The following is a 128,815-nucleotide window of genomic DNA, read 5'->3' as shown; positions in this document are numbered from 1 at the left end:
CCTAACCCCTCCCCCTAACCTCAACCCTAACAACCCTAACCCCTCACCCCTAACCTTAAACCCAACCCTCACCCTAACCCCTACCCTCCCCCTAAACCCTCCTCCTCCCCTTAACCCTTACCCTAACCCCTCACCCTAACCCTACCCCTCACCTTCACCCCTACCCCTAAACCCTGACCCGACCCTACCCTCACCCTAAAACCCACCCTCACCCTAACCCAACCCTACCCCTGAACCTGGCCCTGACCCCAACCCCTAACCCTCACCCCTGACCCCTAACCCCGACCCCTGACCCTAAACCCTATCCCTACCCCTAACCTAACCCCCTAACCCTGACCCCAACCCTAACAACCCTAACCCTAAACCCCAACCCTCCCCTAAACCCAACCCTCACCCCTCCCCCTCCCCCCTAACCCCTCACCCTACCCTCACCCTCACCCTAACCCCTACCCTCACCCTAAACCTTCCCCCTCCCCTTAACCCTAACCTTCACCCCTCACCCCTAACCCCTACCCTAACCCCTAACCCTCACCCCTAACCCCAACCCCCAACCCCAACCCCTACCCTCACCCTAAACCCCAACCCCTACCCTCACCCCTAACCCCAACCCCAACCCCAACCCCAACCCCTACCCTCACCCCTAACCCAACTTGGTACAGTTTGCAGCATCAAATTCTAATTCACAGTTACTTGGAAATTTGTTTATACTCCAGACTCTCCTTTCAGTGACTCCCAAAGGGCTCTGATCTCTAAGGGCAGAAATCTGTCCTGCAGACTGGGCCCAGACAGTGCTTAGCCCCACTCCTGCAAACATGAGGGCAGGGGAGCAGCACAACACATGCTTGCAGCTGCTGGGAGAGGGGCGCAAGGGGGGGTAGGGGCAGGGTGCAGCTGGAAGGGGGTGGCTGCATAGGGTTGCCAACTTTCTACTCACACAAAACCAAACACCCCTGCCCCTTCTCCGAGGCCCCACGCTCACTCCATCCCCCCTCCCTCTGTCACTTGCTCTCCCCACCCTCACTCGCTCAGGTGGCTGGGGTGCAGGAGGCGGTGAGGGCTCCGGCTGGGGGTGCGGCCAGAAATGAGGAGTTCAGAGTGAGTGAGGGGGCTCCAGGCTGAGGCAGTGGGTTGGGATATGAGAGGGGTGAGGGCTCCAGCTGGGGGGTCGCAAGCTCTGGGGTGGGGCTGGGGATGAGGGGTTTGGGGTGCAGGAGGGTGCTCCGAGCTGGGACTGAGGGGTTCAGAGGTGAGGGATCAGGGCTGGGGCAGGGGGTTGGGGCAGGGAGGGATGATTGATTGATAGTGCTTGGGAAGGTTGATGGCCATTCCCGGCCAATGGGAGCTGCAGGGGTGGCAGTTGGGACAGGAACAGCATGCGGAGCCCCCTGGCTGCCCCTACATGTAGGAGCTGGAGTGGGGACATGCCAGCTGCTTCCCAGGAGCTGCATGGCGTGGAGGCTAGCAGGGAGCCTGCCAGCCCCGCGGTGAGGCGCTGCCAATTGTACAGTGAATGGCCCGGTCAGTGGTGCTGACCAGAGCCGCCAGGATCCCTTTTCGACTGGGCATTTCCGTCAAAAACCGGACACTTGGTCACCCTATGGCTCCAGCTAGTGGGGAAGAGGTGGTCCTGGACCCTAACCCTAACTCTGTCCCCCCGCCTGGAGTAGGAAACCCCCGCATAACCCGACACAGTCGTTACAAACCAGCAGGCAGGCACAGAGCACGGCAGGGCTGGGGCCATGAGGCGCACATGTTCCTCTGTTCACCTCAAGCAGCTGCTCCTCCGACTTTCTCCCCATGGCGGCATCAATCACCCATCACGCCGCTTTTGCTTCTGGCCTCGGGACTGGAGGCCGGGAGACACTACAACTCCATGGTGTGCGGAATGGCTGATGGGAGATGCAGGCCCGGGGGCACTACTGCTCCCATGGTTCCAAGGGACCCGCAATCACCGATGGGAGATATAGGCCTGGAGACACTACGTCTCCCACACTGCACTGTGTCACTTCTCCTCGGCCCACCCAGGTCCTCAACCCAGTTTTTGAATTTCTGGTGACCTGCTCCCTGTGATGTCATGTCACTGTAACAGACACAGGGTGAGAGACCCTCTCCCATAGCAGCAGGGTCCAGTTGTAACTGGGGGGGCGAAGTACCTGTGGAGGTGCAGTAAGTGCCCAGTGATCATCATTGCTTACCTTGGTGTCACACTAGCCAGTCTGCTGGGTGCTGGCAGGTCATTCTCATCGCCCTGGTTTCTGATTCACTGGCTTGTTTCGGCAGAAGTTCTTCCTGGGCTTCAGTTTATCAATGGTACTTTTCTCTCCATCTAAACAACATTACCAGTGGTCCGTGAGCTCCATTCAGGTGGTCCGCAGATAGTTCCCTCTAAAGAACACAGACAAGAGAATGAAGGGCCACCCACCTAATTATTGGAGCCACGCAGGCATGGCTCCACTAATTAGGTGCCTGGACCCTGGAGAAAATGCACATGTAAGGTGAGGTGGTGGCCTGGGGGGGCGGGGGGAGGAGAATAAGGGATAGGTGGGAGGGGGCAGTGGGATGAGAAGAGGGGGTGGGGGGAATTTGGGACATGCAGAGCTGTGGTGGCCAGAGAAAGAGGCGACTTTCCCTAGCACCAGGGCTGCGGCTGCCGGGGAGAGATGGTCCTCCTTCCCAGCCCCAGCTCAGGGACTGCTGCAGTTGGGGAGAGAGGGCACATCCATCACATTGGAAAGGTAAGACTACTGATATTAAAATATGAGTTGTGTGCTTTTATTTGTAGAACAAAAAATGATTATTATAGGTTTTTTTTTAATATAGTGCTTTTATCCAAAGTGCGTTACAATAGTTAGCTAAAGGTACAAACAACATTTGGAAAGATCATTAAGTGGTCCGCCGAGACCCTCAGCAATTTTCAAGTGGTCCATGAGGAAAAAAAAAAGTTTGAGAACCACTGGTAGAAACTATCATGAATTAGGCGAAGTTCATATGAAAACAGTTATAGAAAGCTCAGCAAACTATAGTAAATGGAACTGTGGTACAATAAATAAATAAAAACACCCATACAGAGCTTTGTTCCCACACAGAACAGTGTGTCATATTGTTGTCATCTGTTTTCATCTTCCATCGCAGCTGCATTCTTTCAACGGAGACTTAAATGGAACGGTTTGAGGGAGGACACTCTGTATAGTATTACAGAGCAGAGCAAACGATGCAGCTTTTTTAAGGAAATACATTATTACAGATTACAACTTGCCACACTTCTCTAAAGCATTATTGCTGCTTTTGGGATCTATTGTGAAAATATGGCTTACTGTAATAACGCTTAAATCTAGTGCAACACTCACTGGAGTAACCGGACATAACGGAACGGAGATGGGTTAGCTGTTATTTACGTTTGATAATCTAGTCATTGTTTAAAAAAAATAAAGGTGGGGGAAACTAGTATTCATGTCCAAAGAAAGGAGTAGGTTGTGGTTCTCAGGGCATTTTATAGGCAATAGACTGTGTCTTGCAAGCGTTTCCAGCACACAAGTTCCCTTGATCTCAATGCAAGTGCCACATGCAAGTTCTGGCTCAGTGTATCCTTTCCAGCTTGGTAGCTGCTACTTCATTTTACTAAACTGTCTATTTATTTAAACAAATCATAATGTGTGTTACTCATTGGAGGAAGGCAGAGAGAGAGAGGGAGAGGGAGATGAGGGGAGGGAGGGAGAGAGAGCAAGACAACCAGCATGCAATAAGTTGCCTTTGTGTGGCAATGTTCTTAGCATTACCAGAACTATGATTTTATAACGCAAGTAGTCCTAAGACCTCTGAACCTTGCCACATGTATGGTTTCAGCTCTTAGCCAATAATTCCTTAGCTGACAACACTTTTTCCGTTTGCAGACCAGAAGTAGCTGTTGAAACAAACTGGTTACTCACTTTTCTTCAAAAAAATGAAGTTACAGGAACTGTCTCTACCCTGCACAACAGAATTTGTAGCTAATGCTTGTCCCCTGAAACAGAGGGAGTGCAAAGAAAAGGATTTTTATTTACTCTAATACATGTAAGTTTTCAAGTGCAAGCTTACAAGAATGAAATATAATTTGTAATAAAAGCAAAGGGTTCCGATAACTTCAACCTTTACAAATTCACTGTCTTGTGAGAGTGTTGGTGTATGTATTTTTAAAGAAAAGTTGCTTCGATAGGAAAAAAAAAAAGGGCAAATTAGTTGATAGAGCCAATTTAATAACATCAACAGTGAGGGTTTTCATATTTTAATTTATCGGAAAATAGTTCCAACAGTTGGTTAGGTCCTGTGATGGTACCAGCAACACCATCACAGGACCTAACCAGATCAGCTACAACATCACTGGTTCATTCACCTGCACGTCCACCAATGTTATATATGCCATCATGTGCCAGCAATGCCCCTCTGCTATGTACATTGGCCAAACTGGACAGTCACTACTGTAATGAAGTGGAACTGTTAATGTTTTCCTCAGTTTCCCCTATGCAGTTCTTAAGTATCTAGGTGGTGGGATAAGGGTGTATGGTTGCTGCAGAGCAAAGGGCCAGGGTATATAAATGCCCAACACTCTGTCTCCTAGCAACTGATGGCCTGGGCTCCTCCTCTGCAAAGGTGCCAACTGAAGGTGTTGGAGACAAAGCGATCAGGTGACCTCCTGGCCCAGGAAAGAGACAAAGCCCAGAGAAGGAGGGGCTGGATGGGGGTGGGAGTTTGGAGATAGCTGGGGACTGGAAGGGAGGGCAGACGGGGGTCTGCCTCGCTGGGCCTCAGAATGGACCCAGCAGAGGGGCCCCGTTCGCTGGACCTACAAGCTCTGTTTTAGACCATGTTCCTCTCATCTAATAAACCTCTGTTTTATTGGCTGGCCGAGAGTCACATCTGACTGCAAAGTGTGGGGTGCAGAACCCTTTGGCTTCCCCAGGACCCCGCCTGGGTGGACTCGCTGTGGGAAGCGCACGGAGGGGCATACGCTGAATGCTCCCAGGAGAGACCCAGGAGGTGAAGCCGTGTGAGCTTCTTGCCCTGAAGACGGTCTGCTCCGAGGGAGAGGAGGCTCCCCAGAGTCCTGACTGGCTTTGTGGGGAGCAGTTCCAGAGCATCGCCCGGGGACTCCGTGACAACTGGTGGCAGAGGTGGGATGTACTGCACCCCGTGAATGGCGCTTCTTGCAGTAAGTGACTGGGGAGCAGTAAAACGAAGGGGGGATACCGAGGACCAGGCGTGCTGAAGGCTCAGAGAGGGACGGTTTCAGGGGGCGATTAACCCCTAGGAGTGTGTGACCAGCAAAAAGGACTTTTGCTGTAACAGGGTTCCCCTGGGGATCGCAGCGAGCGGTCCCAGGGGCGAAGGAGTCTGCAGCTCAACCCTGGCAAAGAGGTGATACCACGAGAAGGGCTGGCACACTAGGGGTTCTTGCTGGAAACCATGGGGGAGCTAAGAGCACACGGGCCTCTGAGTCCAAAGCAACTTGGGAACAGCGGAGTGATGGCCTATCACCATCTCCTTAAGAAGGACATTGTAATCCTGTGCAAAAAGAGAGGGTTACACATTGGGAAGTTCACCAAGGCCCAGTTAATTGTGCAGCTGGAGGACGAGTACCGCTCTAAGGAGCAAATTCCTGACCCAAACGGGGCTACAAGAGGATCTGGGAGCAGCTGGAGCAGTAGCCAGGCATCCCCAAGAGTCTGGTCCCCAACCAGACAGGGGTCTTCACAATCGGCTTCCCCATCAGGCGATCGGAGACTGATGGGACTGGAGCTGAGTCCAAGAGAGCAAGAGGACCGTGAGAGAGAGCAAGAGCCCGAGGAAAAGCAGCAGGAAAAGCAACAGCAGCATGGACTGGCGATGGTGGAGCGGAGAGGCATAGGGGGCTTCCCAGGGGTGAGTGGGGATAGACTCCGGGCTGCCAGTTCCGCAGGGAGCCTCAACACTAAATTGCTGCCCCTGGTTAAGGAGGAGGAGATGTGGATGCCCACTGCATGGCCTTCACGCAGACGGGTGATTTGAATCAGGGGGACCCTGCAGAAAAGCCCCGGTATCTAGCTCCCTGGCTGGGTCCCAAGGCCATAGATGCCGTCAGCCAGATGGGTGGGGTGGTGGACAGGCTCCCACTCCTGGCCCAGGCCTATATGTCAGCGTGGAGTCTCCTGGGCTCAGGCCCCTCGGATCCCCAGTGGGAGCGGAAGGTGGGGGTCAATGGGGAGACATGCCTGGGGTGGCGAGACCCTGGGACAAAGAGATCTGTTGTCAGGCCCTGGGTGATGCAGCCGCAGATGCTGAGGGGCTGTGTGACCTGGGTGAAGGTCCCCGGGATGAAGCCCCTCCCCCTGCCTATGGCCTGGATCCCTGTGCAGACCCAGGAGGATATCAGCTGTGAGGTCCTGTTGGGGGGTGACTGTGTCTCTTTGGAACAAGATCCAGGGAACCAATTGGCTAAGATGGAAATGGTCAGTAAAAATGCAAATAACCTGGCTGGCAGGAGGGAGGGGCTGCTGGGCTCAAAATACCTGCCTGTCTGTAACCAGAGCCCTGGAGCTGAGTGGGAGGGAGAGATGCTCCCCGCCCCCCTGCACACCGGAGAGGGGGCTCACGCTGGCTCTGATGCTGTGACCATAGCAGGGAGCTCGCTGCCTGCCCCCACTGGGACAGCCAGGGCAGTGCTGAGCATGGTGGGAGCTGAGACCCCAGCTGAGTCGGGGGACACCCAGACAGGGCAGGTCAGCTGCCAACCAGGTTTGCCTGGTCCAGATGTGCTGCTGGGAAGTGATTACACAGCAGGGAGGAAGCTACCAGGGACAGGGCTCAGGGGGGCTGTGACCCCAGGCCCAGCCAGCAAGAGGGAGTAGGTCCCACTCCCTCCCCCAGCAGCTGAATTCCAGACCGAGCTGCAGAGGGATCCCTCCTTGGGAAAGCTGAGGGAACTTTCTGGCCACAGCGCTGCAAACCCCCTTGGGGAAGGCTGCAGGGACAAGAGTCCTGTGGGAGAAGGGATTCCTGTACCAGGAATGGGCTCTCCAAGGGGAAGTAGAACTGTGGGGAATCGGGAGGCAGCTGGTGGTACCCCAGGAATCCATAGGGTTCTTCCCTTTCGAGCTGCTGTATGGGAGGAAAGTGAGGGAACCCCTGAGCCTGAAAAAGGAGGATTGGGAGGAGAAGGGGGAAGACCCCCTGAGGTGGGAGCCAATCTCCCCATCAGGTGTTCCCCATTCAGAGTCACTGGGAAAGTAGCCCAGAACCTGGAGAGAGCTGTCAAGAACATGTTTCAGAGTAGCAGCCGTGTTAGTCTGTATCCGCAAAAAGAACAGGAGTACTTGTGGCACCTTAGAGACTAACAAATTTATTAGAGCATAAGCTTTCGTGGACTACAGCCCACTTCTTCGGATGCATAACATCCGAAGAAGTGTTTTGTCAAGAACATGCTGGCTTTAGATGTGATCCAGCCGTTCAACAGCCCATGGGCCTCACCCGTGGGGCTGGTCCCCAAGGAAGTTGGGATGAGTCCTCTGTGGGGACTATTGGAAGCTTAAAGCCATCACAGTGTCCGATGCCTACCCCATGCCTAGGCCTGGGGAGATTCTAAACAAGCTAAGGGGGATGGAGAACTTGGCCCTGGCATACATTGATGACGTGTGTCTTTAGCCAGACCTGGGAGGGACATGTGTCCCAGGTGAATAGAATGCTGGGCTGCCTCAAGGAGGTGGGACTGACAGTAAAAGCTGGAAAGTGTAAGGTGGGGATGACAGAGGTGTTGTATCTGGGCCACAAGTTGGGGAGCGGCTGCCCAAACCCAGAGCTGGCCAAGCTCACGATAGGGGCTCTTAACCAAGAGCGCCTGAATCGCAGCCCTCCAGACGAAAGTGCTGGGAGAAGACTCAGTCCCAGTTTGAACCCCAGGAATATTGGGGTGGCAAAAGGGCAGGGGCCACATAAACCTTCCCACATGCGGCCTGCGAGTGCCATCAAGCACACTCAAACTAAGGGAGGGCACGAAACTGGAAGGGCCTGGTGTAACTCTCACCAAGGAATGGGAGGGATGTTGGGGCATCCATGCGAATGTTGGTGGGTTCGAACTTCCCCAAGTCACTGGCTGCAGTGACCCTGCTCAGGTCGGTCTCGAAGGGGGGAAGAGATGTAACGAAGTGGAACTGTTCTTAATGTTTTCCTCAGTTTCCCCTATGCAGTTCTTAAGTATCTAGGTGGTGGGATAAGGGTGTATGGTTGCTGCAGAGCAAAGGGCCAGGGTATATAAATGCCCAACACTCTGTCTCCTAGCAACTGATGGCCTAGGCCCCTCCTCTGCAACGGTGCCAACTGAAGATGTTGGAGACAAAGGGATCAGGTGACCTCCTGGCCTTGGAAAGAGACAAAGCCCAGAGAAGGAGGGGCTGGACGGGGGTGGGAGTTTGGAGATAGCTGGGGACTGGAAGGGAGGGCAGACGGGGGTCTGCCTCGCTGGGCCCCAGAATGGACCCGGAAGAGGGGTCCCGTTCACTGGACCTACAAGCTCTGCTTTAGACCATGTTCCTGTCATCTAATAAACCTCTGTTTTACTGGCTGGCCGAGAGTCACGTCTGACTGCAAAGTGGGGGGTGCAGACGAATGGAAATTTCCAGAGGCAGGTATAAATATGCAGGCAAGAATCAGTCTGGAGATAACGAGGTTAGTTCAGTCAGGGAGGGTGAGGTCCTCTGCTGGCAGTTGAGGTGTGAACACCAAGGGAGGAGAAACTGCTTTTGTAGTTGGCTAGCCATTCACAGTCTTTGGATCTGATGGTGTTAAATTTGCAAATGAACTGAAGCTCAGCAGTTTCTCTTTGGAGTCTGGTCCTGAAGGTTTTTTTTGCTGTAAGATGGCTACCTTTACATCTGCTATTGTGTGGCCAGAGAGGTTGAAGTGTTCTCCTACAGGTTTTTATATATTGCCATTCCTGATATCTGACTTGTGTCCATTTATCCTTTTATGCAGTTGTCACGGAGTCCCTGGGCAAAGCTCTGGAACTGCTCCGCACAAAGCCAGTCAGGACTCTGGGGAGCCTCCTCTCTCTCGGAGCAGACCGTCTTCAGGGCAAGAAGCTCACACGGCTTCACCTCCTGGGTCTCTCCTGGGAGCATTCAGCGTATGCCCCTCCGTGCGCTTCCCACAGCGAGTCCACCCAGGCGGGGTCCTGGGGAAGCCAAAGGGTTCTGCACCCCCCACTTTGCAGTCAGGCCATGTTGACTCATACCCAGCTTCTCGTCCACTGTAACCCTAGCTCCTTTTCTGCAGAACTTCTGCCTAGCCACTCGGTCCCTAGTCTGTAGCAGTGCATGCGGTTCTTCCATCCTAAGTGCAGGACTCTGCACTTGTCCTTGTTGAACCTCATCAGATTTCTTTTGTCCCAATCCTCTAAATTGTCTAGGTCCCTCTGTATCCTATTCCCTACCCTCCAGCGTATCTACCACTCCTCCCAGTTTAGTGTCATCTGCAAACTTGCTGAGGGTGCAATCCACGCCATCCTCCAGATCATTAACAAAGATATTGAACAAAACCGGCCCCAGGACCAACCCTTGGGGCATTCCGCTTGATACCAGCTGCCAACTAGACATGGAGCCATTGATCACTACCCGTTGAGCCCGACAATCTAGCCAGCTTTTTATCCACCTTATAGTCCATTCATCCAGCCCATGCTTCTTTAACTTGCTGGAAAGAATACTGTGGGAGACCGTATCAAAAACTTTGCTAAAGTCAAGGAATAACACATCCACTGCTTTCCCCTCATCCACAGAGCCAGTTATCTCATCATAGAAGGCAATTAGGTTAGGCAGGCATGACTTGCCCTTGGTGAATCCATGTGACTGAGTCAGAGTCTAACATATGAATAGATGCAGAGTCAAAAATAGATAGTCACTTATACTATACTAAAAATACTAACACCCTTCTCTAAATGGCAGATCTCCCTCGCTCTTTGTCTTATCCTATAACCACTAGAGCATAATCCCTCCACTTGTCTTGAGAAATTTTGCAACTAGAAATTAGAATTCAGGAACACAGGAAAAAGATGACAATGGGAAAGAATATAGCACCCCTCCAACTCTCCCCTTGTAATCACACAAATTGATCCTGTGGGATATGCCCTAAGTTTGCCTATCACAGTTTGTTTGACTGAACCTTTTAAAGTAAAAATCTTGAGCAAAACAGTAAGTTCCCACTGTTCGTAATTCTATAGGTTAGTATGATGATGATGTGCGAACACCATACTTACTTGCCTTCTTGTAATTCTGGAGGGACTACACTTCCCTCATTTCCTCATCTATGATGAACTGCAGAGTGAGGCATTGACGTGACTTTAAAATTACATTGCCAGAGATATGTAGATATCTTTAAAGTGCAGTTATAGGCTGAAATGTAACTCTTTAGAAATAATGCCTTTGAAGGCCTGTATCCTTACTTTTTTGTGTCCTGTGGTCCCTGTGTATCGGTCCAAATCATAACCATCTTGTTTACTGCAATCAGTCCAGAGCCAATCTGTCTTTGGCGGAGTAAAACGGATTCTGTCTTCGTCATGCTTATCACAACTGCCAAGTAAGTTCCAATTCCAAGGTTTTCCTTGTTGGTGACAACATTAAAAAACACAAAGAGCATGAGATGGTTTTAAAAAAAGTAAAATGAGCTGTAGGGTTAGTGGTCAGAAATATCTTAATTTTCACACTGAATTAAGCAAATGTAACAAGAATAGCTAGATAACACAGAGGTAATTTATGCAACTCTCTATAATGGATTCCACAGAACAGGTCTGGATAATTCAAGTTAATTCCAGGGCCACCCAGAGGATTCGGGGGCCTGAGGCAAAGCAATTTTGGGGGCCCCTTCCATAAAAAAAAGTTGCAAGACTATAGAATACTATATTCTCATGGGGGCCCCTGTGGGACCTGGGGCAAATTGCCCCACTTGCCCCCCCCTCCCCCGGGCAGCCCTGGTTAATTCTGTGTCCTGTGACTGAAATTAAAACTTTCTAGGAGCAAGCTGTTACTGAGGTTGCAGGAGTTCATTTTCAGTCTGGGGCAGCCAAGGCTTTGTCCACCCTAGGATTTATTTCACCAGTAACTGACTGCGGGTATAGTGCCATCAGTGGAAGCTATAGTGTAACTAGAACTCAGGCTAGAACTTTGCCAGATGGAAGACTATGCTGTCTTCATAGATTCCACGGCCAGAAGAGACCATTGCAATCATCTTGTCTGACCGCATGTACAACACGGGGCATAAAATACCCCCAAAATAATTTATAGAGTATATATTTTAGAAAAAAAAAACCATCTCGATTTGAAAATTGCTGGTGATGGAGAATCCACCATGATCTTTGGCAACTTGTTCCAACAGTTAATTACCCTTACTGTTAAAAATGTAGGTGTTATTTCCAGTCTGAATTTGCCTAAATTCAATTTTCACCAATTGTATTGTGTTAGACCACTCTCTGAGATTGAGGAGCCCAATATTAAATATTTGTTCCCCATGTCTTACAGTACAGCATCCACTAGTCTACTGGCAGTGGAGCTGATGAACTGGAGAATTACTAAACTTGAAAAATCCTAATGTAGACATAGCCCTAGTGTGTACTGTCATAGTGTTTACAGACAGAAAGGGCATTAGATCATCTAATCTTAACTCCTGTATATCACAGCCCCTTACATTTTACCTAGTCACCCCTGTATTTAGGCCAATAACTTGTATTTGTCTGAAGCATTTTCCAGAAAGTCATCCAGTGGTGATTTAATGACATAAAGATTCCAGACTGTGTTGTGAGCAAGACACGAGAAGTCATTCTTCCGCTCTACTCTGCTCTGGTTAGGCCTCAGCTGGAGTACTGTGTCCAGTTCTGGGTGCCGCATTTTAAAAAAGATGTGGGAAATTGGAAAGGGTCCAGAGAAGAGCAACAAGAATGATTAAAGGTCTTGAGAACATGACCTATGAAGGAAGGCTGAAAGAATTGGGTTTGTTTAGTTTGGAAAAGAGAAGACTGAGAGGGGACATGATAGCAGTTTTCAGGTATCTAAAAGGGTGTCATAAGGAGGAGGGAGAAAACTTGTTCACCTTAGCCTCTAAGGATAGAACCAGAAGCAATGGGTTTAAACTGCAGCAAGGGAGGTCTAGGTTGGACATTAGGAAAAAGTTCCTAACTGTCAGGGTGGTTAAACACTGGAATAAATTGCCTAGGGAGGTTGTGGAATCTCCATCTCTGGAGATATTTAAGAGTAGGTTAGATAAATGTCTATCAGGGATGGTCTAGACAGTATTTGGTCCTGCCATGCGGGCAGGGGACCGGACTCGATGACCTCTCGAGGTCCCTTCCAGTCCTAGAATCTATGAATCTACTCCACTACTTCCAGGTCCGGATTTCCAATCAGGCACAGTAGGCATGTACCTAGGGGTGCCGGCGTTCTAGGGGTGCCTCATCGCTCTAAAACTGTGTGCAACACGGTCAGCTGTAGGAGGGGGGGGATGCTGAAGATGCTGTGCCTAAGGGCACATAAGGTGTAAACCTGGCCCTGACCACTTCCCTTGGGAGTTAGTTCCAATGGTTAATCACCCTCACAGTTAAAATGTATTTCTTATTTCCAGTTAGAATGTGTCTGGTTTCAGCTTCAAGACATTGGTTCTAGTTATCCATTTCTAAGCTAGACTAAAGAGACCATTAATAGCTGGTATTTTCTCCCTGTGAAGGTATTATACACTGTAAACAAATCACCTCTCTGTTTGATAATGTAAACAAATTGTGCTCCTTAAATCTGTCATTGTAAGGCATTTTCTCCTGCTCTCAAATAATTGTTGTGGTTCTTTTCTGCACCTGCTCCAGTATTTCAACATCCTTTTTAAAATGTAGACACCAGAACTAGATGCAGTATTTTAGTATCAGTCTCACCAACACTATGTACAGAGGTAAAATCACCTTTACTCCTATTCACTGCCCTCCCTTTATACACCTCTACCCCGCTATAACGCTGTCCTTGGGAGCCAAAAAATTTTACCGCATTATAGGTGAAACTGTGTTATATCGAACTTGCTTTGATCCACCCGAGTGCACAGCCCTGCCCCCCCCCCCGAGCGCGGCTTTACCGCGTTTTATCCAAATTCATGTTATATCGGGTCGCTTTATATCGGGGTAGAGGTGTACATCGAAAGATTGTGATATCCCTTTCGCCACAGCATCACACTGCAAGCTCATGTTGAGTTGCCTGGCCACTATGACCTCTAGATCCTTTTCAGAGTCACTGATTTACAGGATACTTATCCCCATTCTGTAGGTATGGCCTACATTCCTTGCTCCCAGATGAAGAATGCATTTTGTTTGAATGGGCCCAACTTACCAAGGAATTCAGATCTCTTTGCACAACTTCCTTATCTGTATCATTATTTACCACTTTACCAATATTTCTATCATCCACAAATGTTATCAGCAGTGATTTTATATTTACTTCCACATCACTGCTATTCAACATTTTCATCATCAGGCCTAGTACTGATATATGCAGACCCCTGCTAGAAATACCTCTGTTTGAATGACGATTCCCCTTGACAACTACCTTTTGAGGTCTGTAGTAAGATGAGGCCCTGAAACATAACTTCTTGTGTCAGAGGCCCAGTCTGAGGCCTGAAGCCTGAACCAAAGTACTTCCAGGCATTGCTAAGCAAAAGCTGGGCTGTGAGCCAGAGGCAGGCCCCACTACAGAAGTTGGCAAGAAGAGGGCTGCTAGAAGCAGGTGCATCTTAAAGATAGGGTCAAAAGGACAGCATGATGGATAGATCTGTTTGAAATAACATGATCAAAGGAGGAGACAGCCCCCAATGAGTCAAGGGGCTGTACTTCAATAAGTCAGTAGGGATGAGTAATCTGTCCTGTAACTGTATAAAAGTAGGTCCCGGAGTGCGCATCTTTGTCCAGCCTAGGGGGCAGTGGAGTGTCCCGCCACTGACTGAGCTGTGTCCATTGCCAGGGGGCACATAGTCGTAGTATGTCCTGTAGAGTCTATAGGAAACTATTACTGTGCTTCGTTTGACAATAAACCTGGCTCGGGTTCCTTCGTACTTGGTCTGTGGTCATTGGGGGTTCTTTCTGGGTTTGCTGTGTCAGCTATCTTCGCAGAGCTGGGGCAGCACACAGAGGGAACACGCACGCAGCCGACTGTTATCATCAAACAAGAGTAGAGCACCACACCGGTAGCTACTGACAATAAGGTCTGACAGCCAATTCTTAATCCATTTAATGTGTGCTTTTAGCCATACTGTATAATGCTAATTTTTAAAATCAGAATGTCATGCAGTACTAAAGTCAAACATTTTAGAGAAGTCCATTACATCTGAACAGTTACCTTTATCATCCAAACTTGTAATCTTTTCAAAGAATGAAATCAGGTGGTTTTTTTTTTTTTTGACAAGACCTATTTTCCATAAAAACTATACAGACTGGCATTAGTTATATTCCTGTCCTTTAATTCTGTATTAATTGACTCCCATAGCAACTTTTTAATTCTTTTGTCCAGGACTGATGTCAGGCTTATCAACCTATAGTTACCCTGGTCATTCTGCTTGCCCTCTTTTAATATTGCCACAACATTAGGATTCCTCCAGTATCCGAGAATTTCCCTGCTATTCCAAGTTTTTTAAAAATTAACATCAGTAGGCTAGAGATCACCTTACCCAGTTTTTGTAGTACAGCTCGGTGCAAGTTATTCAAAACTGCTAATTTGAAAATGTTTACCCCAACAGATGTTCTTGAACATCCTCACTGGTTACTAAATGGATGGGAAAGCACTTTGTCATCCTTAAGGGATAAAAGCACATCACTCTGCTTCTTTCCACCTATGGGATAGAAATGTTTATTGATCACTTCTGCCTTTTCTGCATCATAATGAACAATTTCACCATCTCCATCTGCTAAAGGGCCTGTGCCATTGCTAGGATTTCTTTTTGTGCCTAATATACATTTATAAAGTCCCTATTGTCCATAGCCCTGCCAGCAATGGACTTTTCCCTGATGTCTTTAGCTTTCCAAATTTTCCAACAGTTCATAGCTTCTAATTTATACTGATTGCTCCCTCTTTCCTCTTTTTCTCTATTGTTATATATTGCTTTATATTTCTAATTGTTGCTTTCATGTTGCCACTGAACCGGGCTGAGCTTTTAGCCCAGTTGTTCTCTTTTTTCCATCATGGAATCATGGCTCTTTTAGACATCTAATAAATGTTTATTAAATAACTCCCAATTTTAGTGTTCAAGTTTGGATGGTCAAATATTGAAAGAAGAAAATTACTGCTCTGTGCCAAAGCTAGATGGACAGAGGGACAAACATCCTTCAATTCCAGCCAAAAGAGCTGATTAAAATTCTTAGGACAATTTTCACACTGAAAACAGTGACCAGAACCCTAAAAATGCCATCCTTATGTTAGACCAGGGGTTCTCAAACTTCATTGCACCGTGACCCCCTTCTGACAACAAAAATTACGCTGTGACCCCAAGTGGTGGGCGGGGGGGGGGGGGGGGGAACCTGAGATCGCTCCAGGCGTGCGAGGGAGCCTAAGTTAGAGTCCTGCCGCCCAGGGCTGAAGCTCTGGGGTTTTGGCCCAGGCTTCGGCCCTGAGCCCCAGCAATTTAACACCAGCACTGGTAACCCCATTAAAACAGAGTCACAACCCACTTTGGGGGCCTGACCCACAGTTTGAGAAATGCTGTGCTAGACAATTGGCTGATTTCAACACAGGAAATTGAAGCAGTGTATTCATACACATGCATAATTTATTATACAGGTGGCTGTCACCATTTCATAGTTGAAAGGCTTTTGAGAGTCATGAATGAAAATATTTGTGATTAATCCACACAAGTTGGGGTTTTGTTTCTTTGTTCTTTGGAGAGTTTCAGAAGGCCAATATAAAAGTCTTCTTGAATGGCCAGAAGATGCCTTGAAAATGCCTCTATTGGGGGGGGGGGGGGCGCGGCAGTGGAAAAGAAGAAGAAGAACAAAACAACAACCCACACTGATGAGTTCAGCCAGCCCTGCCTTTAAACACAATACTCTATGAAGTCCACAGTTCAAACATAAGTAGATTTTTGGACCTCTTCATGCACAGGTTATTAGAATGTTGAATTTAAAACAAGTTATTAATATACTTTGTTGGAATGGATTTCCACCAGCAACTGAAGTTGTTTTCATTACTAAGCAATTAACTTAACGTCTTCTGTCACCTTGTTGCTCCAACTGCTGCCCCAGCTTCCTCCTAAATACTTATGTTCAAATTACTTGTACATTGTTGTTCAGAGAAAAAGCAATACAAACACATCTTGCTGATCATGAAGAGCAAAAAAAGACAAACCAAAATCTACCATGTAAGAACGTTGATAAAAGGAAAGGAGAGGCACATGCACTTTCTGCTTAGTGTGCAGCTTTGATCAAAATGCTAGTATTCATAAGAAATAGAAGAGGAAAAAATACTGAAATCAGTATAATGTCATCATATATATCTCTGGCGTGGTACCTTCATTTTTTGTTCCATTCCCCACCCTCCAATCTCAAAAAAGATACAGGAGAAATAAAGAGTCTCTGAAATGGAGGTGACAAATATGACCAAGGACAGACTTCGGGGTATGAAAAGAGAGACAGAAAAGATTAGAACTTATTAATTTACTTTAGGGAGGAAACAATTAAAAGGTGATATTAAAGAGGTAAACAAAATACTGATTGGTACGGGAAAGTTATGGGCACTTATTTACCTTTACTCATAACACAAGAACAAAGGGATGTTCAATTAAAGACAAGTTCAGAAATAAAAAGACAATTTTTTTAAACACAGCACAGCTTGTGAAACTCAGTCACAAAATAGCATAAGCTAATTAATTTAGAGGATTAAAAAAGGCGGAGGCATTTACATAAAGGAGAAGGACTATTAAACTTCCTGCTTCAGGTGGTAAGCTCCTAAATGACAGGGATAGGAAGAACCTTCCCCGTACTGCTTATTTCAAAATAAGGGTTCATGCAGTTTCCTCCGAAGCAGCTGGTACTGTCAGAGACAGGATTCTTGACTAGATGGCTTACTGGTCTGATCCAGTATTGCTGTTCCTGTCTTCCTATGCAAAACATTAAATTGCTTCTTACAAAACAAGGCTCTGTTTCCAAAGATCTAGAACTCGTCATAGAGCTGCAGGAAATCCATCAGATGTATGTGTGCATGTGTGACAGCACTTATGAATTTAAAAATATTTGACCTGGCATTACGACATAATATAAGTTTATAAGTCACAGCTAAGACTCATTGTTGAATCAATATTTGGCGTGGAAACAATCTTCCTATAAGGAATAATGTTGAGTCAGTTTATTCAGAATGTACACATACTAAACTTTTCTTTCATGCCTTGCTGGTTTTAAAGATAGAAAATTAAAAAACAAAATTCTGTTACGCAGCTCAATTTCAAGCACTAACAAAACAGGGAGAGGCCACTGTGAAGCTGAAAATTTCACCTGCCTTGTTTTAATTCTGCTTGCAATGTCCATGCAGAACTTCATTTGCAGCAGTCTCTCAACATAAGTGAGAGTAGTTATTAATGGTTCCCAATCCTGCTGGAAAGGTATAACAAGTGGGGTTCCGTAGGGGTCTGTTTTGGGACCGGCTCTGTTCAATATCTTCATCAAAGACGTAGATATTGGCATAGAAAGTACGCTTATTAAGTTTGCAGATGATACCAAATTGGGAAGGATTGCAACTGCTTTGGAGGATAGGGTCATAATTCAAAATGATCTGGACAAATTGGAGAAATGGTCTGAGGTAGACAGGATGAAGTTTAACAAAGACAAATGCAAAGTGCTCCACATAGGAAGGAACAATCAGTTTCACATATACAGAATGGGAAGAGACTGTCTAGGAAGGAGTACGGCAGAAAGGGATCTAGTGGTTATAGTGGACCACAAGCTAAATATGAGTCAACAGTGTGATGCTGTTGCAAAAAAAGCAAACATGATTCTGGGATGCATTAACAGGTATGTTCTGAGCAAGACATGAGAAGTCATTCTTCCGCTCTACTCTGCGCTGGTTAGGCCTCAGCTGGAGTATTGTGTCCAGTTCTGGGCACCGCATTTCAAGAAAGATGTGGAGAAATTGGAGAGGGTCCAGAGAAGAGCAACAAGAATGATTAAAGGTCTTGAGAACATGACCTATGAAGGAAGGCTGAAAGAATTGGGTTTGTTTAGTTTGGAAAAGAGAAGACTGAGAGGGGACATGATAGCAGTTTTCAGGTATCTAAAAGGGTGTCATAAGGAGGAGGGAGAAAACTTGTTTACCTTAGCCTCTAAGGATAGAACAAGAAGCAATGGGCTTAAACTGCAGCAAGGGAGGTTTAGGTTGGACATCAGGAAAAAGTTCCTAACTGTCAGGGTGGTTAAACACTGGAATAAATTGCCTAGGGAGGTTGTGGAATCTCCATCTCTGGAGATATTTAAGAGTAGGTTAGATAAATGTGTATCAGGGATGGTCTAGACAGTAATTGGTCCTGCCATGAGGGCAGGGGACTGGACTCGATGACCTCTCGAGGTCCCTTCCAGTCCTTGAATCTATGAATTTGATTTTGTTTGTTTGTTTGTTTTTTTTAGGGGAAAAGGTAAGAACAATTCAGCAACAACAGACCAATGGTCCCCTGAGACCATACCAAAGCCCAGAGGGTATATCCTAACATTCATGAATTACCCCATAACAACAAATCTCTGTTTGTGTGTTAAACAGACTCCAGCATGCGTGATTTGTGCCCATAAAATTTCTGCCTGTATTTGTGTGTTCATAAAGTGAACTACAGGTGCAAGTCAGAATATTTGAACCTCTAGCTATCTGATTTGTGCCCAGAGGTAAATTTGGGCGAGGGGTAAATACTAAGTTGTGCACCCACAATTCAAGGGGAAAATATGTGTGTAATTTGTGCCTGAAAAAAAGGAGACCACCCTTTTAAAAATGTGATTCTCTTTTGTGTAGGTGTTTATTACCATATGAGAACTTTACTCTCTAGGGATATGTGGCAGTAAAGGGGATTGGTGACCACTAGCAAACCAGTCTACTTTGAACTGAGGGAAAAACATAATTCAACAGGCTCCAGTGATTAATCCATGAGAGAAGTCAAGTCCCTAGTTCTGAGGAGCTGGAAGCTCTGCTTTGAGCATACAGCAAGAAAAAAAGACCTATACATTATATAATTGCCTATAGAACATATAAGGAAAAGGTATTAATTCTTACTGACTCAAGAATTACTCTTCCTCATCCCTAGAAGTGATACATCACTATACCTGAAACTCCTTTCTTACTAAGTCAGTTCCCTCTGAACAAGTAACTTGTAGCTTCCACTACCCTGGCTTTTCCTCCTGTCTTGCATAACTATAGTGACTTTAGAGCCTATGAGATAGCATACTGTCATCTGAAAATTTAAACTCATTGTCTGAGTGCCTCACCCACCTCATCTGAATTGTAATTGGTTTGCACAGAAGGAGAGGCCCAAGGTTTTTTCTATAAAGGCTGTTTCAAACACAGCTTGCCTTATCATACAGCACCATAACTGCTCAGAGGAACACAGAACACGAGTCGCAGAATAGCAAGAAACCATGGCTGGTGAGTAAAAAACAAGTCTCTCAATAAATAACCTGCAAGCAACTGAATAAGGTTATGTTCCCTTATCGGGATGGTTTATTTAGTGGGGGTTTGTTGCAAAGGGCTCTAAGTATTGCATACTCTATATTCTGGGATTTGGAATAAGTTGTATAACTGGTAACATTTTAAACATTTATTTTCCTAAATTTTTAATACAACAGAGAAAATAAATATTCCATACATTGTAATACTAGAGTACAGTATTACAAAACAGATGCAGAGCACAATGGGTTGAGGAGAACCACTAGAACCACCATTAGATGTATCACCCAAGAATTTACCAAAGTGTACAGAATGTTACTATTTTATGCTGGTCAGGTTAAATATTAGGAATTTAGAAGGCAAGCTAGAGCTATGAATCAAAGCTAACTATTACTAATATAGGCATTTATGGTAGATGAAGTAAGTGTTTGTGTGTTGAGCACATATACAGGGCTAAATACCATCCTTTTGGTGCAGGGAGTGTACATTGCACCCCTTGTACTTGCAGGAGTAACTGTACCTAATGGGGACAGCACCTTTAAATCTAGACAGGGCTTCACATGAGCCCCAGCAGTGAAGTCTAGCCTGGAGAGAGATTGTGCCTCTCTCTTGGCATACCCTCTTTGCCAGAGTTTGGAGCCTGGGCTCTGCAGGCATAAGGTGAATCGGAACCATCACTTGGTGAAACTGATAAGAGACACAGAGAACAGTGTCCAAAGAGCAGAAACAAAGAGCTTGATTTTCCTCTCAGATGTAAATGAAGAGTAAATCCACTGAGGTCAATGGAGCTACACAGGGGAAGTGAGAAGAGAATCAGGTCCATGGACTCTAAAAGCCATGCATTTTATCTATACAAGATGTTGAAAAAAAAAAAACCAACACACACAATTTCTTGGGGTGATTTGAACCACTTACTTTCTTGGCATATTCCTCGTGGATTCATTCTGCCAATGCTTCCTAACTTGTTGGTGAAAGTGCAGTGTGTGGCCTGCCAGTGCCCACTTGAAGAATTTCTAAATGTACAGGTGGGTTCTGACATTCCATTCATCTAAATGTTCACCTCTAAGAAATGAACTGAGAAGCAGGAGGGTTGGAAAGGGATCAGATGTGTATTATGGGCAGGTACCAAAAAATCTGCACCATTAAATATTGCTTAAGTAAACAGCCATGAAAAATGCTACTGGGCGGTTTAAGAGAGCTCTTTGTTAACAGAAGGAGTATGTGTTAAAACTGGACAGTAAAAACAACCACAGATTGCAGCAACAGGGAAATAACCACAAATCCACAATTTCCTCAGTGTAACACTTGCACAATGATGTACCAACATCATAGCCAAGTGGAAGCAGAGAAAGAACTGTCATGCATTGCATCCCCTTCCTGTCAGTTCTTTCTCTGCTTCCACACCAATATTTTAACAAGTGGCTTCACAAATATTTTCCACTAAACCTCCAGGGCATATGCTCAGAGAAGGAAGCAGGGGAGAATAGGGAATCTGTCCATTTGTGATTTTCTCCATTTAAACAAAACTCATTCTCATAATCCTAACTGGAGGAAGAGACAGCCCCACCTGACAAACAAGCTAGCACTTGGTGGATGTGGTCAGACTTTTTGTGAAACACTCAGAGCACATTCACAGCCCAGACCAGTGTTACATTTGTGGGATCTGAGGAAGGGGTGTAGACCTGGGGAAAAGGTGTGGGGGATCCTCCCCATGGTGCTGTTTAAATGCAGGACCTGCCACTTGGTGCTATCAGGGCTATTTTAAAGGAAATATTTTGCTCTTCAGCAGATCCAAATGAACCCAGGTAAATCATTTCTGGCAGGGCTAATTTAGCAGTGTCCAGAAGGGGGTTCATGGAGCCCCTGCTACATCCCAACGGTCAAGGATTCAGCTGCTTGTTTCACAATCTCCTCTCAGTCATAGGCTGACATTGTTCAGCCTTCAGCCCTAGTAGCATAACAAACAATTAAGGTATGAGTCATACTCAGAATATCTTGTGTGGACACTAGAACCATAAAGCGGGGGCTCAAGGAAATGCAAAGCAGATATTGGATCCAAACCCTAGAGAAAACATTCACTGCCATGTAGAATGGTGATTACAAGAGACACTTCTCACTTGTAAGTAGAGTATGCAGTATTAGCTGGAGGTCGCATCTTCTGTATATTATCTACACTGCACTTGTGCAATTGATATTGTAAGTGATATGCACGGGAGAGAGATGGAGACAAATGCCTAAACAAAATCAGATCTAATTCTGAAGGGTCCTGGATGACCATGTTAAATCTGACCCCAAGGTCTAAACAGGTGCCTTGTCTTGATGTGTCAGAGACCTGAGCTGACTTCCTGCTCTTTGGAGCCACAGGGGCTGAGTTTGCTGCAGAAGCGAGTCACATCACTGTTTAAAATACAGCAACATGGCTCAGCTCTATAGGTTTTTGGAATCCCCTGCTTCCTTCCCAGAGGCCAAGAGGATTCCCCTGTATGACCCTGCTTTATACCTCAAATTTTCAGCCTCACATCACAGCCAGTATGTTGTATTTTGACTGAAAGAAGCAGTCAGTAGAATTAAAACTGCATTCTTTATTCAAGCAACTCACTCTCAACTCCACCATCTCTCTCCTCTCAGATGCTTTCCCAGCCTCCCTCTAGTACTGCATTAACCAACTCTTGTTCTATTTTAGTCAGCACTAGCTACAACAGTCTCTGCTTTGAGAGATGCCATCTCCCAAGAAGCTAGATAAAATGCTTTCAAAATGAACAATTTGTTCCTCTGTGTGATGGAGACACAAACACAGGAAGAACCTCCTCCATCAAATTGCCTCCCATTGCCCCAAGTACATGTTTTAAGTACAGGTGACAACTCCAAAGAAGATGCCGGAGATTTTTTTCTGTCCATCCCTAGAGACTCCTCTGCCCCCACAAGGCCTTGGGATTCTCCTCACTTTTTTTCCCCTTCTTCTCACAGCTCTGACATTCACAAATATCAACTGGCAGCTTGAAGCAAATGCGGGTGCACACCATACTGATAAATACTCCAGCACAGAGCTGATTGTGAGGAGAGGACAGGCCTTCACTATCATCCTGACCTTCAACAGAGCACTGCAGACTGGAGAGAGCTTAACATTCATTGCAGAAACAGGTAATGCCCCCACTTCAGTCCCTCACACAAACAGGTTGCTGCCCCATAGACTGGTGATGTCCTCCCCCCGCAGATGCCCACTCGGCCTGTCAGAAGGAGGTAATAATGCCCACACGAACTTATCCCCTCAGAGCCATTGTTAACACAATTGTACCTATCCAGGTAATTGTGCAGGTTGTTAAATGTATGACTCACTTAAGCTAATGGTATTTGGCATCAATTTGTCTATAACATGCTGACAAATGGTACAATCTCACTCATCACGGGTTGCCTCTGCTGGGTTGAATAGAAATTGTACGTGGTTTCAGAGTGCAGGAGAAATCTCAATGTTCTTAATCCCCTTTGAAAGGGCCAAAACCGTCACTGCAAGCGAAGACCCAGGCTGTATTTGACATCTCCAGCACAGCGAGCAATAGTACCTGGAGTGCAGTCCAACAACCCACCAACTCCAGCTCCGTCAGCATCTCTATTTCCAGCCCAGCTAATGCTGCCATCGGACGCTACAAACTGAGCGTGCAGCCTGCCTCAGGTGGTAGTGCCTCCCGTAGGAGCCTCGGAACATTCGTTCTGCTCTTTAACCCTTGGTCTTCAGGTACAGACACCTTGGGTTGCTTTCTAAGTAACTCACTGCAGCTTTAATATGTGTAGCTTGCCCATCTGATGTACTGAACAGTAACGATATGTACCCTAACACTGAGCGCCAAGAGTGGGAATTAAGAGTGTCCTAATACCTTCCAGTGACCAAAAAAACCAGCTGAATGTCACCCCACCTCCTCTCTGTGCAGAGTCAGGGTCCTGGGAGATTCCCAACGGGGAAGCTACAAACTCATCATGTTCACTCTGTAGCTTGTGTGTGATTATGGAGTCCTACCAGAGAGGCCTTACCCTGAAAGGCGTAGACTGAGCCCTGTCTCCCCCACAGCTCAGCACCACCATAGAAGAGCAGAGACTGGGCACTACTAGGCACTGTACTATCCCTGAGGAAAAAAAGACAAGGCCCTGAATCTATCCCACACTAACTTTCCCCTGCAGGACAGAGACTTAGCCACGGGTGTGTCTTCGCTATCCCCCATCTCTCTTTCTTCACCCCACAACTGCAAAAGGGTTGAATTTCTAAAATTTATTGATAACATTGAAAGCAGAGCAGATGGGTGTTTACAGGAGCTCATCTGAGGCTTTCAAACCCCTGCCTCATTGTGGTTTTACAGCACCTCTGCTTTGGATTTTCAGGAGATGATGTGTTTATGTCTGACAGCACTGAGCGCAAGGAGTACGTGCTGGAAGAGTTTGGAATTGTCTTTGTGGGCAACATAAACCATATTAGCAAGATGGGCTGGAATTATGGCCAGGTAAATGCAAAGTGAAGAACTTGGTGTTTGGGCCTCCTATCTTCTCACAAGCTAGATCAGTACCTTGCCTGCTCTTTCTAGTTCATACTTTGTGCTGCATTATATACTGCACTATCTTTGAGACACCTTCTGGGGCACTGGCAGCCACTAGCCATGTTTCTCTGCACCTTCCAGTGACTTATCTGGACAACAGGAGCCTGGTCACAGGCATCAGGCCTCATCTCATGCCCCACTTTATATCAATTCACATAAAGGTCAGTATCAATAACTGGCCATTTCTCATAAACCAGGACTCCCTTAGTTCAGCTGTAAATGTTTTAAAGTCTCTGCTGGATAACACTGTACACAGACATAACTGCTGTGATGCTGGGCAGCACTATCCCAACTCTTATTACACAGTCATAAATGTTGAGGTCTGAAAGGACCATTGTGATCATCTAGTTTGACCTTCTGAATGACACAGGCCAGATATTTGTATCCAGTAACTCCTGCACCAAGCCCATAATTTATGTTGGAGCTAGAATGGCTCGTTAAGAAATATGTAGACTATTATTTCAAATACTGATTTAGACTATTGTACCCTTAAGATTTATAAGGAAGAACAATTTGCATCACCTATATATTAACTTTGTTTTAAAACACAGTTTCAAGGAGACATTCTGAATATCTGCCTTTCCATACTGGATAGAAGCCTAAACTACCGTAAAGACCCTGCCACTGATGCGTCTCGCAGAAATGATCCCAAATACGTGGGCCGTGTGCTCAGTGCCATGGTAAGAAAAGGGTTGATTTACTCAGCATTAGAAACATTGCAAAAGCCAAATCCACTAACAGTTTCTTTAAAAGCAGATAGTGGATTTACCCTCACAGGGAAGTATCTTCCGTTTGTGTGGCTCAGAAACCACAGTGATGGATAACTGCCCGATTTGTGCCTGCAAGTTCTTCTTAGTCTATGGTATTTCTGAGACATCTGTGTCACTTTGGTATCCAGTTGTCAGACAAAATAAAGAGTTCATAACTCAATTTCCTCCCCCTTAAACAGAGAGTGAGAGTGGGTCTGGTGGTATTTACAGAGGTCATTCCTGGTAGTCTTACATTTTGGCTTATTTGATCACTTCTGGTAAGGAGTTCTATAGGCAAGGGATTTTTTTTTTTTTAAATTGAGAAGGCTCTTCCACAGCATCCTAGATGTTACTCCTGATCTCTCCAGTTGCTCTGCCCCTGCAGTAGATGATTTTATTCTCCAGGGCTAACATTCCTTCCACGAGCACTAAATTGACTTAAAAGTTTATAAAAGGTAGCAATAAAAGCAGGAGACATAAATAGCATTAAGATTTTTGCATCCAGCCAAGAATTTTTTTCTAGTACTTTCAGTTTAAAACCATGAAGCTGCTCCAAGTTGTGATATACATCTCCCCACATAAGGGCTTGTTGGTGCTGAAACTTAAGCGTGTTTCAAGCTGGGGGAGTACATCTACAGCTGGCACATGGATCTGGATATGATGCACTTACAGTTCTGTAAAGTGCTTTGACCTACTGCTGTTATTTTTGGGTGGGAGGAGCAGAGGGGGCTACATATTTTAATTTCTTGATTAAATACATCTACTACTTCCCTTAAAATAAGATGCCTTCTTTGTGGCAAGCCAGTTCCCTGAAGCAGTAGCTTTGCCCCTTGTCCAATGATTAGGGCACTAGCCTAAGACTTGGGAGACCCAGGTTCGGTTCCTTCCTCTGCCACAGTCTCCCTGTGTGACCTTGGGCAAGTCACTCAGCCTCTCTGTGCCCCAGTTCCCCACCTGTAAAATGGAGTTATAGTAGTGTCCTATGACACAAGAGCATTCTGGGGATCAATATAGTAAAGACTGTGTTGCACTGAGATCTACTGATGAAAAAGCACTTACATAACAGTTATAAGAAGTATTAAATAGTACTATATGCCACACAGGGCTGTTTCTCCCTCCTTTCCTTCTTCTACTGCAAACCATGCTATGTGTTAATCTAGGGTATATTTTTTTCCAGGTCAATGGTAATAATGATAATGGGGTGATATGGGGAAACTGGAGTGGAAATTACTCTGGTGGAACAAGTCCAAGCAGTTGGAATGGAAGCGTTGAAATCCTGCGAAAGTGGAAGGATTCAGGATTTAAACCTGTTAAATTTGGACAATGCTGGGTTTTTGCATCAGTGCTGACCACAGGTATGTTTCATTAACACAGATGTGTTTGTTGCACAGGCTCCATTATGGGAAATGCTAAACACTATATACTGAGGCCTGTTTCAAAGCACTGACAATGTCAGAGCCTGGTTTGGCCAGGATCACTATCCAGAAATATTAGTGGAGGATAGTAGCATAGAAACTTTGTATCTCAGAAATGCAGGTTTTTAATTGTTTGTTTTGGTTTCTTTAGCACTCAGGTGTCTGGGGATTCCTACTCGTATGATTTCAAATTTCAACTCCGCCCATGACACAGATAGAAACCTGAGTGTGGATGAATATTATGATGAGTCTGGAAATCCTCTGAAAATAGGGGAGGACAGCATCTGGTAACCAACTACTCTTCTAAATATCTGCAGTATTAAGCATTGACATCACCGTGACTTATAGATGCAAGTCAAAGGCATGATTTGGTCCCGTGCATTGACGGGATAGATACAGACTCCTCAACCAAAGTGCATAGATTCCCACACTAAACATATTGTTAACGTATAGTTAAAGCTGCAACTCAAAACAAGACACACATCATTAAATAAATAACAAAAGGATAAAAAGTATGGAAACCACCAGCTAGGATTACCCCAATCTTCACACCCAAATTATGGTGTCTCTCTCTCTCTCTCTCCAAAGAGCAGAACAATTCTCAATGATCAATACTATTTAATCTACATGTACCTCATTTAATACAGAGTGTAATTTAACAAAGAGTTACGACAGTCACTTGAAGCTAAGTTAGAAAGAGTTATAACAGTATTACAGCTACAGGACCAAAGTGGATACAAAAATCTAAGGTGTCAACCTGAAAATATCACAAAATGGGACTTGATTAATTTGGGTCTAGATTTTTAAAAGGGTGCACACAGTGGTGCTGGAACAATTTTTATGGGGGGGGTGCCAAGAGCCATTGAACCAAACTGCAAACTTGGATATAATGGAAACCACTTCAAGCCAGGGGGTGTTGCAGCACCCCCAGCATCCTTAGTTCCAGCACCTATGGGTGTACATTAAGATGTGAACTTTCACATGACCAGGACACAGGCTTCCTTTATACAGGTATAACTTGTCCCCATATCAGGTCACTGGGGTGAAAATCCTCAGAATTATGCCCACAATTAAATGGTAGATGCATAAATTAAGATACAAATTTAGCGTGAGATTATGCTGTACACCTGTAGAGGTGCTCAGGAAGGGAGAGCATCCTGGGTGCAAGGACCAGGCATCATTTCAGTCCTCGTGCTCCAGGGCACACTGTTGAACCCAGTGAAAGCTCAGAGTGCTCAGAACCTTTCAAAATCAGGTCCAAGGCTTCCTGTACAACTATAAAATGTCTAGTATCAGAGGGGTAGCTGTGTTATTCTGGATCTGTAAAAAGCGACAAAGAGTCCTGTGGCACCTTATAGGCTAACAGATGTATTGGAGCATAAGCTTTCATGGGTGAATACCCATTTTGTCTGCTAGTCTATAAGGTGCCACAGGACTCTGTCGCTTTTTATAAAACGTCTGGGATTGTTTTCAGTTATCTCAGACATAAAATTCTTGTTGATTTTACATTTCCCAATGAAACTCCCATCCAGAACTTCAGGTTGAGAATCTCAGGATCAAGTCTGAAATATTCAGTCTCAGGAGAGAACATATACAGAATTACATTTGCTATAGTAAGCTATAAATGACAGACAAGGAGTGCATTTCCTGTAAATTAGTGGGAGGCTGGAAGTGTTGAGGGCCCTTAATGAGGACCATTACTTGCTGAGACATGCCTGATCCAGAATCAGGTTAATTTCTTATTTCACATAGCTTATAACAGCAATAAAGTAATTAATATTTATGCTGTTTCATTTACCATTTTGTTATTTTCTTAGCTATTAGAGACCAATACAGAAACCATTGGGAAACCATGCCTCACTGAGAATGCTTTGTTAGGGGGTATAATGTGTGGCTAGGAAATGTATTAAGTTGTGCAGCCATTTAATGTATTTATAGACCCCATTCTCCCATATGCTCTTTCTGCTAGCAGCAAAGAGTAGCCAGAAAGCCATCTTCATCAGCAACCTGAGGGTTCCCCTAGGGGAAGGGAAGTTTTGGGATCACTCTACTGGCAACTCCCAGTTCACAGGATGTGGCCAGAACACTGCTGTACTCCTGTAATCCCTGGCTGCCACAATATGCTTTTGGGGCTGTAAACAGCTGAACATAATTTAGAACTCCCCTAAAGCTGCAGTGAGTTGTGTCCTGGGCCAAACTGGTTCCTGGCTCAAGGAACCTCACAGGCAACATGAAGCTTCTGTTTTTGTTTGTTTGGCTGGTCCTTCAGCTTGAACAATTTGGTCAGATGAGAGAATCTGGGGTTATAGAAGTGGATACAATCAGTGACCCTCAGAAACTCGCTACACAAAAGTGTCACACATTAGTTGTTTACCACGTTTATTCTTGTCTCTAGGAATTTCCATGTCTGGAATGAAAGCTGGTTTATCCGAAGTGACCTGGGGCCCTCCTACAATGGATGGCAAATTCTGGATGCAACTCCCCAGGAGCAAAGTGAAGGTACAGGGATTTTAATTCAGGAAAATGTTAAAGCAGGGGGACCCCTGTATAATTCAGGGGTCCTTGACACACAGTTTATGTCTAATGTGCATTGCTTACATTCTATTAGAGTGTTTTGACTAGTCCAGCCCTAATTAATTTTCTTTTCCTTGATACTCTAGGAATATTTCAGTGTGGTCCTGCTTCACTTATAGCCATCAAAGAAGGCGATGTAGACCTGGACTATGACTCTCCATTCGTATTTGCTGAGGTGAATGCAGACCGTATCACCTGGACTTACGACATTAGGACTAGAGAGGCAAAGCCGATCTCTTCTGAGACCACGTCAGTTGGCCAGTTCACCAGCACCAAGGCAGTAGGCAGTTATGACCGTGTAGATGTCACTAATAATTACAAATATGCAGAAGGTAAAGAGAAAATCCTGTTTCTTGATAGTAGCACAAAAGCTTAGTTCTTAAAATGGTAGAAACATTGTAATAGGAGCCAGTACTTTAGCAAGTACTACAAACAGCTAGGGCAAAAGTAACACTTTTGACTCCTACAGCGCTAAGAAAAGGAGGAAGACAAAAGATATAGTATTGTGCCATACCATTTCTGATATGTCAGTTTTGACTCATGAGACCTGGGTAACGTTGCTCTTAATTACATTGTGCAAAACATGTCCTGTCCATGATAACACAGGCTGCTCAAATTGCATTTGCTATTGAACAGTTATTAGATAGTTTACAGGTACTGAAACCTAAGATAGACAGATTGCCCTTCTTGTGGAGTTTGCTATCCTTTTAAAAGGACCTCAACTGGCCTCTAAATTTGCACCTTCAGTTTTGCCAGTACAAAAAACAGAACACAAACATCTGTTAGCTAAGTTTGCATGTGCAAACAAGAGTAAGACACAAAGAGTGCTATTCAAAATATCTAAACGGGGGAAGGGCTGATAATTCAAACCCTCATATAGAGTAGGGCCTGTTCACGTAAGCTGCAGGCCTGTCAATCCCATCAGTTTAGAGGGCTGCTTCATGTTACAGAATAAAGTGAAGAAAGTTGAAATTTATATTTACCACTTATACAGCCCTAGGAAAAGTTGGATGAGGGAAGGTTTGGGAACTAAGCTTTAGTTCCTCTCTGGAATTAACAGATTTAATGCTCTCAAGTTTAAGGACAGCAACTCTGAAATGAATGGATGCCTGTCACTCATCAAACAGGTTAATAGTGGCTGCAGTAAACAGTTTGCTCTGTCTCCCCTGGAGGCAGATCTGCCAGGGCCCTACATCCTGCTGGGTAAGCATCAGGCTTGTCAGTTAAAAGTGGAGAGACAAGATGGTTGTCTCTCTAAATATCCTAGGACCAATGCTGCTACAACTACCCTGCATACAACATTTAAAAATGGACATATTTTACTGTTTTTTTATTATTTTCATGGCCACTCTCTCTCTCATAGGCTCTCAGAAGGAAAGAGAAGTGTATGAAAAGGCTCGTTCAAAGCTGCGTCGAGCATTTGGTTTCAATCCCACATCAGAGAAGCGACCAGAAATTGATCAAAAGCCTGACATTTCAGGGAAGTTCAAGGTGGATGGCTCCTTAGAGATTGGCAAAGATGTCAGCCTAATCTTGGTTCTCAGAAATTTGACCTCTGATGCTAAGACTGTAAAGGCAAATATGACTGCTTGGACCATCGTGTACACTGGGAAGCCAATTCATGAGGTCTGGAAAGACTCCCTTTCACATACTTTTGCTCCTGAAGAAGGTAATTTTTCATATAATTGTGTAACCAAAGAAACAAGTTTGTCATAACAGTATGAGAGAATTAGACGTAAAGGTGGCAAAACTGAGAGAACGAAGAAATCTACTAAGAAAGGTGCAATGGGAGAGGGTCTTAAATTCCAGCATGGAAGGAGGCTGAGGATTCCTAAGAGACACCATCATTAATCCAAAGCAGGTTAAAGTTCCTCTAAAAGAGAAAAATCTAAGAAATAAAACATTTCCCATATGGTTCCCAAACACTGCTCAGATACAGGGGGGCAGGGAAAACATACCAGAAATGAAGAGGTGGTGGCAAGTAAACCAGAATACTCTGTTAACAGAAGCTAGCATGGAAAAGATAAGGACAACAAAAAAGCAAGATGAGTTAATGGCAGCCAAAGGGCTTCTGAAAAGTTACATGGATTTTTATAATGGGAAGAAGCAGCACAGTAAAAGGAAGAAAGCTGGTTCATAGGGGGGAATGAAATTATTGATTCAAAAGTGGCTGAAATGCCCTGTTTATACTATATTTTGAACAAAAAGAAGCCTGAATTATTAGTACAGAAGGAAAATACTGTAAAATAACTTTGGATAAAGAGCAGATAGAGGAAAGCTTGAGAAAATGCAAGTACACACACACACACACAAGCAGGTCCAAGTGATGTGCATCTTAGGGAATTAGTCCTGGATAGGGCCTGAGAGGACTTTCCCATGACAATTAAATAGACACTAACTAGTTAATGAAATGCAAAGTGGCAAGTTATCTGCTTCATCACCGTCCAGAAAGAACAAAGGGGAGGAAAAAAGGGGCAGAAAATGAGGCAGAAGGAATTGAAGAAGAGAAATCAACCCCAGTCCAGTCCCAGACAGGCAATGCAGCAAGAAGTGAGAGAAAAGCAGGGAAAGCTCATGTCCTGTCTAGCACCAGATACTGGGTGATAGGAAAATACTCATTTTAGGTGAATGACATTTGTTAGACTTTTACAAGTGCATCTCATCCTATTTATTTTTTAAATTTTATGTTATTTTTTCCTTTCAGAGAAACAGTTTCCCATTAAGATAACGTATGCTGAGTACCAGCAAAATTTAACAAGAGACAACATGATTCAAGTAACAGCTTTGTGTCAAGTTGAAAGTGGGATTGATGTGGTGGTGGGAAGAAACATCAATCTGGATAACCCTGACCTTGTCATGCAGGTAAAGATCTGTCCCTTTGCCACGTGGAGAGAAAGAGTGCTTCAGCTGCCTCACACAGTTAATCTGAGCCCAGCTTTAGCATTGGGGAAAGGGGAAGGTGAAAGGTGGTTTAGATTGTATCTTTTGCTTCCTACATCGACTGTCTTTACCATTGAGAGAGATGCTCTGTTCTCATCCTGCCATGGTGAGGTGTCTTAAGCGTGCCTAACATTTGATGAATCATAACATCATTTTCTGCTTCAGAATGTGATCATGCAAGTGTTTGGTCTGTGCAGGTGCTCAGTGATGCAAAGGTGAATGAACCAGTGAATGTGGAAGTGGTATTTACCAATCCTCTCGATCAAGAGGTGAAAAACTGCGTGCTGCAGGCAGAAGGCAGTGACCTGCTGAAAGGAAAGCTCAAGATAGAGTAAGTACAAGAAGCATCAACTTCTTGACACAAAAGATACGCACAACAGGACTTAGGGTTGGGTGGTTTTGAAGCAAACGTTGGCATGACACCTTTTTCTTTCTGGCTGTGACCACGGAGGTCTGTCTGTGGAAATGAGACTCAAAGAAAAAAAGAACTGTTTTTTAATGAGGCCTGAACCTGACCTTTCTTTTGGCACTGCAGTTTGTAGGTACCAATAACTGTGGGCACAAGTTGGTGCTATTTATTCACCCATTTACCTGATTGCACTCACATGTTGGGTAAAAGTCTAAATGATATAAGTGGGGTAAACATTCAGTGGAGCTGAGGCCCTGGCAGCCAGTCTGCAGGTGCAATCTATTAAACTTGAATATTCTGGCAGTGCCAACCAGGTCACACCCTACTATACAAGGCATGATACAGAGTAAGTGATGGTTTCTACGCAAAAAAGCTGTACCTGTTAACGTTGGGTCCTTCTTAAAATCTTTTGAAATGAACTGTGTGTGTGTGTGTGCAAATCTGAGTATTTGTCTCTCTCTCTGATTTTCACCAATATCAGGTAGGTAGAGGTGCAAGTATGCAGATTTGTGCCTGCATTTCAAAATGTGAACATTTCAATAAGTTCAAATTTTTCAGACAGAAATTGTACCCTCAAAAGAAGGCCATCCTTCTGAAAAATGTACCCCCATCTCTCTCCATGTACAACTACTGCTGGTGCAAAATTCCTCCTGCAACTAGTATATGGGAAAACTACTGATACAAAGAGGCTGGGTTTTAATAATCCAGACCTAAATCATAATGTTTAGAAAACCAGCCATGCTAAGAGTTTGAAAGCTATAAAATTTGTGTATTTAGAGATAAAAATATATTAATTATGGAGGGACAGAATGGAAGGAGTGGTGAATATTGTGATAAATACTTTTTTAAAACAAGAGACTATTTCTCCTAAATAGTAACCAATGGCATATATGATTTTTCAACCTTGGCTTTGAAATTCAAGAAATGTCATTGTTTTGGGAGATGTAGAAATACAGTAGGGGTTAGATCAATAAATTGAAACCCTTACTTATTAGGGGGCACTAGTGTATTTGCTACTGATAGATGAGGAATGGGACAGCTATAAGGAACTGGAATACAATAGATGCTATCCAGTTGATTTTTCTTGTATATTTGGATCATTAATGTCTTGTAATGCTGGTATCTTACATTAGAACCATGAAGGGTAAATTTGCAGCCATACCTCCATCTGGCCTTCACAGAACTGCACACACAAACTTCTAGATGCCTGCCAAAAATTCTATTTGTCTATGCCCTTTAGTCTAACACCTGCATATCCTTAAATGGAAGTGAAAATGCTAACAAAACTCTGAATCGTTTATCGCATACTCACAGTAGGGATCTCCAAAGTGGCCGAAAGGAGCTAGGTACTCAAGTCAGCATAGGATATTTAACTCCTTTAGGCCCTTTTGGAAGCCCATTGTATAGCTCCTCCTCCCTACTGACAGCAATGCATAGGGAGGATGGCTGGCAGGGAAACTCAAATATAAAATACAAGGATGTTTTCAACTGATATTTCTCCTTTTGTTTCTGTTTTTTAGAATGCCCTCACTACAGCCCAGGCAGAGTTCCAAAGTACCGATTGAAATCATTCCCACCAAGAGTGGAACCAAGCAACTGCTTGTTAATTTCTCCTGTGACAAGTTTCCAGATGTCAAAGCCTTTGAGACCATAAATGTGGCCAAGTGATTATAAGATGAGCAGTTGTCAGTCTGTCTGTATAACCTTGAGTGAAATAGTGCAAGAAAGCTCCTGTCTTCTGTGAACAATTAGTAAATCAATCTATTTCTGCTACAGAAACAAAATCCACACCCTGTCTGACAGGAATTATCATGTTATATAGTTTTACCAAATTCATGGCTGTGAAAAACGTGTTATGGATCGTGAAATCTGGTCTTGTGTATTTTTACCCTATACTATACAGATTTCACAGGGGAGACCAGTGTTTCTCAAACTGGGAGTCCCAACCCAAAAGAGGGTTGTGGGGGTAGTCGCAAGATTACTGGTGGGGGGGTTGTGATATTGCCACCTTTACTTCTACGCTCCCTTCAGAGCTGGGTGGCTGGAGAGCAGTGGCTGTTGGCCAGCTCTGAAGGCTGTGTATCACCAGCAGCAGCGCAGAAGTAAGGGTTGCAATACCATACCATGCCACCCTTACTTCTGTGCTGCTGCCTTCAGAGTTGGGTCAGGAACCCTACAGTTACAATACCATGAAATTTCAGATTTAAATATCCTAAATCATGAAATTTAAGATTTTTAAAATCCTATGACCGTGAAATTGGTAGGGCCCTAGTTATATGTTTCAATATGCAATGAGAGGCAGGAATTCTTCATGTACTGATGTAAATTTCCAAATTTTAAATATACTATCTGCACTTCTCTCCCAATTGTGTGTCTGGTTTTCTTATGCCTTTTTTTAATTTGGACACTATTCCCTGTGGCCCCAGGTACTGCAACACTAAAACTTCATATTATTTTAACATTGAACAGGACTTATACTGTGCAGAAAAGATAGGCTATTACAACAATTTAAGCCACCCTTATGAAAAGGTTCTATAGAATTTAATAAGGATGGAAACCAATAGGGTTCTATAGAATTTACTCAAAATATATATAGAATAGTAAGATCCTTTTTATGGCTTTTAAACCAGCCTACAGAATTCTATCACAAGCGTATAATTTTCTATTAAATTCTGTAAGTTTTTCTAAAAGATATTAACTATTAAAGAGCTACAGTCCTACATTGTTTTACCTATCCTGTTTTGGATTCTCAGCTTCTCTAGCATTATTGTCCCTTCCCCCAAAACCTTTTCACTATTGAGATATTTGGTGGGACCTACGCTGTGCCGGGTGCTTTCCAAACAGAGGAGGTCACAGTCCTTACGCTAAAGAGTGAACAATTTAAAAAGATAAAGACAGATGAAGTGTGGCAGAGAGGGATATGACCTCTAGGCGGACAGTATATCTACACTGCAAATACCGGTGTGATTGTAGCTTGGATAGACATACCTGCACTAGCTTTTATCTACCTAGCATGGCTAAAAGTAGCACTGAAGATGCAGTGGCATAGACCCCAGCATAGGCTATCAACACAAGTACATAACCAGTGTAACTTTAGCGCCCTCGTAGCTGAGATGAAGTCTGCTCTGCAGGCAGCTCTGGCCAAGAGAAAGCATGCGCAGGAATAATCCCTTCCATCCCAGGGGCACCTGTTCCAAACCTCCCAGAGTGAACACACACACCCACAGGAAAAGTACACTAGATATAAGAAAGGGAAATATTTATTTACCTTGGGATGAGAGGAGAAAAACAACAAGGGGAAATATAGGGGTAAGCAGTAAAACAGGGTTGCATTCAAACCAAAACCCCACAGGCCCAGTGGTAGCACAGTCTGAAAGGGCAGGCACCGAGCAATGTGTCTACACACAGAGTTCAGGAGTCCTGAGCAAAGTTCCAGTCCAGTGGTGAGTCTTGGGTGCTCCTAGTCGTCTTCAGCACCAGTAAACTTTCCCCAACAAACCCCTCCGGTACCCTCTTCTGCCGTTCTTTGCAAAGCCACACAAAGCGACTACCTCTCCACTTAACTAGCTAGCAGCCTCCCTCCTTATTCCCAATGCAGAGTCACAAGCCCCAGTACTCACAGTCCAATGCAGCTCTAGGTAGCAGTGATACTAGGTCCAACTCCAGCCTGTCCTGCTTGGGTGATTCCTTCCTGGCACACTGCTCCTCCTGGCTCCTGTCCTGGGGTGTCCCCGATTGGCCGCCCTGTCCTTCCCAGGCTTCAGGCATTTTCTCTGCTGCTTCACATTGTGAGGGCCTGTGGGCTACAGTCCTTCTCTCTCTGGAGCTCTAAAGCCACCCCCTGGAGTTTCCCTCCTTTCTCTCACTGCTCCCCCTCCCCCCTTAGGAAAAAGATTTAAAGGGGCTATGCTCTCGAAACCCCAATGGGGTTACACCAGCAGGGCCGGCTCCAGGCACCAGCCGAGCAAGCTGGTGCTTGGTGCAGCAGCTTGTAGAAGGCGGCATTCCGCCCAATCCTCGGGCGGAATGGCCGCTTTTTTTTTTTTTGGTGGTGCTGGTGTTCCGCTCCGGCCGCCCTGTAGGGTGCGGCGGCGCAGAGGACAGGAGCAGCCCATGTCCTTCCCTCCCAGCCGACCAGAGCAGTGCAGAGCCCTCCCAGCAGGCGGCAGGGCCACCCCGCTTCTCTCTCTCTCTCTCTCCCCCTGCTAGCCGGGGCACATCTGCAGCGCAGGGAGTCCCCCTGCACCTGGCTCCGGCCGTGCCACATTTTTTTTTTTTGCTTTGCCATTCTGGCCGCCCCGCCTTTTTTTTTTTTCCCTTGGGGCAGCCAAAAAGCCAGAGCCAGCCCTGTACACCAGGATTCCAGATGGGCTTGTACAGCATGGTAGTATAGCCATACTCAGAATGATCAAGGGGATGAGACACCACAGGTTGGGTTGTTGTTTTTAATGAAATTCCTCTCCCTCCACCACACAGTTCCTATGTTCCCACCCACCAATCCCCAGATTCAGCTGCAGTAATTTTATCTTTCTGCCTTCTAGTTTCCACTCAAAAACATAGTGCAACTTCCCTTAGCTGAAAAAAACCTGCTCCCCCTCAGTCTCACATCCATCTACTGCCCCACCTTAGTATCTACATGCCACGACACTAATGCACAGATGCTGTCAAGAACTATGGGCTTGAGTTCCCTCAGCTGAGTCTGGGGCTCATCCCTCAGGCCAGTCAACGTACCCAGCTGGACTGCAGCAGAATCACCTGATTGGCCAGCCTAGACAATTGGCTGCAAGGAACCAACAGGTCTGCATTTAAGCTCAGCAGCAATGCTCACACCTGAAGCAGATTGTTTCTGTGCCTGCCTTGCTTCAGACCTGCTCACTTGCCTGGTTCCTGAATCTGGCTCTGACTCCTTGTTCCTGGCTCTCCTGAGGCCAGACCACAGGGGTGTCATTGGGGCTGTGCCTCCCCTGCCCAAGTTTCATACAGGAGGTGTGGTCCCAGGCAGAGCTCTTAAATACAGCACAGCCTTAGGCTTTGTCTACGCTGGAACTTTGTTGGCAAAACTTTTGTTGTTCAGGGGTGTGTTGTTGTTGTTTTTTTCTTAACCCCCCCCCCCCACACACACACACACACACACACACACAACAAAAGTTTTATTGATGAAAAGCACCTGTGTGAGCTGCTGCCACTCATGGAGGGGAGGGAAGTTTTGTGTCAGCAGGAGAGCTCTATCCTGTGGACAAACAACAGCTACTTTAATGACATGGCTGTAGTAACACAGCTGTGTCCTAGAAGGTGCATAGTGTAGACAGAGCCTTAGTGTGGAATGTGAGTTCTGCAGAGAAGAGGTGCCCCTGGGGCAGAGAGTCAGTATTTTGTACGGATGGGGCACTGAGGCATAGAGAGACTAAGGGCCAGATTTTCAATGGTATTTAAAGCACCTAGTGGGATTTTCAAAAGCACCTAGAAGGTTAGGTGCTTTATAAATCCCACTAGATGCCTAACTGCATCTTTGGGTGCCTAAAAACATTTGAAACGCTGTCCCTAAGGCACTAGCCTGAGGTTACACAGGCAGCCTATGGGGGCTCCTATCCACTGGACCAGCCTCTCTGCTGCATGCTGGGGGGGAAAAGAGGACCCTGATAGAGGGGAGCAAAACCAAGAAGGCCAGTTCTCTGAGATGCCAGCAAACAATCCCAGGCAGCTGGGAAGGATGTCAAGGTTAACAGCATAAAAAGCAGTACAGAGGTCAGGAAGCATGAAGAAAGAAAGAGAGACAGATGAGAGAAGATCACTTAACTCCCAGGTGTGGCAGGTTCTGCCCCATGCTGGGCTGTAGAGCAATGGCTGATGTGCAATTTTACATTTTAACCAAAAACATTTTCTTCAGTCATTTTTTGTTGTGAGTTTGGGAAAAGGAAGGAATGAGAAAGTATCATATGAGTATCTGATGTGTTTGTGCCTCAAATTCTTAGGGTTTCAGCTATATTCAGGCCAATTCCAGAACAAAGAACAGACACTGCAACCAAAGAGTCCAAAAAGTCAAGGATTGTCATGATTTGTATTATTCACTGGGCACCACCTATGTGCTTAGTAGTGTTCAGAATATGCCAGAAAATGTAGTCCCTGAGCCAATGTGTATAAAATATGTAGCCTGGGATAAGATGGTTCAGATATATAAGTATGAAGTGTATAGTTACTGAGCGCTTGTTAATATCTGTGAGTGGAGGCACTGATGGCAATAGAAGTTTTACTTGATTAAAGACTAGAAGATTTAACCCTCCAACTTTCTTTCAAGAGGAAGAGCTGCCCAGAGCTACCATTCCTGTTTATTTTCCTTTCTTGTCTGCAGGTGGCCTGATAGACCTCAGAAGTCTCTTTTTTTTTCTCAACTTCAAAATCTAGAATTTTCTTGGTGTTTGGTTTTAAATATTCTCCTGTGAGAACTGCAACTCAATCACTGTAGTGATGTGTTTAAGAGCCTTCTTGAAAGTATCTAGCCTCTAAACAGAAGTGAAAGCAGTGTTGTCAACTCTCACAATTTTGTCATGAGTCTCATTATAATTATTGTTTTCCTTAAAGCCCCAGCTCCTGGCGTCAAGTGGATATGTGATGATTTCAGCCCTCATTCTTAAAGAAAAATGATGTTACTAGCCCTCATGGTTGTGGAGAAAGCTTCACAATGAGACCCCAGTACACCCTAAAGGCTCAAAAAGCAGAAGGCAAATAAAAAGATCACCAAATCTATTATTTTTACATAATCATTATTTTAAAGCCAATCTCATTATTTTTGGTGAGCCTGATTCATAATTTTTGAACATTTGGGGTTGCCAATACTGTGACAGTGACTTGAAAGTGTTGGTTTCACTTCTATTATTTGTAGTGGGGTAACACCCCTAGGGCCCCAGGCAGGTGCAGTGTAAACTTACAGGGGCCTTGCCCTAGTAGGATGTTTCCAAAAGTTAAATGATCTATTCCAAGCTTGGTCAACTGCAAAAAGGTGATAGAAAGTAGTCTAGATTTTTCTACACTTGTTTCAATTGTTGTATTCAAGAGATAGTAAAAAAGTTAGAATACACACTGAGAACAGAGAGTCCTATGGCACCTTTAAGACTAACAGATGTATTGGAGCATAAGCTTTCGTGGGTGAATATACATTAAAATTTTAAACCCTTAAGGGACTTGACACAGGATGTGAGAACATGTTACTCTTAGAGCTGAGTGGGACTAATATTTAATTCTTTTTTATATAGGAATTAGATACAATATTCCTGTCAGCTAATTTCTAAGTTATCTACCAAAAAAAAAAAGTTTTCAAGTGTCTAAGTAGCCCCTGGAATTACAGTTACAGTTTCCACCCCCATCCCAAATCTGAAATGTAGCCCCCGCCACCCACATCCTGGTCCCTGACAGCAGTGTGGGAAATAACTGAGAAGATGATCAAGCATGTGCATCTTTAACCTAGTAGGGTGACACTCAGCCTAAAAGGGCAACACACTCAGAGAAGGTGGCAGAATGGGCTCAGTTGCCACAGGTTTTCATCAAAAGACATCTGCTTCTTGCCCAGGGGGAGGCTGTTCTTCCTGAAACTACTGCTTCTGCCTCCCTCCTCCACGGCTTCCCTTTCTGCCCCCAATTCTCCCACTCTTCCTGCTCGCATGCATAGAATTTAGACTGGTGCTTGGATTCTGCATATGGTTGGAAAAGAAATAGAAGGGATATTAGTCAGCACGCCACAGTGGAGTTTAAACTCATTCTAAGTCCCGTTTTTATCCTAACTTTAGACTGGGGTGACTGATGGGCAAATTGGGGTGCCTGAACTAGGGCATGAAAATAATATTTTTCAGAGAATTTGGCAGGTGTCCAGCTGAAGATATAGCTATGCTATTTATTCAAAAATGATGTTTTAATTGTTTTCTGATGTGTCATGATTTTTCACCCTATCTGATCACTCTCAGAACATTGACACAGCTCTTTAGGAATCATGTAAGGGATCCCTGTAAATCACAGAGCATTTTCTAGGTAAGAATGATTTTGGAATCTTCATCATTACGGACTGGATCAGTACTAGGGACACCAATATTGAAAGATTATCAGCAACGTATTAAATATGGAAACCCATCAACTTCCAGAGCAGTACAGAGCTCTGAGGCAGAAATCAGACTACTTAAATCCCTTTTTGGGAGACCTCTGTCAGCTGGGTACAAAAGAAACTAGGGAGGGAAGAACAGAGGGTGGCACTAAGCTTGTTCAGGTGCTCTTCAGACAGAAAATTCCAATCTGAGGCGTGTTTTTAATGAAGCTTGTGTTAAGCTTGAGGTCAAAAAAATGGTATAATTAATCTTAGCTCTTGATTTCCATGTCTTTAATATTTGTTTCTAAATAGCGTGTATAATGGCAGATGTTCTTTGAATTAGCATTTAGCAACCTTAACTGTTAGCTAACAAAGTAGCGTGTGGAAACAAATGTAAAAGCCAGAACAGCTTCTGATACTCTATCTAGCCTGGTGATTTAAGAAAAGAAGGGCTGGCTGACTGTACATTTCTAGGACTCCTTCTGTGTATACTAGGTGAACAGCAGAGTTAGGGTCTGTCTATACAGGAATAAAAAACCCATGGCTGGCCTGCATCAGCTGACTTGGGCTCACAAGGTTTGGGCTCCAGGACCAAAAAATTGCTGTGTAGATATTTGGGCTCAGGCTGGAACCCAAGCTCTGAGACCCTCTGCCTTTGCAGGGTCCCAGAGCTTGGGCTCCAGCCCGAGCCCAAATGTCTATACCATGATTTTTCAGTCACAGAGCATGAGCCCAAGTTAGCTGACTTGGCCATCTGGGGGGGAGGGTTTATCGCTGTGTTGCCATAGCCATGAGCAGTAATGAGTGGATGAATCAGAGGCAGCTGTCAAGGCTCTGACTCACCTTACACCAGTGTAACCCAGAAATCAATTAAGTTGCACTTACATAAGTGAGAGGAGAATCGTGTCCTTTATGAGCTGTAATGGAAGTTCCAAGGGAGTTTGAGAAGCCGAAGAGCTGGACACTTACCACTGCCAACAAATTAAGAGATTAGTTTTTAAATTAAAAATTCAATTTGGGATACTGAATGGCCCCAAAGGATTGAGTGGCATCTGCAGTGGAAATCACATGACTTTCCTCTTTGTAATGATGAGTAACAAGGCTACACTAAAAAGAGGTGCAACCTGGGTATCTTTATGAAAGAGAGGGTGGAGGAACTTGAACGATAGATGAAATCACTGTGGAAAAAAAAATCAAAGTCAAACCAGACAGAATTTGAAAGAAGACACAACCAGGACCCTTCAGGATGAGTTCACGTGACTCAGTTACGGAGGAGGAGAAAGACATAATGGCAACCAGGAAGAACAGTAAATGCAAAAGCCATTAATACCGACTTCCAACCTTATCAGGGATAGATTATTTTATGCTTAAAAGCACAAGTCTGGAAGTCAGGAGGCCTCTACTCTATTCCCAGCTCTGCCACCGATTCACTGTGTAACCATGGGCAAGTCATTTAGCCTCCCCGTGTCTCAGTTTCCCTATTCTGTAAATATTATAATGCTTCCTTACCTCACTAGACAATTGTGAGGACTAATTAACTATTCTGAATTGGTTTCAGAACCTTGGATGGAAGAGGTTAAAGCAGTGCAAAATAATAGCAGAAGCATTGACCACAATAGATTTTATGCCCTTGAGAAGAAGAGCTGCTCAAGCACTTCTCGCTGTGCACTCCATAGTCAAGATCCTGACCCAAGATATCTGTGACGCAGATTAACAGCACAGCACAGTATAGCATGCTGCTTTCTGCAGACCAGGTTGGGGGAGAAAAATGGTGGGATATATCCTTCAGAATGCCCACTGTACTTTATAGGAACAAGTGACTAAAGTAAAGGAGGACTGGATAAGATTAAGATCAGGCACAGAGGCACCACCACAAGGAGTGATATAAATACCTAGATTGATTAGACAGTCTGGACAGAACCTGGGAAAATGGAGGGAATATTCAGAGAGACTTAAATAGCAACTGGGAAGGGGGAGTTGATACTGGAGAAAGCGTGCACTCATTTGTGGAGGAGAGTTGGAGATTCATGAAGTAGTGGAGACTCCTGTGATACACAAATGACTCTACAGATCAGTTTGGCTATGTTTACACTAACACTTTTGTTTGGCTATGTTTACACTAACACTTTTGTTGGTATAACTTACATCACTCAGGGGTGTGAAAAATGCACCCCCGAGTGACATAAGTTACACTGACAGAAGTGCTGGTGTGGACAGCGCTGTCAGCAGAAGACACTCTCCCATCGACACAGCTATCACCGCTCATTGCGGGTGGTTTAATTGTGCCAACAGGAGAGCTCTCTGTGCTGCTGTAAGGTCTCTAGTGTAGACATAGCATTTGTCTCCACTTAAGCAGAAAAATTACCTCTTGGATTCACAGCTGGCAAGATTTGTTTAAAGGCAAGATGGGGGGAAAGGGAGAGCTTTTGTCTTTGTGTCTTATGTACTTCCAAGACACCAAGTAAGGCAGAAGTTGGGTTGTTTTATTTTTAATCTTCTGTTTCACAAGTGTTAACATACTTGAGTGTCTTTACCCAAATGCAAAGAGTATGGGAAATAAATAAGGAGAAAGATTGAAACATCATGATTCTCATTACTGGAACATCTAGGGATAGAGAGAGGAGAGAGACAGAAAGGAAGAGGAGATGGACTGGATGGAATTTACAATAGCAGCAGTAAAGCGTTGTGGTGAAATTCTCTGAGTTATGAAACAAGGAAAGAGGTACATAGAACAGCATCTTCAGAGCCCAACAACTGGAGGAAAGCAGGAACAAAACACTCTGAACCATTGTTGATAATGAGAGGGTGGAGCTGAGGTAAGAAAAATGACTGTAACTTAATGAACACTCTGAGTAGGAAGACAGTCGTGTTCCAGAGGGATTACAGAAAGCAACTACCGATGCTTTAGAGTGGTGAGTGACTGAAGGCACAGGATGGCTGTTGTCTGTTTCTGATTGGGGCTGGGTTGCTGCTGGTTTTTTTTGTTTAAAATTTTTTTAGTGTCTTGGTGAACACCACAGTTGGTGTTCTACAGTTGTCAATGAGGTGGATGGAGCTGAGGCAGAAAAATGTTATGTGACTTAATGAACAATGTGAATAACAAACAGAAAGATTGAAAAATAAGAGTCATATTCCAGAAACAGTATGGAAACTGGTGAAGGCACTACACTTCAAGTAATGAGTGCCTCAAAGTCAGAACTGGTTGATGGCTGTTTGTCATTAGGGCTAGGTGTTGGGTCCAGGTAAATGTCAGAGTCTGTGGCCCTGGTGGATACAAAGAAGGGTGAATCTAAGGTGAGGAGGGGGGAAAATGACTGAACTCCATGAGCAGCAATCAAATGAGCTCAAGGGAGTTCCCAGCGGGAGTTCTGAGAGTCTGAACAGCCTGGCTCTGACCACTTACAAAAAAGGGAGCAATCTTTGAAATCAAAATGTCAGTGGAGATACAGAATAGTCACAACAGAGCCATGCTTCCTGATGTGGAAAGTGGGCAATGTTCCTCTTTCTGAATCAAATCCAGAGGGCTACCCTGAATGCTGAAACTTGGTTCCTTTTTGGAGGATGAAGTAGAAAGTTTCAAATAGTAGTTGAAACTATAGGAATATTAATTTTTATTGATCTAAGGGTTACAGTACTGATAAATAAAGAAAACTGCCCTCAACTTTTGAAGCCTCCTGGTTTCCTCCATATTCAAATGGTTCTGCATTTTCTGAGTTCTAATCTACATCATCAGGTTGGGGCTCCCACTGGGAAATATGAAGTTAGCACCTTCCACTAAGGGAGATTCTTAACCATGGAGATATTTAAACAAGGAGATTTCTAAAAACAGTTTTGGGAAATCATTTTAATAAGGTCTAACCTAGTCATTTAGTTATGACCTTTGCCAGGAAAATAACTACTGGGGTTTGTTCTGTTTTTTCCTAGGTTTTACTTTTTGAAACTAAAAACCAGACAGCTTTCTTGTTAAGTCTTTAATGAGAGCTGAGAAAAGGCTGTTGGAGCTGACAGGAGCCATTTCCCCACAAAAAATACTTTATTCCTTGTGTCTAGAAGGGGTTGCATATTGCAGTGATGGGTGCTATCCAAATACGAGACAGAAAATTGGAGTGACATTTCTAATTATTCCCAGAGCAGATACAAACACACAGACAGAGTAGCAAATAGCTATAAACTTGCTCTAGGTGAAAATTCAGCATTGTACAGAGAAAGTAGCTTTTTGCAAACAATATATATATTGCTGCTGCTGCTAAACAAACAAAAAAAAAGAAGTCACTCTTCAAACAAGAAGTGACCCTGAGTTCCATATGGCTCATATACTCCCACTCACTATTTCGTCATCCCTAAATGTGATTTATTCATGGCATACCTAGGATTCCCAGTAAGAAGTCCTACTTGTCATGGGTATCTAAGCAAATGTACTTCTTCTGAGTAAACAAGTTCAGCATCTCTTCCCACAGTTACACCCCATGTTAAGCAGGAAAATTGGCATTAAACTGACATAAATTATAGGAACTGGCTAATTGTATTTGACAAGTCTACGGGGATCAATTACAACTGCCAAGTACCTCACCCATCTCTCTTGAATTTCAGATGACAGAAGCAGACTTTGATCTTTATTATTAATGTGGATGAGATTTCCCTGAGGAATTAAGTAGAAGATATATACAGTACATACACACACACAGAATGGCAGGTGAGTTCAATGTGTAATCTGAGTGCTCATCAGCATATTAATCATGTCCTTAAAAGTGTTTTCTTAAGAGGCATTTATTGGAAGTGTCTGCATAGATTGCTTATTTCAGAGGGCAGTTTTGCATTGTAATTTACAATTGCACTGCATTTTAATGTTGTTTTGTTATTACTGTCAGCTGTATTTGTGATCCTGTAGATTGTATGTAGAAACTAGGGTTTCAACTTACTGCTGCCATCCACCTTGTGTAATCATTTATACAAGTGCAAAGTGTGTGTAAAATACTACAAATCTGAATAGTAGAATTTTATACCTACTTTGCACTAATGTAAATGACTATTCAAGGTGGAGGGCAATAGTGAATTGGGTCCTAAGAAGGAGACTTCATCTTCTAATTAGCGAGATGAAAGAAATCTGTCCAACCCAGTTTTAAAAAATCCTAGGTTTCCCTCAGGAGACTATTCTGCAGCCTGTCAAGTTTTCCCAGCTATTCAGCCTAAATTATGTTCTAAATTCAACCTCTTTATGTAATCCTATTACTCCTTGTTATACCCCACTAACCCTTCCTTCATTTTTAATATTGACGGTCCATCATCCTGTCCCCCTTTTTACCCCAGTTAGACAGATTCCTAGCTCTTCAGAGACTAGTGTCCACTCTAATTTCTGCTGCGTTGTCTGAAATGCCACCTGCCCATCCTTGTAAAGTGTGATAATGACATAGCAATACTTTTCTTTTAATGACTTCATTATACGAAATGTGGAAGTTCATTATATCATGTGAGATGAATGTAACAGAACCCAACACAACAAGCTCTTCAAGCCCTCATTAACCATTGGGTTTAGGTAAGGTACTAAACAGTCTTCCCTTCAGTCCAGCAGCAAAATCCCTGCACTTGTGACTTCTCCAGCCTCAGGGAGGTCCCTGCTGCCAGTGACTGACTTCTGCCTCTGGGAATTAAATATACTGGCTATTTCTTCAGCTCTTCTCTCTTATTTTACAGATCTCACACCAACACAAATCAGCTGGCATCCTAAAGCCAACACTAGCGCACACCATACTGACAGATATGCCCACGCAGAGCTGACTGTGAGGAGAGGGCAGGTCTTCACTATCACCCTGTGGTTCAACAGGCCATGGCAGACGGGGGACAACTTAGCATTCGTCACAGAAATAGGTAACTCCTACAGATACCCCACTAATCCCCCCTCACAGAGGACTAATCTTTCCCCATTTCAGCTCCCCTCTCATCCCACTCAGAAAAGTTATTTCCCCTCACTCATTTCACTTATGTAACAGTGTGTCTCTAATATGCTCATTGTAAGTGTGAGATCTGTATCAGTGCGGACCTCTGTCTATGACCCACAAACAAATACCCATTCTTAGTAAACACTGCTGTCTGTTGTTCTCTCTGCCAGGGCCAGCGCCTTCACAGGCACATCACACCAAGGACATCTTTAACCTCTCTGAGGCGGGGGCTAGTGGCTGGACTGCAGTTCAAGGACCCAGTGAGTCCGGCTACATGAATTTCTCAATATCCAGCCCAGCTAATGCAGTCATTGGACGTTACAAACTGAGCCTCCAGATCACCTCTGGCAACAAGGTCTCCTCCAAGTTCCTGGGGCACTTTGTACTGCTCTTTAACCCTTGGTGTTCAGGTAGGAACTGAGATATTTGCTCTTCAAGGTATTAATTAAATTTTATTGCTTTCACAGCATGCACAATGAGCTCATGCCTCAGCCCTGCTCATGTAGAGTTATCGCAGGTAGCAAATTCAGCTATTTTTAAACTTTTAAATATTTCTTTTGACTACAAAAAATATCCAACCTCTGCATGGGTGGCAAAGTTCTAACTGTACTAGTGAAATATCCAGCTGTGCCAGGTGGCCCTGTAGGATGTTTCTAGGGGATCCAGAACACCTGATTTCCACAGCCAAGAGAATGGTTAAAATCTACTGAAAAAATGCTTGTACCTGCCAAGGCCTGAGTTAGAGGCACTGTGATTTCTTGTAGAAGTTAATACTCTCACATACTCCTAAATCTAAGTAAAGAGCCCAGCACTTCCTCCTACATCCTTCACAGACGGTACTGGCCAGGTGAAGGCTGGGCCAGTCAGAATTCCCATATCCCTGGAAGGTGTGTGACATGAAGGAGGCCAGGGTCCTGTGCTTCCCCACTTCTTTCACAGTGGATTGGGAAGGGTACAGCTCTGCTTCTCCCATTTTGCACCTCTGTAGAAATGAAGAGCCCTGAGATCAGGTCTTGGCAAATAAGTGATGATGGAACTGTAAAATTTAAGGTTTGAGTTAGGCTCCTAATTTTAAGGGAATTATCCCTAACCACCCAAGCCACTAACCCCCAGTGTAAAGGGAGAGGAACAAAAGAAATGACTGCAGAACTAGCAACCGCTTCCTCCTCTAATTACAGAGCAGCAGCCATCATATCAGTAATTAGGGATCTGAGTCAGAAGCCACCCCAATGAATGAGTCAAGATCAAAAAACCTACTAATTAGCTCAGAATGCCTTGCAAGGCACCATAATAATAATTAATGAATAATACTTAGGACACAGAGGCTGTGTCTATGCAGAATTTCCCAGGGAAATGGCTTCTGCACAGCTACCTGAAACACTACCTGCTAGGTAAGCATCTGGACTGGTGGAAATAAATCTGCAGGTACAGAACAACCCATTTGCCTGCAGTGCAGACACTGTGGTGAGCCACTGCTCAAAGTGGGGCACTGGGACAGCACTGGTGGTGGCAGGTCAAGTCTCATTTTTGCTGGTTGAAAATGGAAATATGGTGAGGAAAAAAATGTGGCTCTCCCATTTCTGTTGTCCCAGTTTAAACTCTGGGGTTTGGAAGATCAGCTCCCCAAATCAGGGTATCAGAGGATTCCGAGGCAATGGCCAGATAAGGGAGAGAGCCCTAACATCAGGCAGCATGACTATTATCTGGCTACCTAATATTCTACCGGGTGTAACAACAACTCCCTGATGCCAACACAGAGAAGGGCTTCTGCCTGTGGCTGGGCGATACCACTGAAGCAAGTACCACTACTGAGAGGAAGTGGAAAAGGAAGAGGCACCTTTTTAATTTTTACTCACCCGGCGGCGCTCCAGATCTTTGGCAGCGGGTCCTTCACTCGCTCCTGGTCTTTGGCAGCACTTTGGCGGCGGGTCCTTCAGTGCCGCCGAAGACCCGGAGCGAGTGAAGGACCTGCCGCCAAAGACTAGGAGTGCGGCCCGGTGAGTACAAGCCCCACGTGTTTTTTTTTTAACGTGTTTTTTTTTTTTTTTAGTCATCCCTGTCGGGGCCCCGTCAAAACTGTTCGAATCGGGCCCCGCACTTCCTAAAGCCGGCCCTGAGTGCAGGAGGAGGCTCAGGGTTGGGGCAGGGGGTTGGGGTGTGGGAGGGGGTTTGAGGTGCAGGCTCTGGGTGGTGGTACTTACCTCAGGCGGCTCCCAGAAGCGGCCGGCAGGTCCAGCTCCTAGGCAGGGAGGCCAGGGGCTCTGCACGCCACTGCCGCAGCTCCCATTGGCTGTGATTCTCGGCCAATGAGAGTTGCGGAGCTGGCACTCAGGGCAGGGGCAGCATCAGCATTCAAAGCCCTTGTGGCCACTCATGTGTCTAGGAGCTGGACATGCCAGCTGCTTCCAGGAGCTGCATGGAACCTGCCTTAGCCCCACGGCACTGCTGACTGTACGTTTAGCAGCCCGGTCAGCACTGCTGACCGGAGCAGCCAGGGTCCCTTGTTGACCGGGCATTCCAGTCGAAAACTGGATGCCTGGCAACCCTAATGTGGTATGCAAGGATATAACCAAGGAGCCATGAAGTGAAATTAACAGAAGAAACATTGAGGCTGGTCTACACCTAACATTTAGTTTGTCCTAGCTACATTGCTATGAAAAATTTCATGCCCTGTGCAATGTAGTTAAGTTGGCCTAACTCCCACTGTAGACACACCAGGCAGACAGAAGAATTCCTCTGTCAGTCTAACTACCACCTCTCAAGGGAGTGGATTTACCATAGTGACAGGAAACCCCTGTCACCGTAGTCAGTGTCCATACTATAGTTGTGTAGCTGCAGCTGAGGCACTGTAGCACTGGTAGTGTAGCCTTACTCTCAGACTGGATATCAGAGTAAAACAATTCTGACACTGACGTGTCTCTGGCGGGGGGAGTCCCAGTGCTGGGATTTTTAAAATTCGACTGGACAAATCACTAGGAAATGTACAATAGGGAACAATCCTGCCCTGAAAATAATACAGGGTGAATTATTTATCAGGTCTTTTCCATCCCTAATTTCTACAACAAGGCAGACGAATCCAAAGAAGCAACTTGGGCTCTTTTTCTGCATCTTCACTGCTGCAATGTACAGTGAACTCTAAGGTGCAACATAGAAATCTGGGATAGTCCCAATCAACTTTAGTTATTTTTATTAATTTTCTCCCGCCATATACTGGACAACATACTCACACTGAACTGTCCAGATTCAGGGATACATAACAATGAGATGTGCTCTTCCTGCTAATAGATCCACTTACTCAGAAAGGCCAGAAAACAACCATGGCTTTGGCTGAAGTTTATCATCAGTGTTGTTGCCAAAGAGGCCTAGAGCTCACAGAATGCCACACAGGTTACATCAAGGGAATGAAAAAGGTTTACCTAGGTTTGAGCTTATTGAACTAATTTAGAATGTGCCCTCTTGAAAGGAATAGAAATCTCTCTAGGTCTGACCTATTTTCATAACCAGTTTTTATTGTTGTCTAAAGTAGTTTTTAACCACATACTTGCTAGCCGATATAGCAAATAAGAAATGTGCTTGTTAGATAAAATGTGATTGACTCTGCTATTTGAATAGCAAGTTATGAAACTGTACCCAAAACAGAAAGAAAGAAAGAAATAGGTAGACATGATGGTGTGACAAAGTGGGAATGTTCTTAATGTTTTCTCTGAATACTGTGTGGGTGCTTCAGTCTCCCCTATGCCTTTCTTAAGTATCTACGTGGTGGGATAAGGGTGTGTGATTGTTGCAGAGCCTTAGAGGGCCAGTGTGATGCTGTCTGCACAGAGAATGGCCGACACCCTGTCTCCTGGCAACTGATGGCCTGGGCCCCTCCCCTGCAAAGGTGCCAATTGAAGGTGTTGGAGAACAAAGAGATCAGGTGGCCTCCTGGCCCAGGAAAGAGACAAAGGCCAGAGGAGGGGCTGGAGGGGGTTTCAGTTTGGAGCTGGCTGGGGAAAGAGAGGGAGGCCCAGACCCAGCGTCTGGCCTCCCTGGCCCCAAGATGGATCTGACTTAGAGGTCCGGTTTCTGTATCTACAAGATCTGTTTTGGACTGTGTTCTTGTCGTCTAATAAACTTTCTGTTTTACTGGCTGGCTGAGAGTCACGTCTGACTGCGGAGGTGGGGTGCAGGGCCCTTTGGCTTCCCCAGGAACCCCACCTGTGCGGACTCACTGTGGGAAGCGCACAGTGTGAGAAGGACATGCTGAATGCTCCGAGGTCAGACCCTGGAAGGTCGAAGCTGTGTAAGCTTCTTGCCCTGCAGACAGTATGCTCACAGGGAGGAAGTATGCTCCCCCAGAGTCCTGACTGGCTTCGTATGAGTAGTTCCAGAGCATCCCACTTCTGACTGAAAAATAGGTAGACATGATGGAGTGAAGCTTTGCATACTTGTGCAAAGAGAAATAATGGAAAATGACTCACAGATGAGCTTTATACTGCCCATAGATTGGAAATGTATGGGGGAGAGGGAGGAGAAACATGAATCTTGCAGGTGTACAGGAAATGTTAACCACAGAAATGACATTAACATGTGACTGGATAATGTAAATATGTAACCAACTGCAAAATGTAATGGGCAAGTAAAATACTGTAAACAAGCAAGATATAAAAATCCAGGATCAAGAGAGAGAAAGTTGGAACATAAGTGAGCTGCAACCTCTCTCCCTGGACTTGGTCAAGTATTAACCCTTTTTGTAGAGAGTGCTGATTAATCTTTGATGTATAATCATTGATTAATAAATTGATTGAGCTTGGTTATGTGACCTCTCAATCAATAAGCTACACTGAACCCTCTTACAGTGTCCTCAATTATAGGTGCAACAGCACATCTAACTTTGTGCTTTCAGGTGATGATGTCCACATAGCTAACGAAGATGCAAGACAGGAATATGTTCTGGATGAAAATGGAATCATCTTTATCGGAAATGCCAATTATATTGAAGCTAGAGGATGGTACTATGGACAGGTAAGAACATAAGAATGTCCATACTGGGACAGAACAATGGTCCATCTAGCCCAGCATCCACTCATCTGACAGCAGATGATATCAGATGGTTCACAGGGAATGAACAGAACAGAGCAATCTTCAAGCAATCCAATCCCTTTTGTCCAGTCCCAGCATCTGGCAGTCCAAGGCTTATGGACGGCAACAGCATGGGGTTGCATCCCTGACCATTGTGGCTAATAGCCATTGATGGACCTATCTTCCATGAAAGTATCTAATTCTTTTTTGAACCCTGTTATACGTTTGGCCTTCACAACATCCCCTGGCAATGAGTTCCACAAGCTGACTGCGTGCTGGGTAATGAAGTACTTCCTTTTGTTTGTTTTAGATCTCCTGCCTATTAATTTAATCAGGTGACCGCTAGTTGCTGTCTTATGTTAAGGGGTAAACAAGACTTCCTTATTCATGGTCTCCACATCATTCATGATTTTATAGACCTCTATCATATTCCTTCCCACCCATCATCTCTTTTCCAAGATGAACAGTCCCAGGCTTTTTAATCTCGCCTCACATGGCACCTGTTCCGTACCCTTAATCATTTTTTTGCCCTTCTCTGTACCTTTTCCAATTCTAATACATCTTTTTTGAGATGGGACAACAAGAACTGCATGCAATATTCAAGGTGTGGGCATAACATAGATTTATACAGTGGCATTATGATATTTACTATTTTATTATTTATCCTTTTCCTAATGGTTCCTAACATTGTTAGAGTTTTTTGATGGCCACTACACATTGAGTGGATGTTTTCAGAGAACTATCCACAATGACTCCAATATCTCTTTCTTGAATGGTAACACCTAATTTAGACCCCATCATTTTGTATTATAGTTGGGATTATGTTTTCCAATATGCATTACTCTGCACTTATCAACATTTAATTTCATCTGCCATTTTGTTGCCCAGTCACCTAGTTTTGAAAGATCCCTTTATAACTCTTCACAGTCTTCTTTGGATTTAACTATTTTGAGTAATTTTTTATCATCTGCAGGATCCCCTCTGGAGCCTTTTTTAAAAATTGGCGTCACATTAGCTATCCTTCAGTCATCTGGTACAGAAGCTGATTTAAGTGATAGGTTACATACCACAGTTAGTAGTTCTGCAATTGTATCAACTGTAGGAGATGAACTTGGGAACTCAGGTCCTTATCCCACCTTTGATTTCATGTTCTCTTATGCACATTTGTCTCTTTAGTATCTGTACCTGTTTATTTAGGGCAGTATGAGGGGAGTCAGGATATTTGCTTTATTTCCAAGAATATCTTATGCTTCTGACCATGATTTTATGTATGACAATTCTGCTGTTCAGTGCAGCTATAAGGAGGACAAAGGAACCCAATCCAATATTAATGAGTGCGCTTAGCATCAAGCACAGGCAGAAGTTTTGCCTGAGAGGAGGGTACATAGCTAAGCACCTCATTAGCAAACTGAGGATGATACTTATACACGTATCTTATTAGACATCCATTCTTCACTCACTCAAGAGAGCAGGGTGAAAAAGGGATGGAGTGTAAGTCAGCAGGTGTACAGGAAGCTGGTGTGGTGGGGAATTAAACCTTGCATTCATTGCAGAGGATTACATCCTGAGTTTAAAACTCTGAGTAGCCTCAGCTCACGCTTTCACTGGAGGACAATAATGTTGCCCTCCCTGCAGTGCACCACACAAGAACTTGCAGGAAGAGACAGGTTCTTCCTAATATTCTATTTCCTTGGGCTTTATCAGTTTGCTTGACTTAGTTTGTAAAGTCTTTGAGGCAAGGACTTTCTCTGTGTTATATGTTTATGTAGTGCCAAGCACCAAGGTGCCCTGATCCAGATTAGAGCCCGTAGGATACAAATACAAATCTAATCAATACAATAATTTGCCTTGCTTGAATTACCTTTGGAGCAATACAGTTCTACTGTACCAGTTCATCCCTGGTGTAACTCCATTGAAACAAACAGTTACCAGGATGAATTTGGCTTATTTTGATTATACCAGACTTCTCCAGTCTGGTGTCCATGTGCAAGCCTTCCGTTATGTCCCTTCACTTAGCCAGCACAGCAGCTGTGTGCGCTGCACTCCAGCCAGAGGGCTTTGTGTACCTACAGTCCCAGTACCATCTTTGTGTTTGGACTTCTCAGAAAGAGGAAGCTGCTGGGGAGTTTATCTTCGAATTCTGTTTGAAAAATTAACTCTCTCTTTACAAGGCTTTGTCTCTTCTGGTTACAGTTCCAAGATGACATTCTAAATATCTGCCTTACTATGCTGGATCTGAGCCTGTACTGTCGTCAAGACCCAGTCACCGATATGTTCCGCAGAGGAGATCCTAAATATGTGGGGCGGGTGATCAGTTCAATGGTAAGGAATGGGTTATTTGCTCTTGGTTTCAAACATGTCTACCAGCAAAAAGCAGTAGCTGCGTAGTGGAACTCAGCAAAGTCCAACAGAACCATCTGTGTCTGAATAATGTGACTGAAGAACTTGACACAGGACTCCTCCTTTTATTAATTCTATGTCTCTCATATTTTAGATCAACGGGAATGATAATGATAACGGGGTGCTGGAGGGAAGCTGGAATGACAATTTCGCTGAGCATGAAAACCCATCCAGATGGAATGGTAGTGTGGTGATCCTCAGGAAGTGGCGTCAAGAGAATTACAAGCCTGTCCAGTACGGCCAATGCTGGGTTTTTGCAGGCGTGATGTGCACAGGTACATCTTAGAACAAATAATGCTACTGAAATGGAGGTGTCCTGTAACCTCCATCACTTCATGAGCATATGCGTAAACTAGAGCTGGAAGAGGTAAATTTCAGCTTGGGGAGACATACCCACGCCAGCTCTGACCAAGCTAGTGCGTTAAAAATAGAAGTTGAATCCTGGCAGTGCAAGCATCAGGAAGGGGCTAGCCACCCTAAGTACCATCCCATCTGATACCCTAGATACGTACTTAGGGTGGGTAGCCCCTCACACCACTGCATCTACACTTCCTTTGGCATGCTAGCTTGATCAGAGCTAGCATGGGTATGCCTCCTTGAGCTGCAATTTGCACTTTCTAGCTCCAGTGTAGACATACCCTACGAAACACAAAATGACTCACTCAACACTCAGAAACAGCACTTCAAACACTGTGAAAATGCTGATTAGTCACAGCCAGTGAATCTAGTCAGTCTGGAGTGGCTGAGAAACAGGGTGTTTAGCATTTAAACATTTGCAATAAAACAGTTGGAGCATTTCTGTATATTTGTGTGTTTCAGTCATGAGATGTTTGGGGATTCCAACTCGTTTGATTTCAAACTTTAATTCTGCCCATGATGCGGATGGAAATCTGAGTATTGATAAATACTATGACAGTGCTGGAAAGAGCCTTAACATCGGCAGAGACTCTTCATGGTAAATATAAAAGCTTCTGTATCTCAGCAACACTTAGGGATAGGGCATCAGTCATAAAAGCAATGCTGCTCTGGCCTCTGCACTAGTAAACACAGCACAAAAGCAGCACAGAAGGAAATCAGAGAATCTTCATATAAAAAAAATAACCTGATAAAACAGCTTCCAGATTGGAAGGAAACTGTACACTGAGCTACTTTGCTCTTGATTTAACAGTATCTGGTTTTCCTTTGGCGAAACACCCATATGACTTGAAAATTAGCAATAATTTAAAAAGTTTAAGATTTCATGCACCAAATCTCTCACCCACCAATCTCTTAAAAAAAAAATCTTATTCCTGCCCATGCAGTCACGTTTCTGTTTCTCTCATGCTCTTAACCAGTTTACTGCTGTAATGACCTCTTGTCATCACACATTTATGCTTCAGTCTCCTTCACTGGACTCTTGGGTCTCCTCCGGTGAGTAGGTGACCAAAGTTTGTTGCCCAACCTTAAAATTAGGCGTTCCCTGTACGGGAATAAACAACACAAAAACCAGTCCAAAAAACAAACAACTATCTTCCAACCCTCCCCACGTTCAGTAGTTCTGTCTTGTTGCTAAAATACCAGCTCATGCCCAGAATTACCAATAGCTAAGTGTTCAAAAATAATGAGTCCAGGCCCAAAAAGTCATGACACTAGTTTAAAAATCATGTTGTGTTGTTGGTTTTAAAAAAATACATTTTGGATTCATTTTCAACTGCCTTCTGGTTTCTGAGCCTTTAGTCTACTCACTTCATGTTTTCCAGCTTCTCTCTACAACTAGTTGGGCTAGTTTGTTTGTTTTTTAATGAAAGAGGAGATTCTCAAGATTCTCACACAATCACTTGACTCCATCATGTGGGGCGTTAAGAAAAACACAGATATCACAAGACTCACCATAAAATTTTAAGAGTTGGCAACATTTCTTGGCTTATTCCTTGCACCAGTAGTCCATTTATTGATGGAGGGCATAATGCAGTAGTCTTTTGCCCTCCCTGGATTCAGTCAGTGGTCCTTTTGTTCTCACCAGGACTAATTGGTTCCTTACCCTGATAATACAGGATTGAAGGGGATTGGGTCTTCCTCTTTCCTTCCCTTCTGAAATTCCCCATCCTGAGGCCCCTGAATAAAATCAGAATTGGAAAAGGTACAGAGAAAGGCAACAAAAATTATTAGAAGTATTGAACAGTTTCCGTATGAAGAGAGATTAAAAAGATTGAGACTGTTCAGCTTGGAAGGGAGACAACTAAGAGGGGATATGACAGAAGTCTATAAAATCATGAATGATGTGAAGAAAGTGATATTTATCCCTTCACATAACACAAGAACCATGGGTCACCCAATGACAAAGCCCTGGCTGGGATGATTTAGCTGGGAATTGGTCCTGCTTTGAGCAGGGGGTTGGACTAGATGACCTCTTGAGGTCCCTTCCAACTCTGATATTCTATGATTCTATGAAATTAATAGACACCAGGTGTAAAAACAAACATAAAAAGTACTTTTTCACACAATGCACAGTCAACCTGGGGACTCGTTGCCAAGGGATGTTGCGAGGGCCAAAACTATAACTTGGTTCAAAAAATAATTAGATAAGTTCATGGAGGATAGATCCAACAATGGCTATTAGCCAAGATGGTCAGGGATACAACCCCATGCTCTGGGTGTCCTAAGCCTCTAACAGGGGGATGGATAACTCTATAATTGCCTGTTCTATTCATTCCATCTGAAGTACCTGGCACTGGCCACTGCCAGAAGACATGACAGTGAGCTAGATGACCCAATATGGCCATTCTTATATTCTATGTTCTTAGCTGAGCTGTCAAGCCCCTACCAGTGCTATATTGCCTCCGGTCTTTCCTTTTTGCTCACACACCTTTCAGGGTCCTTTTTGTGACCTGTCTCTCACAGACTACAGCCCCATTTCTCTCACTCTCTCAACAGAGAACCCCTTCCCCAGGTTTCACCTTCTAGTTCTGCGGGTGCCTCCTCCTCCCTGCAGGTTTCCCTTACAGCCCCTCTTCGGCCAGCGTTTACCCAGCTTCCTTAATTGAGAGCCACCCTCCAGGTCATGTTTCCACCTGGAGACTCCCTAACTGAGTTACAGATGCTTTCTTATATAGTCCTAGTAGTCACACGACTCCTCTGGGTCACTGTCCCTCCCAGGATGCTCTTTCTTAAAGGCTGAACCCCAGTAATACCCAGATAGTATCATTTTCCCTTAGGGAAGCCATCATGTTCTGTTACAATCCCAAGAGACTCAATATTACATCTCAGCAACACCTTAAAAGCATCGTACTCCATTCTTGTGCCCAGGGTGGTAATATGTAGGTCCTCCAAAGGATCTCTTCATAGTCCCATCATTAGACTGATTGGCTGGATTTTGCCTTTCTTTTGAACTGCACCTCTGTTCATTCTCACCTTCAGGGATTATCATGTCTGGAACGAAGTTTGGTTCATTCGAAGAGACTTGGGAACACCATACAGTGGATGGCAGGTTCTAGATTCAACTCCGCAAGAGCAAAGCAAAGGTAACAGATAAAGTTCCTCTTATGAAATTATGTCCCTTTGCTGAGACTCAAAGTGCCTAATAAGGTTGCTGATTTTTCTTCATGCCCTAGGGATATTTCAGTGCGGTCCTGCTTCTGTCAGAGCCATCAAAGAAGGTGATGTAGACTTGGACTATGACACCCTATTTGTGTTTACGGAGGTGAATGCTGACTGCAACCAATGGATTGTCTACAAAGATGGAACCAGGAAAAAAGTGTATTGTGACACTGAGAGAATTGGCAAGGCCATCAGCACCAAAGCTGTGGGCAGCAATTCCCGTGTGGATGTCACTAACAATTATAAATATCCAGAAGGTAAAGGAAAACTATCACAATTAATTTCCCCTTGGGGTTCTTGGCACTGAAAAAAAATTCTAATTCACTGGAGGGTTAGGACTGGTTGCATATTTTGCTTTAATCACTTCTCTACTTCATTTGGAACAATATTCCTGGCAATACTGTTTTCAGTCTTGCTTCATAAAATAATGGGTAACACATTCATGGTGTTGTGCGCTGGATAGAATCTTTAGCAGGAAATGCACTGACCAATATTCCGCAATAAATTGTTTCATAGAGTTGACAGATACGTGTTGCCATCCAAAGCAAACCAGCAATTAAAATTTCCTGAAAACTGAAGTCAAAAAAATGACTGTAGAAGACACCACTAATACCATTGAAACTGAGACCCATCTACACCACCAGCTACATAAGAAATCTCTAGACCTCTCTGTGCCACCAAGGCACTGGCTATGTCCAGGTTCCACCCATGCTATTAGCTATGACAGGAACTGGATCCTCGCAGGCAGACTCATGCACTAACTACATCCTGAAATTCTGAGGGTTCCACAGGAACATCATTCTGCTTGTTTCCATCGGTCATTAATTCTGCTTTACAACTGGGACAATTCCATGGTTTCACTTTGAATGAGCAAAGTTTAACACGTTAACAACTGTGATATGAGGAGATTCAGATGGGTAAATACTCGTTTCAGTTCCTCAGTCACCCTTCTACCCTATAACTTCACCAGATCCTCCCCACTAGCCCCTTTTCTCCCTTTCCTCATCAGAAAGATGTCACCACCACTCCCCGACACCTTACCCTTCCTCGAAGTGAATCATCCCTCTTTCTCCTTGCCTGCCTACCTGTAGCCACAGGCTCATTTCCCCCTCTGACTCCCAGACACTCCTGTGCACATTCACTCTTGGCTGCCCTGTCTCCACCTTATGGTTCTGGCCTTATAGATGGATGGAGAAGTAGTAATGGGCGTCAAGTTGCATTTATTTATATTTTAACATCCCCAGTCCCCCACAAAACACTGTCTTCTAATTGTGGCCTGTGTAGCCACACGTTCATATCACTTATACCCTGATCCTCCCTCCAAATGTTTGTTACACCCACTTGTTTCATCTTGTCTTAAATACAATTGTTAAGTGATTCAGGTCAGGGACTGTCTTAACAATATGTTTCTACGGCACAGTGGGGCCCTGATCCTGACAGAGGCCTCTGGAGACTACTACAATATACATAACAAACAATAATAGAGCACAGGCAGGACACCAGCATGGTTTCCCCCAGTGGAGAGATGGAATCAAGCCTACGACCGACAAGAGTCTGAGCCTTTCTGTGCTCCATGCTGCTGTGAACCTCCTTGACTTCCAGCAGCAACAACCCCTCTCAGAGTAATAAACCCACAGAAAACAGTCAAGCATTTTCATCCGAGGAATGATTTTTAAGGATTAAAACTGTATTAAACTAAATGGAAACAGGTTTAAAAGCTGAGCACGTGTATCATCCCCCACATAGCTTGTATCATAAATGTTGTCATTTGTCTGCATGATAGCTCTGGAATACTGCAATTAGAAGTTTATTTGTCACAAAATACAGTTCAGTTTATTCATGGCACAAAATGCTCATAGGATGAACAATCAGACTGTCAAGAAATGCTGTGCTGAGCTAAGTGGGGGCAACATTTTTCTGCTAAATGGCTAGCTTCCTGGCTTTTGTGGTTTTAAATCATGCTAATGCTATGACATCAGTGATTTACAGACACATTTTCTGAAGTGGCCACTGATATTGGGTGCTTTAGTGTTTGGATACCTGACTTCAAACACCTGGAATCTGATTTTTCACAAGTGCTGAGCACTTAAAGCATGAACTGAAGTTAATGGGAGCTGGAGATGCTCAGATGAAAGCGTCCTGAATTGAGCACCTAAAATCAGTGGCCACTTCTGGAAATTTGCTCAGGATGTTTTTAATGCTACTATAAATAGTGTAGAAGTTAGTTATCAGAAGGGCCTGCAGAGTTACCGAGAAAAATCCTATTGCATACTGTGGTGAAAGACAGGAGACAATAGGAGCCCTATGAACCAGCAATTAGCAGGAAGACAATGTGCTTCATTTTAGTGACTGTTATCATTTCACTGTATCACAAATATGTAGATGTGCAAATCCCAGATCCAGGGAGCTACTATACAAGTGTATCTGCAGGTACCTCAGGTTGGTGGGTAGTGCAGAGCTGATATATTGGACTCTCTTTATAACCTTAACCTAGGGACTGTGTAATGGAGACATGGCTATGAAATTTACTGATGTTTCCCTTTCACCCAGGCTCTCACGAGGAAAGAGAGGTGTATAAAAAGGCCTGTGCTAAGGCACGTGGATCAAACCTCACAGAAAGACTCTCAGAAGCTCCTAATGAGGGATCATCAGAAACAGTTAGAAAACCTGAGGTCTCTGGGGTATTCAAGCTAGTTGAACCCCCTGTGTTTGGCAAAGATATCAACCTAATCTTAATTCTCACCAACCTGTCCTCTGAATATAAACCTGTAAAGGTGAACCTGAGTGCATCAACCATCCTGTACACAAGGAGAGCAGTGGCAGAGATCTTGCAGACAGCCACATCTATTGATCTTGGTTCTAAAGAAGGTAACAAAATCTGCTTGTCCATCCTTTACTAGCATGATGATTATAGTGTTAAAAAAAAAAAAGATGATATCCATAAAAGAATTTCTCTCTGTGGTGGGCTAATGGGTAAGAGCGTTGTAAGACTAGGCTATGTTCTCTCTCTTTCTCAGTCAACAGGGATCACTGAAGAGAATTTAACGGAGGAGGGTGTACATGGAGTAAAAACAAATTAGGATACAGTAAAAGTTTCAACAAAGCTCCATGTCTCCTTAACAAGGTTAGGGTTAATAAAACAAGTGCAAGATATACAGAACTTCTTCACCCCAGAGGGCTGCAGAGGGAGAAGCTATTCTTTTTCCATACATAGCAGAAAAACTGTAAGGAATGAGACAATGAGGAAGGGGATTGGGCTACTCTACAAGGGACCTTGTGATAATTGGACCAATGTTTCACCCAGTCAGCAGAGGTAAAATCTAGAAAAGGATGCATGGAGGGATAAACCAAATGTCTTACCCAGCCAGTTGTCAGTAATATAAGGACAGGTATACAATTTAATGTGGAGGGCCAAATTCTGCTTTCAGTTTCACCAGTGTACTCTCTATTGAAGAGAGTAGGGTTAGATTGAGGAAGCAAAATAGAATTTGTACCAGATAGCAGAACTATCTGCAGCAGCCAGCAAGGAGTGATGCAGAGCAGGGGCTTGCAGACAAGAGATTCATATGGAACCAAACATCCTCTGTCTGTGCCAGCCTGTAAACACATACTACAGAGAAGACTAAAAACAAAGTCATCCGGGGCATCTGTGAAATTACTGGAGTCTGATACTTTCCAAATATGTTTGCATTTCAGAGAAACAAATTCAGTTAAAGATCTCTTATGCCCAGTATGAAAAGTCCCTGACTGATGATAAAAAGATCTTAGTGACTGCCTTGTGTGAAGTCATGCACACACAGGAGGCAAAGATGTTGGTGGAGAAGACCATCACTTTAGAGACTCCAACCATCTTCATCAAGGTAAAGAGCTGTCTCCCTACTGACCATAATGGAAAGCAAATGGAAGAGTTCTCACAGAGTCCTGTGGCTGGAGCTCAGCTCAGAAGATGGGCTGTTTGCCAGAAGCTGGGAACAGGTGCCGGGGGATGGATCACTTGATAATTACCTGTTCAGTTCATTCCCTCTGGGGCACCTGGCATTGGCCATGGTCAGAAGACAGGATACTGGGCTAGATGGATCTTTGGTCTGACCCAGTATGGCCATTCTTATGTTCTTATGGGAATTCTAGGATCAAGTGTGAAAATCCAGACCAAGTTTTCCAAAAGTGGATACTGAGTTCTTGTTGCTCAGTTTGAGAACCCTTATGATGCCAAGCTGGGAATGAAAAAATCAGAGGCCACTTTTGAAACTTTGCCCTGACTCTCCGTGTTTATTTACCACTTGTGTTTTCTCTTCTGTAGTACAAATGTAGTCAGGCACTTTCCCTACCAAGTCACCTTCCAAGTCAAGTGCCATCAGATCATTTGTTTTGGATTAGTTATAAATTTTCCATTCTTACTTTAATTATTGTAGTTTTCTGGCTGTTCTCAAATGACATTGCCCTGTCCTGAAATAGACTTGGGGCCTGGATTCACACTAACATGAAGGCTGATTTATACTGCTTTGCATCTTTAATCACTATCAAGAGCATGTTCAGTGCTCATTGTACTTCAGAAAATCAGGCAGCAAACTAAAGGACAAACCGATTTAAAAAGACATGTCTGAGTAAATCTGAGCCTCAAATCTTTTAAAATATATACATTTCCCTGCCTCCACTCAACAGCACAGCTAATACAGCCCAGCTTCAGCACCAAGGAAAGGCAGGAAAGGGGAGATGCACATCAACCAGAAGCTAAATTCCATAGTTCTACCTATAGCCCATCCATCCCCTGAAGGAGAAATATGCTCTGCCCACATCAGCATTATGTCTGCCACTCCATTCCTGGGAGAGTGTCTGACACCTCCTGAAAAGATTAACACCTTTGGCTGTTCACAAGTAAATGTCCTGCAAGGGGGGGAGGAGAGAGCATAAGAACTGTGAATCATCAGAAATGTTTGTCACCCCGTTTAGATTCCTGCACAGGTTGTGGTGAACAAGCCTGTTACTGTAGAGATCTCGTATGCCAATCCTCTCCCAGAGCCAGTGAAGGACTGTGTGGTGCTGGTGAAACTGATGAATCAAGAGGTCAAGATAGAGTAAGTAAAAGGGGCGTCATCTGTCCATCACTTTTGATAAAAGACTGACAGAGTCCTGACCTTGGTTTCTTGGTGAGCAAGATTTAGAACACTTATATTCCATCTTCAACGTGCATTTTAAACTAAGTATGAAACTGCAAGTCTTAGGAAATACATATGAAGAACAATGCCCAGATCTGCTGGGTGTGTTCTTCTCAGTGTGCCATCAGGTCTTGAACATGTGACTTTGCGGTTTTCAGTCCATCAGGAATCTTTAGTGCAACACACGAAACAGAAGTAAAACTTTTGGAGATTTCCCATTTTCAGGGGAAATGTATTTGTTATTCTTGACTTTTCGTTTAAAAAAATCGAAGAGGAAGTGTGGTGGAACAGGTGGGCAAGTCTTCAGTGCGGCACCTAGAGCAGGGCTTTGTATTTCTGCTTTTAAATGTATGGGAGCTACTCAGATAGTACAGTGATGAGTCCAAGATACAGTAGATAAATAAAAGCCTGCCATAGCTTTCTTCCTCCCAGCATAAGCAAGCAGGGTTGCTTTGACTTCCCTTAAAATAAATAAATATTGGTGAATGGGAACCTGGGGGAAAATTGTGCCTTTGCAAAGCATGTGAGCAGAATGCCCCATTAATGATTGTTTTGCTGGGCATTGACTTTTTGAGCTCTTCAGTGAGGAATCCACAATGTTCAATATTCCATACTGGGACTAACAGCATGTTTTACCATGAGCTGGTCTGGCTTATGCTTCCTGTGGGAACTATAAAAGTCCCCTTAGTAATCCACAGGGGTCTGCAAAATGAAATTCCACAGAGGGTCCCTGGAAGCTCTTGCCTCTGAATTACCAGCCCAGTTCAGGGGAAAGAAAACAAACCCTTCCACACGTCTGCCCCTAGGCGATGATGATGGGGTGTCAATAACACAGGTGCCTGGCAAGTGGGGGGGGGGAGGAAGGGGCTCTTGACAATATGAGTTTTTGCCCATTTTGAGGACCCAAATCAACGTTCTCAAAACTGGACAGTTGACAGCTCTGTATTGCATCTAAATATGGAGATGTGCAGTAGCACTGTCCGCCCTATCATCTCTTTCCCTTTATAAATCTAGCATTTCTTATTGCTTCCTGATTCACACAGGTGCCTTGGGTCCCAACTAATTCCCAGGAAACAGGGCTGGCCCTCAGATACTTCAAATTGTCTCTTTGGTGTGACAGTTATAGGTGGCTTTGCTTTTCCTTTCCAATTTAGCTTGTTCCTTGGGCCTCTCTGGGATACATAATAGGAGAGTTTCCTATCTGAGCCTGAACTCACTGATGTTTTCTTTGTTTTAGTGTGGCAGCACTGGCACCCAGGGAGCGATCAAAGATTTACTTTGAATTCACACCCCACAGAAGCGGTGCGATGCAGCTGCAGGTGGACTTCTCTTGTGACAAGTTTGCCTATGTTAAGGGCTTTGAGACCATCGATGTGGCCCTTGGTCAGTGAGTCAGTTGCAATAGTTGTAATGGCTCTGATCACGGAGCCAATTCCCTATTTCTACACTAGCATTAAAAAGCATTTTTCCCTGCACAATGATAGTGATGACTGTAAATTAGTACATTTTCATTCTGAATGTCCTTGTGAAGTGCAATGCAGGAAAATAGCTCATCTCTCTGCATTACAACAACAGGATGACTTTTCTTGCTTCCACAATATTTCCTTGTCTAATCTCAAATATCTGTATTTGTGTTTCTTTTTCACCTCTCTACTGTGCAACTCTTGTCCTAGAACAAATGCAACAACATAAAGTACAGCCTGTAGGATATTCTCCTGCCTCAGGTGAATTGAGAGTGACAGAGTTAAACAACGAGACTATTACAATATTCCTAAGGGGATGCGGGTTGTATTTGCTTCAGTGTTTTACTGACTTTATATATTGACTCTTGGCGTTTAGATTGGTCAGAACATTGGTTTTTCTCATAGGTGTTTAATTACAGTTATGGTCTGGTTGTGATCTAATCCCAGTTTGTTAGCAATTAATAAAACTTTCAAAGAATGGTTTCAATTAAGTATACTTTCCTTATAATGCCAGTGATATTGTGAATTATGTATCCCACAGAAATAGCATGGGAAATTCAAAGTGTTGAGGATGCTTTTTTCAGATTGTACAAATGAATCAGTAATGGAATATTTTTGCCAGTGCCCATTTCATTTCTGTACTTTTGTGCTATGTTACTACCTCTATATCTGCATAATAAATTACTGTACCATGCTAAACTTTGTCAAGCAAAACAAAATGTAAATTAGTATTTTCTTCAAGCTTCCTGTCTGACCTCTAAGAATGAGAAAGACAAACATTGCAATCACCTTGAGGCTGGAAAACCAATTCTGGGGACCTGGAAAAGCAAATTCAGGACACTAAGCATTTCCATAATCCATGCAATACACCTATCACATGTTCCCAGTCAGCCTCAGAAGCATTTGGGGAAAGAAACCAAAGACATCACCACCACAAACTGAGGATTCTTGTGCATGTCAGTATCGTCCCACTCATAGAACAGAGTTGGGGGTATGACCCGTACACATTTGACACTATCTAAGTTTAGGGCAGCATGCTGTGACCAAGAAGTGTCTTGGAGTTTAAGAATTAAAGTCTTGTATTTACATGCAAAATCCATTGTTATTTCCCCCTCTCCCCCAATAAGGTGATCACAGTTACACAAGCAGCACACTGTACAGCCAGGCCAAAACTTCAAATGTATACTTTTGCTCAGACCTGACTTGCATATGTAATCACCACTGCACACTTCAATGAGGGTGTTTGCATTCACAAACCTCAGTTTAAAGCCATCTTTACAGCACCCTGATCCTGGCACTGCCAAACACAGAGTCAAGTCCTGAGGCACAATTTAAGGGCAGCCTCAGGGGTTCTCTAAATTGCACAAGGGACAGTGGCTCCTTATGGGCCCATTTGGCAACTGGGGTATCATGAGGTGGACATAGCTGCTGTCTGATTGCTCTCCCTACATCAAGGTGTGAAAGAAGGTGCAATAGGAACTGCTATGCCAACCCAACCAGTTCAAGTAACCATCCATTTAAAGCTGCATTGTCACTGGGACATTGCAAAGAAGCCTTAACAGGGCCAAAAAGCTGAACCAAAGAGTTGTAACAAGTTTGAGTAGATTAATCAAGTTTCAGTTGCTTGTTATCTGATGTGATATAATCCCACTGTTTCTTCAGTTGGTCAGTGTTTTTCAGGAAAAAAACTGAGTTAGCATAGACAAGATCTACATTTGTGTGTGTGAAAAATAAGACATCAAAGCAGCAAAAGGACACAGACATTTTTTTGTCATTTATAAGCACCCTTGAAATATTGAAGACAAGAAAAACCCAATACAAAGATACATGATACCTAGAACAGTGGGATAGGAAGCTCCCCTAGTTCTTTCCCTTTGAATTTGATCACATTGTACTGAAATCTCATAACAGCCTCATTCCAGGATGAGTTGCCAGCTTTTGTTTCTAGTTAACTCTTGAGACAGGGGAAGATGAAAAAAGCAGAGGAGAGAAAGACAAGGGTTATTAGTGTAGGCAGGTCTTACTCACTCAGGAAAAACAGCTCTGCTTTCAAAAGCTTTCTCCAGGGCAAAGGGCCAAACAAACTGGAACTAAATGTCTACATATCATTAACGCCCAAACTATTAACAAACAATTAACGAGTACAGTGGAGACAGAAACTAAACAAACCTATGAACTTTTTAAAGGGAAACCCGGATGTCCAGTATGTGCACAGGCACAATTCAACACCAGAGCACACTGCCAACAATGCCTGCATGTAGTTCAGACTACTGTATTGTGGCATTTACCCGAGAATTACCTGTTAAAGGCAGGCGGTCATGTAATTTACATAAAATCAGAATTCCACATTTCAGCAATGTTTCCAGGGGAGAAGGCCTTGTAAGTTGGTTGGGCAGGGACACGTCTTCTATGTTTATTTGGCCTGTGACCTACAGAATTATGATACTATAGAAATAAAAACATAATAATATGGGTTACAGGTCTGCTAACAGGGCCTACCCTCTTCTCTTCCATAAAACCAAGTTGTAGACCAGATGCATGATATTTGCCATTTCCTTCCAAGACTCCTGCCTCTAGTGTCCAAAACCCAAAGTTAAACTGGCCAAACATGAAGTTGCTTTTTCCTTCTTATGGACCACGTTTCCCCCATTACATCCCACCTAGGAAATCTTGGTCCATGAGTATTCAGAGATTCCAAAGTCAGAAGGGACAATTGTGATCATCTTGTCTGACCTCCTGTATAACACAGGCCCATAGAACTTACTCAAAATAATTCCTTTTGAACTAGAGCAGATCCGTCAGAAAAACATCCAGTCTTGGTTTAAAAATTGCCCATGATGGAGAATCCACCATGACCCTTGTTAAATTGTTCCAATGGATAATCACTCTCAGTGTTAAATGTTAATAAAAGCTTGGGGAAGCACTTTATCTTTCCTTGGGCATGTGCCAGTCTTAGGTAAGTGTAATTAAGCTTCAGATTGTGTAACAAAACATGTTTTAAGTAGGACGCTTACAAGGATGTTTACAACTGATCCTAATTAAGAACCACAGGTCACACACAGATAGAGTTTAAGGCCAGACAGGACCACCAGATCAGCTAGTCTGACCTCCTGCATATCACAGGCTACCAATAGCACCAAGCACATGCATACTAAACCCAATAATCAAAATTAGACCAAAGTATTGCACCCCTCAGGAAACTAGACTATTATATGACACAGGCAGAGTATATGAGGGACGAAGAAACACCATTTCACACCCTCCTTGTTTAAATTTTAGCTGTCTTGAGTGTAGCAAGAGAACCCTAAGCCCTTTATTATTAATGTTGATAGGACAGGATACACTTTGACAGTCTTACATCCATACAATGAGCTATTCAGAAATATGGAAGAGAAGGAAGAAATCTCATGGCTGATGAGTTAAATGCCTAATTTGATTACTCAGTGCATCACTCCTCTTATATGACAGGTTTCAGAGTAGCAGCTGTGTTAGTCTGTATCCGCAAAAAGAACAGGAGTACTTGTGGCACCTTAGAGACTAACAAATTTATTTGAGCATAAGCTTTCGTATATGGTTTCTTTAAATGACATTTGTCTGAAGAGATTGAATAGATTGTATTGTCAATTCATTAACTAGGTAGTTTAGAGCACTAATTTATGGGTTTGGAACATAAAAACGGCCACACTGGATCAGACCAGTTGTCCATGTGGCCCAGTATCCTGTCTTCCGACTGTGGCTGGTGCCAGATATTTCAAAGGAAATGAACAGAATGGGGCAATTATGAAGTGATGCATCCCTTGTCATCCACTCACAGCTTCTGGCAGTCAGCTGTTTAGGGACAACCAGAGCCTGGGGTTGCATCCCTTACCATCTTGACTAACAGCCATTGATGGACCTATCCTCCATGAATTTATCTAATTGTTTTTAGTATCCAGTTACAGTTTTGGCCTTCACAACATCTCCTGGCAACAAGAGATTGACTGTGCATTGTGGGATAAAGTACTTCCTTATGTTTGTTTTAAACTTACTGCATATTAATTTCATTCGGTGACCCCTGGTTCTTGTGTTATGTGAAGGGGTAAATAACACTTCCTTAGTCCCATTCTCCATACCATTCATGATTTTATAGACCTTGATCATATCCTACCTTAGTCATCTCTTTTCTAAAATGAACAGTCTCAATCTTTTTAATCTCTCCTCACATGGAAGCTGTTCCACTCCCTTAATCATTTTTGTTGCCCTTTTCTGTACCTTTTCCAATTCTAATATATATATTCTAATTTTGAGATGGGGCAGCCAGAACTGTATGGAGTCTGGAGTGTAGCAGGGATTTATATAGTAGGATTATGCTATTTACTGTATTATCTATCCCTTTCCTAATGGTTCCTAACATTAACCTTTTTGACTGCCGCTGTATCTTGAACAGATGTTTTCAGAGAGCTATGCATGATGACTCCAAGATCTCTTTCTTGAGTGGTAACACCTAATTTAGACCCCCATCATTTTGCATCTACAGTTGGGATTATATTTCCCAATATGAATTACTGTGCATTTATCAACATGTTAGTCTCTAAGGTGCCACAAGTACTCCTGTTCTTCTTTTTATCAACATTGAATTTCATCTGCCATTTTGTTGCCCAGTCACCCAGTTTTGTGAGATCCCTTTGCAACTCTTGGTAAGTAGCTTTGGATTTAACTATCTTGAGTAATTTTGTATCATCTGCAAATTTTGCCACCTCACTGTTCACCCTTTTTCCAGATCATTTATGAAAATGATGAACACTGGTTCCCATATAGATCTGTGGGAGTGGGGGCACCATTTACCTCTCTCCACAGTTAAAACTGACCACTTATTCTCATTCTGCTTAACCCTCTCTCCCAACTTGTTATTCTTTAACTTGTTATTTCCCTATTTTGGCTTGTGTTACTTTTTCCTTGTTGTTAATACTAATTGTGTTGAGTATCTGACCACCATAAATCTTTTTAGTGAAGACTGAAGCAAAATAGGCATTGAACACCTCAGCTGTCTTGATGTTATCACTTATTAGCTTTCTTTCCCTGATAAACAGAAGACCTATACTTTCTTTTGTCTTTATCTTGTTTCTGATGTATTTAAAGAAACTCTTCTTATTCCTTTTGTGCCTTAGCCTTTCTGATTTTGTCCCTAATACTTGTGCTATTCTTTTCACTCCTCCTTACCAATTTGTCCATGTTTCTACTTTTTATAGGATTTCTTTTTTATTTCCAAATCATTAAAGGGTTCCTGATGGAGCCATATTGGCTTCTTACTATTCTTACTATCTTTCCTTCACATCGGAATAGTTGGTAGTTGTGTATTTAACATTGTCTCCCTAAGAAACTGCCATCTCTCTTGAACTCTTATCACTTGGATTTTCTCCCCATAACTCCTTACCTACCAATTCTCTGAGTTTGTTAAAGTCTGCTTTTTTGAAGTCCATGGTCTTTATTCTGCTACTCTCACTGCTTTCTTTTCTTAGAATCATGAAATCAATCATTTCATGATCACTTGCCCCAAATTACCTTCCACCTTCCCATTCACAACCAATTCCTCCTTGTTGGTCAGGATCAGGTTTAAAATAAAGCTAAATACAAGTTGAGACAGAGTGTTAAGCAGAAGGAGGCAGTGACTTGAAATGAAGCGGGCAATTGGGGATTAGACTGTTATGCATAAAGAATTAGAAGTGCTCATTTCAAATCTGTCCCAGTTTAAGCTCAGACACTCTGCTTCTGTTCCCAGACTTGAAGAAGAGTTCTGTTTAGCTCCAAAGCGTGTACCTTCCACTGACGGAAGTTAGTCCAATAAAAGGTATCACCTAACTCACCTTGTTTCTTTTATATTCTTGGACCAACATGGCTACAACAACTCTGCAAATGACTACACCTGTCACTGAGGCCTTTAACCTGGATACTATCTTCAGCTATAACCTCTCTCTAGGTCCTATGTTTAAGTCTTGCAGATTCTTTGTGTACGACATCGCTCAGATCCGGCTTTTCCTATCCATCGACATCAGGCTCTCATAATCTGTATCTCAATGACTGCAACGTTCTTACTGGCCTTGACAAATGCACTCCTGCCCTGATCATCTCCATTCAGAATGCTAATAAATAACATAAAATAATATATGGAGATATAGCTATCTCATAGAACTGGAAGGGACCTTGAATTCAGTCCCCTGCCTTCACTAATAGGACCAAGTACTATCCCTAACATTTTTTTTTTTGTCCCAGATCCCTAAATGGCCCCCTCAAGGATTGAACTCACAACCCTGGCTTTAGCAGGCCAATGCTCAAACTACAATATCTTCCTAGCCCATTGCTTTCACCATACCATCCCTCCTCTGGTGCCCTCTTTTCTCTGATATCAATCAAACTAATCTTCACTTTCAAGGCCCTTTCACAGCTAGGATGATCAAGGCCTTATTCCCTGTGGACTAGGGAAAGGTTACTACAGGGTAATTGTAGTCAATTATGGCCCGCCCCAAAAAAACCTGCTTCAGTCAGACAGAGAGAGGGAAGGAGAGCTGATTAGAGTTTGTTAACCAGAGTACCAGGGGAAGGGAAACCCTGCCCAAGCAGAGGCACTCCCTGGCACAAAGGACTGAGGGGAAACCCTACCCAAGGGAAAAGAGGGTAAGAAGCCCATGAAGCTGAAGGGGCTCAGACCTGGAATAAGGGGGCAGATGTGGGTTCCTTCCCCACTCCCCTCTTCTTTGCCACACTATATAGCATTTAGGAAGTCATTTCACCTTTTTATCTCCATGTCCCCCACAGTAAGATGAGTCTAACAACTCTTTGCTCCCTTAGAGGTGTTGTGACAACTAATTATTAGAGCATATAAAGCACTATTAAAAGTGCTCTGAAAAAAAATCAGGCCTACCTGTCATGAGATAGATATCCAAAATTAGCTAACACTATTGTTCCTTGGCTCCCCATAGGGGAACAATACCCTTTACCTGTCTCACAGGAGCTGTGAAAATACATTCAAGAATATTTGTGAATTACTGGTATACTATGAAAAAAGAACGAGGAGCAGTAGCGTAGCTATGGGGGAGCAGCCACTCCCCCCCTGAGCACATTTTCCAAAAGCGGCGCCTTTCCACGCAGCCAGCACTGGGCTCCGGACTCGAAGTCCAGAGCTGGGTTTTGCGTGCAGCCGCAGGCTGGCTCTCGGCTCCGCACCGCCCTCCCGCATCCCCAGCCCTGCTTGCTCACTCTGGGGCTGCAAGCAGCGTTGGCTGGTTGCCAGGCTCCCTGGGGATGAGGAGGAGGCTGCCGCCCGCCCGCAGCTGCCCGGCTCCCTAAGCTGAGGTGGGCTCTGCCGGGAGGGAATCATAGAATCATAGATTATAGGACTGGAAGGGACCTCGAGAGGTCATCGAGTCCAGTCCCCTGCCCGCATGGCAGGACCAAATACTGTCTAGACCATCCCTGATAGACATTTATCTAACCTACTCTTAAATATCTCCAGAGACGGAGATTCCACAACCTCCCTAGGCAATTTGTTCCAGTGTTTAACCACCCTGACAATTAGGAACTTTTTCCTAATGTCCAACCTAGACCTCCCTTGCTGCAGTTTAAACCCATTGTTTCTGGTTCTATCCTTAGAGGCTAAGGTGAACAAGTTCTCTCCCTCCTCCTCATGACACCCTTTTAGATACCTGAAAACTGCTATCATGTCCCCTCTCAGTCTTCTCTTCTCCAAACTAAACAAACCCAGTTCTTTCAGCCTTCCTTCATAGGTCATGTTCTCAAGACCTTTAATCATTCTTGTTGCTCTTCTTTGGACCCTTTCCAATTTCTCCACATCTTTTTTAAAATGCGGCGCCCAGAACTGGACACAATACTCCAGCTGAGGCCTAACCAGAGCAGAGTAGAGCGGAAGAATGACTTCTCGTGTCTTGCTCACAACACACCTGCTAATGCATCCCAGAATCATGTTTGCTTTTTTTGCAACAGCATCACACTGTTGACTCATATTTAGCTTGTGGTCCACTATAACCCCTAGATCCCTTTCTGCCGTACTCCTTCCTAGACAGTCTTTTCCCATTCTGTATGTGTGAAATTGATTTTTCCTTCCTAAGTGGAGCACTTTGCATTTGTCTTTGTTAAACTTCATCCTGTTTAACTCAGACCATTTCTCCAATTTGTCCAGATCATTTTGAATTATGACCCTGTCCTCCAAAGTAGTTGCAATCCCTCCCAGTTTGGTATCATCCGCAAAGGGGAAGCGGGGGGCGGGGGGGCTGAGAGACAGCAGCCCCGTTGGCCCCCGGCACCCCATGCAGAGCGAGGCGGCTGCGCAGTGGGGAAGGTGGCTCTGAACTTGAAGCCCAGCTGGTGCTGGCGGAGGAGGTGGAGAAGGAAGGAAAAGGGGGGGATGTTTCTTTCTCGTGGTCTTTCTTCAGTGGAGGGGGCTGAGGGAGCAATAGAACCAGGAGGCAAAGGAGCGCTTTTGGTTTATTGCCCCCCGTCCCGTACTTACCACCCCAGTGCTGCACCCGGGGCAGTGAAACTGTGCTTAGTGCAGCTTGTGAAAGAAGGAGGGGTAAATGTGCTTTAAGGTGCCAGTTATGTCTCCTCAGTCTCACTGCTGACTAGCTGCAGACCCAGTGCTCAGAATTAAACAGTGTTCTCAGGGACTGTACAGACTCTATACTAGTTTTCAATTGCCTGCTAAATGCTTCAGCCATGCCACCTTTTCACTTAGCTATATCCTGAATAGTGGTGACTGGGAATGGGGGGGGGGTGTCAGATGCCAATTTGAGGTGAATAGTCTCTTGGCCAGATTCTACTGGGTTTATGGTGCTTTGTGCTATGGACTGGAGCAAAGTGGCTGGTGAATAACCAGGAATCTGGTTAATAATTGTTCTCTAAATTCAGCTTTCTTCTTTCTCTCTCTGTGAATTATCACTAATTCAAAATAGTAGTGTGCAAGTTGACTGGATAATGGTAATAGCATAATCTCTTGTTATAACATTGTAAAACCTACTACCTGATTTTATATTAAACACTTACTATACATAATACAATAAATCCAACAGAAACAAAACCTAGGAAAACTTTATTCTTTCTGTGTCTTATTTAAAGTTTTCCAGTAATCTCCTCTTGCTTCAGAATGCCTCATGCATCACCCATACTGTTTGCAATAGGATTCAACATGTGGCGTGGCTGCTGACTCTTTACTGCTTCCTGAAGAACTGGGAGCTTAATATTCATCTCAGATAGACAGTAGATAATGTTTTCACCCCTCAGCTCGCCAAGAAGCACCCTATATGCAGAAGCACAACTCTGTATGGGGGGGGGGGAATTATTGACCTTGTGCATATGTAATGGTGTTTGTAAGACAAGGTATAATAATCACACTTCCAAATTGCAATGAACTGTGGAAAAGTTCCTGTTTGGTGTGAGAGATGTTACTTATACCTAGATGCACTCCCCTTCCCCACCCCCAGCCCTATGCATGCTGGCTTGCGAATATCACTGCGGTAGTGTCAGCTTTTAAGAGAGCTTCACATGTATCACTTCTAGTATTACGGTAAGTTAAAACAAGCTACAGTACATTGGGACATTAATACTCTATTACAGTGTTTGCATTAGCATATTAAAAGCAATAACACTTAACAGACCAGTATATCCAGGACATTACTAGCACACTTTTCCCCCACCAATACCTAGTAGTTGCACTGTTATCTCCCATAGCTACATACGTTGCAGCTTTTTTTGTTAAAACTAAATTGGGAAGAAAGACTACTGATTCAGAACTTGTTTAATGGTTACTTTATTGCTAAAGGGGGTAGTGGGGTAGGCTTGGAGGGAGGAAGGTTTCTATGATGTAGGCAAGATCAGGCGTTTTATCCAAAACCAGAATATGAATGGTGCTGGTCATCTTGGTGGCTGGCTGACCTTGAATTATTGTCAAAAGTTAGAGGGTGTACTCTTCTCCTTCCTCACATTTTGGTTGAGGATTCCATTGATAAAGGGATTGGCCTCAAATACCTGGTTGTAGGACTCTTCCATGGTGTAGTTCTCATCTTGGGTGGCCCGGTCCTAATTATATTAAAGCATGTACTTTAGTCTTTTTAATTATCTGTTATAACTCTGTAGCTTTTTATGAAGGCAGGAGTAAAATAAAAGTAGCTGCAATAGTTCCACAGTTAACTAAAACTGAAAATTTACATAATTTAAATCAGACTCCTCATCTTAATTTTTGCTTAATAAATAAGTCCATAAGAAAACTCTGTTGGGAAACTGTTACAGTTTACTTAGAAAGTGCACTTCTCCTACATAGGTCATAAGGATCCTATCTGTCTGAATACTGGCTGCTCTTCCTTTCTTTGATCTGCAGAGTGACTGATGCTTTTCAGATATCAGTTGTGGGTACAGGAGGATTTCATTGCATCTTCTCGTGGCCCCAGCTACTGTTCTCCCTTCTTATTGCATTGATAGTGGGTGGGTGTGTCTCGCCTTTTTAAAAAAAAATCATATATGCTAGGGACAGTCTTGTCTTCTTCTCCTCTCCTGATGTCAGTGTAGATGCAGGCAGTGCAAAATGTACTACAGTCATAGAGTATCTCAAATGCAAAGCTGCATTTCACTGATCTGAGGTTTGAAGAACAATGTGGATCTAGCTATTTTATGGGATGTCTAGATTTCATTGGCACTAAGTTACGGGTAATCATTGTAAATTCAATCTCTGGAGTTTCTATGCTGTGGTCTCTCCTGCTGCCACTATCAAAGGAATGCATGCACAGGCATAAATGTGGTTCAGGAGAATCAACTGCCTTCCTGTACACTCACATGTATTTCCCACACAGAGGGGATCCTCCCATATGAACCTGTTTCATGAAGCATTCTGGCTAGGAGCATCTGCCACTCTGAGAACTATACAGTATCACACCCACTTGTGCCCTTGGGCTCCAAGCTCCACAGAGAAGGGATCAGTCACTTCGCAAGGATCACACAGGGTATTGCACCATGTACATAACAAATAATCTTCCAGCACAACATAAATATGATTAGTCAGGCTCCCTCTTCTCCCTCCCCTACACGAATTTCTGTGTCTAGAATAGAAGCTGATTCATCAGAAAAGACCTGTGCTCATTTTACAGTGGATGACAGGTTCTGGATGCAACTCCCCAGAAGAGAAGCAAAGGTAACACCCAACATTCCTTCTCCTAAATCAGGTCCATCTCACTAGGTTCCTGGTGCCCTAGGCAGTCACTTAATTTCTCTTGTAATCTAGGTATATTTTGGTGCACTCTTGCCTCTGTCAGAGCCAGCAAAGAAGGTGACATGGACCTGGAATACAACAGCTCCTTTGTGTTAGCAGAGGTGAATGCTTACTAAGTTACTTGGATTTATCATAACAACAAAAAAGGAAAGAATATACTCTGACCCCAGGAGGTCTGAAAAACTATCAGCACCAAGGCTGTGGGCAGCAATTCCCAGTTGGATGTCACTAACCATTACAAGTATCTAGAAGGTAAACTCTCTATCCCAGTTCTCTTGCCACGGTCAGTCACAGGCCCAAAAGAATAAGACTTTATTGGATGATCATTGATTTAGATTCTCTGCTTCAGATGGAGCAGAATTATGATGAATTTTCAAAATGTCCAATGCCAATTTACAATATCTAGTCAGCACATCAGGGTTAAGCATGGTGTTTGCGACACTCATCAAAGAGTTAATTTAAAACCAGCTTAAAGTAATTATTAGGTAACAGCATTCCATCCTCTGGGGCTCGGATCAGCCAATTGCAATAATCTGCTGATGTAACTATCGTAATGTACAGTAATATCTTTGCTGGGGAGTTGTGTGGGCTGAGTTTTGTGAGAGACAGATTGAACTGGTTTCCCCAGTTCAGAGGAGACCGCAGTTCCCCCAGCTCATGCAGGTGAATTAATCTTTCTACTGGCCACACTTTATAGGACGTGCAGTCAAGTGGAAAATCAGAGACAATTTTATGAGACTGCAATGAGAACATCCAAACCATCAAACATATCATAATGCAGTGCCCAAATATGGTTTCAAAGGTGGTTGCCTACCAGACTGGGGGAAGGAGAGCTCATGGCTTCTGCCCTGCAGCGGGATGGTAGGGGTAGGGACTTCTGCCAGGGATGACTGGTGCCTGCTGAGAATGGGGGAGCACAATTTAACGGTTCGGGCCCCACCCAACAGAATGAGTCATGTCCGACCAGGCATGCCCCCCTTCTTACCCTCAGCAGCCCTTCCCTGCAGCTCCCAGGACAGCGGCAAACAGCTAGGAGCTGCAGGGAGGGGCTCCTGCTTCAGCTCTATGGGGAGAGGTAGCAGCTCTCCCTGCTGCTCCTGTTTGCTGCTGCCTCTCCTCATGGCTGCAGCTCCCAGCTTGCCAGCTCCTGCAGCTGCCATGCAGAAAGGGGGCCAGGCGGCACCATGTGCCTGAGTGGGGCCAGAAAACCCTGGCAAAAATTGTGTGTGTCTCCACATTCCCCCCCATGCATCGCCTCTGGCTTCTGCCCAGTGGGAAGAGGGATCTTGGGGCTTCAGCCCCAGGCACACCTGCCAGGACTCGGGGCTTCAGCAGGAGCATGGCTGAAGCCTCTCGTTCCTGCAGGTGCCTCCCATGGGTCTGAAGCCCTGAGCCCCAACAGGAGCATCCCCACTCTTGAACTTCTGGAAATTGTCATATGCGGCTTGGAGGGTCAGTAAATTTGGCCACCCCGATCTATAGAATGTTGCTCTGCAGAGGCCATACGTGGAAGAGAGATAGGAAGTGCAGTAATTTTACAGGCACCATGTTGGAGGAATACAAAGGGGGGCAAGTGTCCCCACACACACACACACACACACACACACACACTTGACTTGCATGTTAAGGACAGCTACATTATTCAAGCAACAGAGGGTCCTGTGGCACCTTTGAGACTAACAGAAGTACTGGGAGCATAAGCTTTCGTGGGTAAGAACCTCACTTCTTCAGATGCAAGTGAGGTTCTTACCCACGAAAACTTATGCTCCCAGTACTTCTGTTAGTCTCAAAGGTGCCACAGGACCCTCTGTTGCTTTTTACAGATTCAGACTAACACGGCTACCCCTCTGATACATTATTCAGTTGTCTCTGTCCCATTGATGACTGGAGATAATTTTTAAGTCTTCTGAAGCTGGAGAATGAGTTCAGGATGATACAGGCACAAAGAGAAGGATTCTTATACATTTGCAGTACTCTGGAAACATAGTGCTTTCAGCCTACTGAAAATGAGTCCAAGATCTCTTTTTTGATGGGTAACAGCTAATTTAGGAACCATCGTTTTGTATGTATTGTTGGGATTATATTTTGCCATGTGCACTACTTTGCATTTAACATTGAATTTCATCTGCCATTTTGTTGCCAAGTCACCCGATTTTGTGCAAACCTTCTGTAACTCTTTGCAGTCTGTTTTTGACTTTACTGTCTTGAGTAATTTTGTATCAGCTGCAAACTTTGCCATCTCAATCTTTACCCCTTTTTGCAGATCATTTATGAATCTATTGAACAGCATTGATCCCAGATTAGTACAGCTCCCTGGGGACACCTCTATTTACTTCTCTCCATTCTGAAAATGGGCCATTTATTCCTATTCTTTGTTTCCTGTCTTTTAACTGAAGTGCCTGGGAAGGCTTTCAGGATCATTTAATTATCCTTAATTTAATGACAAGCCTTTTGTTATCTTAATCACCCTGCCTCGGTTTATAAACAAACTCCCTGAGTGTTTTTAGCAGATGGTGTAGTTTCTTTAGGTAATCCTCAGTGGGATCAGAGGATAATGGCCTATAGAATGTGGTGTTAGAGAGCTGTCTAGCAGCCTCCTGGTCATATTCCAATTTATTCATGATGACGACAGCACCTCCTTTGTCAGCCTTTTTGATTATGATGTCAGGGTTGTTTCTGAGGCTGTAGATGGCGTTGTGTTCTGCATGGCTAAGGTTATGTGGCAAGTGATGTTGCTTTTCCACAATTTCAGCCTTTGCACGTCGACGGAAGCAATCTATGTAGAAATCCAGTCTGTTGTTTCGACTGTCCGGAGGAGTCCACGCAGAATCCTTTTTTTTGTAGTGCTGGTAGGGAGGATTCTGTGGGTTAGTATGCTGTTCAGAGGTATGTTGGAAATATTCTTTGAGTCGGAGACGTCAAAAGTAGGATTCTAGGTCACCGCAGAACTGTATCATATTCATGGGTCTGGAGGGACAAAAGGAGAGGCCCCGAGATAGGACAGACTCTTCTACAGCCAAGCTCTAAGATATAACCGCATTTGCTCCAATCCCTCGGATAGAGACAAGCACCTACAAGATCTCTATCAAGCATTCTTAAAACTACAATACCCACCTGCTGAAGTGAAAAAACAGATTGACAGAGCCAGACGAGTACTCAGAAGTCACCTCCTACAAGACAGGCCCAACAAAGAAAATAACAGAACACCACTAGCTGTCACCTTCAGCCCCCAACTAAAATCTCTCCAGCGCATCATCAGAGATCTACAACCTATCCTGAAAGATGATCCTTTACTCTCACAGATCTTGGGAGACAGACCTGTCCTCGCTTACAGACAACCCCCCAACCTAAAGCAAATACTCACCAGCAACCACACATCACTGAACAAACCACTAACCCAGGAACCTATCCTTGTAACAAACCCCAATGCCAACTCTGTCCACATATCTATTCAAGTGACATCATCATAGGACCTAATCACATCAGCCATACCATCAGGGGCTCGTTCACCTGCACATCTACCAATGTGATATATGCCATCATGTGCCAGCAATGCCCCTCTGCCATGTACATTGGCCAAACCGGACAGTCTCTATGCAAAAGAATTAATGGACACAAATCTGACATCAGGAATCAAAATACTCAAAAACCAGTGGGAGAACACTTTAACCTGTCTGGTCATTCAGTGACAGACCTGCGGGTGGCTATATTACAACAGAAAAACTTCAAAAACAGACTCCAAAGAGAGACTGCTGAGCTAGAATTGATATGCAAACTAGACACAATCAACTCCGGTTTGAATAAGGACTGGGAATGGCTGAGCCATTACAAACATTGAATCTATCTCCCCTTGTAAGTATTCTCACACTTCTTAACTGTCTGTACTGGGCTAGCTTGATTATCACTTCAAAAGTGTTTTTTCTCTTAATTAATTGGCCTCTCAGAGTTGGTAAGACAACTCCCACCTGTTTATGCTCTCTGTATGTGTGTATATATATCTCCTCAATATATGTTCCATTCTATATGCATCCGAAGAAGTGGGCTGTAGTCCACGAAAGCTTATGCTCTAATAAATTTGTTAGTCTCTAAGGTGCCACAAGTACTCCTGTTCTTCTTTTTGCGGATACAGACTAACACGGCTGCTACTCTGAAACTTAGCAGCACAGAACTCATCACATTCCACACTCAAGCTCTGGCTCCTGCTGGGCCCTTGCCTGCCCCAGGCAATTGTGGAGGGCCATGTGACCCTTCCGGGGCCACACACACTTGTCTCCCCTGATTCAGGCACCCAGCTATCATGCTCACAAGCACAGTACAAACATCTAGGTAGGAAGGAAAGTACTATCTTGTCTCTGTTATGCAGAAATGGTCTAGTGTGAATAGTGTTTCAGAAACTCTGTAACTACTAAGTTTCAGAGTAGCAGCCGTGTCAAATGCAAGCAGATGGACATCATACCAAAAGGACTAAAGGTAATTTGTTAGTCTCTAAGGTGCCACAAGTACTCCTGTTCTTGTAACTGCTAAGTGTTGAAATATTCTACAGAAAGAATAAACCCCGGAACTACTCCAGTAGTGAAGATGTCCACCTCCCACACCAGCCAGCTGCAATATGAAATGCTGTTTGTAACAGTGCTGAAGGGTGACTAAATTCTCTGGGCACATATCTTGGTAATGAACAATGATAGGAATGAAATAAATGTACTCAACAGCTTATAAATGGGTGTGAGTAACAAGATCACCACAAGTTTACCAAACATGTCTTTATTGCTAACTTTTATATAGCACAATGGCTCTGTCTAATGGATAACAGATACTAGCAGTCTAAACGCTGAATGGGTATACTACAGGCTTCTAAAAATTGTTTGTCTGAAGGGTGCAGCACTACTTTGTGCTGCTGATAGATGTAACATTCCTGTAACTGGATGTGAGACAAAAGACACAAGCCAAGGGATAGCTCAGTGGTTTGAGTATTGGCCTGCTAAACCCAGGGTTGTGAGCTCAATCCTTGAGGGGGCCACTTAGGGATCTGGGGCAAAATCAGTACTTGATCCTGCTAGTGAAGGCAGGGGGCTGGACTCAATGACCTCAAGGTCCATTCCAGTTCTAGGAGATGGGATATCTCCATTAATGTATTTATTTTATGTTACTGATATAATGCCACAGGTGGGCATGACACTTTAAAACACATAGGTAGAGCTACAGAGGAGATTCCTATGCTGAGACAGATGCAGCTCCTATTCACTTCAGTCCCAACATAGCCAGACACAACAGAAATGTTAAAATATCAGGTATTACTGAAAGAGGCATCCGGTAACATTGATGCAAAAAGTTTGTGGGGGTATTGCATTTTACTGATGGATCAAGTGGGTTTTTGTGTGTGTTTTTTTTTTTAATCTACATTTTTCTGCTTGCTTTATATCTTAGAACTATCAAGTCTTATTTCTCGGTCTTTGCTGAAGGACTCTTCAGCTCTAAATTGAAGAGGCTGGATAGAGAATTTCTCATGCGTGTGGGCATGTCCCTCAAGATTTAACAGAAGTGACAACACATTTTAAACAGTTTGAATAAAGAAATCAAATCTCTTCCCCTTAAATTATTCAAGTTTCAGTTCCTTGTGAGGTCATGGTCCCTAATCATCCCTAGAATCTTCTATGACCCACTGGATAAACAAGATATGAATTTCTAATGTAAAAAACAAGCAGGGAAAATAATTAAGATGACTAAACACTTGAAGGCCTTCTTTATGCAGAGGAGCAATATAGTGCACAATTACCTTAAAGGAGTGATTTGAAAGAAGGAGGCTGTTCCAAGCAAAGGGACCAATATAAGTAGGCACAGGGGCACAAAGAGGAGGAGGACAAAGAGTGAATGAAGAAGAGACTGGGCAGACCACAAGATGAAATGTAAGAGGGAAAGGCACTGAGAAGCAGGTAGGGTCACAGCACTGTACAGCACTGAATAGAAGAATGAGAAGACCAGACTTGATGCAGAAATGGGAGTAAGCCTGTGAGAAGACTCAAAAAGGGGAAATGACAGAGTGGTGGGCAAGGAAGATTACTTTCAGTGCAATACTTCGAGAAAAACAAACCAACCTGGAGAGGGACAAGGAGAGAAGCAGAGATACTAGGAGAGGAGGTTATAGCCATCACAGAAAGGTCACAAAGTCCCATGTCAGGGTTTTAGCAGTGGGAACAAAGGATAAATGTTCCCTTAGAAGCTGCTGGTATAGGATTTGGCAAGAACTTTGCTGTAGGTATAGGGGAAAAGGGAATCAGAGGTGGCTCAGACTACAACCCTAGATGAGATAGGGTGTGCAGTTATTGACAAAAAAAGGGGCAGGAGGCTTTCAGAAGAAAACATCAGAAGGTCAGCTATGACCATGTAGAGTCTGAGTTTGATAAAATAGTGCATGAGCTATCCATGAGAGTCATCTGAGGGACCTGCAGAAATTCATAAGACCAGAAGGGAGAGGATGAGTATGGACAGGGATATTTTGGAATCATCAATGTAGAGGTGTTAACTAAACCATGAAAATTAGAGAGAGGTCACCTAGGGAACAACTAGAGAGATAGAGAAGAAGGGACCAAAGAGAGCCCAGAGGACTGTCAGAGAAGGGAGGAATAAAGAGTCTCATAAAAGACAGCGAAGGTGTAGTCAATGAGGTTCTGTAGGAGGAACCAACAACCCAGGAGTGTTCAGGCAGAGTTCATGTGTCAACTACTGTGGATACCACTAGAAGATCCAGGATTAGAAGAGCTAGAAGGAAGGCTGCAACTGCACAGAGAGAACTCCATGAAGACAGCATGAAAGGCCAGCTGGATGCATCCCCATGATTGGCCAGGAGATCTACCTTATCTTGACTCTTACCAACTGGTTCTCAGATTTTAAGTCTGTAAAGGTGAATCTAATCTAACCATCCTCCACACAAGGAAACCAATCAAGGAGATTTAGCAGGCATCCAGTTCTGTTAGACTGGGCTCTGAAGATGGTAATTTTGTAGTAAACAAAACAATGTCAGTTTATAACTGTATTTGATAAATACACAATAGCTAAGAAGGATACATAAAGGACTGGACAATTACCACCTCACCTTGCACAAGATACTATGGCAGTAAGCACAGTATAAATGTTGGAAAGGTAAATGAAAGAAGAAAGCATAAATCATTCCCTTTTGCGGCAATAAAGCGATAACTACACATTGGAATGGGGCAGTGTGAACTACACTCTACACTGGCCACAGATTGAGTCCTTGATCCAGGTAAAGAACACTGCTGGAAAATAAGACAAGTGTTTACCAAAGATAAAGATTTCTCCCTGCTCCACAAGTTAAAACTCAGCCTATGTTCTTACTACTTCTGTTATTCCATTAATAAATGTGCATAACTCACTGAGCTCCACTGCCCTCACACTGGCACAGGAAGTGTAAGTTGTATTCCATAGTGGTGGGGATAGCTGCACCAGGAGGGAAAGTCGGCCCCAAGAACAGGCGGTGACTGCACTGCTGCTTTCTCCCAAGGTGTGTCTGTCAGAGGAGAGCAGCTTTAAGTTTTAAACTTTAGATCCATATGAAAACCACTAGCAAGGGCTGCCCAGGAGATGCACTGAATCATGACCCACCACCAGCCAGGCCCATTCAGCCATTGCGCTGTACCAACTAGCTCCAGGGTCCTCAGTGGATCAGGGGATATGGGCAATTTGCGCCACCTGTAAACACCATCCCTTATTTGGGCTTTCCGCCACCAGGAGTCCAGAGCCTAGGTATCAATGATGACCACAGAGAGTGAATAGTGTCCTCTATCCTTAAATGCAGATGTAAATTATTACAAGAATCTTTACTGAGATCTAGGTACTAGAAATAGGAGGAGAGAGAGAACACTTTAATTATAATATAATTATATTATTTAATTACATAGTCCTTCCCCCACCCCAGTCCAATGACTATTTAATTATTTATCCACAGTTGAACAGTCACTGGGACATAGAGAGGGAGAATGACATGGTAGTCTAGTGGTTAGGGCATCCCCGGGAGGTGGGAGACCCCAGGTTGAGTCCCCCTGCTCTAATCACTCTTTCATTATTATCCACAGTTGGAATAGCTTCAACAGGAAAGAATGAAGGAGCCCCACATCAGAATATCCCAAAACTCAGTGGTCAGAGCACGGTACTGAGAGTTGGGAGACCCCTGTTCAAATCCTTTCTCCCCCTCTGCCCAGAGAAGGGGGAATTGAACCTAGGTCTCCCTCATCCTAGGTGAATGCTCTTACCACTGGGCTAGAAGTTATGGGTGGGGAGAAGTTAGATTCTGAATGTACCCCAATCTGGTAGGTAGTCTCTGAGCATGCAGTCCATGTATGCAACTTGGGGGGATGAATGCTCATCTTCCCCCAATCTGTGGACCACCCTGGGGTTTCGGCAGGAGCAGGTGTTCAGATGCCTAAAATGAAAGCAGAAAGGTGGATATTTCTGAACTGCCCAGCCAAAATCGCATGTAAGGCCTGATCCCAACATTCTAGCTAATAGTAGATGCAATTAGAGTCTGGCATTGTGTTGGGAATAATCCATCTAGAGATAAGGTTGTTAAGCGAGGTTAATTCATCTGCAAGAAAGGACAAGAGCACTGGGACATCACTGTAGCTAGAATCAGATCAGATCAGCTTTCACAGAAATGTCTCCCCATCAAGGTAGTGACTGACAGCATACTCAGCCAGGGGTGCTGAACAATTTTTATAGTGGGGGTGGTGAGAGCCATTGAACCAAACTGTAAACCTTGTGTATAATGGAAACCACGTCAAGCCATAGAGTGCAGCAGCACACCCCGCACCCCTAGCTCCAGCACTATCTATTCAGCCAGTTAAAAACAAGACTGGAACAGGGCCATCATTAGAACAGTTGTTAGGTTATCTGTGCTCCAGAGGGCAGGGCAGAGTTACCGAGTATAACGTCAGAGCCAATTAAGCCTTTCATAGATGTCCCACATACACAGATAATTGTCCCAACTTGTACTATAATTTGTGATGTGGAAAAAATGAGAACCAAGGTGACAAGCCAGCAAAGCCTCTGCTCATCTTGCCTTTAAACAGCATTTGAAACCCTTGCCCAGAAACACAGCACTACCCCAGACAATATGCATGAGTCCGAGGCTCAATCTATTTTAATCAGGGTGACCAGATATCACGATTTTATAGGGACAGTTCCCATATTTGGGGCTTTTTCTTACATAGGCGCCTATTACCCCCCACCCCGTCCCCAATTTTTCATACTTTCTATCTGGTCACCCTACTTTTTACCACCGTATTACCTACCTTAAAGTGCTGCCTACTGTGATGGATTGAACCAAACATGTTTCACACAAATATAGTTCCTCAGTAGGCCTCATGCTGACACCTAGCGGCCAGCTGGAACAATGCCAGAAAAATAAAGCTATTTGGTTTATGAAAGGAAAGAAAAAGATAAAAGGAAATACTCCAGGCACAGGAAAAGCTTTCCAGCCCCTGCTCTCCTCCTCACACATCGCATGGCAAGCACCTGCCTCTGGTCTCTGCTCAGCTGGTTGGATCTGTACTGAGTTTTGTAAGAGCCACCACCCTGGGAGCTTCTAGAGAAGGGGGCTTTCCATGATAGTAATTTAATTAGTTAAATAAACAAAACTACCATACTAGAGCAGTACTGAACAATGTATTCTTGACATTGTGTTCAGAGATCACAAATCCAAGGTGATGTGCCCTGTTGGTGGAAACACAGAGCATCACAAAATACTTTAGGGGAAAAAGGTGATGGTCAAAGCCACAAGCACTGATGCCTAAAGGAGAAAGAGATGCTAGAAAATCAATAACACAAAATAAATGGGCAGCTCCCGAATACAGTGTTATAGCCTCACTTGGCTTTTATCAGCAGCATAGACATCTCCTTGCCTACAGCTGCTGCAGGATACATTTGAGCTTTGAGTATCTGGCTGGGCCATAGGTTCCCAACCACTTCTCTGTACACTTAATTTTAGTAAAAAGAACGCGAAGTACTTAGGCCTTAGGCCACGTCTACACTACCAGCCAGATCGGCGGGTAGTAATCAATCTATCGGGGATCGATTTATCGCATCTCGTCTAGACACCATAAATTGATCCCTGAATCGATACCTGTACTCCACCTCGGCAGGAGGAGTAAGCGGAGTCGATGGGGAAGTCGCGGTGGTCGACTTGCCACCGTGAGGACGGCCAGGTAAGTCGAACTAAGATACTTTGACTTCAGCTACGCGAATAGCATAGCTGAAGTTGCGTATCTTAGATCAATTTCCCCCAGCCGGTGTAGACCAGCCCTTAGGGACTAACAAATTTATTTGAGCATAAGCTTTCATGGGCTAAAACCCACTTCAACGGATGCATGCAGTGGAAAATACAGTAGGAAGATATATATACACAGAGGACATGAAAAAATGGGTGTTGCCATACTAACTATAACGAGAGTAATCAGTTAAGGTGGGCTATTATCAGCAGGAGAAAAAAAACTTTTGTAGTGATAATCAGAATGGCCCATTTCCAACAGTTGACAAGAAGGTGTGAGTAACAGTGGGGGCGGCGGGGGGGGGGGGGGGAAATTACCATGGGGAAATAGGTTTTACTTTGTGTAATGACCCAGCCACTCCCAGTCTTTATTCAAGCATAATTTATGTACATTCATGTACATTGGCCAAATCAGACAGTCTCTATGCAAAAGAATAAATGGACACAAATCAGACATCAAGAATTATAACATTCAAAAACCAGTCGGAGAACACTTCAACCTCCCTGGTCACTCGATTACAGACCTCAAAGTCGCAATACTGCAACAAAAAAACTTCCAACCAGAAACTGCAGAATTGGAATTAATTTGCAAACTGGACACCATTAAATTAGGCTTGAATAAAGACTTGAATAAAGAATAAAGCCCATGAAAGCTTATGCTCAAATAAATTTTAGTCTCTATGGTGCCACAAATACTCATCGTTCTTTTTGCTGATACAGACTAACACGGCTACCACTCTGAAACTTAATTTTAGTGTAAACCTGGGGGAGATAAGCCTTATTAAGGGCAGAACACTAGGGCTCCTGCTCCATTTGTTCCCTGAGTAGCAGAGAATGGTCGTATCCAAAACTGTTAGCTCGGATCTTGGGAACCTGTAACTCACATACCAATTGCATTCTGAGACGTGAGATTAATAAACTGTTTCTGAGAAAGACTCTTTCAGCCTTAGATCCTTCATATTCATTATTTGCATGGGTGCACATGGCACTTTAACAACACATAGGACCAGGCCAGTGGCCCACAGTGAATTTAAATTAGATCTAACAGAGAAATGAAAAAAGACTGACAGAGGTTGGGCAGTCAAGGAAGTTAAAATGTTAGCAGAATACAAGGAAAAAAGGGAATATTGAGCTCAGGAAAGCATTGATTTTTAAATGAAAACAAACAAGATTTATTAGGGCTGTGTACATATACATGATGAGAGAGAATGTGTGCGCGCATTTTTTATTTTAAAACAAGATTTGTATTCTGACACGGTGGCAGAGCTGGAGCAGTTAGTGCTGGAATGGCAATTATGATGGAAAAGCGGGCAAAAGCAGTTATGAAGAGAGATTTGAAGGAGGAGAGAAACTATTGGCTTCTGTTCCCATTGGGTAGAAATGAGAGAATTTGCCAAGTGGTGTAATAAATAATTAAAGCTCCCTACTTTCCTCCAAGAGGAACTAGGGGCTCTCAGCTCTACAGGGCATTTCTGGAGAAGTTTCAGATTAAGTCAGGAACTGAGGCAGTGACACAGACTTCTGGTAGGTAGAAATGATGCAGACATGCAGTTTCAACACACTTCTGATTTCAACATGAACACATCCATCACTAATTCCCTTCTGCATCACAGAGATAATTGACTGTCCATTTACAAAGCCAGAACAGAGGGAACTCTAAAATGGATTTCCTTGTATATTGTACTTCTCTTAAAAGAAGTGACTCACATTTAGCTAAGTAAGGCCTCTGGAAACAATCTTGCACTGGCTGACCCGATTCCATATGTGCATTTACAAAAGGGTCTGATGAACAAAACTGAAAGAACTAGACACATTCTAAAGCCTTGTTTCTTTTCTTTTTTCAGTTTTTTCCCCAGAAACTATTGATTTTTTATTTGGACTGGAATTTCTCATCCTTTGTTGCTGCACAGAATTGTGTGTTGTTTTTTTTAAAATCTATTCAGCCATCTGTGATTCCGGGGAGCATCTGTTCCACTATAGCAGTGATTCTCAAACCTTTGTACTGGTGACCCCTTTCACATAGCAAGACTCTGAGTGCGACACCTCTTATAAATTAAAAACACTTTTTAATATATTTAACACCATTATAAATGCTGGAGGCAAAGCAGGGTTTGGGTGGAGGTTGACAGCTTGCAACCCCCTATGTAATAACCTCGCGACCCCCTGAGGGGTCCCAACCCCCAGTTTGAGAACCCCTGCACTATAGCTAAGGTCAGGAAGCCCTTGTTGCTTAAAGAACAACTCTAAGTGCTCTAAAATCCACATGGATATTGGGATAGCCTTGAAATTTCGTATGCGTTATGGGGATTTGGGGTAAGCTCAGTCATCCAAAACTGGAGTCATTTGACCAAGGGGTCCTGAGATACAGTCCTGTGGTGTAACTACAGTGGTGCTAGTGGTACAGTCACAGCAGGGTCCATGAGGTGATGGGGGTCCAAACAGAGTGGGATTTCAAGTTAGAACCCAGAAGTTTGGAGAGACAAAGGGAGGTGGGGGTGCCAGCCCCCAGGGCCGGTGCAAGGATATTTTGCGCTCTAGGCGAAACTTCCACCTTGTGCCCCCCCCCCCCCCCCCGGAGCATCGCTTATCATAAACTTTCAAAAATGAATACTCTATAATGTGGCATTGTTCACATATACTTTCTTCCTTCATTCCTTCATATCAAAAGCTACTACATTTTATTCTACCTTTAGAATATCCAATTATTGTTATTAATAAAATTTATAAAATTAGAATGGCGGATACTCCGTCATACAACAACTAACAATATCAAAATGACAAATTTCAACAACCTACACATGCATATTCGCACATGATAAACATATACACTCAAATACTTAACATACACACACAATTGACACAAAGTATTAGTGAAATGATGCAGCAGCAATTACCAGAGTCTTAGATCTGAAACAACTCAACAAAAATAGTTAGCCTCAGTTGACAACCTCCAAAAAATAGTAAACTTAGCATTATAAACAGCCTGTCAGAACCGGTAACGGCTGCGCGCGATGAGAAAATGACGTCATTGCCACTTTGTACTGTAGTGAAGCAGTACACTTGTGCCCACAATGGAGAGCTGGTGTAGGCTATAGCTGTAATGTACGAGAGAAGTACGACAAGTTAAAATGCAAGTTCAACAACGTTTCTCTTTTCTTTATTCATTCATTCTCCAGCAATAGTGTAAAAAAAAATTTGGGGGCACCTCTTTTGGCACCCCCAAATCTCGGCGCCCTAGGCAGCCGCCTAGTTCGCCTAGTGGTTACGCTGGCCCTGCCAGCCCCTCCCTGGAGATATAAAAGGATTCCCCCCCCCAGACTAGTACAGTAGATAGGGACCAATCTTCCAGGGTCCTATATACCCAGTGCATGGAGATGTAATCTGATCACATATAAGGATTACATCAATGCTTAGAACCAGGCATCTGGTGACTGGGATGTGGGGGCTGTCTGGGCTGGGGCTCAGTGGCATATTATCGCCTAGGCCAACAAGGGCCTAGGCCTAGGTTGGCAAATTTGCTCTTGCCCCCTCCCCAACTCCACCCCTTCCCCAAATCCCCGGTCCGCCTCCTCCCCCAGGCGCGCCGCGCTTCCCTCCTTCCACCTCCCTCCCAGGCTTGCCGCGCTGGGAGGGAGGGAGGGAGAAGTGAGTTGCAGCGCGCTTGGAGGAGGCGGAGCAGAGGTGAGCTAGGGCCCGCGGGCGCGGAGAGTAATGGGGGGGCGGAACCACTCCCCGGCCCGTCTCAGCTCACCCCTGCTCCACTGCCGCCATCCCCCGAGCGCGCCACAACTCCCCTTCTTCCCCCTCCCTCCCCAGCTTGCCGCGGGGGGAGCGGAGGTGAGCTGGCGGGGGGGGGGGGGGGGTCGGCAATTTTTTGACGGCCTAGGGGCAGCAAATTTGTTAATCCGCCCCTGCTGGGGCTGGTAGCCACAGAGAGCGCTCACATCTAGCCACATGTGTATTCCTGTTCACACCACTGCCAACCCGGCAGAAGTTGAACTGTGACACACTGAAGAGGAGCTGCTGGGGAGAGGCCCACTGGGGCAAGGCAGCAACTTAGGTGTAGGGGCCCCTCCACCCTGGACAACCTTGGGAACGGGCGACAGGGGATGGATCACTTGGTGATTACCTGTTCTGTTTCTTCCCTCTGGGGCACTTGGCATTGGCCACTGTTGGAAGACAGGATACTGGGCTAGATGGACCTTTGATCTGACCCAGTATGGCTGCTCTTATGTAACCCCAGGCCCTGAACGTGAGCAACTGACAAAGATGCACGAAGAAGGCATGGGAGGAATTGCAGTGCTGGGGGATGTGTGAAGGTGGGGGAAGAGAGCTGGGAGATGCAGGCTCCTCCCACCCCAAGTCACAGCATGAGGTCTGTACTGGGCCCAGTCCTATTTAACATATTCATAAACGATCTGGAAAAAGAGGTAAACAGTGAGGTGGCAAAATTTGCAGATGATACAAAACTACTCAAGATCATTAAGTCCCAGGCAGACTGCAAAGAGCTACAAAAGGATCTCACAAAACTGGGTGACTGGGCAACAAAATGGCAGATGAAATTTAATGTTGATAAATGCAAAGTAATGCACATTGGAAAACATAATCCTAACTATACATATACAATGATGGGGTCTAAATTAGCTGTTACCACTCAAGAAAGAGATCTTGGAGTCATTGTGGATAGTTCTCTGAAAACATCCACTCAATGTGCAGCAGCAGTCAAAAAAACGAACAGAATGTTGGGGAATCATCAAGAAAGGGATAGATAATAAGACAGAAAATATCATATTGCCTCTATATAAATCCATGGTACACCCACATCTTGAATACTTCGTGCAGATGCGGTCACCCCATCTCAAAAAAGACCTATTGGAACTGGAAAAGGTTCATAAAAGGGCAACAAAAATGATTAGGGGTATGGAACAGCTTGCACATGAGGAAGGGGGAGGGATAGTTCAGTGATTTGAGCATTGGCCTGCTAAACCTAGGGTTGTGAATTCAATCCTTAAGGGGGCCATTTAGTGATCTGGGGCAAAAATCTGTCAGGGATGGTACTTGGTCCTGCTGTGAAGGCAGGGGACTGGACTCAATGACCTTTCAAGGTCCCTTTCAGCTCTATGAGATAGGTATATCTCCATATAATAAAATACTGAGATATTGATAAAACTGGGACTTTTCAGCTTGGAAAAGAGGCAACTAAGGGGGGGATATGATAGAGCTCTATAAAATCATGAGTGGTATAGAGAAAGTAAATAAGGAAGTGTTATTTACTCCTCATAATACAAGAACAAGGGGCCACTAAATGAAATTAATAATAGCAGGTTTAAAACAAACAAGAAAGTATTTTTTCATGCAACACACCGTCAACCTCTGGAACTCCTTGCCAGAGGATGTTGTGAAAGCCAATACTATAATGGGGTTCAAAAGGGAGCTAGATAGATTTATGGAAGAACGGTCCAATCAATGGCTATTAGCCAGGATGGGCAGAAATGGCGTCCCTAGCCTCTGTTTGCCAGAAGCTGGGATTGGGTGACAGGGCATGGATCACTTGATGATAACCTGTCTGTTCATTCCCTTTGGGGCACCTGCCATTGGCTACTGTCAGAGGACAGGATACTGGGCTTGATGGACCTTTGGTCTGACCCAGTATGGCCATTCTTATGTACCCCAAACCTAGAAACTACAGAGTGGATTGGAACCAGCAAATCCAGAACCTGCTGCAAGTTTGGAACCTTAACATTAGACAACAACAAAAATCTACATACTATTAACATTTGTACTGTGGCACTTCACCTTCTGTATCATAGGTTAATTTCCTCTGTCCACCATCTTCCTCCTACACTCTCAACTTTTTGTGACTAAATTTAAAGTTTTTAATCCACAGCAACCGGCAACTTTATTTGTTGTATAAATCAAAATAAATAGAAAACCTCAATCTTATATGCAATATCTCAGCTTGAAATAATTCACAAACTAAAGAACAACTATTAGAAGCTTTCCCTTTTATTCACATCTTTGGTATTATGAAAGTTAGTAGAGGACAGTTTATACAGTTTTGCTTTAGCAAGTGTTACTTGCATTTCCAATTCCACCAACAGATGGCACTATCAAACTTCATTATAATAGAGCAGTAGTTCTCAAACTTTTGTACTGGTGACCCCTTTTACATAGCAAGCTTCTGAGTGGGACCCCCCCTTATAAATTAAAAACACTTTTTTATATATTTAACCCCATTATAAATGCTGGATGCAAAGTGGGGTTTGGGATGGAGGCTGACAGCTCGTGACCCCCCATGTAATAACTTCGTGACCCTCTGAGGGGTCCTGACCCCCACTTTAAGAACCTCTGCAATAGAGTAATAAGTGGTGGTAAGAATCTTATACCTAAAACAGCAAAACTCCGGTCTGATTTTTAAGATTGTTTGGTGCATAATTGTATGTGCAAAACACATACAACTGCACACCTAATCTGCATGTATAGTTACTGAGTACTGTAGAATTCAGCTGAGTGGGACCACATTCCTTCTGTTTACAGTTACCCAATTTATATACACACAGTTATGGTATCTGTGCTGAGCAGTTATAAGAAACAAGCCCAAAAAAGCCAAATTTTCAGAGTTGAGATTCAGGGCCATACACTTACATGAACGTGCATTGTGTGTAACTGTCATATCATCTTGGTTTAACATTTTACATTAAAAGTAAGAACTGGTTGGTAACTAAGGGGAAAGTAGTTTATAATTAGTCATTTGGTAGGAAAAAAGACTGCTGTTGATAACCTGGTCTTGTCGTCTCTGGTAGTGTTACTGTTAGACGGCATCTAACCCAACTAAATACATTTGTCGGTCATATCATGTCAGAAAATATTGGAACAGAACATGTGCATGGAAAAAAAATTCTGAGTGTATGATGGGAGCTGAAGATCAACCACTAGTAGCAGCCCTCTGAGCTCTCTATCCAATGCTTTCCTGCTCCAATACTAGATCAGAGTCCAAACAAGAAGGATTTTTCCCTTTGATTATTCATTAGTTTGTACAAGGGACCTTTAATTATTTCAGAGCAGCAGGTATATACAGTACTAGTGCCTCAAATACTTAACGTACACACACAATTGACACAAAGTATTAGTGAAATGATGCAGCAGCAGTTACCAGAGTCTTAGATCTGAAACAACTCAACAAAAATAGTTAGTCCGAAAAATAGTAAACTTAGCATTATAAACAGCCTGTCAGAACGGGTAACGGCTGCACGCAACAAGAAAAATGACATCATTGCCACTTTGTACCATAGTGAAGCAGTATACTTGTGCCCACAACGCAGAGCTGGCGTAAGCTATAAACAGCCTGTCAGAACAAGTAGTGGCTGTGTGCGATGAGAAAATGACGTCATTGCCACTTTGTACCATAGCGAAGCAGTACACTCAGGCTTTGGCTTCAGCCTCAGGCGGCAGGGTTCAGGGCAGGGGCGGCTCTATGATTTTTGCCACCTCAAGCACGGCAGGCAGGCGGCTTTCGGCAGAGCGCCTGCGGGTGGTCCGCTGGTCATGCGGATTCGGCGGCATGCCTACATGAGATCCACCGGTGCCACGTGGGACTGGCGGACCTCCCGCAGGCATGCCGCTGAAAGCCGCCTGCCTGCCGCCCTCACAGTGATTAGCAGGCTGCCCCCCGCGGCTTGCCACCCGAGGCACGCGCTTGCTGCGCTGGTGCCTGGAGCTGTCCCTGGTTCAGGGCTCTGGGCTTCAGCCCCATGTGGTGGGGCTTCAGCTTTCTGCCCTAGACCCCAGCTAGTCTAATGTTGGCCCTGCTTGGCCGACCCCGTGAAACCTCCTCTCAGCCCCCTAGGGGCCCTGCACCCCTGGTAGAGAACGACTGATCTAAACCATCTCTTGTGATGAGAATTGGTAGTAACAACTTGCCTCACAGTTTAACCTCTGGAAATCCAACGCTTCCTAGAAGAACTGGTAGGGAGCAAAACGGACATCAGTTCTAGTGCTTTCTAGAATGGCCCAACCTGACCAGACTAGATGCTCCCCTAGAAAACAAGCTGTGAAACAGCTGAATGAACTGTAAAGGCCTGATCATTTAATGTAATTGTTTAAGAATATCTTCTACAAGGCCCTGTCATAGGCACTTCCTTTACTGACTGTCCTAGATATTTTATTTGCAGTGTTGTTGTTTTAGCAGCCGTGTATTTTTAAGCAGTTAAACTATGTGACAAGTATTTCCTCATTCAGATTTGTCTTTCTGTGGTGGACTGGACTCCCAGAGATGATCCATTATCTCTGTCCCTGAGGCTTTGCGTGCTCCCTTCACTTTTTCGTTTTCTCTGTCACACACACCCTTTTATCAACATGCTCCAGTTCTAATGACTCACATTTGAATTATTTCACTTTTATGAGGAACGGTTTGGGCAGGGCCCTTTTCTTTAGCACCTAAAAAATGACAGAGTATTAAAGAACAGCAGAGATCAGTTGAGCCTCTAGATTCAGTTGCCCAGTGAAAAGGTGACCTGCATATGGAAGGAGAAGGGCTCACGGGTGGCAGGTTTGTATAATTTTTAGTAGTGCCCAGAAAAGGTCCAAGTCCCCCCAACACACACACCTGCCTTGTAAGCCAATATACAGTATTTCCTCACTTAAAGTCGTCCCGGTTAACATTGTTTTGTTGTAACGTTGCTGATCAATTAGAGCAGTGGTTCTCAAACTTTTTTTTCCCCGCAGACCACTTGAAAATTGCTGAAGGTGTTGGCGGACCACTTAATGATCTTTCCAAATGTTGTTTGTACCGCTAGCTAACTATTATAAAGCACTTTGGATAAAAGCGCTATATAAATAAAACCCTTAATAATAATTAATGTTTTTTTGTTCTACACATAAAAGCACACAACTCATATTTTAATATCAGTAGTCTTAACCTTTCTAATGCAGTGGATGTGCCCTCTCTGCCCCGCCATGGCAGCCCCTGAGCTGGGGCTGGGAAGGAGGGGGTACTCTCCCCTGCCATAGTAGCCCCAGAGCTGAGGCTGAGGAGGACGGCCATCTCTCCCCGGCAGCCACAGCCCTGGAGTGGGGAAAGTCACCTCTTTCTCTGGCCGCCGCAGGCCTGCACGTCCCAAATTCCCCCCACCCCCTCCGCCCCAAGGCCACCACCTCACCTTACATGTGCATCTTCTCCAGGGTCCAGGCACCTAATTAGTGGAGCCATGCCTGCGCGGCTCCACTAATTAAGTGGGTGGCACTTCATTCTCTCATGTGCGTCCGCCCAGGCACGCACCTTAGAGGGAACTATCCGCTGACCACCTGAATGGAGCTCGTGGACCACAGTTTGAGAATTAGAGAACATGCTCGTTTAAAGTTGCACAATGCTCCCTTATAATGTTGTTTGGCAGCCGCTTGCTTTGTCCACTGCTTGCAGGAAGAGCAGCCCATTGGAGCTAGTGGTGGGGGCTTGGAACCAGGGTGGACCGGCAACCCCCCATCAGTTCCCCCTGAGTTCCCTATGTGGCAGCCGCCCAGCAGGCTATCAATTACCAGGCAGTTCAGGTGTCTCTCCCCACACTGCCTTGTGCTGTTCCTGCCCTCTGCCTTGGAGTTGCTCCTGGGAGCCTCCTGCTTGCTGTGTGAGGTGGGGGGGGGGGAGAAAAAGGGGCCTAATGTCAGGGTGTCCCCTTCCTAGGGTTACCATACGTCCGGTTTTTCCTGGACATGTCCGGCTTTTTGGTAATCAAACCCCCGTCTGGGGGGAATTGCCAAAAAGCCGAACATGTCCGGGAAAATACCAGCCGGGCACTTCCCCTCCCGCTGATGCTCTGCTCCTCCCCTGACTCTTTGGCTCTGTTTAAGAGCCGAGCTGCCCGAGCGCTACCGGCTTCAGGCAGCCCCCTTGCCTCCAGACCCCGAGCCGCCGGCCGGGCACTTCCCCTGCTGGGTTCCAGCTGCTCTGCTCCGGCGGCTCGGGGTCCGGAGGCAAGGGGGCTGCCCGAAGGCGGAGCACTCGGCTCTTAAACAGAGCCGAAGAGTCAGGGGAGGAGCAGAGCAGCTGGAGCCCGGGACGGGAAGTGCCCGGCCGGGGGTGCAGGGTCCGGAGGCATGGGGGCTGCCCGAAGCCCGAGCGCTACCGGCTTCACGGTTTGCCGGGCAGCCTCCAGACCCTGCGCCCCCAGCTGGGCGCTTCCCCTCCTGGGCTCTAGCTGCGCTGGGGAAGCGCCGGCCAGGGGCGCAGGGTCTGGGGGCTGCCCGGCAAACCATAAAGCCGGTAGCGCTTACACAGCACAAATAAATGTCATATTTTTGCTCTGAGATGCTCAGACGACAGCACACACTCCCTATACTCAGCGTCTGTGTCCTGCAGTTTAAGAAACTCCTACTTAAGACTGGATCAAAGTTAAGGAAACAAGAAAAGCTTATGTCAGGGGTGGACAAACTACAGCCCAGGGGCCACATCCAGCCCTTCAGACGTTTTCATCTGACCCTCAAGCTCCTGCCAGAAGCATGTCCCCCCTCCAGCTCCTACGCATAGGAGCAGCCAGGGGGCTCTCTATTCTGCCCCCACCCCAAGCGCCGGCTCTGCAGCTCCCATTGGCCAGGAGCTGCACGGGTGGCGCCTGCGGACGGGGCAGCATGCATAGCCGCCTGGATGTACCTCTGCATAGGAGCCAGAGGAGCAGGGCCGGCTCCAGGCACCAGCCTGGCAAGCAGGTGCTTGGGGCGGCCACTCCAGAGAGGGGCGGCACGTCCAGCTATTCGGCGGCAATTCGGCGGACCGTCCCTCACTCCCGCTCGGAGCGAAGGACCTTCCGCCGAATTGCCGCCGCAGATCGCGACTTTTTTTTTTTTTTTTGGCTGCTTGGGGTGGCCAAAACCCTGGAGCCGGCCCTGCAGAGGAGGGACATGCTGCTGCTTCCAGGAGCTGCTTGAGGTAAGCGCCACCCAGAGCCTGCACCCCTGACCTCCTCCTGCACCCCAACCCTCTGTCCTAGCCTTAATCCCCCTCCTGCCCTCTGAGCCCCTCAGTCCCAACCCAGAGCACCCTCCTGAACGCCCAACCCTTCATCCCAGCCCCACCTCAGAGCCCACACCCCCAGCTGGAGCCCTCACTGTCCCCTGCCCCAGTCCAGAGCCCCCTCCCACACCCCAAACTCAGGAAGAACATCTTGAAGTCCTACTCTAACAGACAGCCTCAGCAGTGAACTGTCCTGCTCCCCACGGCCTTGGGATTCTCAGTCTCAGCAACAGTTTGATTTGTTTACTGCAGTGAAGTTACCAATAACTTTGCAAATATATGTGGCCAAGTGACTGGCGTAGTTTAAAAAGAGATCTGGGGCAAAGGAAATGCAGTAGCATTTGAGGCTTGCAGCCCAGAGTCATCCTTGTACCAACATTAGAGACCAAGCGGAGGCATAAGCCACCTCCCATTTTCAGGGGCTGCCAGTGTATCCTCCAGTGCAGGCAGAGCAATTCCTGATTAAGGCACCTAGACCCTCCCCATCCCACTCCTCCTTATGTGCCCCTCACCCCACTCAGCTCTGTTGCTCCTGCCTTTGTAACAGCAGTATTCCCAAAGGTTGTCCTTGGAGCCCTCTTGCATCAAGGTGACACTAAGGCAGAAAGGGTTACACTGCTAGGAGGCTAACTGATCCAAATTCAACCTTTAAAGACATATTAGAAAAGTATGTAAATAGTAATTAGGCCTTGTCCTTATAAATAGCTAACAAAGCCGAGTTAGATAGACTAGAGCTTTGAAATGTAGGCTTTTATTGCTAGAGAACTGGAAGATAATTATTGTGTTGGTCGGTACTTATCTATATCTTGTTAGAGGGTAACAATGTAATCAGATTTCAGAATGGTAGCCGTGTTAGTCTGTATCAGCAAAAACAATGAGGACTTCTTGTGGCATCTTAGAGACTACAAATGTATTTGGGCATAAGCTTTTGTGGGCTAAAACCCGCTTCATCAGATGCATGAGTGAAAAATACAGTAAGCAATATATATTACAGCACATGAAAAGATGGGTGTTGTCTTAACAAGTAGGGGGTCAGTGCTAATGAGGCCAATTAAATTAAGGTGGAAGTGGCCTATTCTCAACAGTTGGTAAGAAGGGGTGAACATTAACAGAGGGAAAATTACCTTTGTAATGCTAACGAGGCCAATACAATCAAGGTGTATGTCGCCTATTCCCAACAGTTGACAAGAAGGTGTGAGAATCAGCAGAGAGAGAATTACTTTTTGTAGTGACCCATCCACTCCCAGTCTTTATTCAGGCCTAATTTGATGGTGTCCAGTTTGTAAATTAATTCCAGTTCTGCAGTTTCTCCTTGAAGTCTGTTTTTTAAATTTTTGTTGTTGAAGAATTGCCAATTTTAAGTCTGTTATTGAGTGTCTAGGGAGATTGAAGTGCTCTCCTACTGGTTTTTGAATGTTACAATTCTTGATGTCTGCTTTGTGTCCATTTATTCTTTTGCATAGAGACTGTCTGGTTTGGCCAATATACATGGCAGAGGGGCATTGCTGACGCATGATGGCATATATCACATTGGTAGATGTGCAGGTGAACAAGCCCCTGATGGTGTGGCTGATGTGGTTTGGCTCTATGATGGTGTACCTTGAATAGATATGCGGACAGAGTTGGCAACGGGGTTTGTTGCAGGGGTTGGTTCCTGGGTTAGTGTTTTTGTTATGTGATGTGTCGTTGTTGGTGAGTATTTGCTTCAGGTTGGGGGTCTGTCTGTAAGTGAGGACTGGCCTGTCTCCCAAGGTCTGTGAGAGTGAGGGATCGTCCTTCAGGATAGGTTGTAAATCCTTGATGATGCGCTGGAGAGGTTTTTAGTTGAGGGCTGTAGGTGGTGCTAGTGGCGTTCTGTTACTTTCTTTGTTGGGCCTGTCCTGTAGTAGGTGATTTCTGGGTACCCTTCTGGCTCTGTCAATCTGTTTCTTCACTTCACCAGGTGGGTATTGTAGTTTTAAGAACGCTTGATAGAGATCCTGTAGGTGTTTGTCTCTATCTGAGGGATTGGAGCAAATGCGGTTGTATCTTAGAACTTGGCTGTAGACAATGGATTGTGTGATGTGGTCAGGATGAAAGCTGGAAGTATAGCGGTCAATTTCCAGTATAAGGTGGTGGTTATGTGACCAGCGCTTATCAGCACTGTAGTGTCCAAGAAGTGGATCTCTTGTGTGGACTGGTCCAGGCTGAGGTTGATGATGGGGTGGAAATTGTTGAAATCCTGGTGGAATTCCTCAAGGGCCTCCTTCCCATGGGTCCAGTTGATGAAGATATCATCAATGTAGTGCAAGTAGAGTAGGGGGCCCTAGGGGATGAGAGCTGAAGAAACCTTGTTCTAAGTCAGCCATAAAAATGTTGGCATACTGTGGGGCCATGCAGATACCCATAGCAGTGCCGCTGACCTGAAGGTATAAATTGTCCCCAAATCTGAAATAGTTGTGGGTGAGGACAAAGTCACAAAGTTCAGCCATCAGGTTTGCTGTGACATTATTGGGGATACTGTTCCTGATGGCTTGTAGTCCATCTTTGTATAGAATGTTGGTGTAGAGAGCTTCTACATCCATAGTGGACAGGATGATGTTTTCTGGAAGAGCACCAATGGATTGTAGTCATTGGTGTCTCAAAGATAGCTGGGAGTGCTGGTAGCGTAGGGCCTGAGGAGAAAGTCCACATAGCCAGACAATCCTGCTGTCAGGGTGCCAATGCCTGAGATGATGGGGCATCCAGGATTCCCAGGTTTATGGATCTTGGGTAGCAGATAGAATACCCCTGGTCGGGGCTCTAGGGGTGTGTCTGTGTAGATTTGTTCCTGTGCTTCTTCAGGGAGTTTCTTGAGCAGATGGTGCAGTTTCTTTTGGTAACCCTCAGTGAGATCAGAGGGTAATGGCTAGTAGAATGTGGTGTCAGACAGTTGCCTAGCAGCCTCTCATTCGTATTCCGACCTATTCATGAGGACTACAACGCCTCCATTGTCAGCCTTTTTTATTATAATGTCAGAGTTGTTTCTGAGGCTGTGACTGGCATTGTGTTTTGCACGGCTGAAGTTATGGGGCAACTGATGCTGCTTTTCCACAATTTCAGCCCATGCACATCAGTGGAGGCACTTTATGTAGAAGTCCAGTCTGTTGTTTTGATCTTCAGGAGGAGTCCACACAGAATCCTTCTTTTTGTAGCATTGATAGGAAGGTTTCTGTGGGTTAGTGTACTGTTCAGTGGTGTGTTGGAAATATTCCTTGAGTCAGAGATGGCAAAAGTAGGATTCTAGGTCACCGCAGAACTGTATCATGTTTGTGGGGGTGGTGGGGCAGAAGGAGAGGCCCCGAGATAGGACAGACTCTTCTGCTGGGCTAAGAGTATAGCTGGATAGATTAACAATATTGTTGGGTGAGTTAAGGGAACCACTGTTGCAGCATGTAGAAGTGGCATGTAGAAGTTTAGATCGTTTAGAGTCCTTTTTCCTCTGTAGAGAAGCAAAGTGTGTGCTGTAAATGGTTTGTCTAGTTTTTGTAAAGTCCAGCCCCAAGGAAGTTTGTGTGGAAGGTTGGTTTTTTATGAGTCTCCAGTTTTGAAAGCTCATTCTTGATCTTCTCCTGTTGGCTGTACAGGATGTGGATCAGGTGGTTCTGCGGTTTCTTTGAGTGTGTGTGGCACAATCTCTCACCATTGTCTGTGTGGTATGTTGATTGTAATGAATTTTTACCTTCAGTCCTTTTGGTATGATGTCTAGCTGATCATCCTTTTGGTATGATGTCCATCTGATGGTTCCTGTCTGTTACTATATTCTATTGATTCAGAGATCAGAAGGGGATATTGACATAAAGGGGGAACTATAGCATTGTCTATATTTATCTTTGAAGTTTGTAGTGCACTGTCTATGAACTGCTTCATGGATAATTACCTTATGAAGAAGGCAACTAATAACCTGTGTATACACAGGAGGGTTTTACTTCACAGCCACTATTCTTCACCCAAGGAATACCTGCAGTCAAGAGGATATCAATAGCCTGCCAGACATCTATAAAAGAACTCTAGGGCCCGGATCCTGTATCTCAGATCTGCTTAAGCTTGGTCAGGGGAAGCCTGAGTTGCAAGACTGAGGTCTCTAGCTCCAGTCTAGATTACCCTGCTAATTCTCATGGAAGAATTTTAACAAATGCTATATATGGACTGCGTATTCAGACTATATCCTGATGAACTGATTCTGGAAAAAAAAATTTGCAGCTCAGCAGCTCACCATCTCTACTATGAAACTGACCTAAGAAATGTATTCATATATGTATGTTTAGTTATCTTTTAACCACAATACTCTTTTCTTTTTAAAATAATCTTAGTTTAGTTAATATGAATTGGTTGTGAGCATGTAATTGGATGTGTCAAATATAAAGGGAAGGGTAACAACCTTCCTGTATACAGTACTATAAAATCCCTCCTGGACAGAAGCACAAAATCCTTTTACCTGTAAAGGGTTAAGAAGCTCAGGTAACCTAGCTGGCACCTGATCAAAAGGACCAATAAGGGGACGAGATACTTTCAAATGGGGGGGGGGGGGAAGGAGAGGCTTTGTTTTGTCTGTTCTTTGTCTGTCTGTTCTGAGTGCTTGCCGGAGACAGATCAAGAAAGCAAGCAATCCAACTCCATTAGGATTAGTAAATACTAGCAAGGGAATGTGTTAGCTTACCTTTATTTTGGCTTGTGATTTTCTCTGTGCTGAGAGGGAGGTATATTCCTGGTTTTCTTTTTGTAACTTTAAAGTTTTGCCCAGCAGGAAATCCTCTGTGTTTTAAATCTGACTGCCCTGTGAGATTATCTTCCATTCTAATTTTACAGAGGTGCTTCTTTTAACTTTTTTCTTTCTAATAAAGTTCTGTTTTTTTTTGTTTTGTTTTGTTTTTTTAAATCTGATGGGTTTTTTTAAGACTACTAAAAAAACCCAAAGGTTGGTTTGAGCTCATCTTGTTCATTCTCAGGCCTCCCCAGGAAAGGGGGTGTAGGGCTTGGGGGAATTTTAGGGGAAAGTAGGAACTCCAAGTGGTCCTTTCCCTGAGTTTTGTCTAATCACTTGGTGGTGGCAGCGTTACCTAATCCAAGGTACAAGGGAGAATTTGTGCCTTGGGGAGTTTTTAACCTAAGCTGGTAGAAATAAGCTTAGGGAGTCTTTCATGTGGGTCCCCACGTCTGTACCCTAGAGTTCAGAGTGGGGAGGGAACCCTGACAGGGTAAGATCTGAAATATTCATTGACCTGGTGGGTAATGTGTCCAATTCTTTGGGATTGGTAGAACTTTTTATATGATGAACAAGATAATCAGTAATCCTCATCCTATCTGATGTGGCTCTCTTGGTGGGAGCCCAAGACTGGGTTGCTATAAGGGAGCTGTGTTTTGGCTTTGGGGTAACCAGTAGTGTAGAAGCTGTTGGTTGCTGGCTTGATCTAATTAGAATAACCACCAGTTTCGGGGATCATCTGCCCCATTCTTTGCAGTTTGCCCTGATTGAGCAAAGGTGCCCCAGTGAATTTCCCCATGTCTGACTTGGGCTCTGTCTCCCTGAGAGGGATCCCCTGCCCTTGCTGTTATGTAATGCAAATAAAGCTGCCAATTCTCAGTTTTACTACAAGTCTTGCACTGTGCATTCTTTTTAAGAGTTCTCAGAATTTCTGGATTTTGTCTTCTAACTTGCAAAGTTTTACCCTTATCCAAAACTGCCCCCCCCCATCTACCATTACTATCAGTTGGACTGAAACCACAGGCTGCCTTCAAGCAAGATGGCCAGAGACCGTCCCTAGTAAAGATGGCCACTATTTTCCATTATCTCCATAGCAGGGACCTATCCAGACTGGTTTCAGGCCCAGCTACTGCCTCAGTTTTCCTCTTGATGTCACATCGCAGTTTCCCTTTTTCCAATGGAAAGCCACCAATGCTTTAAGTTTTTCCAGCCAAGTCACAGAGAGTCCACCCCTTCTACAGTATCACACAGACCTGCCCCAGTCTCACCAGGCACAAGCCTTCCTCCCTGAGTGTCTGTCTTTTCTTCCACAACACACTTTTCCAACACTGCCCTTCTTCTGGGATGAGTGGCAGCATATCCTCTATTATGGATTCCAAGCCCTGGCAACCCAAAACAACCAGGCTATCTGCACATGCCACCCCAACCTGCCCTATTTCTTCCCAGAACCTCTTGTCTCTCAGTCTTTTAGCTACCTTCCCACTCTTTAGAGAGTACTGCATCCCAGATCCAGCCCAGGTATAGGCTGCTCTTTAAAACCAGGCCTGCTGTGTTACCTCAAAGGGGAGCCAAGGTAACTCTAAATGTATAATGATGTAGGTATCAAGATGTAAAACAAGCCCCTTTTACTCAGAAGAGCAGAGCCGCCCTCTGCCGTGTCTGTCACCAGTGGACTGGTGTACAGGTCTCCCTCCCTCTTCCCTATGTGTAGTGCAAATAATAAAAACTGGCAATAGGTAAAAACAACAGGTAAGTGTACTGGGGGGGGATAAATTTACAAATCAGGGAAGGGGTAATTGTGAATAAACAGTAACTAGATAAACAATACAAAACAGTGAAACAGCAGCTTTAAAACAGGAGCATGAAGCTCAGGCCCAAAATACAAATCACCCTGGCAAGAATACATATAAACCCCCACTGAGAAAACCCTATTTATCTCACTATGTTATCAGCCGTCTGTGGGGGCAGCGAAGTCCAGGACCTACACTCGTTGGGTAATTGGAAACCGCAGAGGAAGAGCACTGGAGAGTCCCTCTATGCCTCAGTGTGGAAGAAGCAGCCCGACACCCTCTGGTGATGTCGTACCCAGGAACAGGAGCAGGTAAGATGGAATGTCTTCTTCCCTTTCTCTTCACCTCAGGAACAGTGGTGCCCTTCAACAATGCACTGGTGCTGTGAAGGCCTGAACCACACACGCACAGTCACTGGGATGGACTGCGCCACTTGTCATTGAGTTCAGTCCCTTTATGCCTTTACTAGCAGGAAAATATGGTACAGTCCCAGCAAAGGCAGGAAACAGTCTGAGGTAAAATTGTCCTTGGAGTTGCCAGTGGCGGGAAAACACAATTGGATCCACTTATGACTGGGCCATGATAAACAGTAAACAACAAGATGGCTGTCACAAGATAGCAGTTCAAACTCCATCTTGAATTGCTGCTATATATTTATAAACTACATATTGGATTTAATATATACATATTTTAATAGACTAACAAAACACACCCAATAGCTGGGATTTATCCCATGACCATTATCACATCCCTCTGCCCTTAATTCCCTGGACCCTTCTCCTAAAGAGCCAGCTCACCCTGTGAAAGTCTCCACTAAGGTTGAAGCCAGGCTGCCCTCAGAGAGGATAATGGCTCCTTCATCACCATTCCTGGGTTCCAGGCGGGAATTAAGAAAGTGTGGAGGTACAGGGGGAGGAGACTATGGGGGCATCAAGGTGAGAGAACACATTAGGGAACTAAGTGTCTGCCAAGCTTTCTACACAACATGTGAGACTGAGTCCAACTGATTTGGGTCACCATGCCACCGTGAGCAAGGTCCATCTTGAAATCCATTCCTCTGTCCCCTGCAAGATCTTGTGTTTATTGAGAGTTCATTTTAAGTCATTCTTGGGGAGAACCTTTGTGTGCAATGTTGTCCAGGCCAGGAAAGTTGGCTTTTTATACATTTGCTCCAATACCAGCTGTGCAGCAGCGTTGGAGAGCCTTATTACTCATGGCTGTATCTTGTCTCTTGATTTACACAATTGCGTGAGGATGCTGTTGCTGAAATGTTTCCAGTGCTTTGATATGGAAGAAGATAACATGTGTCCCAGTTCCAATAACTTACACAGTACTGCAGGTATGCATGACCCTGCACAAGAGACAATGTGCCAAAGAGGCAGCTAAGTCCCTGCCCTGAAGGGTTTCCATTTTTGAAGGCATGAGTGGATGTCACATAGAGTGGAAATCCATTTTGAGCCTGGCTTCCTAGAGCTAAAATTCATCTCCAAACAGATGGGGCACTTCAGGAGAGGAAGGGAGCTTGGTGTGCTGTTCCAAGCATATGGGTGGCATGAAGAAGAGGTATAGATTCAGCAGCAGGTAGATGAGAAAGGTAGCAGCCAAGAAGAGAGTTTAAATAAAAGAAGGATGAGATAAAGGCAGAGGTGGACGCAGAAGCAGATTTGTGAAGATCCTGAAGGTGAGGAGACTGAGGCCATGTCTACATTACCATATATGTCACTTGGGGTGTGAAGAACCCCCCAGCAAAGTTTCATCAGCATAGGCTTTCATGTGCCCACTGCTATGCCAACAGGAGAGCTTCTCCTACTGCCACTTGTTGAGTTTTATTATGTTGACAGGAGAGCTCTCTCCCTGCCACATAAAGCAGCTACATGTGCCATCGTATAGCAGGGCAGCTGCATCAGTACAGCTGTGCCATTGTAAGATGGCTAGTGTAGACATGGCCTGAGCTTGAACTTCATGTGGAAGGGGAGAAAAAGGAAGCAAAGGGGTGGGAAGACAGCAGAAAGGAGGAGGAGGAAGAAACGGTGGCAGGTTGGATATGACAATAGCACAGAGCAGGGAGGATGGAGAGAAAAGGAGGAATTTTAGAGGTGCCTGAGGAAGAAAGAAGATGACTTCACAAAACCTTGACTTCTTCCCTCCCCGCCAACTTTTGTCTGCAGCAGTCTCAGGAAATTCTGTTTATGAACTGAGTGAAGGGTAAAGGTGAGCTTAAGCCACATTGGCACTCTATAGTCTGAGTGTGGTCCCAGTGTAAGAGACTAGCCTCAGTGCTGCTGTAGTTTACAGTCTACTTTACATGCTCCCTATAGGTCAACCGTTTCTTGTAGATGCAGCCTTGCTCCCATTATCCCTGCCTTTGTCAAATTAGAACTGGATTTTGTGGAGCTCCCTATGGGGGCTACATCATAAGTCAAGCTGGAAACAGGAGCTGCTGCAGGACATAGGACAACTCTTGGTAAACAGTATAATCTTGGAGCCAGACCATGACACTTAAGCTCTGAGATCTACTTGTGCTGCCTGTGGGTTGGGGTGAATGGAATGAGTAGGTCTTCACCTACAAATACGAAGGGGCCTGAGCCTTGCCTGCTTGCAAGAGAAGTCATTCCCCAGGCCATGCTACTGCAGTCATGGTCAGTGGAGGCACTCAAGCTGGAGAGAGGGGACAGCCTGCAGAGCCTTCTTCATGAGGTGCCCTCAGCTTCAGAATCTGCTCCCCCACTATAGTGTGACTCAGTTAGCCTGCAGGGCACAGCCAGAGCTCCCTCTCCTCTTACCCAGGCTGGGGGGTGGGTGGGAGTATGCAACCACAGTTATCCATCCAGATGCACTCTCTGCTGACCAAAGTACTGTACACACGCACAGCCAGCCATCCCAGCCAGCCACCCCAGGACTCTGCTCTGAGCTGGTTCCCTAGTAGCCACCTCACAGAGGCTTTCCAAGGTGCTGAGCAATTCTGGCATGTTTTTAAATTTAGTTCTTCTACTCCCTTTCACCTGCCCCTTCTTGCTTTTAGTCATCTGAGCTGGGCACAGTTCTCAATTTCTCCCAAACAACAAACCATCCAAAATGCCATCCTCCTATTCCAGGATTACCATAGACTTCACCATTCATTTAACTGCCTCCTCTGGGTCTACCTAGTCCCCTGCCAAGGACCACCACTTGTTAGTGCTTAAGCTCTGCCCTCCCCAGGCCTACCTTCTTCCCAAAGGGCTTCTTGGTACTTTTCTGCTTTCCACAGACCTAGCTTGCCTGTGAAGGGTTTCATGCTGCTTCGTACAACCTCCACCAGCATACAGCAAGCTACTTTTTCTCTGCTGCAGCCTTTGCCAGGCCCATCTCAGAGACAGAGAAATTTCCCCCTTATGCAGCTCTCCTAAATGACTGCTCTACTCAGTTTATGTAATCATTTCCCTATCCTACACAGCTGGGTAAGTCATTATAATTAGCACATTCAGCTGGGGGATATCTGCCAGGTCACAAGCCAGGCTGAGCCTAGCTTGCCCTAGAGGGCTAGCCAGTGACAGCTATTTGTGGAGGAGAGAAATGTTGTTGGTTTTCAGTACTAGCAACCACAACTGTTCACAGATAGGTTTCAGAGTAGCAGCTGTGTTAGTCTGTATCTGCAAAAAGAACAGGAGTACTTGTGGTTCTTTTTGTTCAAAGATAATGAGTCAGGCTCCAAACTGCCCCCTCCTCCCCCACACACCGAGGAGGATTTTTTAAAACAAAACAAACAAAAAGGTCACATGTTAAAAAGCATCATGATTTTAAGTCAATAAATTGTGGGGTGTTCCTTTGCCTTCTGAACCTTTAGGATACACTCATCACATTTTCAAGCTTTACTCCATAACCATGATGAAGGCTAGAAACTTTGTGGGTTTTTTTATTTGAGATGAAAACTGAGATTCTCCCAGTCACTTGACTCCATTAGCTGGAACTATAAAGTAACACACTCAAAGTTGTGAGACACAATAAGATTCATGAGAACTGGCAACACTGATTAGTTGATTATTTTTGGTTTGTGGACATGGAGTAGCTGCTCCAATGACTTTTAATGTGATACTAGTTTTAATTTTGTCAAGAGGTATGTATAATGCAGATATCTGTGCAGCAGCATATCGGTTTGTCGCTTGCAGGAGCCAGTGCCCAGCCCAGGCAGCTCCCCTGGCGTGACTGTACATTCCCCAAGCCCTAGCCACTGGAGCGGGCACCAGGCTCACTGGCAGGCGGCAGCTGTCCATGGTCACGCTAGTGTGTTTGGGAGCATGCATGCATTCATTAAGCTTCTATAATCCACAAGCTGTTTTTAGTTCTTGAAACCCAAGATTGTAACTCATTTATGTATCTGTTTACATGCTTTCTTTAGCCTTGTAAATAACTCTGGTTTCCTTTTCCTATTTAACAAAATCTTGATATATAGTTTGTTCTAGGATTGGCTACAAGCTGCAAACAGATCTCACACTAAAGACAAAAGGTATAGTTGACCTGCAGTAAGTGACTGCTCCTTTGAGACTGGGAGCAGCCACGAATCACAACAGGTATAAGGAACCATCCATCTCAAAGGTACAGCCGTCTGGGTGGCGTGATAGGGCAGAGTACCCATGGGGACTGTCTATGACTCCACATTAAGCACTTGTGCTTGAGGAGTTCACACTTGATAATTGGTTGGTGAAATCTAAGTACAGAACACACAACCAGTTTGGGGTTTGTGTCCTGCCTCCTAGCAGTGCCCTGAGGCTGGTTCTCATGCTCAAATCACTGCAGGCAGCGATACACACCCCTCTGACAGGGAACAGCTGCCAAGGCCCTCTTCTACTCACCATGTCTCCCCTCCCTTCTGACAGCCTCTGCATCAGAAGCAAACTCCATGACCTCACTTAGAGGCAGTACACAGCTCTGCCTCTAATTCCATCATGCATCATTCTTCTGCTTGGGATCTGTGCTAACTCTGCATTCCTCTGTGTCTCCTTGTTCTCTTCTCTGCTGCTCCCTATGGCTGGCACATGCTTCCTGGGCCCATACACCACAGAACTGCCATCTCCACCTTCAAAGCGTATCTCAAACTCCACTTCTTTCCAAAGCCTTCCTGCACGGGCCTGCTTTCCCACCCCAAGTAGTAAAAGCAAAAATAGGCTACCTAAAAATCAGTGTTACACACAAAATATCTCAGGAATGCAGATTCCTCAGGGCAAATATCAGGTCTTTGGTTTCTGTGTAAGCAACTGTGCACATCTATAGCACTACATAGAAGGGAGGTTGGGTGTGGTACTGACAGGCACAGTCCTGCCCTGGTATTCGCAGGATGAGTTAGAAAGGCCCTGCTAAGTAATTTTCTATCTCTGCTCTGTGCAACTTGTGGCTGCCTTCACGGGGTGTTTAATGCTATTTGGGAACTGAGTTAGCAGCAGATGCTGGTTTTATAGAAGAATCCACTGAAATTTGGGGAATTTTTATTTCCCTACTCTTGAATTCTAAGAGAGGTGAATCCCCTTTGTCCTCAGAATCTCATTTGCCCTTCCTCCTTTCGGGGAGTTGGGCTTACTCCCACAGCTGCCACACCTCCCATGCGTTAAGAACACTGCCAATCATCTGTGACAAAGTGAGCAAGTCAGTTGCAATACATGAAGGTGAATCAGTGATACTGCCCTGCCTTTGCCTGTGGTATTCAGAGCAGCATGCAGAAGTGAAGCAGATTCAGTCCTGCAGCACTAGTGTGAAGAGAACAAGAAAGATCATGGCCAAAGGTAGATGCAGGCATTTCTATGTGGTGCAGCGAGAGCACAAGCAGCCAGGGATGATTCCCAAGAGGTACAGGAAGTGGGGAGAGTGGCAGCAAAATGGGAACTCAATGAGAAACAGCTTGAGGGGGAAAAGGTTACATAGAAAATAACCAAAGCAGGAAGCCCAAAAGTCACTTACTAGTTGTGAAGGAATCCCTGGCTCTATCAGCACTATCTAACTGGATTCAGAAGCCATCCTGTAGCTGTCCCAGCTTCTACCAGGGGAAAAACAGCAGCAAGTCACCTGCCCCAGCAGCGCTTTCTGTGAGTAGCATTAGAGATGTTGTAAAACAAGTTAGTTCAACTCCAAGCCAAAGGGACACTTACTGTTGGATTGAAAAGAAAAGCCAGGCAAGCCCTGAACCCTTGGAAGCAGACTTTCCTTCAGGAAATGGCCACTTGGTCAGTATCCACAGAATACAGGATAAGGCAGGCAGGTGTGGTGGTGGGGTTGAGACATATCGGCCAGGGAGAGGCAAAAGTTGATTGATTTAGGCTGACTACAGAGGTACAACAGCTGTGTGAACTGCCCCATTCATTTCAGAGGGAGGTTAATTCTGAAGCCTAGTGTCAATACTGCTAGCTATCTCACTGCAGGCAATTTAGCAGAAATATCCATCTACTCTGGTATTGGGAGAGGTACTCTAGGAGTTTTGGGTGCAACTCCTCCTCCACCAGCCTGACCCACACGTTTCTGGCAGGAAGGAAGTACAAGGGTGAGAGCATGTTCCCAAGAACACACTGATTTCATCCTCCCAGGTCCCTTTATATTTAACTTAATCATTCCAGGCAAATGCAGGTGTGGAGGCCTTTCAGAGAGAGAGGGAGGGCATGCCTGAGATGTCATTTCTCATCTAATGGGGCCCAGCTACCTGGAATTTTACCCTGCAGTTTGTTTACGGGCAGCCAGTACAGACTCAGGCCTGGTCTACACTACGGGTTTAGGTTTAGGAACCTCCCGCGACACTGTTTTGCATCATCCGGGCATTGGGATCTCAACCCAGAATTCCAATGGGCGGCGGAGGCTGCGGGAACTGTGGGATAGCTACCCATAGTGCAATGCTCCAGAAGTCGACGCTAGCCTCGGTACTGTGGACGCGGTCCGCCGACTAGAGCACTTTATATGGGGACACACACAATCGGCTGTATACAACTGATTTCTATAAAACCGGCTTCTATAAATTCGAACTAATTTCGTAGTGTAGACATACCCACAGAGTCAGAGTGCAAAGGACTCTTGCTAGTTCTTGCTCAGGTGATGGGCAGCCACATTGTAAGCCAGCTAGTGGGAGAATCTGAGAAATCTTTGGGCTAAATCCTAGGCAGAGTACCTTGCAGTGGCACAGACTAGAGGTAACAGTCTTGGTCAGAGGTTCTCAAACTGTGATCCACGGACCACCAGTGGTCCACAAGCTTGGTGGTGAGAAGAGGGCAAATGTTCACCATCACTCTGCACTTCCAAGTGCAAGGATACCAGCCAGGAGCAGACACCATCCTCCTCATCACAGAGACTGGTAAGAGCTAGGACAGTCCCTGCAGAGAACAAGAAATAACCCTCACTAAAGAACCCTGCCTGCCCTCCCATAAGTGACTGAGAGGGACATGGAAAATCCAGCCCAGCAGCTAGAACAGGAGGCAGAGGCTAGATGCTGACATCAGGAATTAGAACTAGGATCAGGAGCATAGCTGAGTTCAAGGCAGGAATAGGGCTAGGAACAAGCAGGCACAGGAGCAGTTACAGCTCAGCTGAGGATGAATACTGTGAGAGCAGCTGCTGAGCTTAAGAGCCCATCTGCTGACATTTCCAACCAATCAGGCAGTGTAGCTACTCATGCAGCCTACTATAGGCCAGCTGTGCTCATTAGGTTGCCTAGAGGCTGGCTCTGCTGCAGGCCAGATTCCTGACAAACACTGGTTCCGCCTGCCCCCCCCCCCTCCCCCCCCAATGTAATTTCAGTAGGTACAAGGGGGCTCTGAATCCAACACAAGCATTCTGTCTTATTAGGATGTGTTTAACCTTCCATCTATCTGCCAAAGAGCCCCGGCCTGATAGGTCATCCGGAACACAAGCTATATTCCCTTTGGCCAGGTCAGGCCTCGGGAGCAGCTGGAGGGCAGCTTGTGCATCAAACAGTTCCAGTTCCATGGAAATCACCTTGTCTGCTCCAGCCAATGCAGTCATCGCACAGTATCTTCTGAAGATTCACATTGACTCTGGTACAGGCCATGTCTCCTCCTACAAGTTGGGGGAGTTCATCCTGCTCTTCAATGCCTGGTGCCCAGGTATGTGGCTTGCCATTGGGTGGGTCTCACTTGTCTGTGCTGAGCCCAGTACAAACAAAGGGGATGTCTCTCCACGAAGGTACTTCTCAGTGACTTCAGCCTCAGCCACAGCCAACTCCGCGTGGACCTTCCCACAGGGTTTCCTGATCCCTTGTACAACCCATCCAGTCCTAAAGAGCCCACATCTCTTCCGGGTGCTAACCCCAGAGAACAGTATTCTGTGTTTGTACAGTGCCAAGCACGCTGTCAATGCTACCACAATAAGTGATTAATCCCAGTCTGAGGAAGGCTCTGACCCCTCTGACTCAGCTAATAAACATGTCACCTGAGAGAGTTTAAAACCTAGTAGTGAGTGTTTTTCCCTTTGAATGTGTCTTTATTATTCCTGCGGAAGGAACACTGCTAATGCAACAGAAACAGCCTCTCAGGGCCTCTAGAGCGATCCCAATTGCTTCTCCATGTGAGAGGAGTGGACAGTCCAGTGCCCTGGGATCCAGATCCATTGGACCTGCTCCTTAATGTGGTTAGGACACACTTTAAATAGTGCAGTGATTCCAGCATGGGAATGGAAAGCTTACTGTTCCCAGCTCCTCATTAATGCTGCTGTAAGGGTGAGTTCTGAAGAGCTTTGATACTAAAGAACTCATGAGCTACGGAAGCAGCATTGGCAAAAAGAGAAAAGCCAGAAAGGAGGCAGTTTCTGTACTTTCACAGCTGAGAGAAATTAAGGGAGGTGGGTAGCTCCCTTTTATGGGCAGCCAGCCAGCTATAAAACCCATTAGGAGCTGTTCTCTACTTGTTTTACCTGTAAAGGGTTAACAAGCCCACAGGTAAAAGGAAAGGAGTGAGCACCTGACCAAAAGAGCCAATGGGAGGGCTAGAACTTTTTAAAATTGGGAAAAAAATTCCCTTTTTCTGTGTGGCGTTGTTCTCTGGGAAAGAGGGGAACAGGGAGCCGTTATGCTGTGAGAAGCTTTAAGCCAGATATGAAAAAACATCAATTCATACCTTGAACATACTTATCTGAAACCCAAAATATGTAAGTAGATCAGAAATGTCTAGAAAGATGCGATTAGGTTTTGTTTCTTTTATTTTGTAAGGCTTGTGGACTCCTCTGGGCTAACCCCAGATGCTTTTGTTTCGCTTGTAACCTTTAAGCTGAACCTCAAGAGAGCTATCTGGATGCTTAATTTTTGTAACTGGGTTTTTTAAAATCTAGCAAAAGCTTAAGTTCCAGATGTATTTTCTTTCTTTTTGTTTTTAATAACATTTACCCTTTTTTAAGAACAGGATTGGATTCTTGGTATCCCAAGAGGTTTGTGCATGTTGTTTAACTAGCTGGGGGCAACAGCAAATTTCCTTTGTTTTCTTCCTCAGCTCTTCCCGGGGCGGGCGGGCGGGGGGGGGGGAAAGAGGTGAAAGGGTTTGAGGGTACCCCACAGGAAGGAATTTCCAAGTGTGCGTTCCTGGGTTCCAAGGGGTTTGCATTTGGGTGGTGGCAGCATCTACCCATCCAAGGTCAGAGAGAAGCTGTGACCTTGGGAGTTTAATACCACCTGAAGTGGCCACTATTAATTTTTAAAATTCTTATGGGCCCCCACCTTCTGCACTCGAAGTGCCATAGTGGGAGATCAGCATTGACAACCACGCTTTGTGTTCCAATTTTTCAGCTGATGTGTATCTAGCAAGTGAGCCTGGAAGGCAGGAATATGTAATGAATGACTATGGCTTAATCTACCAGGGAAACAAGAACTGGATCCATCCCTATCCTTGGAACTATGGACAGGTAAACTGGGCCTTCCCAGCAGCCTCTTTGGGATAGAACCCATGTTCGTCTGTTACAAGGACAAAACTTGTTGCCAGCTCCCCTTGCTAAATGAGGCTTGCTGCTTTGGCTCCTCACTTTGGGATCATTCGGCTCTACCATTTGTGAGAACACATGCAGAGGCCAAGGGGTGACCAGCTATGGCTCCTGGGGTAGTACATGGCCTATAACTGCCCGTGTCTGTAATGCAGAGATTAGGTGTGCAGAAGTTCCAGTATACAATATTCCCTCCTGATCGGAGCAGCCCAGCCCTAATGCTGTGAGCTGTTGCTCCGTGGGCAAAACCTCTGCATTACAGTAGAAGACCGCTGCAATAAGCTCCACTTTACGCAAGTTAGGTGTGGCACTTAGTCTTCCAGAAGATGCTAATGCAGCCTCTTGTCACTCATAGGTTGGGCATTTCACCTGTCCCAAGCATGGACTCCATTGCTATCTTGGGGGGAAAAACAGGACCTTCTTAGAGCTTATGCTGACAGAGCCAGATCCCTGGCACCTCTTTTAGCTGCACTGTAGGCAGAGAATGCAAAGGGGCAGTGGCTGGAGCACAGTGCAGTCCTTGTCTAGCAGAGCCATCTCTCTGAGACATAATTTAAAGCAGGCTTTTTTAAATTTGAAGTTAAGCTATGAGCCAAAATGGCCCCCACCAGCCCTAGGATTGGGGGAGTGGAAGGGTGGCTTAGTCCCAAACAGAGTTCAGCTGTAATTGAGGATCTAGACCTCAGAAGAGTGAGAAGCTATTGGTCACTGCGCTATAGAGGTACTCATGAGCAGCAGCAAGAAGGCTATGGGTCACTGTGCTGCAGATACTCTGCATTTGAAGGGCTATAGGATTAAACATGCAGATGGAACTCTCAAGGGAAAATTTTAGTTGCAAAAATCTACGCCATGACCCTTCACATTTGTGCCACACAAAGCTCTTCCAGCTGCTGCTCTCTGGCTCAGGAAGCGAAGAAGCGTCTGTGTGTATATGAAGGGCTAGGCATATTTCATACAGAACATGGGAAGCAGGTATCTAACTCCTGTTGTTTAAATGGCTAGGTCACGTTTCACAGGCAGGAGGGCATGGTGCTAAGACTTGTCTCTTTCCTCTCTCAGTTTGAGGAGGATATTGTGGATACCTGTCTGAAGCTTCTGGACAGGAGCTTAACTTCCAGCGTGACCCAGTCAAAGACTATTCCTTACAAAATAATCCCATATATATCAGTAGGGTGGTGAGCACTATGGTAAGTGAAGGGTCAATCATACTTACATCCTATCCATCGCTGTACAGACAACTCACAAGTCCTTTCTGCTGCTCTAGTAGCAGCTACATGTCCCCTTCATGCCTTGTCAGGACAACTGTACCATCCCCACAATGGGCTGTGGCTGCATCCAGGAGATGATGTGAGTCACCATAAATGTGAATGCCCATGATGTGCCCCACCTATGCATGCCAAAGAGTTTTCTAGGCTGCAGTCTGGGGGTTCTGGTATCCCTGCTTCCTTCCAGATCAATAGCAATGATGACAGCAGGGTTCTAGAAGGGAACTGGAGCGAAAATTACTCCAACGGCATGTGCCCCTCTGAGTGGAATGGTAGTGTCGTCATCCTGAGACAGTAGGATGCTGCAGGAGGCCAACCAGTTAAATATGGGCAATGCTGGGTCTTTGCAGCTGTGATGTGCATAGGTAGGGCAAGTGGCCACTGAAGGGTATGTACATAACATTAAAGTTCATGTTAACTCTGGGGATTAGCTCAGAAAGAATAAGAAACGAACATCGAACTATATAAAATGTGTTTATAACACAGCTCATTGCCACAACCCAAGGGAAGCAGCGGAGTCTGAGAATAAAACAGAGCTTCTCACTACTGAGCCATCCATTCACATCCAACCCACCGTGGCAAAGACTCATGTTCTTCATTGTCCTCTAATTGGTAATGGCAGCAAAGAGGCCAGGGACTGGGTGGATCATGGAGATTGAACAGGCCCTTCCCCGGAAGAATCCAGGCACACAGCAAAAGGCTGTGAGCAAGCCTGCACTGCTGCTACCCAGGCTGGGGATAGACTGGGCTCCAGCTCTGTGAATCTCACATTGTAAGAGGAGAAAAACCTTCACTTTCAGAGCTGCAAATTCTCAGTAAAAGCCAGGAGAAGAAGCCCCCAAGTTGCTTTGCGGACTGATGGCTCTGCATGCCATAGACAACACAGGCTCCATCAGATACAGACTGACTTAAAAAATACTTGCTTTAGATCAGGGAAGGGCAAACTTTTTGGGCCGAGGGCCACATCTGGGTGGGGAAATTGTATGCAGGGCCGGGGCAGAGGGTTGGGTACGGTGTGCAGGAAGGGGCCGAAGAGGGGTGCAGGGTGTATGAGGGGGCTGAGGGAAAGGGGTTGGGGTGCAGGAGGGGACTCAGGACGGGGTGGAGGAGGGGTGCAGACTGGGAGGGGGGCTCAGGGCAGGGAGTTGGGGTGCAGGAGGGGTGCACGGTGCAGGCAGGGGGCGGTTCGGGCTCCAGGGTGACAGTGGTACGCACCAGGGCAGGCTCCCTGCATGCCTGCCCTATCCCCCGCCGCTCCAGGAAGCGCTTCGGCCCCTGGGGGAGGCAGGGCGGAGGGCTCCGCATGCCCTGCCCTTGCCACGCCTCCAGGTACCTCCCTGAAGCTCCCATTGGTCGTGGTTCCCCATTCCTGGCCAATTGGAGCTGCGGGGCGCAGTGCCTAGAGGCAAGGGGCTGGGGGCTGCAGGGACATGGGCCGGCCACTGCTGAGTGTGGCGCGGGGCCACGGGGGGCAATCCCGCAGGCCAGATCCAAAGCCCTGAAGGCTTTGGAGCTTCTCACCACTGCCGGAGATGGCCAGATCCAAAGCCCTGAAGGGCTGGATCCGGCCCGCGGGCTGTAGTTTGCCCACCCCTGCTTTAGATGCTTCAGTTCTAGTAGCCGTGGCTGCTTTTCATGGCCACAGTCACCAGCTAACCACACGTACCCTAGAGAATAGGCCTCGGAAATGCAACGAGCTGAAGGGAACTAAGGCACACAGCAGGTCTGACACAGCAGAGGGCTCTCACACCTGCACTAACACGCCCCAACATGACAGTCTCCCTCTCGGAGAAGCAGCTCACAGTTCATTGGAGAGGCAGGACTCGAACCCCATTACCACCCTAGATGGCAAGCTCAGAGAGAAGTTAGTTGATTTGTACACAAACTGAGGGGCGATTTCAGGTCCACCTGTTCCTCAGTGCTGGCTGTTGTGACTCTCCTGTTATGGAGGAAGCACAGAGATGGGGTCATGTCTATTCAGGCACAGGCTGTGGGGGCCTATGGAGCCTGGGGATCAGCACTTGGCCAGGAGCTGTAACTTTCCTCTCCCTTTCCCAGTGAGGAGATGCCTGGGAACCTGTATTGTTACCAACTTTGAGTCAGGCCACGAGAAAGAAGGCAACCTGATTGACGAGTTCTATGATACCACAGGCTAGGGTTACCATATTTCAGCAAGCAAAAAAAGAGGACGGGAGGAGCCCCGCCCCTGCCCCTCCCACTTCCCGCCCCCCCAGAACCCCCAACCCTCCCCCCGTTCCTTGTCCCCTGACTGCCCCCTCCTGGGACCCCTGCCCCTAACTGCCCCCCAGACTCCACTCCCTATCTAAGCCTCCCTGCCTCTTGTCCCCTGACTGCCCCAACCCTTATCCACAACCCCACCCCCAGACAGACCCCTGGGACTCCCACGCCCCATCCAACCACTCCCCACCCCCTGACAGCCCCCCCCCAGAACTCCCAACCCATCTAAACCCCTCTGCTCCCTGTCCCCTGACTGCTCCGATCCCTCTCCCCACTCCTGCCCCCTGACAGCCCCCCCCAGAACTCCCAACCCATCTAAACCCCTCTGCTCCCTGTCCCCTGACTGCTCCGATCCCTCTCCCCACTCCTGCCCCCTGACAGCTCCCCCCCAGAACTCTCAGCCCCCCACCCCGCTCCTTGTCCCCTGACTGTCCCCTCCTGGGACCCTGTTCCTAACTGCCCTCCAGAACCCCACCCCCTACCTAAGACTCCCTGTTCCTTGTCCCCTAACTGCCCCCTCCTAAGACCCCCCCAACTGCCCCCCAGGACCCTACCCCCTACCTGTACCTGACTGCCCAAAACTTTCTCCACTCCCCCCAAAAAGCCCCTCCCCCCGTTTCTTGACTGCCACCTCCAGAACCTTCCTGCCCCCTGGCCCCCTTACCCTGCTGCTCAAAACAGGGTGTTGGGCTCTGTGCGAGCCGGACACGTGGCTGAGCTCCCCAGCACAACAAAACCCGGTCCCTGGCCCTGCACAACAAAACCCGGTCCCTGGCCCGGACCGGGCTGCAGGGGAGAGCTGCCCTTGTATCAGCACAAAGTGCTCTCGCTCCCGTTTTGCTACACTGCATGGCAGAAACCGCTCCCAGTTGCAAAAGGGGAGGGCTGCACTTTGTGCTGATACACTTGCTCAGAATGCAGGGCGGATCCGGCTCCTCTACAGCTGCTCCGGAGTCCAGCCCGGGACTTTCCTGCAGCCCTCCCAGCCACTCGCTCTGCTCTGCCGGGGGAGGGGGGAAATCCCGGACATTGTGAGTGCTTTACAAATTCCCCCCGGACGCTATTTTTAGTACAAAAAGGAGGACATGTCCGGGTAAATCCGGACGAATGGTAACCCTACCACAGGCAGGATCCTGGCCTCTGACCGCAAGGACAGTGTGTGGTGAGATAAGTTCTGGCTGCGGGTCCCTGTTTCAGCTCTGGGCTGGAACAGCTAGGCTACACCCTCCCACATAGCTCAGCAATGGAAGGGCCATGCTCTCTTCCTTTGCTCCGTCCCTCTGGTCCCCCAGGATAACTGCAACTCAGAAGGACACTTCAGGATTGCAGAAAAATCTTTCAGAATAACAATACTGAATGTTGCTGCAATCAAAGCCTGGGGAAAGCAACCCCTCCCCTACACACACGGCAGGAGTGGGCAGTATGGGATCATCTTCACTGGCATTACAGCACCCACCTCGCTCCCTTCGCTCAGCTTGGGCTCTTCCTTGCAATTGAATTTAACTGCCCTGAATGTTGCAAGGTGACAAGGAGCTGCCTATTTGGCCCAGCAGCAGGGGTGCTGGAACAATTTGTATAGTGGGAGTGCCAAGAGCCATTACAACAAACTGTAAATGATGGAAACCATTCCAGCACCTATGCACAGCAGCATGGACCTTCGTGGCTCCCACATGCAGCTTGGTAACATGGCTGCTTTCCTGGCTCCCATGTGCAGCACAATGGCTCCCCAGGGCCTCACCCTAGTGCAGTGACACCCATGTGCCACACCCTAGTGGGGCAGTTCCCCCAGCTCCCAAGGGCCTCATACAGCAATCACAGCAAAATTATCTGCAAAGCAAATCCTTGTCTCCAATTCCTCCTGTAGGAACTTCCATGTTTGGAATGAGTGTTGGATGGCACGAAGGGACCTGCCCCCCAGGATACGCAGGGTGGCAGATACTGGATGCAACTCTGCAGGAAGCTAGCAATGGTAAAGGCTGGTCTCCTGTCTGTCTAGTCCTTATGCACAGTGCTTCAGCTCTGCAAGGGCCTGGCTCACTTTGCTTCCTCTCTGTAGGGGTGTATTGCTGTGGTCCTGCCTCTGTCAGCCATCAGAGAAGGGGACCTGAACCTCTGTTACGATGCTCCCTTTGTGTTCTCCATGGTGAACACCGACCGCATTGCCTGGCTTGTCTATGGAGCAAGGAAGGAAATACTTCACCGGGACACACACACTATTGGGAACCACATCAGTACCAAGAGCATCGGGAGCGACGAGTGTGAGGACATCACCAATAGCTATAAGTACAAGGAAGGTACAGATACGCCCAGGCTGGGCTGCTGTTCCAGCACTAGCCACAGCACAAGGGCAGGCTTGGACAGTGGTATAATACAACGAACCAATTTGCAAACTGAGCTGGGAAGGCATCTATATCATTTAGTTGAGAGAAAGTGTCAACTGTAGGGAAAGGGGATCTGAGGCCTTAGAGGTTGTTCAACCTAGACTGGGCCTCAGCCTCTTTTCCTTTGTTACAGATAGTTGGACATTTTTCCAACCCAGCTCTGCCAAGTTTATGGAGAGCAAAGCACCAATGCTGTTTCTCTTTTCAAATAGGTTCCCAGGAGGAAAGGCGGGTGTTTGTGAAGGCTCAAGCCCAGGCACAGCACAAAACAATGAGAAGTCCTAGCATAGCAGGGTCCAGAGCTAACAGGCTCCTGCCAGCAGCACTGAGATTTTCACCGGCTCCATCCACCCCAGGAGCCACTGAAAGTGACACAAACCTATCTGAAATTTAAACTGGTTGAATCCCCTGAGATTGGTCAGGACATCAAGCTGATCCTGCTGGCTTGTAACCTGGCTTTTGAGTATAAGATTTTAAAGCTGAGTGTGAGTACCCAGTCCATGCTGCACAATGGCACCCCCCAGCCTCCCTTCTGGCAGGACACTCTGTACATCACTTTCCATCCCAACGAAGGTAATTTTCATTGCTGCTCCAATCTTGGTGCAGGGCCCCTAAGGGCCCTGCATGGGCTCAGGAAGTCAGCCCACGAGGCACGGAGGAGCATCAGTGGAGCCCAGAGTGCCTGGCCTACAGCTCTGTGAATCTCTGTTTTGTTTGTAGAGAAGACCATTCCATGGACGATCTCGTATCCCTACTAAAGGAACCACTACTTAGAGGGGAGGGATAGCTCAGTGGTTTGAGCATTGGCCTGCTAAACCCAGGGTTGAGAGTTCAATCCTTGAGGGGGCCACTTAGGGATGGGGGGGGAAAAATCATCAGTACTTGGTCCTGCTAGTGAAGGCAGGGGGCTGGACTCGATGACCTTTCCAGGTCCCTTAAAGTTCTATTAAAACAAACAAACAAAAAAACCACCCACCACACACACACACCTGTCCCAAGACAAGCTGGTTTGGGTCACTTCCATGGGAGAGGAGAACACCACCTGGGAGAAGCTACTCATAGAAAAGATCATCACCCTGGCTTACCCTGCTATCCTCATTAACGTATGGCAGTCTTGTGTAGTTAATTGTTTCCCCCTGGGACTGAAAGCCAGGGCCACAGAGTTGGGAGGAAGAGGGGAGAACTGCTCCTTTAAAAAGGAAGCTCTGTGCCTGGAGGTCTTGGTGATGGTTCTCCATTCCCTGCAAATGCTGCTCTTCCGGAAGACTGTCTGCTGCCCACTTGGATTAGACAGAGCCTCCATCCATCTCACCTGACTGAGAGAGTCTCTCATTACTAGCACACCCATAGTACGTGTTCACTGCCTCCAAGAGAGAGGTGAGCAGCATTGTCCACATTTTATAGTGTTGGACTAGATGACCACCTGAAGTCCCTTCCAACCCTGATATTCCAGCAACCTGTGGGTAACTGGGGTTAGAATTGGGAAGTTCCTGGCACCCACCCATGGATGACATCTCTCTGACTCTAAAGAGAGTGAAATACCTCATCTGACTATTCCTATCCATCTGCTGCTAATCCAATCACAAGCCCACCTGGTTGGGCCCACTATACAGAAATGGGTAAGCAACTGCTGACTTCAGCTAGATGAATGGCACTGCAGGCTCAGCACAGCCAGCCATCAGTGCTCTAGAGACAGGACAACACTGGTTATGTCTACACTGCAAATAAACTCTTCGGGCTGGCCTGTGCCAGCTGACTCAGGTTTGAGCTAACGCGCTATTTAATTGCAGTGTAGACTGTTCGGTTCAGGCTGGAGCCTGACCACTGGGACTCTGCCCCAACATGTAAAAAGCAACAGAGGGTCCTGTGGCACCTTTAAGACTAACAGAAGTATTGGAGCATAAGCTTTCGTGGGTGAATGCCCACTTCAGACATCTTGCGTCTTTTTACAGATTCAGACTAACACGGCTACCCCTCTGATACTTGCCCCAACATGGGGTTCCAGCCTGAGCCTGAACACCTACACTGCAATTAAACAGCATGGCTACAGGTGTTTAACTGCAGTGTAGACATACCCATTGACAAGCCACTAGCCCTATTGGCTCATCTGGCTTTAGTAAATGGGAACCTACAGGGGCCAGCATGTGAATAACAAATAGCACAGCATGTAGAGAATTTTTAATATATTATTTTCATTTGTAACTTCATTATTTTTCCATTGGTGTAATGGTATGGGGTATGTCTACAGAACAAAAAACCCTGTAGCTGCAAGTCTCAGAGCCCAGCTCTGCAGATTTGGGCTCATGCCATGGTACTAAAAATAGCCACGTGACGTTCTGGCTCTGAAACCCAGGGAGAGAGGTGGGTTTCTAAACATTCTGGTTCATGTTCTGTTATTTTTAGTACCATAGTATGAGCCGTGCAAGCCCAAGTCTGCACACCTGGCCTCTGAGGGTATGTCTACACAGCAACTGCACACCCACAGTTGGCCCGTGCTAGCTGACTCAGGCTAGGGCTGCAGGGCTGTTCCATTGCTCTGTAGACTTGTGGGCTCAGGCTAGAACCAGGCTCTAGGGCTCTGTGGAGTGGGAGAGTCCCAGAGCTCAGGCTCCAGCCCAAGCCAGGAAGCCTACACAGCAATGGAACAGCCCTGTAGCCCGAGTGCTGCTACCCCAAGCCGGCGGGTATGGGCCAGCTGCGGGTTTTTCTTTGCTGTGTAGATGCACCTTGAGACTCGCTGCTGCTGGGATTTTTTTCTTGTTGTGTAGACATACTCTTTCAGTAGACATTAAGGGTATCTTGGTTTCTTTGGACAGGATTTTCATACCCTCCAACAGCTGAGACACAGAAGGGGTTAGATAAGCTTTAGCTCATGCTCCCCTGAAGCTGGTCCCAGCCCTGTGCTGCATGGGAAAAAATTTTGAGTGGCTCTGGGTGGAACAGAGAATGATAAGCTGGAGGCAGCTGCTTAGGTTATAGGAATAGGGCTGAGGCAGTCATGAATATTAAAAGAAGCGGTACTTCTGACTCTTCTGCATTAGTCCCAGCTAGGAAATACTGCAATAGTGGGGGCAGGCTGGCACTGGAGCACAGCATCTGTCCCCACCTCAAGCTGGGTCACATCAGGGCAGAGAGCTACATGGAGCATATGGTGGGGATGAAGATCTGGTACATTTTTAGATGCACCCAGAAAAGTACCTAAGAAAGCAAGAGGAAGAATGGTCTAGGAATTACGACACTAGCCAGAGACTTAAAGACCCAGCTTCAATTCCCTGCTCTGCCACAGACTTCTGCCTCATAGAATCTACAGCCTTGAGTTAGTTGCCCTGCCCCTCAAATGGAGTTGGCGGTCTCCACTCAGGATTCACAGCTAGGCACCCTCTCCTGGAGTTAGTCACCTAAGCCAGATCAGCCCTTCCTGCAAAAACCAAACCAAAAAACAGAAGTGCTGCTTGTGCCTGCCCCCACTGCCTTATGCCAAATAGTCCAGGAGTTAGAGCATTGACCTGGGATGTCAGAGACCTGGGTTTCAGTGTGCAGCTGCAGGATCCAAACAGCATCACCCTGGCTTGCTGCGCACTAGCTCTCTGTGAGACAAGCCCTAACATAGACATCAATTGCTGCTGAAGAGTTTGACACTGGCCTCACTTTGCATGAGCCACGCATTTGCAGCAGGAAAAGCCAGACCCTGAGAGAGAAGGGAAATTTCTGAAGTTGCTCACAGTGGCTATCAGGGGACAGATATACCCCATCACTGTAGCATTGCTCAGCCTGGCCCCTCCCAGCACTTACACCCCTCATAAGATGGTTATGTGGCCCTAAATCAGGGTTCCCAAACTTGGTTTGCAGCTTGTTCAGAATAAGCCCCTGGCAGACCGCAAGACGCTTTGTTTACCTGAGCGTCTGCAGGTACGGCCGCTGGCAGCTCCCAGTGGCCGCAGCGGACCAACGGTGAACCACAACCACTGGGAGCTGCGAGCGGCCGTATCTGCCGACACTCAGGTAAACAAAGCATCTTGCAGCCTGCCAGGGGCTTACGCTGAACAAGCCGCGAACCAAGTTTGGGAACCCCTGCCCTAGATAGAATATGTGGCTTGGAAATGACTTCTCAATTCTTATTCCAGATGGGCCAGGTCAACATTCATTCCCCGCCGATGACTTCAGAGGCCTCTATCAAATGAGCTGGTGTGATTAGTCCAGTTTCTAGTGGGACAGGTGTGCACATGGCATTTGATTCCAATTGGTGGTCTCAGCAGGGACGCCAGGGCTGAAAGGGAACTAGAAACTGAACTCCCTTCTCTTACCGGTCAGGAGAGACCCTCCAGCCATGCGATGGTCACGCAGGCAGAGGGTGGTATGGGAGCAGCTTGTGCTGCACTCTGGATGAAGGACCATGGCACCAAATCACATTTAAAGGCAATAATCCCCTAAGCACCTGCCCTTCTCTTTTACAACCATATGAAGTGGATTCTGGCCTCTCTCTTCAGGTCTTGACCCCGGTTGTGGAGAAGCAGCCATTTGCACTCCAAGTGGTAATTGCCAGTCCCCTTTATGAGCCAGTGGGGGACTGTGTCCTTACTGTGGAAGGCAGCGGCCTGTTCAAAGAACAGCTCAGCACTGAGTAAGTAATCGGGTATTTTCTTCTGCTTGGCTGCTCAGAGAGATGGGTAATAGGATCTCTGGGGTCTATTCCCCTACCATGTGTGCATAACTCTTATCATTGGGAATTTAGTCCCCAGGGAGGGGAGGAAATAGAGCTGCTGAGTTATCAGTGGCGAGAGGGTCAAATCTGGTGGGAACACTGGCTTCCAGGAGAACTGGGGAAACAGCAGAGTAGGAGGCAAGAATAACAGCCAGTGAGGGGAGTGGAAGGCAGGGCTGGGAAGAGCAGGTATTTTACATGACGTCACCATTATTTCCTATATTTAGCATGGGAGCTCTCAGACCCCAAGAAAGGACCAGCATCACTTTCCAAATCATCCCCTTCAAGAGCGGCCAAAGGCAGCTCCAAGTAAACTTCAAGAGCAACAAGTTCAGGGATATCAAAGGGTACAAGACTCTCATGGTGGCACCCTGCAGTGGATTTTAACAACTCCATGATCACAGCTGTGCAGCCTGAAATGAAATTCACAAAGAAGAAGCGCAAACTCCCCCCCCAGTGTAGTGCAACAGCAGGAAGGAGAATGACCTTTCACCACTGTAGCTACTTGAGCACAAGGAAAGCGCTAAGTTTAAGTCCACGTCTATGCAAGGCTCCTGCTGGGTGGTACATTGGTGCAGCAGCTCCTAGGCTCCTGTGGGTGCCTGGCCCTGTACCCCAGTGGCTGTTTGAGGCCAGATGAGCTGGGATAGCAGAACTGGCTGCTACAGTCCATTCTTTTGAATTAATAATAAAATACTGCAATCCGACCCATCTCAATTGCCAGCTTGGTTAGAACACGAATGGACTCCCTATCAGAGGGGCCTGCTTCCTCCAGGTCCTGGTTACTGGTGCTGGGCAGCAGGAGCTCCTGCATGGCAAACCTAGTACTGCACGGCCCTGTGGGTAACTAAATCTTAATGTAAGATTTGAGTGCTCCTGAAGCTGGGGTCTGTTCTTATTCACACTCCATGGTTATGGAGAACCTGGAGCAAATGGGAGGTTCAAGGAAAGAAAGGGGCACACTGAACAGCTCTGGATCCAGGATCAACTTCCTGCCCCAGGAATTGACTTACTCTTTGTGGCACTAGTAACTTACAGAAGTGTTGTCAGGTTGAACCAGCCACTAACTTTCCCAACCACCACTGTCCTACAATGCTAAGAGCTGTAAAGCTCTGCTGTGGGGTCCTCAGGTGGAAAGTGCCAGTCTTCTTATTAAAACTTAAACCATAATTTGATGGCAACATCACAGCACCAAAAGTCCCTTGATTCTCTCACTTGTTGCCTTCCCCCACTCCAGCCTTTAAATGTGCTGGGGTCACCAAGAAAATGTGGAGATGTAATTAATCGAGTTGTGGGGACTTAGCTCAGGTCCTTCAAGAATAGCCTCCTCACCCTGTTCACTTCCCCTTTCCCCTAAATTAAATCAACTACTCTCACATTCTCTCTCTCTGCACTCTCCCTACCCCTCATTCTCATCTCCTCGCTACCCTCACTGAGCCTCTGCCTCCCAGTCACACTCCTCTCACTCATTCTCTCTGCACAATCCCTCTCTCCAGATGTGGATGGGCTCCCAGGGATGATGCTCTCCTTATCCCAGGCTTGCAGGGCAGGGGTGGAACACATCTGGAATAAGGTGACAATTTATTAACAAAAGCCAGGATACCCTCCCTTCACATCCTCCTGCACTCTGATCTATACAGGCTGCTTGGGGGTTGTATGCCCTCAACCCTATGTTCTAGCTCCTCTCCCCATATCTATTCTCTTCCCTGGGCTTTGTGGGGTTTATTTCTGTCCTCTCCACTCCTCACTTTTGCTGTCTGCCTGCAGTCTAACATGGACCTAGAAAGAGTCCTCTCCCCAACACCTGCCCCTCTCCATTACCCTAGCCCCTGCATTCCTCCTCATCCCCCCACTCCCTTCTCTTATCCTCTTGTTGGAGCTAAGAGTGGCCCAAACTGCCCTGAGCCTGGAGCAGAGGCTCTCAACCTTTCCAGACTACTGTGCTCCTATCAAGAGGATAATTTGCCTTGCATACCCCAACTTTTACCTCACTTAAAACCTACTTGCTTACAAAATCAGACTTAAAGTACAAGTGTCACAGCACACCATTACTGAACAATAGCTTACTTTCTCATTTTTACCATATAATCGTGAAATAAATCAACTGGAATACAACTTTTGTACTTACATTTCAGTGTATAGTACATAGAACCGTATAAACAAGTTACTGGCTGATATTTTAGTTTGTACTGACTTCCCTAATGTTTTTCATGTAGGCTGTTGTAAAAAACAGGCAAATAGCTAGACAAGTTGATGTACCCCTGTAACAAGGTTGGGACTCACCACCGCGGCACCTCCTACTGGTTACTCCGGGAATTAGCTCAGTCCAGTGGCACGTCCCCTCTCGGTGGTATCCCGCCCGTTGTCTTGCCCTCGGTTGGCTTCTGAGCCCACATCGCTCACCAACTCGCAGTGTCCTCTTCAGGACCACTGCCTCCGGCAATGCCCCTCCGTCCATCCACACCCCCTTCCGGGGAGGGATTGATCAGCAGTCTCTATGCTCCAGCAACCGTGGTCAATCACACACCCCAAAGTCTAATCCCTCCTGTCAGGGATCTGGCGTGGTCTATAATGGCTGCTCCCTACGGCCAATGGCTGGGTGTACTGCAAGGGGGGGGACCCAGGCCCGCCCTCTACTCTGGGTCCCAGCCCAGGGACCCTCTGGCAGCAACCTCGCTGTCCTCCTTCTCTCCCCTCCATCTGCCCGCTTCCCTGGGCTGCTTCCCCTTCGGCCCCTCGCACCAGCTAGGCCCTTCCCCTCAGGGTCTACAGCCTGGCAGACACCAGGCTGAAGTTATCTTGTGCTCCCCCAGGCCTGCCCAGCGCTGTGCTGTGCTATTGCAGGGTGCTAGTCTCCCAGCTTGGAGATAGACCTTCCCCTCTCGAAGGCCTGGGACAGACTGACTGCTCCCTTCCTGGGAAGCCTTCTTATAGGACTGAGCCTGGCCCTGATTGGCTGCCTCCAATCTGGGCCCCGATTGGCTCCCAGTAAGCCCTTCTCTCATTGGCGGTGCATCTGTGCAGGCCCACTGGCCTACCACAGCCCATACTCCCAGGGAGTGGGGCATTTGCCCCACTACAACCCCCTAGAAGACCTCTGCATACCCCCAGGAGTATGCACAGAATTGCTGGCCTAGGGGATCCACAGATAGAGGAGGGACCCTGAAGTGTGCCAAATCCAGAAGCACAGCAGCTGTTCATGTTCACCAAAGACTGTCAGGATTTTAGATGCTCCCAGAAGAATGACTGAGCCTCTCCCTCCCTTCCACCCAACAAAAAGGGGAAGGGGAAAAGAACACCAGCCTGATAAATATCTCCCAACTCCAATCAACTGATTGCTACTGCTCCTCCCTCTCATCCACCCCCTTTCTCTGTGCAACCCTGGTGCTCTTCTGGGCAAAGAGAACCCACTATTACCAACCTCAAGAGATGAAAAATCATGAGTCAAACCCTAAAAACCACAATAATTTTTTCAAAATCTATCAGGATTTTTGGGGTCTGTTATTTTTTTTAAACACCCCATCCCCCACATGTACCTGGACACGCATGTGCATGTGTGCACATTCCTGCATGTTACTCACTCCCCCAGATGTGTTGAGTATGGGGATTTTGGGCCCCTGCTGCAGGAGCTCTCACCTCACAGCTGCCTGGGCCCTGACTAGCAACTAATTCTGCCCCCCCAATCAGTTCTACCTCACAACCTCCCAGTCCTCATCAGCCCGCAGCCTCACCTATTGCTTTTCTTGGGGCTCTTCACCCCTCCCCCGCCCTCTTGGTGGGGGTAAGCAGTAGGGTGACCAGACAGCAAGTGTGAAAAATTGGGACGGGGGTGGGGGGTAATAGGAGCCTATATAAGAAAAAGACTCAAAAATCAGGACTGTCCCAATTTTATAGGGACATCTGGTCACCCTTGTAAGCAACGTCCCTCACTTCCAGGCTGTGAGGTGGAAGGGGGACAGCTCCAGGGGCTCTTCACCCCCCATGCCCCTGGAGTGGGTACTGCAAGGAGGATGGGAGCAGAGCTGCCCTGAGCTGCAGGGCTCTTTTCGTTCCCTCTCCTGTGAAAATGGCTTCAGGTTGCTGAGAGCAGGAGTGGGCTGGGGGCAAGCATGTGCATGCATACTCTTCCTGTGGCAGCTCTGACTGGCTGCTCTGATCCAAGAGATGGGCAGGCAGCCAATCAGTGGGGGATTCCTCCCCTCCCTCCCAGCAGACGTAGTACTGATCACAGTTCCTACTCTGAGCACTAGTGGAGGAGTGCAGCCCAGTGGGATGCCCATCCTGTCAGGCACAGGCCTTAGGGCACCCTGGCTTAGAGGCTGCTCTAGGGAGCCAGGAGAGTCCCAGGGTTTTATACTCGCATCTTAGTGTCCAGTGCAGCATTTGGGCTGTTCAGACCTTGCCCCCCAACAGCTCCACCTTTCGCTGTCCCACACTGCAGCCCAGGCATGCCTAAAAAGACAAGGGAGGGAGAAGCCTGGAGGCTCAGGTTCTGATCTCAATTGATAGAAGCCTCCACCAGCCCCCACTCAACATCAGTACATTACCAAACCTCTTTGTGCCCCTCCCCCCATGGTGCCTCTGGGGGCTAGAAAGAGAACAAAAGAGACTAGTGCCTTGTTACCTTCATGCAATGTTATTGGGCGTGGCTGGTAGGCCCACTCCCTGCTCTGGAGGTGTAAGGGGGAGGGAGGTAAATGGTAGGCCTGCTTCTCCTCCAGCTTCTTTGCCAAACAGCTCCCCAATTCCTTCCCACCCTGGAGAGGGAAATCAGCCATTAGGGTATTTAAATACTGCCTCCCTCCCACCTCGACTGCATCATGCCAGGTTGCAATGGGAGCTACTAGACGGGGCATTAGTAACTAGACTACAGATTTCATTCACACACCTTAATTCACTCTCGCTGTTACTCACACTTAGGAGAACACACAGCAGTGCATATGAGAGCCCCAGGGCAGAGTTTCGGGACCTGCAGCAAATGGGATCCTTCTATATTTTGCTTCACCCCTCCTCCCTATCATCTGGACACACAAATATTTTGAGATGCCTCGTTAGTCTGTTTCCTTATTGTTGGGAAGTCCCCAGATAGCCTGAACAGAGATATGTTTCTTTGGAATGTGACTGGACAACCTGCATTTGCAGACTTCTCTGGCTCCCCTTCACCCAGGCAGGCCCCCACCCTAGACTTACAGGCCCCAGCCCCAGCAGTATGGGCTGTGAGATAAAGGAATCCCTCTTGACTTCTGCACAACAGGCCAGTAAGTTGGGGGGGGGG

At 45.6% G+C, this 128,815-nt stretch overlaps 3 protein-coding genes and 1 long non-coding RNA gene across 5 annotated transcripts; 3 read left to right on the top strand and 1 right to left on the bottom strand.

The window, feature by feature from the left end:
* Positions 1-19,482: 19,482 nt before the first annotated feature.
* LOC101931706 (protein-glutamine gamma-glutamyltransferase E-like) lies at positions 19,483-34,679 on the top strand. The gene is made up of 13 exons (XM_005304813.5): positions 19,483-19,622; positions 22,611-22,784; positions 23,134-23,376; positions 24,015-24,133; positions 24,778-24,906; positions 26,153-26,330; positions 26,542-26,677; positions 28,786-28,889; positions 29,051-29,296; positions 30,328-30,633; positions 31,669-31,826; positions 32,102-32,235; positions 33,834-34,679. Exons 1-13 carry the CDS (start codon positions 19,616-19,618, stop codon positions 33,979-33,981), a joined length of 2,082 nt encoding a protein of 693 aa, XP_005304870.1. The 5' UTR covers positions 19,483-19,615; the 3' UTR covers positions 33,982-34,679.
* Positions 34,680-43,059: 8,380 nt separating this feature from the next.
* LOC101931429 (protein-glutamine gamma-glutamyltransferase E) lies at positions 43,060-64,695 on the top strand. 2 transcript variants are annotated; one of them, XM_065566448.1, is made up of 14 exons: positions 43,060-43,200; positions 44,975-45,077; positions 46,076-46,249; positions 46,491-46,730; positions 51,206-51,324; positions 53,575-53,703; positions 53,876-54,056; positions 54,601-54,736; positions 57,178-57,281; positions 57,372-57,614; positions 59,908-60,225; positions 61,054-61,217; positions 62,308-62,432; positions 63,751-64,695. In XM_065566448.1, the coding sequence occupies exons 2-14, from the start codon at positions 45,071-45,073 to the stop codon at positions 63,902-63,904; spliced, it is 2,094 nt and encodes a 697-aa protein (XP_065422520.1). In that variant the 5' UTR covers positions 43,060-43,200; positions 44,975-45,070; the 3' UTR covers positions 63,905-64,695. The 2 variants fall into 2 exon arrangements, with proteins under 2 accessions (XP_065422520.1, XP_005304869.3); XM_005304812.3 differs by lacking the exon at positions 43,060-43,200 and adding an exon at positions 43,220-43,296.
* Positions 64,696-73,924: 9,229 nt separating this feature from the next.
* Positions 73,925-106,363, bottom strand: LOC135975391 (uncharacterized). The gene is made up of 3 exons (XR_010592422.1): positions 106,226-106,363; positions 76,042-76,127; positions 73,925-74,044 (listed from the first exon to the last, which is right to left on the bottom strand). It is a non-coding gene; the product is annotated as an uncharacterized LOC135975391 (long non-coding RNA).
* Positions 106,364-110,068: 3,705 nt separating this feature from the next.
* TGM5 (transglutaminase 5) lies at positions 110,069-124,074 on the top strand. The gene is given in 18 exon segments (XM_065565243.1): positions 110,069-110,083; positions 110,213-110,324; positions 110,848-111,093; positions 112,764-112,879; positions 114,014-114,062; positions 114,065-114,141; positions 114,407-114,584; positions 116,278-116,370; positions 117,583-117,619; positions 118,322-118,367; positions 118,369-118,426; positions 118,514-118,541; positions 118,543-118,751; positions 119,051-119,175; positions 119,177-119,535; positions 119,803-119,941; positions 123,326-123,459; positions 123,768-124,074. Coding segments are annotated over 18 exon segments (2,181 nt in total). The 3' UTR covers positions 123,928-124,074.
* Positions 124,075-128,815: the final 4,741 nt, after the last annotated feature.

This window comes from Chrysemys picta, chromosome 13 (genome assembly GCF_011386835.1).
Source record: "Chrysemys picta bellii isolate R12L10 chromosome 13, ASM1138683v2, whole genome shotgun sequence".
Lineage (NCBI taxonomy): Eukaryota > Metazoa > Chordata > Testudines > Emydidae > Chrysemys > Chrysemys picta.
This window is presented reverse-complemented; position numbering and strand designations above follow the sequence as displayed.

Excerpts from the sequence above, each read along its gene's own strand:
- LOC101931706 (XM_005304813.5), top strand. Across the intron at positions 24,134-24,777 it reads TGGGCTGGAATTATGGCCAG|TTTCAAGGAGACATTCTGAA; the intron begins GTAAATGCAAAG and ends TTTAAAACACAG. Across the intron at positions 26,331-26,541 it reads TGCATCAGTGCTGACCACAG|CACTCAGGTGTCTGGGGATT; the intron begins GTATGTTTCATT and ends TGGTTTCTTTAG.
- LOC101931429 (XM_065566448.1), top strand. Across the intron at positions 60,226-61,053 it reads TGATCTTGGTTCTAAAGAAG|AGAAACAAATTCAGTTAAAG; the intron begins GTAACAAAATCT and ends TTTGCATTTCAG. Across the intron at positions 62,433-63,750 it reads AATCAAGAGGTCAAGATAGA|TGTGGCAGCACTGGCACCCA; the intron begins GTAAGTAAAAGG and ends TCTTTGTTTTAG.